The sequence below is a fragment of the Chelonia mydas genome, chromosome 7 (genome assembly GCF_015237465.2).
Source record: "Chelonia mydas isolate rCheMyd1 chromosome 7, rCheMyd1.pri.v2, whole genome shotgun sequence".
Classification (NCBI taxonomy): Eukaryota; Metazoa; Chordata; order Testudines; family Cheloniidae; genus Chelonia; species Chelonia mydas.
Window position 1 is genome coordinate 23,995,360 of NC_057853.1, and position 131,894 is coordinate 24,127,253.

At 44.5% G+C, this 131,894-nt stretch overlaps 3 protein-coding genes and 1 long non-coding RNA gene across 14 annotated transcripts; 1 reads left to right on the plus strand and 3 right to left on the minus strand.

The window, feature by feature from the left end:
- Nucleotides 1–22,740: 22,740 nt before the first annotated feature.
- ABHD6 (abhydrolase domain containing 6, acylglycerol lipase) lies at nucleotides 22,741–87,280 on the minus strand. Of its 11 annotated transcripts, none has more exons than XM_043551482.1 (11): nucleotides 64,817–64,979; nucleotides 51,522–51,583; nucleotides 50,368–50,504; nucleotides 48,148–48,291; nucleotides 41,362–41,518; nucleotides 39,551–39,664; nucleotides 36,729–36,861; nucleotides 30,879–31,036; nucleotides 28,233–28,287; nucleotides 27,022–27,122; nucleotides 22,741–24,809 (listed from the first exon to the last, which is right to left on the minus strand). In XM_043551482.1, exons 4-11 carry the CDS (start codon nucleotides 48,264–48,266, stop codon nucleotides 24,633–24,635), a joined length of 1,014 nt encoding a protein of 337 aa, XP_043407417.1. In that variant the 5' UTR covers nucleotides 48,267–48,291; nucleotides 50,368–50,504; nucleotides 51,522–51,583; nucleotides 64,817–64,979; the 3' UTR covers nucleotides 22,741–24,632. The 11 variants fall into 11 exon arrangements, with proteins under 11 accessions (XP_043407417.1, XP_037760980.1, XP_043407419.1 ...); XM_037905052.2 differs by lacking the exon at nucleotides 64,817–64,979 and adding an exon at nucleotides 64,518–64,687; XM_043551484.1 differs by lacking the exon at nucleotides 64,817–64,979 and adding an exon at nucleotides 64,273–64,348.
- Nucleotides 87,281–88,978: 1,698 nt separating this feature from the next.
- DNASE1L3 (deoxyribonuclease 1 like 3) lies at nucleotides 88,979–105,150 on the plus strand. The gene is made up of 8 exons (XM_007059994.4): nucleotides 88,979–89,572; nucleotides 94,146–94,234; nucleotides 96,326–96,409; nucleotides 97,152–97,264; nucleotides 98,681–98,793; nucleotides 101,825–101,982; nucleotides 102,283–102,379; nucleotides 103,016–105,150. The coding sequence occupies exons 1-8, from the start codon at nucleotides 89,441–89,443 to the stop codon at nucleotides 103,136–103,138; spliced, it is 909 nt and encodes a 302-aa protein (XP_007060056.2). The 5' UTR covers nucleotides 88,979–89,440; the 3' UTR covers nucleotides 103,139–105,150.
- A 2,906-nt stretch (nucleotides 105,151–108,056) lies between these two features.
- LOC122466603 lies at nucleotides 108,057–115,277 on the minus strand. The gene is made up of 2 exons (XR_006292246.1): nucleotides 113,838–115,277; nucleotides 108,057–109,082 (listed from the first exon to the last, which is right to left on the minus strand). It is a non-coding gene; the product is annotated as an uncharacterized LOC122466603 (long non-coding RNA).
- Nucleotides 115,278–115,289: 12 nt separating this feature from the next.
- On the minus strand, nucleotides 115,290–118,778 carry LOC119566811 (protein ATP6V1FNB). Its single transcript, XM_037904805.2, has 2 exons — nucleotides 118,139–118,778; nucleotides 115,290–116,781 (listed from the first exon to the last, which is right to left on the minus strand). Exons 1-2 carry the CDS (start codon nucleotides 118,593–118,595, stop codon nucleotides 116,663–116,665), a joined length of 576 nt encoding a protein of 191 aa, XP_037760733.1. The 5' UTR covers nucleotides 118,596–118,778; the 3' UTR covers nucleotides 115,290–116,662.
- Between the last annotated feature and the right edge of the window lie 13,116 nt (nucleotides 118,779–131,894).

Genomic DNA, 131,894 nt, shown 5'->3' on the forward strand with positions numbered 1-131,894 from the left:
GTTTGTATTGTTGGGTAATATTGGCAAGGGAGTGAGTACTAAATAAAATCTCTTGAAGGGATATGCTGCTGTTGCATATTCTTCAGCACGAGGCTTGATCTGCCCGAGCTTTGAGAATTAGGAGCGTGCACAGGTTTTAACAAGCAAGACCAGTTTATACTTGAGGAATTACAAGGCGCCTCTGATTCCTTAACAAGATGTTCCGTTTTATTCGGCACAAAGACAGCTGGCTAACCAGTTTACTGGCAGCTCCCTTCTCCCATAACATGCTTCTGCACAGCTCTCCTTTGACAGTAAGTATACTGTAGCCTAAAATACTAGTTGCAACACTGTCATCAATGGGTGCCCAACAGACAGGGTGACTACCACTTAGCCCCTGTGCACCCAAGAACCAATCAACCCTGTGGTTTCTGCATTACCCTACATTATGCAGAGTACCCACCTCACACCGAATCCTGTGAGTCTCAGGGTTACATATAGGGCCATTTAAAGCATGTAAGAAGATTTAGATCTTTATCCAACATTGAAGAGACACTGCTATGAAGAAGAGAGAACTGGTTTAGGGGCTCTTCAAGTCCCTAACTCTGCCTAATTGTCATTGCCTTTCCCTTAACCCCCTGCCACTCCACAACAATGCCAGCTACCACTGTCCATTTGTCCACCTCTCACAAAACCACCTTTGTGCCTCCTCCCATGCTGCCCCTTACTGCCTTACACACAGAAGTCAGGTCTCTACAGACTTCTGACGGCAAAGCTGTGCCAGAGGGGGATGGGGGAGAGGTGTGTGATCTCTGCCTGGCAGAGCAGTTCAGGCAGAAGCCCATGAAGATGTGGTTATACTAACAAAACTGCACTTTGGCCAGTTTATTTTCCCCGTGGGGGTTGGGGAAGAGGGATTGGCTGAAATAAGCTATTCAGGCAAAAGCCCCATTTTGCCAGTAAAACCTGCGGCCACACTGGAATACCTATGCCAGCGAAGTGCTCCAGGTGTAGACCGCCTTACCTGAATGCACTGGGAAGAACACTGCTCCTCTCATTTTCAAGCAATGTCTGTGAGAGGCCGGCAGGTCAGGATGACTAGGCTGAGGGGCAGATGGGGACAATGAAGTTTTTTTTCTACTTAACTTTTTACTTCATCTATTAAATGTTGATGTCCAGACTTGTGGGTCACTTACAAGCTCTTTGCAGTCTGGGGGCATATTTTTGTACAGGGACTAATACAAAGGGGGACTAATCCTGACTGGGTCCTCTTGGTTCTACTGCAATCAAAACCTACAACTGCAACATTGTTGTCTCCTAATGATGGCCCCCAACTCACCCCCTCATGAATTTGTCTCTCTGACAGGCATTTTCTAGTCTACTTGCGGAGAGTCAGAATTCAGAATAAGGCACCAAAGAGTCAGTAGCAAATACCCAAGAACTGGGAGTGTTTGCTTCAGCACCAGCAGGCCAGAAATCTTAGGTTTTTGCAGAGCAAGTTAATGATTTAACTCTCTTCATAGCTGACTTGCCAGTAAACATCCAAGTCTAGACATTTTATGAAATGAGAGACTATGACCTTGGGAGCTATCAGCTCTGAAGGATGGAAAAGGCCAGCTCATGGCATAGACTATGCAGCATATGTTGGACACTCGCTTTATCTTGTGATGGACAATATACAGCAGAACTTAACAAATACCCAAGCCTTCCCACCACTTACCAAAGAACGCAGCATGAAGTGTCCTATGAATCGCGTGAAAATGGACTTGGCCAATAATCTAGATCTAGCTGATGATGCATTAATTGCTCCCTAACGTGTTCTGAAGGTTCCAAGAGGAAGTGGAGCAAGTCAGCGTTGGACTAAAGAAACTAACTGTAGATTTGGAGTTGGCAGGTGAAATCCTGGCCTTGGGGAGTCAATAGGAATTGTACAGTAGACCATGGGGTCAGGATTTCACCCAGAGCATGGCCAAGGCTACAAATACTTCTGCTGAGTGCCAAACTTCCAGGAGTCAAACATGGGTCTTTTCAAATAATGGTTGTGTAACATCGTTTTACTCCAGCAGCCGATTTATTCATGGGGGCTGGTTTTGTTCTCTGCCCCTATTTGGGTCATTGATGGTACAGCTGAAGGACTCTGCCCTGGGGTTTGCAGTCAGCTGGGTTAGATCTTGCAGTGCTACAAAGGTACAATGTTAGTCTCTAAGGTGCAACAAGTCCTCCCTTTTCTTTTTAACGATTCCTGTCGCATTAACATTGAAGGCCCCAGTCTTTTAAAACTGATGAAATGCTGCCACCTGTCAGTGACAGCAGGAACTGACCACTTCTTGGATTCCACCTCAGAACATCTTCTTTGGGGTTTTAGGATGGAGCAGGATGCTGTAAACAAGTTCTCTGCATTCACTCCACTTTGCATTAACAATAAAAGGGGTGTATTCCCTTCCTCAGAGTGTGTGCTGCACTGATGGCAGAGCCTCTGTAGCTGTAGCCAGAGGACGGAATTATTAATCGCAATTGGTAGGACATTACAACCCATAGTAGCAGCATGAGCAGATCTCTGATGAGGCTAGACACAGGGTTTTCAACCTGTGGTCTGCAGACCTCTGGGGGTCCGCAAACTATGTCTAAGCTTTCCAAAGGAGTCTGCACCTCCATTCAAAAATTTTTAGGGGTCCGCAAATGAAAAAAAGTTTGAAAACCACTGGGTTTGGCAGTCCAGAGCTGGCCTAAGATTAGATAGTTGGCACAAAGCTCAAGCTTTCAGCCTGAGGAGGAGCTGGAGGCATTGGCAGAAATTTGGGGGCATGGAGGGGTGTTGCTTCCCCAAACTCTATTTTGGTAGTGGGGGGGACAATTTAAAAGTTCAGCCACCCCCAAAACAGCTTGAGTCACTGCCCCCTCCCCAGGCAGGCTCCCCCCTTACCCACAGGCAACACATAACGGTTGATAGTGGGGGGGACGGGACACGTGACCGTCCCATGCATCGCCTCTGGATCTACAGAGGTTCTCAAATATTCAGGGGAGGCGAGCAGTGATGTCGGGGCAGCATGAAAAGGACAGCGATGGCTGGTCCCCTATCCCCCCAAATATAGAAGCCAAACTACGCCTAATGCCAGAGGGCAGTTCAGAGAGATTACTAGTTTGGTTCCCAGAATGAAGGGGCAGTGACTCTCCTCACCGGTTCCTGCGATTTGGAGCTGGGAAGGAAAATTTCTGCTCCAATTCCTGACGACAACATGGTAACTCACGTCTGCAAGAGTTAGCGCTGTAATCATGTCGATAGGGGCCAGGTCAACACAACTGCCCACGACTACAATCCCAAAGGGGAGGGAGCCAAAGCAGGTGGCAAACCCCTGCCCTGCTGCAGCACAGCACGCTTCTGGCTTGCAACACAGGTTGTTATGCAAAACAGGTAAAAAACCCTCTGAGCCCAGTTCATTTGCGGCCATCACCCTGGCCTAATTTTGTTCCTATTTAATTTTGTACTCTTATCTGTTACACAACTGGCTGGGATTCAAGGACACCCTACCCTAACAGCTCGGCATCTTCCACCCCCGCACACACTTCCCCCAACTCCAAACAGGCTTTTGAACTTCACTCTGGGTACAGGTCACATGCCCAAAGACCTCCGTGTTTTATGATATCATCAGGCAAAAAATGTATGTTTATTTCCCAAGACGCAGCCCGATGTTATAGTTACCAGAAAGCATCCCCCACCAGATTTTCCATTCATAGCAGCACAAGCAGAAGCAGCTGGGAATGGAGCACATCCTATTCCCCATAAAAGTGGCTCTGTATCTGGCCATTTCCTGTTCTCACACCAATGGCAGGTTTACACACACTATAGCTCTGTTGTATATGTGCCTATGTTCTTTTGTGGCCAACCCTGCCCACACAAATGGAGAGAGAGGTCCCTACCTGGACTCAGTGCTGGGTGCGTCTTTTTGTGTCTTTATTACTTTACCTGGAGAGCACAGGAGACCAAAGACACAGAAGAAACTCCTACACTAGCTGGAAACACCATCTTCCCTCTGCAGTTCTGTACATTCTGGCAAGGCCATCACACGGCTTAGACAGCAAAACAGGAGAAGCCAAACCTCCTGAGCTGCTAAATGCTTCCCTTTACTCTTCAGCAGAAATATTCCAGGATTCTTCTCAGACCCAACTCACACTGCTTAAAGTCTCCTAACTCATTCCTTCCTGAATGCCCCTAGGTAAGGCCTACTTAATGCAGCCAATATGACCCAACCATCCCTAGGCCTCTGAAATCAATTACAGTGCAGAGATAGGGAGCTAACAAGCAATCTAAAACTCAGGTGCCACTTCATGGTTCCTGGGGTCCCTCTCTTACACAGCAAAAAACCGCATTGTACTAGCTATGAAACCTACACCTTTATCAGCACCTCCAGAGGGAAGAACCCTACAACGTACTTGAGATAAAACCCACCTCCAAGAGCACTAGCTCAGAACAGGGAGAAAGAAGTGTGATCGTGCGGGTGTGCTGACACCTAGAGCAGTGTATTAGGAACAGCTACAGACACCAAGGTTTCAGGGGTTGCATCTTTCTTCCACAGGAAGTTTTGCTGGGGGTCTAACAGGGGCTTGTAAACTCTATTGAGGTCACTAAGAGAACAAAGCAAAGGTTTAATGCTGGAGAGCTCAGCCGAGTGAAACAGTGGTCAAGCCTCCTTGGGGATTAGGGTTAGCCAGTGTAGGAGCAGGCACAGCTCTCTGAAATGCCAAGCTATTATTGAGGCCCATGAATTTCTCATGTGAACACAATCTCTTTAGGGTTAGAGGAACTAGATAAAATATTCCAGACTTGGAAAGGGCGGACTCCCCAGCCAGCCAGGAAGACTCCTTGCCAACTTGAGGAGCCTTCTCCCCTGGACTGTCCTGGGAGGATGTCATTTTTCCCCAGGAGTGGAAAATGACCTGTAGAATGGTCCTCCATTTACTCCAACTAATGACCTGTAGAATGGTTCTCCATTTACTCCAACCCATGACCCTCAATGGCATCACATCATAACCCCTCTCTGTGACAAAGCAATAGATATACCTCACAGAGCCTGTCAGCACACTGGCTAGGTAGCAAGAAAGCACGACTCTCTTCAAGAGCTGAGACTGCTGCCTCCCATTCCCAGAATGACAACTTTGGCATCAGCATGGTGAAGAAAGTGCTGCTGTCTTGTTTTGACATACAACACGTTACCATAGGGCTGGTTTCTTGCCCGTCTCTGCTCCCCACAGCAGTTCTGCCCACTGCCCAGTTTAGCTCTGTCAACTGGGTACTTTCTCCAGCAATAAGGGGGAAAGCTTCATGGTGCCTCCTTCCTAACTGACTGTTTCCTGGAAATCTCCACTTCATCTGGGAGCTAACAGCCTGACACAGCCTTGACACTCTGCACTATTGATTTTGTTTTATTCAGCTGAGAGTTTGATCAGTGGATTAAACAGTGAATCAGATTTCCAGTAAAGCAAGGGAAATTCAGAGCACAGGGAGTTAGATGCTTTTCCTGTCAGGACTGCAAGCTGTCGGGGGGGACACATGCACTCTTCTAGGAAGGCCAGAATTTTGCTTCTGGTGTTGAAAAGCTTTCCCAGCTGGCTTCAAAGTATTAAAATAAAATAAATCCAGTGGCATTTCCTTGCCAAATGGGAGGGTATCAGCATGCACTTACTTTAAGCAAGGCTAGGCAGGAAATGAATATGTTTGACCACAGCAAACTTGGTAGGAGCGTGCCATTACTGGCCGCAGTGGAAAGTGGCACCTCATCTTTCAGGGTTACAAAGCGCTGCTAAATTTAACTGGGAAGGAGGTTGGCATTAGGGGAAATATAACTAGGATGAAAGGAGAAATTGTATGCTGTGGTTTAGTATCATGAAAAAGGGCCTTGATTAATGAAATGCAACAACATCTGTGTTCTTCTGTATTTAGAATGCAAAGTCTTTGGGGATCATGGGTCCATGAGGTTGCAGGGCTCAGTGGTGCAATCCTGACACTGATTATCCCTGTTCTCAACCCATGGTGTGTACGCACTGAAGAGAGCCAAACCCAGTACTGTAGTGGCAATGCATGGGATCAGAATCTGTGTTCTAAGCCCGCCCCCTCCATGCTTGAGAGGGCTTGGAAGCAGCATGCCCATTTCTTGGAGGCAGTGACCTCTCCTGTTCCCAGAGGGGTTTAGGGTGACCAGGCTGGAACATCCAACTGCCTTTCCAGCCTGGTCACCCTAAACCCCTCTGGTTTAAAATTCAAGTTTCTTGCCTGAAAATAATATGCAATGTGGAGGCCCTTGGGAACATGACCCATATGCAGAGTAAAGTTCAAAAGCCTGTTTAAAGCTGGGTGAAGGACTTGTATGGAAGTGGGAGACACTGCGGCTGTTGGGGTTACAGTGACAACTATGCAACAGATGAGAGGAACAACATTCAGCCAGAGGTGATGGCCCCACGTGCACTGGGGTTAAAGTTTTACCCATTCTCATAGACTTATAGATATTAAGGTCAGAAGGGACCATTACGATCATCTAGTCTGACCTCCTGCACAATGCAAGCAACAGAATCTCACCCACCCACTCCTGCAATAAACCTCTCACCTATGTCTGAGCTACTGAAGTCCTCAAATCATGGTTTAAAGACTTCAAGGTGCAGAGAATCCTCCAGCAAGTGACCAGTGCCCCATACTACAGAGGAAGGCGAAAAACCCCCAGGGCCTCTTCCAATCTGCCCTGGAGGAAAATTCCTTCCCGACCCCAAATATGGCGATCAACTGAACCCCGAGCATGTGGGCAAGATTCACCAGTCAGATACCCAGGAAAGAATTCTCTGTAGTAACTCAGATCCCACCCCATCTAACATCCCATCACAGGCTATTGCGCCTATTTACCATGAATAGTTAAAGATCAATTAATTGCTAAAATCATGTTATCCCATCATACCATCTCCTCCATAAACTTATCGAGTTTAATCTTGAAGCCAGATAGGTCTTTTGCCCCCATTGCTTCCCTTGGAAGGCTACTCCAGAACTTCACTACTCTGATGGTTAGAAACCTTCGTCTAATTTCAAGTCTAAACTTCCTGGTGGCCAGTTTATATCCATTTGTTCTTGTGTCCACATTGGTACTGAGCTTAAATAATTCCTCTCCCTCTCCGGTATTTATCCCTCTGATATATTTATAGAGAGCAATCATATCTCCCCTCAACCTTCTTTTGGTTAGGCTAAACAAGCCAAGCTCCTTGAGTCTCCTTTCATAAGACAGGTTTTCCATTCCTTGGATCATCCTAGTAGCCCTTCTCTGTACCTGTTCCAGTTTGAATTCATCCTTCTTAAACGTGAGAGACCAGAACTGCACACAGTATTCCAGATGAGGTCTCACCAGTGCCTTGTATAACAGTACTAACACCTCCTTATCTCTACTAGAAATACCTCGCCTGATGCATCCCAAGACCGCATTAGCTTTTTTCACGGCCATATCACATTGGCGGCTCAAAGTCATCCTATGATCAACCAATACTCCAAGATCCTTCTCCGTTACTTCTAATTGATGCGTCCCCAGCTTATAACTACAATTCTTGTTATTAATCCCTAAATGCATGACCTTACACTTCTCACTATTAAATTTTATCCTATTACTATTACTCCAGTTTACAAGGTCATCCAGATCCTCCTGTATGATATCCCGGTCCTTCTCTAAATTGGCAATACCTCCCAGCTTTGTATCATCCGCAAACTTTATTAGCACATGTCATAAATATAAAGGGAAGGCTAACAACCTTTAAATCCCTCCTGGCCAGAGGAAAAAATCCTTTCACCTGTAAAGGGTTAAGAAGCTAAAGATAACCTTGCTGGCACGTGACCAAAATGATCAATGAGGAGACAAGATACTTTCAAAGCTGGATGGGGGTGGGGGGGAAACAAAGGGTTCTCTCTGTCTGTGTGGTTTTTTTGCCCGGACCAGATCAGGAATGCAGGTTAGAACTCCTGTAAAGGGCTAATAAGCAATCTAGTTAGATATGCATTAGATTCTGTTTTGTTTAAATGGCTGATAAAATAAGTTGTGCTGCATGGAATGTATATTCCTGTTTTTGTAACTTAAGGTTTTGCCTAGAGGGATTCTCTGTGTTTTGAATCTGATTACCCTGTAAGGTATTTACCATCCTGATTTTACAGAGGTGATTCTTTTACTTTTTCTTCAATTAAAATTCTTCTTTTAAGAACCTGATTGCTTTTTCATTGTTCTTAAGATCCAAGGGTTTGGGTCTGTGTTCACCGATGCAAATTGGCGAGGATTTTTATCAAGCCTTCCCCAGGAAAGGGGGTGTAGGGTTTGGGAGGATTTTGTGGAGGGAAAGACATTTTCCAAGCGGGCTCTTTCCCTGTTACATATTTGTTAGACGTTTGGTGGTGGCAGCAAAAGTCCAAGGGCAAAAGGTAAAATAGTTTGTACCTTGGGGAAGTTTTAACCTAAGCTGGTAAAAATAAGCTTAGAGGGTTTTTCATGCAGGTCCCCACATCTGTACCCTAGAGTTCAGAGTGGGGAAGGCACCTTGACAGCACACTCCCACTTTTTGTGCCGAGGTCAGTAATAAAAAGATTAAATAAGATTGGTCCCAAAACCGATCCCCGAGGAACTCCCCTGGAAACCCCCTCCAGTCTGACAGTTCACCTTTCAGTAGGATCCGCTGTAGTCTCTCCTTTAACCAATTCCTTATCTACCTTTCAATTTTCATATTGATCCCCATCTTTTCCAATTTAACTAATAATTCCCCATGTGGCACAGTATCAAACGCCTTACTGAAATCTAGGTAAATTAGATCCACTGCGTTTCCTTTGTCTAAAAAATCTGTTACTTTCTCAAAGAAGGAGATCAGGTTGGTTTGGCACGATCTACTTTTTGTAAAACCATGTTGTATTTTGTCCCATTTACCATTGACTTCAACGTCCTTAATTACTTTCTCCTTCAAAATATTTTCCAAGACCTTGCATACTACAGATGTCAAACTAACAGGCCTGTAGTTACCCGGATCACTTTTTTTTCCCTCTCTTAAAAATAGGAACTATGTTAGCCATTCTCCAGTCATACGGTACAACAGATTCATTAAAAATTCTTGCTAATGGGCTTGCAATTTCATGTGCCAATTCCTTTAATATTTTTGGATGAAGATTATCTGGGCCCCCCGATTTAGTCCCATTAAGCTGTTTGAGTTTCGCTTCTACCTCAGATATGGTAATATCTACCTCCATAGCCTCATTCCCATTTGTCATGCTACCATTATCCCTAAGATCCTCTTTAGCCTTATTAAAGACTGAGGCAAAGTATTTGTTTAGATATTGGGCCATGCCTAGATTATCCTTGACCTCCACTCCATCCTCAGTGTTTAGCAGTCCCACTTCTTCTTTCTTTGTTTTCTTCTTATTTATATGGCTATAGAACCTTTTACTATCGGTTTTAATTCGCTTTGCAAGGTCCTTCTCACTTTATCCCTACACGTTCTGGCCTCAATACAGTAGCTTTCCTTGCTGATCCCTCCCATCTTCCACTCCCTGTATACTTTCTGCTTTCTCTCTGAGATGCTTGCTCATCCAGCTTGGTCTACAACTCCTGCCTATGAATTTTTCCCCTTTTTTGGGATGCAGGCTTCTGACAGCTTCTGCAGCTTTGATTTAAAATAATCCCAGGCTTCCTCTGCCTTTAGATCCATAAGTTCTTCAGTCCAATCCACTTCCCTAACTAATTTCCTTAATTTTTGAAAGTCAGCCCTTTTGAAATCAAAAGCCCTAGTTGCAGATTTATTTTTGTTTATCCTTCCGTTCAGTTTGAACTGAATTAGCTCATGATCACTTGAACCAAGGTTGTCCCCTACAACCATTTCTTCTATGAGGTCCTCACTACTCACCAAAACCAAATCTAAAATGGCATCCCCTCTAGTCGGTTCAGCAACTACTTGATGAAGGAATCCATCAGCTATCGCATCTAGGAAAATCTGAGCCCTATTATTATTACTAGCACTCGTCCTCCAGTCTATATCTGGGAAGCTAAAGTCTCCCATGATCACGCAGTTTCCATTAGTATTTACTTCATTAAAAACATTAAAGAGGGCTCTATCCATATCCAAATTAGATCCCGGCGGTCTATAGCACACCCCAAGTACTAGCCCAGGGGAGGCTCTAGTAGTTTTCTTCCCCAATGTGATTTTTGCCCAGACGGACTCTGTCTTATCCATTCCATCGCTTCTTATTTCTTCACATTCTACCTCATCCTTGATATACAATGCTACTCCACCACCTTTACCTTTATTTCTGTCTTTCCTAAACAGCACATACCCTTCAATACCTGTAGTCCAGTCATGACTACTATTCCACCATGTTTCTGTTATCCCTATAATATCTGGTTTCACTTCCTGCACCAGTAGCTCTAGTTCCTCCATTTTGTTACCTAGGCTCCTCGCATTGGTGAACAAACATCTTAATTTTTGCTGTTTGGCCTCGCTCATATTCTTTACCCAATTAGACACAGACATTCTACCGCCAATATCACCTATTAGACTGGTATGTACACTACCCTTCCTCCTTATGTCCATTCACCTACCCACGGCTGTATCCTTTCTTACTTCGTTTTCTTCCCTCTCAATGCTAAAATCCGGTGTTGAGATTACCTGAACACCTCCCAACCATCTCCCCCAGATTCCTAGTTTAAAGCTCTCATTCGGTGTAATACGCAGTGTGCTGGCAGCTGGAAAGGGGCTGTGCAGCAGCAGGGCGGGGAGGGGCGGGGTTGTCCCCTGCTTCCACTCCCTGCCCTTTGAGGCTATAGCTGTGGGCAGTTGTGTTGGTCTGAGCTCCATGGACAAGGTTACAGAGCTAACGCTTGTGTGTGAAAGATACCACATGGCCTTCAGGAACTGGAGCAGACATTTCCCTTCCCCACTCTTAACTGCAGAGACTGGTGAGGAGGGGACAGGAAAGTCACTGTCCCTTCACTGTGAGAACCTAACCAGCAACCTTTCCCTCCTGCTCCCCTCCGGAGACTGAAAGGCCGGATGGGCACAGAACCTTTTTTTTTTTTTTAAAAAACATCTGACTCCATCCTAGTACCCAAAAGCAGATTTTCTGAAGTGGGATCCAATATTGTGTCCACGCCTGCAGAACCAGCAGGTGGCAGCCTTTCACTGATTTGAAGACTTCAGCTCTGATGCCACAGAAAGTTGCACAGCATTAGCACAAAAGCCAAGCTTTTTTTCTCTCCTTACCACCCACACACAAACCCCACGGAGTCTGGCACTGGGCCAGGGTCCTTCAATGGTACCAACGCACCCAAATGGAGGCACAGAACAGAGCTGGCCACCATAAGCACAGTGGCTGTTCCTATTCAAGTCGACACAGACAAGTTTGAAAAGATTTCAACTCTGTCTAACGCTGGCCATCGAGCACCAGAGCAGCCATCGGCAGAGAAGGTTCTAAGGCAAAAGGGTAACGTAACCCTTGGGGTGCTAGCTGTGTAGCTGCATTATAGGTAAAGGTAGAGAGACTCTACAGCCCAGCTGTCTCTTGTGCTAGTGATCTCATGAATGGGGAGGACAAGTTTTCAGAAGACCTACAGAGAGCCAAGAAAGTTCCACACAGGAGTAGAGAGTGCTGCTGTTGAAATGAAACCAAGCAGGTTTATAGCCATTTCACATGCTGTTTCTCTCTTCCCTCCTTGCTTTTTGGGGAGGCAGATGGGGAGGGGATGCTGACAGATTACAGATGGATACTCCCCTTAGAACAAAGCACTCACCACCTGGGTGATATGCACCAAGTGCTGCATTGTAAGAGGATTCACACTTCCTCCTCCAGAAGAGACAATCCCTATTGCCCCGGGGGTGTAGAAGAACCCCTGCTTCTTGCTGTAGTTGGTCAACACAGAGTAAAGAGGAAGTGGTCTTGATACAGATACTCCTTGCTGGGAATGAAAATATGGTGGTCTCCTGCCAGTGCTTAAGTTAGTTAAGTTTACAAAGCATTTTACATTCAGCTTACCCTCATAACAGGGTTATATGATAGGGAATTGTACGTATGATCCCCACTTTACAGATGGAGTCAGAAAAATTAACTGACTTGTGCCAGGTAGGGTTGCCAACTTTCTAATTGCACAAAACCGAACACCGTAGCCCTGCCCCTTCCCTGAGTCCCCACCCCCTGCTTACTACGTTCCCCCTCCCTTGGTTGCTCACTCTCCCCCACCCTCACTTACTTTCTCTGGGCTTGGGATGCAGGTGGGGGCTCCAGGCTGGGGCCGAAGGATTCAGAGTGTGGTAGGGGGCTGTGGGTTGAGGCAGGGGGTTGGGGTGCAGGAGGGGGTGAGGGTTCTGGGGTGGTTGAAGAGTTCAGGGTGTGGGAGGGGACTCTGGACTGGGGCAGAGGGTTGGGGCGTGGAGGGGATGAGAGCTCTGGGCTGGGGGTGCAGGCTCTGAGGTGGGGCCAGGGATGAGGGATTTAGGGTGACCAGGTGTCCAGTTTTCAACACCTCGGGGCTTACCTCAGGCTGCTCCTGGTCAGCAGTGCAGCGGGGCTAAGGCAGGCTGCCTGCCTGTCCTGACACCATGTTGCGCGTGCCCCAGAATTGGCCAGCAATTCTGGCCAATGGGAATATGGAGCTGGTGCTCAGGATGGGGGCAGCACATAGAGCCCTGTGGCCCCCCTGCCTAGGAACCGGACCTGCTGGCCACTTCTGGAGCGCAGGGCAGTGCCAGGACAGGTAGGGACTAGCCTGCCTTAGCACTGCAGCACTGCCGACCAGACCTTTAACGGGTCAGTCGGCAGTGCTGACTGGAGCCGCCAGGGTCCCTTTTCGACTGGTGTTCCAGTCAAAAACTGACACCTGGTCACCCTAGCCCCAGGCCACGTGGGGAGGCCATGCCAGACCCAGGATGAGAACTCAGGAAACGTTGCTCCTAGCATCGTTCTCAGACCTTTGGACTTTGCTATCTCCTACAATAAACTGGAGTGAAGGGAGCCCAGCCAGCACTCTAGAGACAAGAAGGGGGAATGTTTTACCATCTAAGGTATTCATATGACTCCTAACACACCAGTAACTGAGCACCTGGCACCCTTTAACCTATTTCCCTCCCATCATCCTTGTGAGGTAAGTGAAGACCTATTGTCCGCATTTTATAGGCAGGGAACTGAGATCCACAGACTTGCCCAGTGTCTGTGGCAGAACAGCAAATTGAACCCAGGTCTCCTAAGTCCCAGCGGTTAGGGCACTAGCCTAGACCACCCTTCCTTTTCCCATAGGCTCTTCCTTCCCCATTCCAAGCAAACTGGTTTTACAGCAAAGTTTTCTTGTGAAAAAAAACACTAGCACAAGAGAGGGCTCAGCTGTGCAGATTAATTTCTGCAGATGCCTTCACCCCCCACCGCCACACACATATTCCATCTGAGGAGCAGCTCTAGCTGCAAGTGAACACACAGGTTGCTAGCCACAAATCATACAGAAGAGAGATCTCCACAATCCCTGTAGAAACGAGGAACACTGAGATACCTGCAGAATGTTTTTACCTTGTTGGGTTTTGTATTTGAGCCTGTCATGGGTAAAAGGCATATCAGCTAGTGGTAATGGCTGCACGTATTTTGCAAGTGCATTGGATGGGAGGGAGCCAGCTGTTTGTCTGAGGTGCAGTGGGCCCAGCCCTATCCCCTTTTACATGATCTCATCTGGTAACAAGATTAAAGGCTTTTGGGATTTAACAGGCAAGCTCTCAAGGCAGGGACTAGAAGTCAGCACTAGAGGCCTGTGGCTTCGTGGGGACAACAGCTCCGCATTTAGCACATTTTAAATGTAAAGTATTAGCTATATTAATTCTGGCAAGGAAATCATTCATGAATACCTCCCTCGGCAGGACGCAAGGGTGCTGTTGCTGCTTTGCCTGACCTTTAGGAGATGCATTCTGCCAAGGTTATTAGAGAATGGGCGTCCGAGGGACCTTGGTCACCACTGTTATATTCCCTCCTAAATTCTCAACATCAATAAAAAAGCACTCACCTATTTAAGTCCCTACGTGGACTCCGGATTACACATCTGTGAGCCTCAATTCATGAGCATCAGCAGTGGCCAGTTCTACTGATTTTGGGTCCCACAGCTCTTCTCCACTCTAAACTAGATAACTTGGTAATTCCCCTGCTCTTTATGTTCCACCATGTAACTTTAGAGTGCCTGGTAAGATACTAGTTTTGTTACATTATCATGTTGGGGTTTTGTTTGTTTTAAGTCCTTACTCTCCCCATTGTTTATTGGGTGCTTCATGGACCTTCCATCCCCTTGTTAGCTACGAGATTTTTGGGGAACAACAATTACCCCTTGGAGGACCATGAAGAGCAACTATAGCCAGCTATGTTGTTACTATTCATTGCCAATGTACTCTTTGTTTTGTTTTTAAACCTAATAAACCAAGAGGGAGGAATTTGATTTTCCTCACATTTCCAAGAAAAACTACTCTCAAATAACACCTAAGGCAGCAGAGACGCACAACACTGTATACACAATTGTCTGCAAGCTGGGAGCTAGACTCCACTATCCCACTCATGCGGAGGAGTACCTTCCTCTGTGAGAAGTCCCATTGGTTTCCATGGGATTCCTTGCAGAGTCAGATAGCTTTACACACAGTGAAGAGTATCACAACCTGGCCACGTGACAGTGTGCTCCATCACAGACGAAAAGAAGGCCAAAAGAATACATGGAAGCCACTGAATTAAGTTAACCCCAGTTCACCTCAGGTCTAATATGACACAGGAGAGGGCAGAACCTGCTGCAGCATACACACTGCCCAGCTGGTTTTCTCCAGCGTCCTGCATACTGCAGGGCAGAAACAAAGACAGGGCTCAGCGTTACCTCGAGGAGGCACTTCTCGTAGGGGGAGGTTGCCTGTGCAGGCACAGGCACAACAGATCGCGCTCAGAGAAGCCATTTTGAATATTGTAAGGGATCTGGCAAGTGCTTCTGATTTATGAGCCCACACGCCACCACTCCTGGGCATCACAGCAACCCTACAGTCTTGTGATGTCCCTTAGCTGAAAGTAAGAGAATGAATGTAGGTTGGTGGTGGCTGTTTCCTATTGCTGTACCCTTCTTCTCCCCAGTTGTACTCCTCTTCCCCTCATCACAACAGTGCATGGTGCTGGAATCTCCTCAAGCCCTGTTGGTGACCACAGCTCAAGGGGGCATATTGTTTGCAGGCAGAGCTCTCACCTGTACCACATTATGAAGTATGATTCATTGTTCAGCCTCCTGGACCCACCCCGCAGCTTCCCTGTGTTGCTCTGCTGCATGCTCAGGACGGCTCGCAGGGAGCAGAGAGAGGCCTGTGGAAGAAAGAGGAGAGCTGCTCAAGAGCCAAAAGTTGATTTCAGACAGGGGAAGGCTGAGGTGGGATGGGGCAGAGGGCTCAAAGCTGCTGCACCTGGAAGTCCCTGGATCCCAAGAGGGCAGTAGCAGAACCCCTAAGACAGGAAATGCTCAAAAAGCCCTAATTGTGGGGGGGAGCCTGAGCAGGGATCATCCTCTCATTCCTGCCAGTGCTCCATCAGAAGCCTGGGCAGGCACCCACTTCCCAAACCACCTACCAGAGCCCCCTTTCTCTTCCCCTATTTGGACCTCAAATGACCAAGCTATGGAACACCTGTGTGCTAGTTGCTTTGTGACCTGCAGCAGCCTCTCCCCACATGGGAACACCCTGTGACAGGCCACAAGAAAGGTTTATTTGATTCACAGAGGAGGAAAATAGCCTTAAGAACAGATTTTACACCTAAAAAATATTATAAACTGTCACTGATGCAGCAAAACATGGCTGTTCCCCATTTTGGTCACTTGTCACACATTTGATGGCTTGTGTCCCAGACCGGCAGGTTTGAAGGTTTCTTGGGGCCCAGGGGAGGGGCAGTATGGTGGAAGCATGGAAAGGTAGAGTAGGCTAACTGACAGAACCAAAGGGAGGCAGGCCCATGAGAGGTTGCTGCTGGGGGTCAGACTCCACAGGCCAGATTTTCTGAAGAGCTCAGCATACTAGGGTGCGTGGTAGGTGCTGAGCACTTTGGCAAATCAGGCCCTTAGCTAGAGGCAAAAATGGGAACTGAGCTGTGTTCCAAGTTTGATCCTAGTTGTGGGTGCTGAGCCTATAAAGGCCAGAGCAGAATTATATTCTTGGTGAAAGTGTTAAACTCGACACTTCCAAGTTCTCCTGTTACTCATGTGCACAAAGCTAATTACATGCAAGGGGCAGCCTCAGTTTTAAACCTGGGTTTGACACTGACTCCCTCAGCAAATCACTTACTTCTCTGACAGCACTGTCCCCTGGTGGGGATAAGACCCACCGGCCCATGGTGCGGCGTTGACAATGGTGGTAGGAAATCACTCTGACGCTGAGAAGTGCCCTGTGAGCACTAATTGGAGCCAGCCTAAATGTGCGGCACTTCCCAGCCAGCTCTAGTGCTTGTTATTATATGATTTCACGAACTGATCTCTGGCCTCGCACCTCCTTCTCAGATTTCATGCTTCTCCTCGCCCCCCCACCTCTCTTGGTTTTGTCGTTTGCTCCTTGGGTTGTTGCACTCCGCCAACAGGCTCCAATATTTCCCAGTTTTAGTCTCTCTCACTTTTTTTGTGCGTGGTCTCCCTTCTTTTTCTGGTGGGGGGGGGGGAGGTGTGAGGCTCTACTAAGATACTTATCCCCACCTGCTTCCCTTTTTACTTCCCTGATGGACAAGGACAGTTCAGTAACCTCCTGCTGAAATCCCTGCCATCTCCTCTGTGAGGTCCTAGGCTTGCTACTCTCCGCTACAGCCTCCAGATGGAGCTCTTTCCCACTAAATGCATTTTATAACTATGACTAAAAGTAGAAATGTTGCTCTATAAAAAACCACACACATCAAGTTAACCGCTCAAGGTAGCATACAGCACTCCAGTGATGAATCCGTGCTGAGGCTCTGGGCTGTGGTTCTCCATAGGGGCAAGGACTGGAGGAAGGAATCTCTCTTGCCCCAGGCCATGGAACTGTGCCCTCAGGACATGAGCTATCGGGTTTCACACACGACACCTCTCATGAGACAAAATGGCCTATCCTCAGCTAAAGCCTCCCATATGCAGCAATTGCTCCCCCTTACCTGGACTGGTGCTCCAGGACACACAGGGAGAGTGGACCCTCTGGACTTCTCCAAGTCCTGTCCACCCACGCCTAGAGCAGAACAGTTCCCCTTTGGTCAGGCAGGGCCTACCTCACCAGAGCAGGGTTTGCCCCTTAGACAAGTGTAACAAGCATTTTTATTTATGCCATTGGGGTTTCCTTGTTCAAATGGGTTGCAAAGCACAATAGTAACAATCTGCAGCTTGTAAGATGTTTAGACCCAAGACAAATCTGAGACCAAGATCTAGGGACAATTATACAAATTACAAAGTCTCTCCATTTATGATTTCATGGCACAATAGGAGAGAATTTAGCTTCTACTATGGCCTCTCCTATTGGGATTTTTATGCCATGGTGGTTTATCATTATTAATCATGTTTATTACATTGGAGTCTAAGGACCAACAGAAGGGCTTTATTGTGCTAGGTACTGTACACACACAGAGTTGTAGATGGTCCCTGCCCCAAAGACCTTACCATCTACACAGACCAGACACTGATAGGGGAAGAGGTAGAACACGCAAGCAGAGTGAACAATGTAATGGCAGCAAATGTCATGTTAGTTCCATAATTTTCTAGGGGACAATGGGTTTAATTAAGGGGGATCATCAAAATGGAAAGAAAGGGGAAGAGGGTTGAAGGTGACAGGTCAGAGGAGAAGAGAAGAGGGGCAGGTGTGGAGTGATGCTAAGGGGAAGAGACTGTAAGGGAGAGGCAGCGTTGGAGCTAACAAACAGCCACTCAGGGCAGAACAAGGCCAGTCAGAACTGTAGAAAGGTTTTCAGTGCACCCGTTCAAAGCCCAAGCTCTCAGCCTTAAGGGGATTTTTAAGATGTTGTATCTATTACCTGTTTTTCAGGGATGGAGCTGACAAGGAGAGAATATCAAACACAAAGACCATCATGCTGAGACCAATTTATTGGGAGGGGGGAGGGAGCCATCCACAAAAGCAAGGTGTGATGGGGCACACCCCCATACCAATCAGGAGAAGGCAAGGAGCTCCTCCTGGGGGCTCAGTCCCTACCAGAGACGCCTGCAGCTGGAGGAAGCAGGCTTCATAAGGGAAGCTGCCGTGCATTGGAAGGCACTGAGTCTTCTTGCAGAGTAGATGAGAGGGAAACCGCTGACAAGCCTCTGCTGCCTACAAAGACTTCCCAAAAGACCTTTGAAAGGGGCAAGAGTGCTGCAGCTGCCTCAGTGTGACCCCTGAGAAAGGCCCTGACTATCAGACAAGGACACATTAAATTGAAGGTGTATAGCACCTGTACCTAATCCCCTCCCATTACCCAATTTTCCTTACATGTTGCTGCACCCCCTACAGCTGCCTGTGGCCAAGACAAAGCTTGTTACGCACATGAACATTTCTGCAAAGGGAAGAATGGAGAACACTTGGTTTGGATCGGAAAAGCAAATGCACAGAAACTTCACCCCAAGCCCTTTGCTTTACATAAGCACCAAGGGGGGCTGTAGAGAAGGAGGGACATCAGTGGATCTGTCCCATAGAGGTACCTGTCCCATCCCAGCATGCCACTCAGAATCTCTGTCAGGTTATGGTGAAGGAGAGGCCAGGGGAGCTGGGGTTACACAGATCCAGTGACCATTCCACACCACACAACTAGCACAGAGGCTGCAGCTGCTGTTCTAGAGAATAGACTGGAGTAGCAAATGCTAGGCGTTGGAGGCTATGCTGTGTCCCCGGCCTGATGTGTGGGTGGGGGTGCATTTCACCTCCACAAATCCTGCCTAGCCACCTTCATGCCGGTTCATTTAATTTCATCCTGAGTATACCCTGCAATAAAACTCAGCTATTTATATCTATCCAGAGTAGCACAGGTGGATATACATGTATATAAAATCCATTCTACAAATGTTTTATTCTGTATGCAGCTCTAAAAACACATAAATGCAACCCCAGAAGCAGAGATTCAAAGGGACACCGCATGCTACATGCTCTGCTTCTCAAGCTATGGTCCATGGAGCCCCAGTGGGTAGCTGAGTGAGTTAAGTATTTTGAGGCCAAAGAAGTGGGGTCCATAAGTGAGTGAATCCTTGCTGAAGTGCTTACAGCCTGAGAACGCAGGAATGTATGACAAAGAAATGATTAAATCCATCACAGAACAGCAGGGAATAAGTGCCTTGGAGCTGCACTCAAAATTAATCATAGATCAGGAGTGACGTCACCTTTAAATAAACTGCAAAAGACTAGACCAATGGAATTTTATTACTTAAAACAGCAACATTCTTAAATTTGTAATCTGAACTCCCTGCATTAGACCGGTCCCCCATGAAGAAGCCAGGAGTTTAGCCAACTTCCCATTAAACACTTTGAGTAAGTGTATGTTTTCCGGAGTTGCATCCACAGCCATTTCAATCTCTTAATGCTGCAGCCCAAGATTAAGTCAATTTTAGATATTTCAATGATGAAAGCCCAATCACATGAGTAAACATTTTGTAAAACAAGAACTGCATTCAACCAACGCACACACATCAAGATGCCTGTTAAACAGTAGGACCAACAAATACAATTTAACTTCAGTTTAGGTCTACACATTGTTACAGATCACTATGGCAGGACACCTAGATGAGGGATGCTGCTAAAACACAGATCTCGTGGTACCTCAGCCCACTGCTCTTGAACAATGGTGATGCCTGGGTCACCTTCCAGATTTCATCATTTGCCAATCCTAGGTTTTCTTCTGTGTGAAAATGAAATGCTTTCTGCAGACTCTTCTGGGCGGGGTCTGAAGATCAGCTACTTTGAAGCTATTTGATCTTCTCATTGCAACAGCGAGGTTTACCGATATTTAGCAGCCTCTGACTGAACTTCTTTGAAATGCCACGGTTACTATTTAATTTTTGGAAGAAAATGGTCTGCTATTAAATAGGTGATCTGCTAGGACAGTGGTTCTCAAATTACAGCCCTTACAAGGGGTCTGTGGACTTCCCTGAGAACTAAGGAGTAGGGGAATGGAGTGCTGGGAAAGAAGACAGGATCAAGGGGAGGATCTCATTCCAATAAAGCAACCCGAAGAAAGAAAAGGATGGAGAACCAGACCATTCATGCCAGATTGCTGCAAATGCTTCCAGTTTATCATGTATTTGAATCTCAGGCTACAGTGAATCAGGTAGTTAGCCTACTCTAGAAGTTTGATGGGTGGGTCTTACACCTGAGTTGTCATACCAACACCCTTAAATCAATGTATCTATCAGTCATCAAATGTCCACTAAGGGGAGATCAGTAATGACAGATCTTTAAGGCCCAAATCCACAAAAGGGATTTAGGCATTGTGATGCTGAGCATTGCAACACCTAATTTTTAGGCAGCTGTCATAAATATAAAGGGAAGGGTAACCACCTTTAAAGCCCTCCTGGCCAGAGGAAAAACGCTTTCACCTGTAAAGGGTTAAGAAGCTAGGATAACCTCGCTGGCACCTGACCAAAATGACCAATGAGGAGACAAGATACTTTCAAAGCGGGGGGAGGGAACAAAGGGGCGGGCTGGCTGTCTGTGTGATTCTTTTGTCGGGAACAGATCAGGAATACAGCTCAGAACTCCTGTAAAAAGTTAGTAAGTAATCTAGCTAGAAAGGCGTTAAATTTCCTTTTGTTTAATGGCTGGCAAAATAGGCTGTGCTGAATGGAATGTATATTCCTGTTTTTGTGTCTTTTTGTAACTTAAGGTTTTGCCTAGAGGGATTCTCTCTGTTTTGAATCTGATTACCCTGTAAGGTATTTATCATCCTGATTTTACAGAGATGATTCTTTTACTTTTTCTTTAATTAAAATTCTTCTTTTAAGAACCTGATTGTTTTTCATTGTTCTTAAGATCCAACGGTTTGGGTCTGTGTTCACCTGTACAAATTGGTGAGAATTGTTATCAAGCCTTCCCCAGGAAAGGGGATGTAGGGCTTGGGGGGATATTTTGTGGGAAGATGTCTCCAAGCAGGCTCTTTCCCTGTTCTTTAACATGCTTGGTGGTGGCAGCATAGGGTTCAAGGACAAGGCAAAGTTTGTACCTTGAGGAAGTTTTTAACCTAAGCTGGTAAGAAAAAGCTTAGGTGGTCTTTCATGCAGGTCCCCACATCTGTACCCTAGAGTTCAGAGTGGGGAAGGAACCTTGACAGCACCTAATAAAAAAAAAACCACAGGAACATCACTGCGATCCACAAAGCCCAAGTTATGTGCCTGCGCTCCCTATACAACAAATGGGGAGGGAGAGGTGCCTTGGACTGTGATCCACAAAATCCAGCATGCTAGGAACGGAGCTGCCTAAACAAGCAAATGGGAGCTGCTGATGAGAGGGGTGTATCCTAAACCTCACTCCTCTCCTGCAGGGAGGCACCTAACTCTGCTAGCAATCCCTGAACTGAGGGAAGACAGGTGATCCTGCCTAAATCATAGGTAGGACCCAATCTGGTAGGTGTGCTCAGAGATTGCCTGATTCCACAAAGTGACACCAACCTTCCTTATAACCTTTAGCTGAGGGGTTAACACACTCACCTGGGATGTGGGAAACCACTGGTTCAAGTTCCCCTTCTACCAGGGGAGGAAAAGGGATTTGAACAGGGATCTGTTACTTCTCAGGGGAGCACCCTATTCGTGGGCCTATGGAGTCATTCTCTCTCTGGCCCAATTTAATTGAATAACTAAATCGTAAGTGGAAGAACTTTAATAGAAAAGATTGAGAGAGCCCCACATCAAAATATTCCATTGCCTAGTGGTTAGAGCATTCACCTGAGAAAAGTGGGAGATATCTGTTCAAATCCCTTCTCCTCATCACACAGAGGGGGACTTGACTGAGGAGTCTCCCACATACTGGGGAGGCGCTCTAACCACAAGGCTAAAGGTTATAAGGGAGGTCCCTCCACCCCCGGCTGTTTTCTGGAGCAAGACAACCTCTGAATATGCCTACCGGAGTGGGCCACACACACAGTTTAGGCAGAAGAGTGCCTGCCTTTCCCTCCACATCCCCCATTCATGGATTGCTCTGCAGCTGAGGCAGGAGATAGGTTCCTACAGAGAGGCAGCAGGGTCCATGCTCAGAAGCAGGAACATAGGCATCTAGGGAACATTTGTAGCAAAAACTTGGGCACCAAGTGAGTTTAGGTGCCTACAACATTAGGCCGCAGCACAGTTGGGAGTTTTGTGGATTGTAGTAGTGTGGCTCCCACCCTAAGCAATTACCTATCCCTGCTAAGGTCTAATGACGTATTAAATTCCCCACACTATTACATACATCTTTTATGTAAATGGAGGGCCAGCAATATTGGACACTAATTCATTTAAAATTCTGAATGTGTCTCAGTTAGAAACCTATGCACCTGATCTGCCATTTGAAATCAGATTTTACCTCAAGCTTTTTAGGACCAAATCCTGTTCCCATTTTGAATGCAATGGCAAAACTCCACTGACTTTAAAGAAAGCAGAATTTTGCCCTCACTGCCACCTTTATGTCTCTTGGTGCTCTGAAGTAATCATCACTGCAATGTGGCTTTAATAACCCAGAATTCACAGAAATTTCAAAATCAACCAAAATACCCACCCCTTCGATGGCCACCACTATCTCCCTCCCCGCAATGAAAAATTCATTCATGAAGCATTCTGTAAATTACTAGATTTTAATAGTAATTTAAGTCCTTTACATATTCTGGAAACCATGTGAATATCTAACAACGTTTATTCCAGCTTTCCACAAATAAAATTGTCAGCCCCTTTGTCTGTATTTATTCCTGGAGTAGAAACAATGACCAAGCAATTAATCTAACAGCATGTTTCTAATTTTTCTAAAATAAGAATGAAGATTTTTCTCTTTAAACAAAAAACAGACTAGCAATGGGTTTCAAATACATACACAGATCATAGTACATTGGAAAAGGAGCTCAAAAAGGTGGCTCTTAGAAATGCAGGCTTAAATAGAAATATACAGTCTACAAGAATCTTCACTGTTTAGAAAAAATGTCAAACGTTGATGTCCAAGTAAGGAGTCCAAAGGGACTGAGTGGTGGTAGCTGTACAATGATGTCATCCCACACACTTTCAAGGAGACAGTGCCCTCTTTAGCTTTCGTCTAAATACAAACAATGCCTGAGACCAAGGAGTAGATTTTCATCAGTGCTGCAGCATGAACTGCTGCATAGCTTGAATGCATGCACAGCAGCTGATTTTGAAGATACGCAGGGATATGAGCTGCATAGTTCTGGGGGTGAGGAGGTCCAGAATCAGTCTCTACATATCATAAAAGGTGCATCACAGATAACAAAACTTAATTAGTCTGGCTCTTTTTTTGATATAATTTCATTTAGATAAAAGTTACGACTATAAATTTAATTACACATACAAATCAAAAGGAAACACTACTGTATTTTGTACTTTTCTGCACCACTACTTTTTACAATGCATTCCATTGGCACTTATAATACATCTGCTAGCAATTCATATTGTAAATGGTGTAGGAAATACACAAATCTGTATAGCATCTAACCAATATTATTACACTTATCTCATTACGCTTACATCCGATACACTTGTTTTCAATTACATTACCAATCACAGAATTCACAGAATTCATTAAGAAACTCATTATTTACATCAAAATATTCAGCAACACAATATAAATAGAAAAGAGCTAAGAGCTCACACCCTTGTGTTAACCTGAATTTGTTTGTTCCCTCATCTATCTACAGTATTATTGCTTAATCAGGCCCCAAACCTAAAAGAATAAATGGCTCCAGGAGTTTTTCTTCACTTGTTTTAATAACCATCTTGAAGCTGCTCTCCATATTTGAGTGGTTATATACATGGGCTTAACATCAAAAGAAAGTATCCCCCTTTAAGCAAAGCCAGATTGTACAAAAACCTCAATATTCTAAACTGTTAAGGCAGTATATATACACAGGAGCTGTTCAGGGAGTAAAAACCCATCCCCAGTAAGTGTTAACATTCTGGACATACAGCAGTTTTCCTTTTGCGCACTAAGTTTTATGTGTTGCCTTCATTTTCTGCATAAATCATAAGTTAATGAGTTATATCAACAGCACTTCAGCAAATGCCTGGAACATCAGAATTCTTTTATAACAATTTATCATGCAATGTTACAGATTCTAAGTAGCAGAAATACCTTAAATCTCAGTCTATGAAGTTTTCCCTCTTCACTTATTCCTTCCATATTCTAACAACGTCTAACACCTATGTTTCAATAAGTTTTACATTAAATACAATCACATATCATGGGCTGCATAAACTCTGAGTTCTCAGGACATTCCATGGCTAGAATTTTCTGATTTTCTAGTTTTATATTTAAAAAATGGAGATTGCTCAATGGATACCTTAGGTCACTGTGTGGTGTTAGCGCTAGAGCTTTACATATCAACGATTCTGGTTTCCTCAGGGACTCTGGCACATTCACCATGTTTCGTACAAGATCCCTGAGAACTTATCACAGCATCAGTAATTCACAACGCAAAACATGTTCAAGTGCTTGACTCTACATGAAGTTCAAGCTAGTTTCTTATTGTTCTCTGTGTTGTGCACCAATGCCAAAAATTCCAGTACGAGCTTTGCCGTTTTCCTGGGCCGCTCCACTATCACAGAGTGTCCACAGTTTTCCAAAATATGCACCTGACAGTCAGAAATAGATTTTGCTAGAACATCTGCTCCAGAAACATCCAGAACCTGAATGAGAGAAAAAGTAGTAAGTACCAAAGAAAAAAGTCTCAGAGTCCAAACAAAGTTTTTATTGGCTGTTCCATGACCCTGTTTGAACCATCTCTTGGGTATTTTGACATCAAAGTGGGATACTAAGTTACTATGGAATGCATTTGTTTCCCACATCAGATTCTTCAGGAATAGCTCATTGTTACCCAGGTGTCTCCGCTGGCCCTCCTGCACTGTGTACAAGCTGTGCCTGGTAGTGGGAATAATTCGGGCACTGACCACATGCAACAGAATCCATGCAACTGGTTACAATTTAGGTACTCTCTGTGCATGTCTGCGCACATGCATGCGTGTAAGTGGGTAAATCATACCCTTCTACCCCCTGTAGCACAGCTTTATAAATGAAGTGCTGACATGGTTTACAGACCAACAAAAAACAACAATCCTTGTTCATATTGATCCGGGAAACCATTCTAGAACCCTAATAGCAACTACCGAGTATAACGAGCACTGTGGCTAGCAGAGTTCTGCTCCCAGTGTGAACTAAGTCGGACTGTTCCCACCACTTACCCAGTTCCACTGACAATGTTTCCCATAGATGTCTCTCCAGTCCAAATGCAAGTCCCTACTTTTATTTCCATTTCATCTGAATTTCCCTATCACTTAACATGATCTATGAGCACAGGAGAGGATTTAAACAGACAAGGGTTCTCTCTGGCTCCCCTGCCTGGTTTTGAGGTCTTGTGGCAACTCAGGCTACTCTACAGCAGCCTCAGCCACAGTTTGAGCCCTGCTTCCCTCTTAGCTGTTATCAGCAGGGGCTCCAGAAGCACCTTCTCCCACCAATGCTGGTAGCACCTCTCCCATCAGCAGTGGCTGCTCCCCCCTCTGTTAGGGTAACTGGGGAAGAGGACTAGTAGGATTCATACAGCCCACACTCCATGGCAGGCAAGCAGACGAAGGGGAAGCCAGCCCTGATCAGGCAAATTCTATTCAAGGTGGACATGATCCCATTGGCAAAGACAGGTGTGGGAGGGGAAGCAGGGACTCCCCTGGGGAAGGAGTTATCACTAGGGTATCTTTCACAAGCACCACGCTCTCTAAAAAAATGAAATAAAATAGAGTTCCAAGCTCATCACTCCTTTTTATTTTAAAATCCATCCTATTTCCAGCTGGTTCCAGACCACTCACTGGTTCTGACAGTGTTACATCTCCCCTTCTAATCCATGACATAGGCCCCAATTTTGAGTCCCCTAATAGATGTGGTTGGGGTGCAGAGCAGGGCAGAAGTGGCTCTAAGCTCCCTTTCAGTCCTTGGATTCCAGAACTGTTTGGGAGCCTGCCTGGCTCCGAGTATAAGTTAAAGCAACCTCATAGTTGTTCTAGTTCAAACTCTGCTCCTGGCTTCTTATGAGCCGTGGGAAGCAGAAGAGATCCCGAGAGCACAGTACACTAGACTCGCTCCCTCCCCACCTCCTACCATCTCTGAAAGCCCTTTATGACATGGACTGGCATAGGGCTACTCTAGCAGGGGAGCTCCCTATTGCTGCAGCATTTCCACCACCTCTATGCCACCACAGCCGCATAAAGGGGCTCTGGTGCTGGGGACAATTGACCTTATAGCCTCACTTCTACACAGCTCCACCCCTGCTTATGTCTCAGCCTGTTTTCCTGTATTCCTTTGCATGCGTGCACACAATCTTCTCCTCTCTCCTTTGCAAACGTGTGCGCGCACACACTCCTCTCCTCACTCCTTAACATTCCCTTGGTCTCCTTCCCAGTCTTGCATCCTTGTGCCTTTCTTTTCCTCTGCCGCCTACCCAAGGAACAGCCTCTCTCTTCCTTGTTGCCAAGACAACTCTTTTTTTTTTTGCTTCAAAATTCTTGTTCCAAGCCCACTTCTTTCAGTGAGCTTTCCACTAGCGGCTCCCTCCCTCACGACAATTAAGCAGACAGAATCTGAGCTCTCGGTAGCCAACTCCCTTCCCAGATCTGCTCCTTGTCCCCTTTCCTTTCTGTTGTCTGTTCCTACCTATCATCCTTCATAGGCTCCCATATCTAATTTGACTGGGAGATCCCTGGGGCAGACAGGGACCTTGCGTTCTTACTACTGGTCTGTAAAGCACCATGCAAGTCACTAGTGCTAGCTCCTTATGTAACATTCATACAGATGGAAACGGAGCACCAATCCTTTATAAAAAAAAAGGAAACAGGGCAGCAGCAGCAGTACCTGATCTTGTTTTCCCCAGATGATCTGCGTTGGGGCTTTGATCTTGCTCATGTTTTCATGAAGAGCATGTCTGGACTTTTCATCTGTAATTTCTAAAAATACTTTTCAGCAGAGAAGAATTAGTCAAACACAAGTGGGATTTGTCCCATTTACTGCTAATCAGCATGGCCCGAATCCTGAGTGAGTGATTTCCTTTATTCCTTCAGCAGGCTCCTGCGGCCGCCAGTGAGGGTTTGCATGAATCAGGAAACCCTGCAAGAGGGGGCAACAGTGGGAGGAAAACCCTACTGTGTTCTCAAAGGGTGGTACCCCAGCTGGCCCACGGGGGAGGCAGAACAGGATGTAGGGCCTGCCCACAAACCACAGATCACTCCAGGAGCCATCAGTGGGAGGACAGGATGTCTGTGACCTCTAGCATGACAAGATTCTCCCACGGCCCCACTCTGTTAGCAGGCGTTAATTAAAGCTGACCAATGATTAAAGCAGATACAAACAGGAGGGGGGAAATTAACTGCTCCAGCCGAGGAGGAGGGCTGCTATCCCAAGCCAGGGAGCTTGGGTTGGGGGGGGAACACCCATATTCTTTTAATGAGAAGGGGAGCTGCACTCCCCTCCCCATTACTTCCCCCTTATTTCAGCCCCTGAAGCGGACTCACTGGGGCCGGTGCAGCTGCTCTATCCCACCTCCCTTACATTCAGAAGAGGGAGCTAGGGCCTGGAATATTCAGGCCCTGAAAGGCAGCCAAGCCTATGGAGAAGGATTTGGCTAGGGGTGCAGGCAGGGTTTTTCTGGAGTAAACATCTGATTAATAAACCTGAGGGTTTGTTTTCTTTTTCTCTTTTGGGGGAGTCCCTCTGTGAAGAATGTGTAGTTTGTTTGGAGCTGGGTGGGGACTCTGTCAGCTCACAATACTTCTGCACCCCTCTTTCCCCTTCCCAGAAGAGACACATAGACTCTGGCTGTGTCACTCCTCATGGGGCTGGCTGCAAGAGGGAGGATGATGCGTGCCCCATGACACTGTCCCTACCCACTCCTCCACCAGCAGGGAATCTCCACACTGGTGAAGCACCTACCACAGCACCCACCTGTTGTGGAGGCAGCTAGGTCCCCTTCTGCATGAGGGGGATAGATCTGTACACAAACTCGGTACTTAGGTACAGATCAAGAGACTTTGTGTTTGGTTCTAGCAGAGCAGAACCAGCGCACTTACATTTCCGGTAAAATTCATTATGCGGGATGCGAACATCAACAAGGCCCTGCAGGATCTATAAATAAATAAGTATGAGGGTAAGAGAACAGATACACCACACATGGCCCACGCGCTGACACTCAGGAGACAGCACGTGGAGAAGTTTCCTGGGGACACTGGACACAAGGCTCTGTTACACTGCTGCAGAGCAAGAGAGTAAGTATATTATTCACACAAGATCTGACTCCTCATAAAGGGGCTACAAGCTTGTAGGATAAAAAGGAAGCAGAAAAATGTCTTTCATATTGTGCAGTTGGAATTTGCTATCAAGCCAGACTATGCACTCTTGCCAGGTTGCCTCAAGAGTTATCACACATTTCTTTATTATTCACATAAAATTAATACTTCTCATTACCTTACCTTGGCATTACTAATACTTGGCATTATTTTACACTTCCTCTTCTCCTATAATCTATTCATCAAAGACTTCCTAGGAAAACATATTGCTAAGTTCCTCTCTCCTAACAATGGAACAATTAACATTTCCATTGCATTTGCTAAAAGGAACAAAACAAACAAATCTCTTATGTACTGGACAATAACTTTTCGTCTATCTAGCTTTTCCTGTTATCTATATATACTAAAGGCAACCAGACTTCCCACCAAGCTGCCAAAGAATTTAGATCCTTCCAACAGGGAAGCATCAGGCAAGTATGGCTGGAAAAAACAGAAGGAAAGTGGTCTAAACCACTAAAGATACTAGTTAGATGCAGAAGTTATTGGGGGAGGTTCTATGGCCTCCTTTATACAAGAGGTCAGACTAGGATGATCATAATGGCCCTTTCTGATCTTAAAGTCTATGGAAAATTAGAGACCTTGGAAAATATTTTCCCATCAACATTTTCATCCCTAAGAGGGATAAATCTCCAGAGGAGGGCAGCACCACAGGAGCAAGAGACCCCCTGGAGCACTGACCTGACGCTGTCTGCAAGGGTTGCTGTAAAGAAGTTACATTTCTGAAGAGAAACCTTCTAAATTTCTATGAAGTCAAAAAGATAAAAAAGCTATTGGTAGAACTATGCAAACACCAGACCTTCTACACTGAATGACCTGTATGTCCATTATAATTCTTCCTGATTTAATAAAATGAAATTAGTCATGAATAATATGCCCCCTTGTAAAGATCTAATTTCAGAGATACTCAAAATGAAGGACTAGTCATAAGGGTGACACATTCCAAGTTGATTTGGAGCACAAGAAGGGGAGGAGAGAGGGATTTTGGCAGAAGTCCCACACCTTCTGATTAGCTCTTTGGGCTCCTTTCATGGAGCATGAAGAAACACATGCCATGATTACATTTCGGTGTATAACTTTCAAGATATACTTCAGCTAGGATCACATCAATGATGTATCAAAGCATGTTTGACCTAGTGAAGACTGCAGGATTGGACCTGAACAAAAATGATCCCTCACTCTCACAGATCTTGAGAGACAGACCAGTCCTCACTTATAGACAGCCCCCCAACCTGAAGGAAATACTCTTCAGCAACCACACAACAAAAACACTAACCCAGGAACCCATCCTTGCAACAAAGCCCGATGCCAACTCTGTCCACATATTTATTCAAGTGACACCATCATAGGACCTAATCACATTAGCCACGCCATCAGAGGCTCGTTCACCTGCACATCAACCAGTGTGATATATACCATCATGTGCCAGCAATGCCCCTCTGCCATGTGCATTGGCCAAACCGGACAGTCTCTATGCAAAAGAATAAATGGACACAAATCTGACATCAGGAATCATAACATTCAAAAACTGGTAGGAGAACACTTCAACCTCTCTGGCCACTCAGTAAAAGATTTAAGGGTGGCAATTTTGCAACAGAAAAGCTTCAAAAACAGACTCCAACGAGAAACTGCTGAGCTTGAATTAATATGCAAACTAGATACCATTACCTTGGGTTTGGGAGGGGCTGGGTCATTACACATATTGAATCTATTTCCCCGTGTTAAGTATCCTCACACCTTCTTGTCAACTGTCTAAATGGGCCATGTTGATTATCACTACAAAAGTTTTTTTCTTGCTGATAACAGCTCATCTTAATTAGCCTCTCACAGTTTGTATGGCAACTTCCACCTTCTCTGTATGTGTGTGTGTATATATAATTTTCTTACTATATGTTCCATTCTACGCATCCGATGAAGTGAGCTGTAGCTCACGAAAGCTTATGCTCTTAATAAATTTGTTCATCTCTAAGGTGCCACAAGTACTCCTGTTCTTTCTGCGGATACACACTAACAGAGCTGCTACTCTGAAACCTGAAATATAAATAAAAATTTCTTGCCCTGATGGACAATTTCATACTGTGTCTTAGGGGGCCAGCATTCTGTGCAAATTGCTAACAGTTCTTTCTTTCCCCTTCCATAAATATACAGCAACATTACTTGGAAAATTACACTGTTCTTAGCTACATCCTAGATTGTGTCATTTCAGTTTCATTGCCTTTGACATAACTGTTCTGTTTAAAACCCATGGATTTCAGTGAGAGGCAAGCTTGCACGCTCACTCTCTCTGTGAGAGTTATTCTGCTTCAGGCTCATCCTGGCCAAATCTACTACCTTCTGTCATGATTAAAGATGATGCTGACTAGGATTTCTTACCTGCTGAGGTACTTTAAAGCGCACATAAGAACAAAGCTTCAGCATGTCTGCCATTTCCTCAGGCGTTGATGGAATTAAAGGAATCCTGTCAATACGTTCAGACTCTTTCAGCTCCCGCAGACGCTTAAGAAATTTGTTATCAGTTGGATAGGGCAGACCTACATACAATGAACAAAAATAACCACATGCTAAAATCCAAAAGTGACAACAACAAGACAGCCCTTCCTAGAGAGGGCAACTTGCCACAGAAGGTAGTTACTTCTGGACATACTGTACATTTGACTGCTGTAAACTTTCACGCAGTCATGACAGCCTCTGCTAATAGCTATGGTAATCAAACTAATAGCACTAAACACAGTGCAAATACACACCTGCTTTGTGTTCCTCCCAGTCCCACATTCTTCTGAAGAAAAATAAAACCTCTGGTTTTGTCACATACTATTAAAAATGAACTGAGACTGATGCAGTGTTAATCAAGATATGGTTCTGCCCTGCAACACCATGGCATCTCTGTCCTGTGGGAGCCTCTCATAAATGGAACCTGCCAATTTTACCAAATTGTGTGACGTGGATGGGAGAACCTTTGTAATTTCTCAGTTAAACCAGAATTTCAGCCAGTTTGTCAGTCTTCTCACAAAATAAAACTCTTTTCATTCTCTCTCTTTCTCTCAGTCCTTGGTAGATCTTGATTTCTCCTGTTTTCTAATTTCCGGAACCCTTTTTCCTATAATTTTTTAAAAGCCTATCAAAAGGAACACTCTCACTTTCCATAGGCCACAATTTACGTCCTTTCAAAAAAATAAATAAATAAAATAAACAAACAAATAAATAAATCCAGTGAATCCCATTCCCAGTGCCATCCATGGAATTACAATTTTATGACTATACATAATATATGTATTATACAATATATTACATGTACAATATAATCTATTCCTGAAAATGATTGAAGTTCACCCAGGGGAATTCAATTTCCAATTTCTATGGCCTACTTGCCTGCTTACTCATTCAACCAAGAGGAATTTTAACACACCATATATGCATAGTATTGACCAAATTATATCCCAGTCCTTCCTACTCACCATAGCTTTGACCCTACTGCTCCCATGGCTGGTTGCCTCCCAAATGCATTACACAGGAGGAAGCCATAAGCAGCAGCAGGGAAGGTGGGTACTCAATTGCGGGTGTGGAAGGAGATGCAGAAGGGGAGCTAGGAGCATACAGTGGGTGCAGAGAAAGTCAGGATGCAATCTGACAAATACTTTACATATATTATGCATGGATGGTTTGCTTGTTGGAATGGTAATACCACCAACAGCTAATGGGCTGAATAACTCATCACATACAGGAAGATAGAAACAACAACAAAAATCCTGATGAAGATAGAAACAACAAACAAATCTCCATTTTCTATTATCTTTTTCTAATTATTTTTATAGTTAAGCTGCAGCACGACATTGTAGGTCCCCTCATGATGTGGGACATACAATTTGCAGGTGGCAACAGTAACCTGCCCACCAAAATGAATTCTCAGACAGGGAAATCTATCTTGCTTTAAGATTAAACTCGATAAGTTTATGGAGGAGATGGTATGATGGGATAACATGGCTTTGGTAATTAAATATTCATGGTAAATAGGCCCAATGGCCTGTGATGGGTTTTAGATGGGGTAAGATCCAAGTTACCCGGGAAAGAATTTTCTGTAGTATCTGGCTGATGAATCTTGCCCATATGCTCAGGGTTTAGCTGATCGCCATATTTGGGGTCGGGAAGGAATTTTCCTCCAGGGCAGATTGGAAGGCCCTGGAGGTTTTTCGCCTTCCTCTGTAGCATGGGGCACGGGTCACTTGCTGGAGGATTCTCTGCTCCTTGAGGTCTTTAAACTACAATTTGAGGACTTCAATAGCACAGATATAGGTGTGAGGTTTTTTTGTAGGAGTGGTGGGTGAAATTCTGTGGCCTGCGTTGTGCAGGAGGTCAGACTAGATGATCATAATGGTCCCTTCTGACCTAAATATCTATGAATCTATGAACTCCGGAAGCACCAGCTCTTTATTACTGTATGCATCATTTGCTAAGCTATCTCTAGGTGCTGGGAAATTAACAATGAACGCTGCAGGGAAAATACAGAACCAGTGGAATAAAATATTTATTATTAAGTGACACTCTAGGCTTTACACAACATTTTTGCAAAAATTTTCCCCAACCAGTTCTACTTCAAACTTCTTCACTGGGAGGTGACTCTTCAGGAGTCTGATTTGTCTTGTGAACCCTCAAGTTTCACCTCATTTAAAGACTACTTGCTTACAAAATCAGACATAAAAACACAAAAGTGTCACAGCACACTATTACAGAAAAATTGATTATTTTCTCATTTTTACCCTATAATTAAATCAATTGGAATATGAACATTGTACTTAAACAAGTCATCGTATGTATGAAATTTCAGTCTGTACTGACTTTGCTGGTGTTTTTTATGTAGTCTGTTGTAAAACTAGGCAAATATCTAGATGAGCTGATGTACCTCCTGGAAGACCTCTGCGTACCTCCAGCAATACGTGTACCCCTGGTTGAGAACCACTGGCTCTAATTCACAGATGCCTGGCACACACACAGACAGTTCTTCACATCACTTTCTTTCTCCAGAGCAGCATAGGCGGTAGCTAGGTAACATTCCACTTTGCTCTTTATTTCTTGCCTTGGAATCACCAGTTTATTGGATAAGAAACAGCAGCAGCAGCTGTTATGACAACAGGGGCAAACACCAAAGCCTTTCCTGCATGCAGATAACACTTTGCCAACACTCAGACACATTTGCAGCATTTAATTCCCTAGCTTGTACTGAATAGTCTGGCCAGGTATCAAGACAGAAGACTGAGTTGATGAAATGTGAAATTCTGCATAACCAGGTATTTCAAAATTCACATTTACTGAGTAACTTCTCTTCTTGTAACAGTCTCTAAACAGCTGGAGATAGCATTGGGGATTTAGTGGCAGATTTGGGCAGGAATCAACTAAGGGCTTATCTACACTTACATTTTATAGCACTCCAACTTGCTGGCTCAGGGGTGTGAAAAATCACCCGAGTGCAGCAAGTTTGAGTGCTGTAAAGCGCTAGTGTGCACAGCTCCCAGTGCTCAGAGCTATTCCCCTCCTGGAGGTGGATTACCAGGAGCGCTGGGCGAGCTCTCTCCCAGAGCTCATGCGTGACCACACTCGCACTTCAAAGCGCTCCCGCAGCAGCGCTTTTGAAGTTTATAGCATAGATGTAGGGCTTGGCTACACTTGCAAGTTAGAGCACATTAAATCAGCCCCAGGTGCCCTAAATCCTGCGGTGTTCACACTGGCAAGGCACTTAGAGCTCATGGACTCCGCACCTGAAGCGCCCCCGGTAATCCACCTCCACGAGAAGCATAGAGCTTGCTGCGCCCTGGCTGAAACGCCCGGGTGTCAGTGTGGACGACTGTTGCATTACTGTGCTGTGACTGGCCTCCAGAAAAGTCCCATAATCCCTTGAAGTCAAGTGCCCAGTCTGGTCATTGTTTTGAACTCTGCTGCAGGCATGCGGATATCCCCTTTCAAAGCTCCGTGTCTGACATCCGGCATGCTTATCTGCTCTGGGACACAAAGCAAACCATTACTGTGGAACATTGCTGCTGCAGAGGTGGGCGTGTGCGCGCGTGTGTGAGAGAGGTTGCAAGGGGAAGGGGCTGATGTCGGGGTTTCCCCCTGCTGCTGTCTGAACTTACAAGACAGCCTGCTGACACACTCTTTGCCCCCCAAAACACAGTCTCTCCCTCTACATACACACAACACACTCCCTGTCGCACTCCACCTCCTCCCACTATTTGAAATGTACACTGCAGCCACTTGCACACTGGATAGCTACCACAATGCACTGCTCTCTATGGCGTTGCAAGAGCTGCTAATGTGGCCATGCCACTGTGCTTGCAGTTGACAGTGTAAACACACGGCAGCACTTTCCCTGCTGCGGTCTCTGAGGGCTGGTTTAACTCCCAGTGCTCTACATCTGCAAGTGTAGCCATAGCTGTAGCTTTAAAGCAATCTTCCCTTTTAAGGCTTTCAGAACATGAAGGACCGAATTCTCACTTACAGTAAGGCCTCTTTACAGCACTCTGCCAGTGTAGAGATGTCTTAAAGCGGGGTCAATGTAATTTACACCCACTTCAAGACATCTTACAGAGCTGACAGAGTGCTGTAGAGAGGCCTTACTGTAAGCGAGGATTGGACCTGTAGAGATGAGACTACACAGCTAAATCCCCCTGCAGGTTTAAAACAGACACTTCTTGTGAAGTCAGTTCAGACCACCTCTCTTGATACCCCGCCCCCCCATATTCATTTCCATTCATCTCAGCCACTCCTGTCCAAGCCATACAGCTTTGAGCTCTCTCCCTTAGAAACATCACACACAGCACAAAGGTAGCTGCCTAGCTACCCAACAGCTAAGATTAGGCTGTTGGCAAGAAGCATCACTGTTGGAATGGTGTTTCAATGTACAAGTTTCTAGTCAAATGGGTATTACAAAAAACTGATTTTAAAAAAGGTCTAAGTCTCCTTCCACCGTGCTGAAAACAGGAAGATGACACATTTAGCAATCTCTCAGTTACATAGAACACTGAACGCTTACACACACATTACCAAAACATTCAGAGCTGCGTGGGGATTTAGCCCCACAGCTAAGCCTCTGCCAGATGCTGGGACTGGACAACAGCGGATGGATCACTCAATAATTGCCCAGTTCTGTTCACTCCCTCTGAAGCATCTGGCACTGGCCATTGTCAGAAGACAAGATACTGGTTTAGATGGACCACTGGTCTGAACTACTATGGCCATTCTTATGTTCTTAACTCACTCCAATTCCAATGGCAATCCTGGAACTAAACCTCTGTACCTCCCTATGAAGATGTAGGGGTCCACATTTAGGATTCCAGTTACTTTTCAATGTGTCTGTAACAGAAGTAGCTGCTGTGATACCAAACGCCACCACTTCAGGAGAGCCACAACCCTTTGATCTGTAAAAGCCAGTGAGAAAACAGCAACTTTTTCACTAGGCCTGCAAATACTCCTCCACGTTCCTGATCCCTCCTCCTACCTACACTTCCAGCTCTGCCCTCCCTTCCCTGCAACAGATGGAAAAGCTACTCCCAGCATAGCAATTTCTGAAAACCTCTACCTTGGTGTAGCACAGACTCCAAGATAGCAGAAAGCAAAGGTGCTGATGTGTGTTGTCCTCCTCTGCAGTGAGCACTGTGGATGGGGGACCAATTAAGGCAGCTCTCTTTCTGTCCATACTCTTCCTCCACTATGTGCATGTGTGAACATTCCATTTTAAATGTTCACAGCTCAAATAAATTCAGAACCAATCTTTTTCAAAAGCACAGATTGTCTGTCCCCACAGCTCCAGCCAATATTGAGCTATGCAAACACATTGTTTTCTGCACACACCATTTAAAAAAAAAAAAAAAAGGCACCTTTGGGCTGCAACTAAGCATGGAACGTTTCAGCCTAAACAGGAGTTTGCTGGAGAAAGCTGTGAAAAAGGGGGCTTAGAACAGAGACTGGAATTCAGCTTTCACAGCATTTGTTACCTCACACTTCATGTGCTGAGTTCCAGGAGTTCTGTTAGAAGTCTAATTAGTCTTACGGAGTATAAGTAAATCTGAACTGGATTCTAAAATCTCAGTTGGTGCCAAGTATTTCTTCCCACTGTCTAATTCACAAAGTTTACACTGGATTCAGTACTACCTGAGGTTCTCTAGGTTAATGCTTTGGTACAGAGTATAGACCTAGCTACTTACTTCCATACTCACTTTTTATTGTGCCACTCACCTGCAGGGCATACAAGAGACAGGCTGCAAATCTCTGCTGGGTATTGAGCAGCATAAACTCCTGCAACATTTCCACCCATTGAGGTGCCGATCAGGTGAAAAGGTTTTCTGTTCAGCTTGATACATTCAACAAACTGAAATGGAAAGGGCAATGAGGCCACAGGGACCAACTGCACAGTTACAATCAGAGTCATTAGAAAAAATAAACGTCAAAGCTTTAGCATATAGCAATCACGAGGTCCTGGCAGCATTGCAGTAAATCCTAAAAGCAAAGCTAGAGCAGTGTGGTGGAGCCACAGAATCTTGAGATTGCCCGTGCGTCCTCTTTAAATAAAAGGAAACATATTTCCCATGGAAGGTGTTGGCTTAACAGTGCTGAGGGAGGACATCACCATCCACAGAGCAGGATAAGCTTCCCCACCTTGTCCCAGCGAAGTGCCTTGTCCATGAGCAGGAAGAACAAGCTCGAGAGCTACAAGAGTAGTTCGGGGTCCATGACCGTTTAGTTTTTAGCCACTGCTGAGATTGTCAAATTAGCAACAGGTGTGGAAGCAGCTTCTGTGACAGGATACGTGCCCACTGAGAACACCACTCTCCTTTCCTGCGGTTATGTTTACTGTTTCACAGGTCTGGCTGGTGCTTGACAGACAAACAAGAACACAGGTCCCTGGCCCACAGGCGCTTACAAACCAGAAGGTTAGCAAACAAGCATTGACTATAACTTTCGGTCACTACTGACCCAGGCGGGATTGGAACGGCTAAGGCTCTACAGGCCGTTACCAAGCCTCTGAACCATCCAGCCTCATCTACATCCCTCTTTAAAGGAAAGGAAAACAAACAAACAAAAATAATCTGCAGTCTGATCCACGTTATAGAGAACAACAGCCCTTGCTTCACCTCCTCCCACCGTCCTGCGTGGTCTTGTTCCTCTTCTGTCCTACATTCCAGCCGCACCCATTTTGATCATGCCAGTAAGGAACAAGGGGAAAAAATACAGACTTATAAAATACAAAAATGTGGTCCCCACCTGCTGTCTATTTCAGCAGCATCTTACCAATCGCCCCTCCATTTTAAGAGCTCTGCTGCAGAGCTTATCTTAGGAGAGATTTAACGCTCTCCATTGAGGCCTAATGCTCATTGACATGGAGGTTCCTGTACACCACTCTGGCAGTGCAGAGATGTTCGCATAAATAAGAATCTGGCCCAGAATATATTATATACTTAATTCAAATGTGAAGTAAAAAGCAACACAGTCACAAGGAAGGCATCTGCTGATGATGCCAAAGGAAATGGACAGAGGCGCTTGGCAGCTTTTACAGAGATGGGGATTCAATACCACTTCAGCAGTGCTTAATCTGATAGAGCGGTGCGTGAGTGACCGGGGGGGGGGCGGGGTAGGGGGAGGCTTGTAGGTGGTGATCCTGCCCTTTTTCACTGCTGGCTCTTGAAAAGATTTGTGGGTAGAGAGGAACTGAAATAAAATCAGAGTATATGATTGGGGAAAATGCCACGGCTGTTCCTCCACATTCTCCCCCCTGTCCCCCCTGCCCCCAAGCATTTTTCTTCAGCCTGGCCATACCCCTGAATTATGACTCTGCATGGCTCAGCCATTATGCTGAAAGGAAAATTTACACATCTTATAATCTGTGCAGCAAAGTACAAAAAAGCTCTCCTATCATACGAAGCTCCTGTGAGCTGCAGGGTTTTAAGAACGCATCTGATTCTGGCACACAGGGTCCTAGCTGTAATTCGCACACTGAATTTTCTAATGTATTCGAATGTGCCTAAAGCAGTAAGACTGTTCAGGCTAATCAGTCACACGGTAGGGGGTTAGTCCTTGAAGGAACAGAGGGACAACTCTGCAAAGTTCCTTCTGGAGGATGGCTGCAGCTTAGCACATGAAAGAGAGCCAAGGAGCAAAGGCAATACTGGCCCATTTAGTGACCCAAAGGAATGCACAGCTGAGCTGCAGGAGGGGATGGGGAAGGAAAAGTAAACTGCAGTTGCTACAGGCCAGGAGTAGATTATTTCCCCTGCAATAAGAGGAGAGCAGGGAAATTCAGAGGAGTGAAGTTCTGGAACAGCCTTCCAAGGGAAGCCGTGGGGGCAAAAGATCTATCTGGCTTTAAGATTAAACTCGATAAGTTTATGGAGGAGATGGTATGATGGGATAACATGGTTTTGGTAATTAAATATTCATGGTAAATAGGCGCAATGGCCTGTGATGGGATATGAGATGGGGTTGGATCTGAGTTACCCAGGAAAGAATTTTCTGTAGTATCTGGCTGGTGAATCTTGCCCATATGCTCAGGGTTTAGCTGATCGCCATATTTGGGGTCGGGAAGGAATTTTCCTCCAGGGCAGATTGGAAGAGGCCCTGGAGGTTTTTCGCCTTCCTCTGTAGCATGGGGCACGGGTCACTTGGTGGAGGATTCTCTGCTCCTTGAAGTCTTTAAACCACGATTTGAGGACTTCAATAGCTCAGACACAGGTGAGAGGTTTTTCGCAGGAGTGGTGGGTGAAATTCTGTGGCCTGCATTGTGCAGGAGGTCAGATTAGATGATCATAATGGTCCCTTCTGACCTAAATATCTATGAAATTACTTCTTTGGGGTTTTCCTGAGGCGGCACACTCGCATGCTGCCATTTACAGAGGGCTGAGCCAAGGGCACAATCTAGCCCTCCATGTTTCACCTTCAATCCTCTAAAGAGAGGAAATCCTGGTTTCCAATCACTTCAAAGACAAATCAAACCCATATACTCTGATTGCCCAGGAAGGGGGACATGAAGAAGAACAGGCATAGAACACATCTGAGGCCATCACCTGGTGTATTCTTTTAACTTGCCCATTGATGGAGTAGTCATCTAACGATGATCGGGTAGTGCCCTCATGACCAGGCATGTCAACACAAACCAAGTGCAGGTTCTTCGGAAGGAACTGCGGAAACAAAGCGCTGGGCAGTCAGCCTAGAGAAGGGATGCTACGAAGGAAATTGGTAATTACAGAAAAAAAAAATTGATTTCCTATTAGAATCTCTCTGTGAAATGTTGTGCTGATTAGTACAGTGTGGCCAATGGCTGCACCCTATTACATCAGTTCACTGCGAGCTGGTATTATCTTTTATAAGCTTAAAGAAGTTTTATTGTTTAAAAAATAGAATCCAAGAAAAAGAGGAGGGGAGGTCCCGAAAAAGGGACTGTGTTATGAATGTTTGGTACGTGTACACCCTGTATGAGAAGTGATGAAATACCATGGGCTAGATTTCCTTCACACAAAACTTCTCTCTCACAGCACAGCTTTGCCACCACACAGAGATGGTTTCCAGCAGAGCACAGGTAGCTTTTCCTTTGCTGCTTTCCATCAGAGATGTTGCTGGGAGAGAGGAACTTTACTTCCTGCTGCTGGCTCCATAGGAGCTCTGCAGGTGGGAGTTACTACGGGGAAGTGTGAAATAAGTACCTCCCATAATTATCCCATGTACACCTTCGCTCTGGCAGTGCAAGGCCCCTAAAAACACCTCCAGTGTCAAGGAGATGAAGCCTGTTTTCTGAGACTACAACCTCCTCTCCCCAAGCAGATTTTGGGTCTTAAGGGCCTTCCACGGGGACTCTGTCTAGGTGCTGGCACAGACTAGACTGCGAATCTGGCCCTGTAGATTAAATACCGGAAATGACCTATTCACCAGAATTATTATACACCAGATTCCAGCTGTTAAGAAAAGGCTCCATCCTATTAAGTATAATTTAAGGGCCTGTGATATATAGGGGTCAGACTGGATGACCTGGTGGCCCCTTCTGACCTTAAACTCTATGGGCATGTCTACACTACAAACTTAAGTCAACCTGTGTTACGTCAACTTACAGCCATTGCAGTAATTACTGCGGTGGAGGAGGACCACACTACCTCCTTGTGTTGGTGGTGTGCATCCTCACCAAGAGCGCTTCCACCAGCCAGAAGAGGAGCAACGTGGGGAGCTGAGAGCCAAGGCTCTGAGCTCCACACAGCTGCCCAGCTGCCGCCCAGGCTCTTGGCTTCTCGCCTCCCCACTGGTTGTGGGGGGCAGCCACCAAGGCTTCTCACCTTCCAGAGCGGAGGGCCGGGATGGAGGACAGCTGGGGTCCCGCTGGAGCCCACCACCGGCCCCGAGCTCCATGCAGGAACTGTGAAATTGACAAGAATGACATCCAGCAGCCAATGTAAGTAATGCAGTGTCTACACGGACACTGCATTGCCCTATCTACACCAACATAAGCCTTTCGTGGAAGTGGAGTTATAATGTTGATGTAGTACGGTACTTACATCGGGGGGAGCAAGGCAGTAGCATGTACACTGACATTAGGCAGCTTACATCGACCTAACTCTGTAGTATAGATCAAGCCTATGACATTATTAAGTCTGGAAGCATAAATCCTCTAAAAACTTTGAATGACAAAAGGGGTGGAATGCATCAGAGGATCAATATGTACAGTAGCTGAGGATATTTCTAGTTTTCTAAAATAATTGTCATAGCTGTGATCAGTATAGCTAAGCTTCCTAATGTGCTAGCAGGAGGCTCCTCCTTCAGGACACCAGCAAATGAAAGCGTTCTCTCGCTAAGGCGGTATCCATTTATTGTTAGAGAAATGGAAACATACCTTGACCACAGACAACCACATATCTTTGTGGGCTGAAAATCCATGTAACATCAGTATGGATGGTCTGAATCCAGGTCTCCCTCGATAAGAAAAACAGAACCGGTAATCATCATAGTTAGCATATCTAACCTGCATGCCCAGTGCTCGACGCCAGTACCTAAAGAAAAACAAATAAGCGAAACATGACACTTGAGCATGATCTAATAGTCCAAGCACAAGACAAGGCAGACAAGACTCCTGGGTTCAATTCCAGGCCCTGACTTGTTATGAGAACGCAGACAAGTCACTTAATGCCCAGATCCTCAATTGTATTTAGGCACCTAACGCCTACCAATTTCAATGGAAGGTTGGAACCTAAATACCTGTGTGGATCTGGGCCTCAGGGTCCAATTCTAAGCAGTACGGAGCCTCTCTTGCAAACACGCAGCATCACCAATCCCCAGTGAAGTCAATGGAGGCTGAGGATGCCTCAGAGGATGTGCTGAAGATTAGCCTCTTTTGGCTCAATTTACTCATCTTTAATATGGACACAAACAATTCTTTCTTATTCAGAGGGGAATCGCGAAGCTTAGTTTATATTTGAAAAGCACAAGGAGACCCTTGGGTAAAATGACACATATAAAGGCGAAGTATTATGGACATGTAATGTCAGCAGTTGTTACGCTGGCTCATTTGAGTTCAGTGAAAAATGCCACAGAGAGCTCAGTCCCCACAAGGGACTGATACACCACTTACATGGGAAGTGGGGCTCCGCTGGTATGCAGGGCTTGTGGGGGACCTGTCCTTAGGGACAACATGCACTCAAGATAGCCCACAGACAGGTGCTGAGAACTTTAACAGAGCAGAAGAGCTAGCAAACCTCTATCAAAGTTTAATATTTTGGCTGCTGCCACAGGGTGGCTGACCCCTTTAAATGAAGCTGTCTAGCACCCCTGTGCTAGAACAGGTGCAGACTCAGAGAGGGAGGAGGTCCCTGAAGGAAACTGTAGAAGGTTCCTCAGGGAAGGCAGAAGAGGGGTTTTCTGGATGAACTCCCCAAGCTGGAGCGAATGGAAGGCAAAAAAGCAGCAGACAGAGTTGCCTACTGATTTGCAAGCTGGAGAGGCAGAGCTGAGGCCCAAAGCGGGCTAAAGGCAGGTGAGCAGCGGAGGGGCATACCTGCTGACATCTCCACGCTGGTGCACTGGAACCAGAGGGTGTCTGAGGGCTGGGGAAACAGGTGCAGGGCCTACTTTCTGGCCTGTTTAAGATGGGAGCTTAACAGAACAGGGGCAGAGCTGGATGCTCCCTGATGAGGATGAACTCCCAGCAGAAAGGCTGGGGGTTGCAGCTGGAAGGGATGTGGCGGCTGTCCTGGCAGGACAGGAGAGCACTAAAGAAGAGCCCAGGAGTGGTGGAAGGCTCCAGAGTGTGGTATGTGCTATGTCTACTGACCAGATCACATGGGATTTTAAGGACTGCATGGGGGCGGGGGGCATGAGAAATGGATTATGTTTCGGGACTTTTGTTACAGATTGTTTGCACTAGCATTTTGTAATAAACTGCCCTAAGGAGGTGTATTACTGAGACAAGAGAGCCTGTTGTGAAGTCACCAGGAGCTCGAGGGGGGAAGTAGGACAGTAAACCTGGTGTTAGGGTGCCCATCTGAAAGGGAGCACTCTGTGTCAAAGGGGAACTGTTGACAGCTGCTTTATAATATTTGAAAAAACATTTAAAGCAAAAAGTGACCGGGACAATATTGTGGACAGCTATACAGCATCCTGCGTTGCTTTCAGCCGAAATAAAGCCCTTGGGAATAATGCACTGGTTTCAAATCAAGGTTTTGCTGATGGTCTCTATGGCCTTTTGTCATGTAGGGCTGAAGTACACAAACAGCCATTTTGCTGTTCACAAGGCAAGAGAGGTCAACCAGGCTGTCCTTGCTCTCAGTTGTTCATCTGAAATGAGCTGGGGAGTGGGGCTGCATGTATGCAACACCCTCCCTGCTGATGTCTCGTGAATCCCTCCTCTTCAAGGCTCAGCACAAGGGCTTTCTATTCATCTCACTCTAACTTTGATCACTTTGGGACTCTATTTTTATAAGATTTTCCTTTTTGCTTTTGCTCTTGCTCTGTCTGGGACCAATCCTGAGTGCCATAAGTACATTTTAAAACAAATGGAGGTTCATTCAGGCAAACAAAGCAAGAATCTGCAACACAAGGCAGATTCTAAGCTCCATGACACTGAAGCAAAACCAAGACTGACTTCAGTGAAGTCAACAGAGTTACTCTGACTGAGATTAGACTCTGGCCCCTGTCTGCACATTAAACAAATAATTGCACAGTATCTGGTGACCAGAATATTGATAAATACCAGCTTGAGTAGTATCAGTGCATATAAGAGGCGACTATGTTGTCACTAAGGCTGGATTGTGTTGTCATTGTGAGGGTGCAGAAAGCCAGCAAAAAGCTTATACAGCACCTCAATCCTTATTTACTGTAAGCCCTATTTTGAGGGCTTATGTGGGATTTATGTGGTGCCTAGACCTTGTGCAGGTCCTACATTCAGAGGTGAATTTCACCCTGAACGAATAAGTGTCTTAAAGTTTGCCTCAGGGGCCCTGTGTAAACCATCATTGGGCAAGATATTAACATTTTTAGCAACTGATCCTGATGGATCAATTCACCAAAAGACAAAATAATCTGTCCAAAGCTGAACTGATCCCTCACAAGGTGTTAACGCTATTAGCAGCAGCAGGAATGGCAGCTAAATGGATTAGCACACAAAGCAAAGGAGGAGCGATCCACTGCCAGATGGCAGTGGAGCAGTCTCAGGTGTCAAACCCTGCAGGGAGACAAACACCAAAAGCAGGTGAGAAGGAAAAAGTCATTCTGTAGCACCCCAACTACAAACTAAGGCCATGGCCTCTATCATTAAGAGTGTAGCTCATTGTAGACCTAGTGCAACCCGTAAGAACAATAATGGGGAGGGGAGAGAGGGAATGGGGGGACAAAGAGAACAGCTTTTGAATTGTGTGGTGAAAGGAGATGCGACCTTCTGTCACTGGCTACCCCTGTCAGGTCTGTGACCTCAGCCTGCTCCCAAGAGCTCAGTCTACCCTGAGAAGGGGAAATTGTCCATGGATTGAAAGGGGACTGAGTTTGGTTATGTAGTAGCCACAACACTTTCCCTCTCATTCCTTCCTACAGGTGCACGAAGAGAATATGATTTCAGAACAAAAAAACAATTTCTAATGAACAGAATAAACAACAAATTAAACAATAAAAATGCTGAAGAAACAAGATTCACAGGAAGCAGGGGCGGGCGCGGGAGGGAGAACGGCTGGATATTCTGTAACAAAATGTACACAAGACTCCTCCATGACTCGTAGTTATGTCCAGGCATTACAGATCCAGCTACTGCAGATGTAGACTCAAAGATAAGCTTAGAAAAGAAAGAAACGGGCATTTATCTCTTTAGAAAAATCCTCTCCCCATCCTCTCATTTTTTAAAACATCTAGCACATTCTTACCTGCCTACTTAGCCTGGCTCCTCAGAGCTCTCTGTCATCAGCCCTTTTCTGATCATCGTCTCTACTCTGAAACTCTTGCCTATGTCTCCACTGACTAAATATTTTCAAGAACGTAGGAACTGCCATTCTGGACCAGCTCCAAGGTCCATCCAGTCCAGTATCTGTGACTGTAGCCAGTACCAAATGCTTCAGAGGAAGGTGCAAGAAAGCCCAGAATAGGCAGATTTGGGGTAATCTGCCTCTCCATGAAGGCCTCATCCTAACCCCAACTAGTTGAGAGACTGGCTTAAACCCTGATGACTGGTTTTGTATCCTTTCCAAAACTCTTCTTTTAGTGCTATAACAACTATGGATATTTTGTTATCCATATCACCATTCAATCCCTCTCTGAATCTTGCTAAATTCTTGACCTCAATGACATCCTGTGGCAACGACTTCCACAACTAATTTCTTGCAGCACATGCCTTCACACTGTCTGTTAATAGGCTTGTGCGACTTCTTCTTGTTGATTAATTGTATTTCTGTAGAACCTAGGAGCCCTAGTCATTGACCAGGACCCTGTTGTGCTCAATGCTGTACAAACACAGAACAAAAACATGGTGCCTGCCCCCAAAGAGTTTACAATCTACGTAAACAAGTCTGCACAATCTTTGTTACAGCAATGGCTGCTGATAACTCTACTGGTTATAGGGCATTATGGAGACACATTCCCAGGACACACAGAATAGAGATTTAAAAAAAATAGGAAAAGCATCTACAAAGGAAGTGAAACTTGTTTAATCCTCTTTTGCCAATCGGATTTATACAAGCCAGAGGACGCAGAAGTCCCAGCATCTGGACTGACATCTCCATAGCAGAGAACTGGTGATATTTTTTAGCCATCATTTGCAGAAGCATCATTCTGCCTCACAATTCCTGATGTGATGCGTGAAGGAAAGGAATTCTTCCTTACACAAATTTAGTTACCAATATTCCAGGGTTTGATTACATCCTGCCAGTTTTAACCTTCAGTTGCCTGAATACATAAGATTATGAGATTACTTAGAATAAATCTGTTAGACCTACATGTCTGTCCATTAAAAAAAAAAAAAAAAAAGAGAGAGAGAGAGAGAGATTGATACTGCTGCCTTGCCTGAATGAGTGGAAGTGAGATTACAAATTGCACTATGGTCAGAAATTTCTATGGAAGATCAGTTTGACTTTAAGATACCTCAGCAGTAGAGTGGAATTGATGAGTGACCAAATTAAAACAACTCATACTGTTAACTGTACATCAGGTACAGCAATCCTGCTGAACTAACACAACTGGAATGCCAGATGAGGCATTTTTAAAGGAATATTTTCTGTTTAAACCCTCATCTGAAATAAACAGAGGGATTGCAAACATCATCATTGCTTCATCTCGTTTCCATGAAGACTAAAGAACTAGTGTGGTTCTCTTCTGTTATTGGAAAGGATGGGGTACATTAGGATAATGAGGAAAATTATACAACTTCTCTTCAACACGCCACTGCAAAGAAAGAGAGAGAGCTGGGAACCTTCTTTCTGTAACTAACAGTTTTCACATTTCAAATTATATTCTTAATCATGAGGAAAGATGTGGTTTCCAAGAAGCTTTGTGTAACCTGATACAAATCAGAACCCTCAGATTAACATTCATATTCAAGAAACTGACAGGCCACATGTTAGTTACCACATAAAGGTACCTTGTGTTTGTTCTGCAGCCTAGCCATTTTGAAATAAGACTGGCCAGGCTATTGTAAGTACAGTCACAATACAGTTGTCATGGGGAACGAACTTAGAGCCATTAATGTTTCTCTCAGTGAGAGCCCATTACCATCATCTCCTTAGCAAAGGAATGACTCACAGAAATGCAGCTTGTCATGAGACGTCAAGAGGAGTTCCACAGACTCTGACAACTGCATTACCAATGCAGATTACTGCTGCACAGGGGTTTTCTACTTCTCCTGGGCATAACACTTTTATTTGTCCTGAGCATGAAATTACCAGGTTTCCACTCTGTCTTGCTGGAAGATTGCTCTGTCCCAGTTCACAGAGGAATCATGAAGCCTCTGTCAATTGCTCTCTTGCTTTTAATTCTCTCCCACACCTTGTTTTGTTTCTCTGCTCTGCTTGAACCCACATTCTGGTCCCATTGCGACAATCACTCCTGCCCACAAGATCCAGATAGCCTTCCTGATTGATGAGGGTGTCCAACAGGCCATTTTCCCCCAGTCTGTTCTCCTGTACTGTGAAAAGTGCAAATGACACCAGTTCCCATGGGCAGCCCTCCCTCTCAAATGAAAGCAACCCGGATAATCAAGCCCTGCCTAGCAACCTGCAACAAAGACATAACCCAAAAAGCCTCAGTTGGGAGAGTGTGATAAGGAATGATAGTATTCCTTCAATCTGTGTTTTAAAGTTATGTTTTTTAAGAGTAATACAAATCTATTATAACAAAACTCCATCCACATGTTAAAGTCTTAATCTAATTTTATATTACGGGCCCTAGAATACTTCCCCCAGGTGCCAGTGTACCTTGGTATCAAGAATAGCTGACTGAGATTTTGGGAAGTTTTCATAACATGCCTTGTCAATAAACAATCCTGTCTTCTAAAATGTATTAAAGCTGGACTCCTCTGTTACTCATTTCTGTGGGCTAGAAGAGAACACAACCTTGAACTCTGGGACTCAGGAGACCAAGGTTCAGTACCTGGCTTTGACAGTGACCTCACATGCAGGGGTGCTGGAACTAGGGGTGCAGCAGCACGCCCAGGCTTGACGTGGTTTCTATGATATGCAGGGTTTACAGTTTTGTTCAATGGCTCTCAGCACCCTCTCTGTAAAAATTGTTCCAATGTCACTGCTCATATGTGACCCTGGGCAAGTTGCTCAATCTCTCTATACCTCAGGTCCCTATCTGCAAAATCAGGATAAATAATATTTCCTCTCTCCCAGCCTTTATCTTCATTGTCTAGTTAGATTGTAAGCTCTTTGGGGCAAGTGCCGTTCCTTACTATGTGTATGTACAGCACTCGTCATAATGGGGCCCTCCGCCCGAGTCTGAGGACCCATGCACTACTGTATGATCACGAGTTAAGAATATGAATAATAAACAATAAGATCAATGGGGACCACATCTTTAAGATAAGTGGGACTTACCGAGCACTCTGTCTCAGCACTCTGTCTGTCTGGCAACCACACATTTTAAATCTACGTTACAGTGTGAACCAAAAATAATCATTCCATGCTAATATTCTTATACTTTAACTTACCAATAATAGATTTTGATCAGTGCAGAAGGCCATAGGAGAAAGGATGCTACAAATGCCAGAATGGGGATAGCCAGAGTGCCTCCTGCTATTACAAACATGTTTAACACATCAAGGTCCATATTGTTCTTTAAGATTCTACCTCACCTGCATATGTTAAATAAGAACCAGAGGTTAGCAACAAAATAATGAATGAAGGAAAGGCTGCCAAGATAAGAGGAAGGCATTAAACATAAAATAGATATTGTAATATACAACAGATATTGGTCAGGAACACAGCAAACTGTTTTCAGTTTTAAAACCCTATTTCTTTCAGACCCAAACTGACCCTAAAAACTGCAATCTCATCTTCTCGGATCGAAGCTAATACAGCTGGTCATAATTTAGTTGCTATGGCACTTTGCAAAACATAAATTCTCGCCCCCTCCCTACCATCATGCTATCCCCAATCTGAAGACTGGGGTAAGAAAGCTCTTATTAAGCACTCATTTAACCCAATTAGCCTTCCCAGCCTCCATACCAAGTCTGAGATTCACAGCACACAATATCTGACCTAAAATTCAACCTCATGTGTCCTGAGTCAGACTCATTTCTGCTTTAGACAGGCAGCTGATAATCAAGGAGTAGAGCCTCTTAAAGATCTCAAGGAAGTCTGGGAAGGAGACCTGGCATAGCATTCTTTGTCTGCAGGCCCTCAGAAGAGTCAAACTGGTCCCCTTCTCTGAGAAAATAGCAGAGCATTCAAATCCTTGTACTAGACTGAAAATATATTGTTCCCAAGAGCTATGTTAAAAGGCCCCCTGCCAGAACCTCAGAGTGCTCCAAATGCAAGATCTCAAAGAACTTCCATGTTCTGGGACTGCTAATACAAATTGCTTTTCAAATGCAACTGTCTGTATAGCATAATGTGGGATTCCTTTATTTCTATACTCTCATCACTAAACAGCATGCATGCACTTTACTACTGAAGGATTAAACCCTGGCACACAGATATCCTGGGCATATCCCTTAATTCCTGATGCTGAACATCTGCCATACCATCCATTTCTCAATGCTAGCCTCCTCACAAGAATGAATTATAAATCCAAGCATATTTAAATCTAAGGTTCACTAACCACCCACCTCCCAGTGCTACTGCTCAACTTCTCACAATAGGGCCCATGGATAAACCTACTTCTCTTTTGCTCCAGATGGGTTTTGATTATTTTGAGATGTTACAGTAGTTGCTACAGCTGGTATATTACGTTGCCGAACACGAACCAAACATTGTATTTACAATCTATTCTGAACTGGAGCTGTACTACTGGGTCATATTTTATATTAAAATTAAGAAACATATTTTAAAATATAATGGCTAAGATTAGCTGGGGGAAAGAGTGCTGAAGAAAATGTTCTGTTTTTTAGACAAAAACAGTCTAATTTCCAAGGGCATTAACCCAGAAGTGTCCCAGGCACTTTCACTACTCAGGGCCACATTGAGAATGTGTAAAAGGTTGAGGAGAGTATGTAGGGGCTCTCCTCCCTTTACCCTTGTGCAGGAGAACAGCACACTCCCAGCCTGTATCCTCTCCAGACAGGAGGATGTAGGGTCTCTAGTAATTCAGTGGTGCTATAACACCTAAAGGTGTGAGGACCCCCCTCTCTCCTTTATGGCATAGCATAAGGAGTTTGTGGGAGAAGGCAGGGAGCACACATTGCAAGCTTTCGGGGGGTACAGCAAAAGCTATACTCCACCATTGCTCCTGGAGGCAATGTGCCGGCTTTGGGTATGGTGCCTTAGAGCAGTGGTCTCCAAAGTGGGGTGCATGCACCGCAGGGGGTGCGCAAGACGATCGACTGCGGAGTGCAGCAGGAGGAACGCCACCAGAGCAAAAGGGCAGCGTGGCAGGAGGAGCACCGCCGGAGGGGGGAAAAAAAAGGCAGGGGGGCAGCCCTGAGTCCCCCAGCCTGTGGAGGAGCAGGGGCAGCCGTGCAGCCAGAAAGAAGTGGCACTTTCCCCTTCAAAGCCGGCCGAAGTGTCGCTTTGAAGGGGAAAGCGCCGCTTCTCTCCGGCTGCCGGCTGCACGGCTGTCCCTGCTCCTCCAGCCCGTGCTCTCAGGGCCGCATTCCGAAAGGGGCTTTAGAGCTGCAGGCCAGGGCCCCGGGGCCCCCTTAGATAAATAAATATACATATATTGGGGGAGCGTGCTCAAAAAATTTTTACTGAGAGGGGTGCGCGATCACCTTAGAGCAGTGTTTTTCAAAGTACGGGTTGGGACCCAGTACTGGGTCACGGAATGTCAGTCACTGGGTCGCCTTGCTGATTCAAATTATAATGATTGTTGCCACGCGCCAGCTCTAAAGGGCTGTGCAGCAGGGACCTAAAGAGGAGAGAGGTAGGGGGTGAGCGGGAACTGGGGAGGGGAGCAAGTTGGGGCTTGCAGGGCTGCTGCGGGCCTCTCCCCCAGCCCGGAGCTCGCTGCTGCCGGGACTCGGACCCTTCCCCTGGAGCACCATGCAGAGGGAGAGAGAGGCCCTTCCCCCGGAGCTGGTCTGTGCTTCTTGCGGCAGGGGGAGAAAGGGGCCCCTTCTCCAGGAGCTCTGTGCTGCGGGCAGGGAGAGAGAAAGGCCCCTCCCCTGGAGCTAGCTGCTGTCTACAGGGAGAGGGCTGGGGGAAGTCCTCTGTCCCCAGCCCTGTGGCAGCCTGCCTGCACTCCAAACTCCACATCCCTGGCCCCACCCCAACCCCCTGCCCCCTTCTGCATCTTGAACCCCTCATCCCTGACCCCACCCCGCATCTCAACTCTCTGCCCCAGTCCTGAGCCCCCTCCTGCACCCTGAATCCCTCATCCCCAGCTCCACCTTAGAGCCCTCACCCACAGACAGAGCACTCACCTCTGCACTTCACCCTCGGCCCTACCTTGGGCCACCTCCCACACTCCTTACCATAGGCTTACTAAAGCTAGTGTCTAGTGTTAGTTATGTAAAGTGAGTTAAGCTGGAATGTATTGCAACATTATGATTTTATGAAAACTCTAGTCAAAAGATATAATTACGTTGGGTCACGGCATCAACAATTTTCTTCAACTGGGTCACAAGGAAAAAAGTTTGAAAACCCCCGCCTCAGAGTTTCTGCTTGGGCAACGCACTTTCCCAGTTTGCCACCGCATGCACAGTGGCTTACAGCCACTATTTAGCCTTTGCTTTGCTGTAGATCTCACAAGTAGCACATTTAACTGTGAGGCTGGCTTTGTTAGCTTAGACAGTAGGTGGGTGTGCAGCAGATGGAGAACACTGACTATAACTTCTTTCAAAAAGACATTAATTTATTGAAAAACACCCCATTCTCTGATTAGAATTTAAACATAATAATCAGAGTCTTTAAGAGCAGGGCTTACGGTTCAGAAAAGCCTCTTCCTCCTGGGTACAGCTGCCACAGGCTACCGGTTCCGATGATATTCTGAAATCATTATTAAAAAAGAAAAAAAAAGGAAATTATATTCCAGGGCTTTTATCTTTCATATTTAGTAGCAGAGATGCTGTTCATTTCTGCTGTTTAAACCATCAGCAGCGCTTCAAAGTACAAGGTCACTACCCCCTGTTCAACCTTTCGCATTTTATATCACTTCATGTAATAAAATAATATCAAGACACTAGTTCCAAGCATGTACAAAGTGCAAGTCAACACGCAGGACAAACACTGAAAAAGAGTGAGAAGATTAAAGCATTCTGAGCCAACAGAAAGAATCCACTTAACAGTAGGATCTGCCTCATCAAGGGCTGAACTGAAGGAAAGAAGAAAGATGGAAACTTAGGATCACAACTATCATTAAATAATCAGTACAATTAAATCACATTAACTAAAAGTCAGTCAAGCTCCCTCTGTTCCTATTTATTTGAAACCCTCTTCCCCAAAGATTTTATATTGCCCCACAACTTTTCAATAAATGGGGCTGTAATGTATTAGAGAGATGGACATTTCTTTGTACTCCTACAATAATAGATTGAGCTTTCTTGATGAGTTAATCAGCAGCTCTAGATAAAGTAGCATTCAAGTTACAGAACACACGGAAAGACATTTAATGCACAAACAGCATTTGATTAATGTCTACTGTAGGGTCTGAAAGCCTGGTTAAGAGTTCCAGTTATTTGATGTGATTCCCTTTAAGAGGGGTGTGCTGGCAGGGGCAGCAACCAGGAAGTGTATTATTTGTTCCAACTGGCTGTTCTGCATTAGAGTTCAACAAGCAAAGTCATGTTTACCAGCTTCCTGCCTGCAGTCTGCTCCTGGGGTAAGCCATGGCAGCTGTTACAACTCATATGATTAAATATTCCCAATGAGCATTACACTACTCAAGGAAACATATCCCTCATAAACCAGATGCATCTGACAAACCTGAATAGAAATATGGTATGCCTTTCTCGCAAGCTCTAATATAAGACATGCATGTATACATGAAGATACAGAATGACATGTGCATGTTTTCTCTTTCCATTCCGGATATAAGACTGATGTAATTTGAAATTTCAAATCTAAATCAGAGTGAAAAATACAAAATACTGATGTTTCCATTACTATAGCATTGGGCTTTATTCTTCACTCACTGCCACCAAAGTAACTCTACTGCCTTCAGCTGACTTACTCCCAATTTAAAGTACTGTAAATAAACTTTTATTTATGTATCCAGCACATTTCAGGTAGTTTTATTTTAAAAAAAAAAAAAAAAAGCTATTTTTTGTGCATTTTGAATTTTCAGCCAAACAGAGCTAGACACAAATCACAAGTAAAAAGTAATCATCCAGTCAATAAGAACTGCATCATTCATCATTTTCAAACATAATTAAAAATAAGAATTAAGAATCTGGAGCTGGAGCGTGGAACAGTGGAGCTGCAGGATTTTGCCCGGAGCTGGAGCGGAGCCGGATCACAGAAAATCTTGACTGCTCCACTGCTCCAGTTGTTTTTTTTTTTTCATTTTCAATCCAAAAGGAATGATATTTAGCAAGAAAGTCCTAAAAGTGCCAAAAAGTTTCAGATTGTATAGCAACTGATATTAACATCTACTTTACCACTTTACGTAATGTCACAGTTATTCTCACTTCGGCCAAAATCAAGATTTAATGTACAGATACAAAATTACAAAGTTTTTTGGAGATATGTTTTATTAAAGAATCAGATAATTATCAGACATCCAGCAACACTGCAGACTGCTCCCACCCTTGTGCCAAGGTTAGGCGAGTACGTACTCATGTAGATTAGTTAGATAGTTAGATTAGTGTGTATTTATACTTCTTTTGTAAGCGTTGATCAACGAGACGCGCTGAGTGCTGCAATTACGGAAAAGTGCGATGCAAGACGCAATGTTTAAGATATCACGAATAGGTATATTGCCCCCCCAAAAAAAGTTTTTGTTTATTGATACATTAAGATATCGCAAGAGATATTAACCACGTAAGCTCATTTCTCCCACAGGCTCCCGTTACCAGTACATTTGTTCATTTGTACATGCTCCCGTATCACTCTGCCGGACTTATTTTATATGTTATCTGTTCGATGGTCTTTTGGTAGCGTTGTTTGTCATTTTAAATTTACTGAAAAAGTCGCGTGCAGCAGACATATAAATATACAGTAAACATTTTTGCGTAAATTAGGAGTGATTTCTGTGATCTACCCAGAGTGATTGGAAAACGTCCAACACAACTTTGGGGGTGAATCCTTAGGTCATTTTAAGAAAAAACGAACACGCGTCCTAAAATTCTTCCTAAGGGAGCTACAGTCCCTTCAAGGAGGTGATGAAAAGTTAATTTCTGATTAATATCTCAAAAAGTAATGAAATTATGTCTGTGTCTTAGTGTTAGTATGTGCTACCATATTACATTATCCAAAGTTATTTAAACCATAGGCGTCCCGAACTGGCGGTTGATCATTTTTATTTTATATTTCAAGAAAGGCTAGATGTCGACTGCCCCTGGCTAGGAGCGGTAATATTATGTTCCCTAATAAGTTAATAATTTTTGGTTAATATTTATTATTACGTTTAAAATTTATGATTCCAAAGTTGAAAAATAAGTAATAACTAAATTGTTTGTATCACTCTAAGCATCTAAGCAGATTAAAATTTTTAAACAGTTTTCTCAGAAACAGTTAATTATACAAAATAAATGAAGAGTACCATTTTAATACATGTTTTAGCATTAAATCATATTCCAGGGTTGTACCTGTTAAATAGTCAAAGATTTAAAAAATATTAAATAAAATTGGCTCAGTCCCCCCACTTCACGACGCCTGTAGTTTAAATAATTTTATTTGAATGATGTTGTACGACAGAATGTTGGAAATCAACTTTAACGGGTTTTTCCTTCATCAGGCTAGAAACATTATACAAGATAGAACCTGTTATTTGTTCTATTTTGTATAATCCATTCAGGCTGATGATGCAAAAACATATTTCTGAACATTTGCTCTCTTTACTAAAAGGACTGTGCTTGCAATTTGAATCTGCTTTCCTATTAAAGTTTATTTTCAACCTTGTAATGTGTAGCCTCGTTACGTCCCAACAATTAATGCTGTAGAACAGCGATAGCACCTACTAACGCTACGGCACATACCAAATTTCATTGATATATCTATATTAAAGCGTTTTTGAGATATTAATTAAAAACTTGGAAAATATTTCAAATATTTTTACAGCAAAATTTCACAAGGAAAACTAACTTGCAATTTATAAATAAAAATTTATATTAATTATGTATATTAAAAATACTTCTTACTTCATTAAAACTTCATTAAAATGTTAAAATATTAAAATATACTTTAATAATAATTTTGTGTAAAAAGAAAATGAGATCGAATTTATTTTGGATTTTCTGGACAAAAATGAAATACCTTAAGCGGTTAAGATATCACAAGCAGGTACATTATAAAAAAATGTAATGCTTTTGTTCATTGCTTTTCAAAGATCAAAACAAGAAACACTGGGATGCGGTAGCAGCACAGGAAGATTTGGCCATGGCTTCAACAAAAAAATCAAATCTGCTCCTGATGATTGATAGCCGATTTACGGAAAAGGATCTCAACGACGTCCTTATTTTTGAATTTGAAAAGCCAAAATTTGTGCTTTTGGGAAAAGCAAAGACGATATCGGCAACGTGCAAGGTGGAAATGGAAGTGAATGGCGAGCTCAAACCATGTAGCTTCAAGACAAGTGAAGCAAGCGCTGTGAAAAGTTTCAGACTTTGGTGGCATGTAAAACGTAACCATCCTGAAAACTATGAGGCTCTGGTTACAAAAAGGACCAGGAAGATGAGGCAAAACAGAAAGCGGACGCTGCTAAACGACGTTCATCTGGCTCTTTGAAAACTCCTGGAGAAAAGATTTTTTGCGGAGCTTCATCTGAAAAGAAACCCAAAATTGAGCAAACAAAACTTGACTCATATTTGAAGTCCTCAAAGGTTACAGTCACCATGGATGCCAATACTTTCCATGAAGGGCTGATGGAAATGGTTTGCTTGGGTTCAACACCACTCACTACCTTCAAGCTAAAGAACAAAGGATTCCAAAAAAATGTAGGTGAAATGGGTCGGCACCTTGGCGTTTCGACGGGGCACGATGCAGTTCGTCATTTAGTTGTCAGCATAGCTGAGTCTGGTCGCAAAGAGCTCAAGACAGCTTTGGAGCAAAAATTGTGCTACCTGAAAATGGATGCGGCAACCCATGGAAACAGAAATTTCCTTGCAATCAATGCTCAGTTCTACGAAGAAGGAAAAGATAAAGCTGTGGTAAAAAACCTTGGACATAAATGGACACTGAAGGGAGTCACAATTCTTCGTACGTGAAAAGTAAAAGCTATTTTAGAAAAATTTGGGATCAGTGAAATGCAAGTGTTGAGCGTCTGCGTTGACAATGCAGCAAACATGACGTATGCTGTCAAAAATTTCAGTGAGGACAATGAAACCATTTCTACCTCTGAGAACAGTGAAGTAAACAGAACTGAAGCTATTTTGCCTGATGAAGAAACTAAAGGAATGGATGAAATCGAACTCAACATGGATGCTGCTGCACAATGGGTTAATGACCCTAGCCTCATACTTCCAACATGGCTTCATGAGGATGACTCAAAAGTCCAACTGATGAGGTGTGGTATTCACACTCTTCAGTTGGCAATCTGGGATGGACTGAACAAAGAACATGCAAAGAAATTTCTGGCAAAAATTCAACAAGTCGTTGTCAAACTACGAACCCCAAGTATTCAAAGTGTTCTGCTTGATCTACATGGGGTAACTCAATCACTGTGACTCGCTGGGGTTCAACATTTGCGATGATTGATCGGCTTCTCGTTTTTCAATCTTACTGTGAACAAGTGGTTGCTCCTGGAACAAGAGAACTCAAGTTAACAAAAGCTGAATGGGACAAAGTGAAGAACCTGCGAGACCTCTTGGCAAAGCCAAACCAAACAACTGTGAATCTTCAAGCTGTCGATGTAACCCCTGGAGTTTTAATGAAGGAATGGCGAAAATTGTCAAAATTCTTGCAAGAAAATGGTGGACAAATTGCAGAAGGAATTCTATCCTCTGTGCAGAAACGCGAAGAGAAGCTTTTTGACAATATTAATTTCCTTGATGGAGTTTATGTTGACCCACGGTCAAGAGAAATATGCTCAAGAGAAATAACAAAGGCAAAGGAAAGGCTCCTTGATATTGCTCGACGACTCGAACAACAAAATCTATTGCTACATTTGAACTCAGCGAAAGAGGGTGTAGAAAATGAAACACAACAAAAGGAGTCATCAACAATTGAATCTGCGGTTTCAGAAAGTTCACATCCTTCAGAAATAGCAGGCTGTTCTCAAACTTCCATCTCCACTCTGAACTTGTTCAAGCGTCCACCCCGAGACATCTTCAACCATCACAGTGAAATGGAGATAATTCAAGCACCAATTCTTCAGAAGATGACGCCTTCGAAAAGGAACTGGGTAAACAAGAAAGACGCCGGCGACTTTCTGCAATTCATAATTGTAATGAAGCATTATTCGAGATAAATTTTTGGGAAGATTGTGAGGCGATGGAGTCTATTGGTAGGCTAAAAGTTAAGTCTGTTTTTGAGGCCATTCACAGCTACTCACACTGCATTCAGGCTGCCTGTAGAATTGCTTCGAGCGTGCCAACAACTCAAGCTCGTGTACAGTGACTGCTTTCAGCTTTAAAGTTAATTTTAAATGATTTGCAGCAGGCTATGAAAGACGACTTGATTGCTGCAATAATTTTTTACAGAATGAATTATGAATGATTCTAGTTTGTATCATTGTTGACATTTAAATTGTTTTAAAAGTCTGAATAAAAATAATGTTTTTTCAAAATTACAGTATGCACTTTTTTATTTAGTTAAAAATTCATTTGAGTTGGAGGGCGGAGCGGAGCTGGAGCAGTCACTATTGGTGCCAGAGTGGAGCTGGAGCGGAGCAATTTAAAAATTTGATTGCTCCAAATCCCTGATTGCTTAAATAAATGTGTAATAAATTAAATAGTGTATGCTCCTGGTTAGCAAAAAGAAGTACCAAATTTAGTGTAAAAGCTATATTTAGTTGCAAACCAACATATTTTAATGGTTACCAACCAATGAGAATCAAACTTGCTTTAGGAAAATTAAAAGTACACAATTTAAATGGATGGCTTAAAAATAGGTTTCTTGCTTGCTGATTAAAATCAGTGATTTACGCTTCTTTGATTTAAATCAATCCATCCTATTTACTCCTAAGAGCATTCTGGGCCAAAACATTAAAAATGCTGCACAAAATATTTTAAAAATCTTCAAGTTTTATTTGTCAATAAATAAGTGCAGAGGCTCCAGCATGGCAGTGGGGAGCCCAGGCCACGGGCTGCACAAAGGAGGGAGATCACCCTGCAGGCCCCTCACCCCTGGGACACGGACTCAGCGGTGAGGCTGCACCTGACCCTTATGCAGCACCTGGGCCTGGGCCTGCCCCAGAAACAACCTGGGGCCCCCCTTTGCACCACGCGCACCAAGTGTGGGCACGCAGGCTCAACCAGGCAGGATCCAAGTGCGGAGGGGCTCAGTGTCAAGGGATCCAGGTGTGGTGTGAGAGGATTCTGTGTGGGACAATCTGGATGCAGGCAGCTCAGTGGGGGGTCTAAGTGTGGGGGGATCTGGATGCACACAGGCTTTTTGGGGGGGTTCCAGGTGCAGGGGCAATGGGACTCTGCCAGGGCTTCCAGGTGAAGGTGGTTGGGGCTCAGTGGAGGGATCTGGGTGTGGGGGTCTCAGTGCGGGGGGCGGGGTTGTCTGGGTGCTGGGGGAGTGGAGGTGGAGCTATTTGTTGGTCTGGATGTGGGGCTCAGGGTGGTGCACGGGGTGGGGGTTTGAGTGGAGGGAGCTCAGTGGGTAGTGGTCTGGGTGCAGGAGTAAGGGTCCGGAGGCAGGGAGTCTGCATGCAGGGGGGCTCCAGATGCAGCGGTTAAGGTTCAATGGGGTGGGGTTCGGGTATGGAGGGCTAGGGGAGTTCTGGATATACACGGTGAGGCCTGGCAGGGGTGTCTGGGTATGGGAGGTCCGGATACATGGGCATTGGGTGGATGGGGGAGCAGCTCCCCGTATAGTGACCCCTCCCCCCACAGTTGAGGAGCGATGTGGGCAGGAAGCAGGGTAAGATGCTGAGCTTCCTGCAGCTGCGGGAGGTTTCTGGGGGTGGGTTCTGACATAGCCCAGACACTCCTTGCAGGGGAAGAGGAAGTCCTGTCCTCTCCTGCCTACAGCCCAGCTGGGACCAGCAGCTGATCCCGGCTCAGGGCAGAAGCTACTGGCTGGGGTGTCATAGAATCATGGAATATCAGGGTTGGAAGGGACCTCAGGAGGTCATCTAGTCCAACCCCCTGCTAAAAGCAGGACCAATCCCCAACTAAATCATCCCAGCCAGGGCTTTGTCAAGCCTGACCTTAAAGTCCCTAGCCCCGCAGTAATTTACCTCTCTGCCAGCTGCTCCGGGTGCGTGAAATGATGTACCTGCTCTCCTAGGAAGTGATGCATGACTGTGCTTGCAGCTTCCCTTTGTTTCCCTGTCAGAAAGTCATTTTTCTGTGGGAAAGCAAATAAATCTGAGGGGGACACCAATTCTGCACACATGCAGTGGCACAGAATTCCCCCAGCAGTACCTATTGCATTCCCTAGATTCTGGGGAGGGTGGTTCTCTCCCCAGCCATCTGGGGCTGTGGCAATAGGCAAGAACTATCAAACCCCAGCACTCCTTCACCCTGCCTCACACCCCGTATGCTGGGAGGGACAAGGAGGGCAGCATAAAACCATACAAGCAAAACCATATAGAGAAAATTAATTCTTCAAATCAATCCCCAAACTGCAGGTGGCACTGATTCAGACTAGCAAGCTACTTAAAATGTCTTTTACGCTCCAGAAAGTGTCTTGTTTACTGTGTTGTGGGTTGTTTTAAAGAAAGGATAGAGTTAAAAAGACAACAAAAATTTTACAGCAGGAGCAAACTTGGCTTCCTGCACCACATGCCATGCCAGCAGGGACCAGGAAGAGTGTGAAAGCAGCAAACTTGTCCCTTAGGGAAAGGATGCATTTTGTTTCGTTCTTCAGAAGCCACCTCAGGTTTTGTTTAGGTTGTATTTTTTAGCCCACAGTAACACCTAAGCTCTTAACAAAAGACAAAATAATATTACTGCTATTAAAAAGGCAACACAACTAAAAAAGAGGATGCTAATTTAACCATCACTGAAACACAACAAGCAACATTTTGATTCTGTCAGAAACTAAATTAAAACAAAAGCCAAAACCCATGACTTGCACTCATTAAAAGCTGCACGTCATTGGATCACAATCTGTTCTCAAAGGCTAAATTATCCCAACGAGAGCTTTGTAACCAAGTGTTGTTTGCATAGCAACAGATGGGAGAAAAACACCACTCTGGGCTTCTACAGCGCCTTCCTTGCAAGGTCCTCAAAGCACTTCCTAAACATTAATTAGGCAAGCCTTATAATACAATACCAATGCAAGGTGGGTAACCATGACATCCATATGCAAAATGGAAAAACACTGACGTTTACAATGAGCTAGCAGCAGAGCTGGGACTAGAACCCATGAGTGCTGCTGCCCAGATTTGAGCTAACCACTGGACCACATGCCTCTAAGATTAAAGCATTCTCTAGAAAGGAATTCAAAATAAAACCCTGTCATCCCAAATGTCTTACTGCTGCCAGAAACAGCATGTAAGTGAGTGACAGAAGTAACGTAGGTGGTGAAACAGGATTTAAATCATTCAAGAGCAGTTCCAGATAGTCCCACAGAATTTACCCAACAGCCCCTTCGTCCAAAATAATCTAATGAATAATTATCAAAAGCAGAAGGAAGAGCAAGGAAATTTATAACCAAGCATTCGTCAGGTCATAAATCATTATTCCCCATTTGAACTCAATTAACTGAATAACCTGTTCAAATGTAAAAATGTTAAGTTTCAAAAGTAGAAAAGCTGCCACTTACTGAGTATGGCAGAATAACTGCACTGTCAGCAGCACTCAGCCAAAAGACTGACTAGTTAGTCTGAATGAGTTTTAAATCCTTGTCTATAGTCTGTCTTGTTCCTTGCTGGCATGTGAATTGGTATAAAAGAATTCTTGGGGTATAATTCAAATGTTTCTTTTGATTTTAACAAGTTAACCCCAAATAGGCTTCAAAAACAGCACACTCTGTGGCACAATTAAAACAGAGATGCCTCCTCACCAAAACTAAATTAATCTGAATTAGTTTAATATTGTTTATGAGATCCAAGTAGGGGGCGGGGAAATTCAAATCTGAAGCAGTGAAGTACCAGAGCAGCATGCACAGAGCACTGATACTTTTCATTAGTATCACCAGTTTTTTGTACAATGCGTCTCGGGGAAAGTTACATAACCTACAAGGCAAACTCCTTTTCATGAAATGGTGTTTCGCATACAGAGGATAATACACGCCACTGGGAGTACTGACATACCAAACAATTTTTGAATTCAGAAGCTAAAAATACAGGTGAGAATTTAGGGCCCAGTTCAGCAAGGGAAGAAAAAAGTCCATCTGCGCAAATCTGTGCAAGGTCATGGAGGACTTTCTTTCTGTAGAAATCAGATATATATTTTCATTAAACAGGCCTGCCGAACTTTAACGTAGCCATTATCAGTAAAGAACTGTGTCTGTAAAAATCAAAATCATTTTGGATATAGTCTATATTTAGCTTAATGTTACTTGGCTCCAGAGCACTCAATTTCTGACTTACACAGCAATAGATTTTTAAATTAAAAATACTAAAAGTTACAAAAAATTTAAATCCATCTTATTTTTACTTGAAATATTAATAGAGAAGAAACACCACAATACAAATGTAAGACCCCGCTGAGGGATTTTCAGGCTATGATAAACCGTAATAGCAGAGCGTCTGTCACCAGAACCCCAACCTGAACTAGCTAATAACACAAGAAAAATTGAAGTTTCTCTTTGAAAGCATCTTCTGCTTACAATGCCATATATATATAAGAAATAATTTGATGTACTATTTTGATACTGCTATAATTTATTCCAGCTGTTCTGACTTTTCACACACGTGCTATGCTCTGCAGTCTTTCAGAAGCCATATAATTGTATAATGTAAATTAAGATCTATTAATATTTGAAATGCTATGGAGGGAACTGCTTGTCCAGGAGCCACTTAGCTATCCTGCTTAATCCAGTCCTAAAAGGAATGGAATTAAGAAAAGCAACTGTTAGAATTTATTTACAGACTGCTTCAAGATGAATAAATATTTTTTTTCTAAGTTTCACAGGCTCTGTATCTTTGACCTGTTTTTACTTTGTAAAACACGAGAAACAAACTGAAATCAGGTCATTTGGGTTCAGTTTCTATCCCTGTTTTTTAGTATCAATTAACAAAACACAGCAACAACTGATTACTGGTACTTGTCAACAGCATGGTTAAAACACCGTTGAAAAGCTTAACTGGTACTGGCTGTGATTCCAACAATAGCAGCTGGCTTAAAGTCACAGAGAAAAGTCCCCTTCTTTCTTCCAAATCCAAAAATAATCTCCATCCCTTATGTATATGCGTATACATCAGCATGTATAAAGACACATTTTAAGTGGTGTACACAAGTTGCGTAATTTCCCTATTTATTTCATTTGTATATCTGAAGTTATCATTGCTCATATATGAGCGGATATGAATGTGAAAGGTTGGGGGAAGAGATTATATGCTTTCCCCTAATAAATCTAAAGAATGGCTCCAACCTAACCAGATTCTGAATTTCTTTCCAAGTGTATAGACATTGATCAAAGTAGCATTTATACTACACCATCTGATACGCATAGAATTTCATTTTGGAAGAAGGCGGGTTCTTCAAAACAATAGACATGGATACCACTTTGCTTTTCCAATGTTAAAAATCAATAGAAACATTTTTCGGTGGCTATTTATCTACTTTCAAATTAAAAACAATTACAGTGAGAACTTAACAACTTTTTTTTAAATACCAGAACTGTATAGGTGCTCACAAAGATCCACTGATTTGTTAAAATATGAAAGACATACATATACACAACACACATACTCCCTTTTGATGAAACTGTCCCATTACTTCTAAAATGAAGCTGCCTGTAATGGCTCAGACACAGTACAGTAAGCAATACATAACTAACAAATCCTTCCTGACATATCAGTTTTCTCAGATGCATCTAGTGACCAGATAGCAAGTGTGAAAAATCAGGAGGGGGGAATAGGTTGCCTATATAAAATAAAGTCCTTAATATCAGGATGGTCACAATAATATCAGGACATCTGGTCAGCTTAGCTGCATCAGAAATTTCCCCTAGCCTTCCTCCAATCTGGCATTGTCCTTCATTAAAGTCTAAGATCATAAAGCAGCAAAATCCCCCTCCCCTTTAAATCACAGATTAGTAACAACTCTTCCTTTTCAAAAAGGAAACACTAAAACACATTATTTTAAATCCTGGCCCAAATTTTGAGATCTCGGAGATGAAAATGCTGCATTACACATATCCTACTCTGTTATGGAAGAAGCTCAGTGTTGTTTCCACTAGTGCTCAGGAGGTCATGTGTAAGTACTTCGGTTTATACTGAGTACATCAACAGACTTCCCCCGTATTAAAACAAATTAGGAATTTTCAACTGAAAACAATCCTCCAAACTGCTTTTGATTCTCCCAGATACGAATGTGCCTAATGCCCTATAATCTCAAGAGAAATCCCACTCACTGTGCTCAATGCTCTCTGAAATAAATATTTAAACTCAGTTTAAAACTTCTGCAAGCTTAACCATTCTGTGCCTGTAATTCTGATGGCTGGAGAGCGTTCAACAAACTTCACCAGTAAACCATTTTACTTACAACGCCTACAGTCTTATGTCAGGTTCATATCTGAAGTGGCACAGGGATCTGTGCAAAAATCTTGTTTTAAAAAATTTCAGTAAACCAATTCCTGAGACCCACTTTAGAGAATGACCAAGTGAATCCCTGCAGCCCACAAGAGAGGCTAGGGCACTGAAGAATTCACAGGCCCTTCTTGTGAGAACCACAATTTAAGCAATAAAAGAAACACCGAACATTGTTCAACAGTCTGGCAACACCAGTGATATCCCATCACAGATATAAATTCACAGACAGACAAACATGGTGTTAGCTTCTCACAGAATATTGGTACATTCCCGAGAACAGCCATGCTGACTCAGGAAATCGCAGCTAGGGACAATGTTCTAGAATAGAATCCCATCTGGTTCCACCTTTCCTGTGCGACCGCCCCCTGCCCCAGGAATGACGCTGTACAAGGTTTAGCACAACAAAGCGCTTTACAGACCACACGCGGGTGAGGTCACATCACAGCACGCTCCGAAAGCCAGCCACTTCTGGGGAGGAGCGTGGCTGTTGCTAGGCGAAGTGCTCTGAGGGGGCCTTTTCCGCCTCTGCGGAGTAACCAGGTCCAGGACATGCATGTGCGGAGTCCGACTGTACTGCGGCGCCGACCCAGGAGGCCAGGGACGCTGCCTCTATGTGCCTGGGTGGAGCCAGGTGAATGTGCGCTCGGGTGGCCCCACGCTGCCCAGGCCCGGCTCCCGTCGGGCTTCAGAAGAGACCACATACCCTGGCGCCCCGGGGTCTGCCCCCCGGCTGCACCGGCAGCTCCTCTCCCCGCCCCGATCGCTGACACGGCGCCTCAAGCCCCGGCAGCGGCCCAAGCCAGGCTGCCCCCAGCTGTTTCCGCCGCCGCCGCCTGCATCCCATCCCATCCCCTCCCCTCCCGGCCGCTGCAGCAGCAGCAGCAGCAGCAGCAGCAGCATCCTCCCCGGCACCTCCATGCACAGCCTCCTAGCTCAGCCCGTCCTCACCCGCCCGGCTCTCCGGCTTCGCCGCCGCCCCCGCCGCGGCGTCCCCACCCCGGGGCCGGCCCTGCAGCAGCTGCCCCGCTCCGCTCGCGACGCCTCCTTCGGCTGCGGCTGTCCCGGGCTGCAGCCGCGCAACTGCCGCGCGCGCTGCTTCTGCCTCTCTCTCTCTCTCTGTCCCTGCACCTTAAAGGCAGGGAGCACGGGAGCCTCCCCCTCCGACAGAAAATGCTCGGGCTCAGTCTGAACAGCAGCCCGCCCTGCCCCCCGGGCCAATGGAATGGCATAAAGCTCCATCGCTGTACCCCGTTGTCTGGAGCTGCTCCCCCTTAGCCACGGGCTGGTGCCTGCCTGGGACATAGCGCACAGATACGGACGACCGGCTCTTGGCGGGCAGCCCAGGGGGGCCGTGATTAAGGGTCCCTGGCGCTGCACTGGGTATGCATTTGGATTGTTTTGTTCCAGAGCTGAACAGACGTCATCAGCAGAAGTGGCATGACATCATACTGGGCACCGCCACTAGCAGGCTGCTGCAAAGCTGATGGGAGGCTGCCCCAGCTGGGCTTGTTCTGCAAGCAATAAATCCGCCGTTATGTGGCACTGAGCTAAGCTACACTCTTGTAATTAAAGGGACACTGGCAGATCAAAAGCCCTATATGAAAAGGTTTCCTTTCCTGTGCGAGTAATAAAAGTTCAGGGTTATACAACGCAATGAATAGTGAAACTTCTAATTTATTTTTCACAATGAATACTTCGGGGGGGGGGGGGTTGGATTTTTGGTTTTTGTTTTATTTTGCTTATTTTGAATAGTGAAAGTAGACGATCCTGTTCCCAATCAGATTCTCCTTTTGTAAACACAATAAAGTAATAAACTGTTTAACTTAAAAAAAAATAAAATATCTCTATTAATATTCGATTTTGTGAAAATCTAGATACTAAGTCTAAATGCTTAAAAATATCCATTAAGAGTCTGTCAGCATTTCCACAAAGGAAAGCACAATGGGCACTTGCCATTTTCTTTCTTTTTTATATATCTAAAGACTTGTAAAGTTTGGGTTAACTTTAAAATAACACCGCTTGGTTTTTAACATTAGAACATTGGGTCCTGTCTAGGCTGGAAAACACTGCCGTGATCACATCACAAAAATCACGCCCTTGATCTGGGTTTACTCACAGTGCAGAAAATTCAGCACATGCCTAAAGCTTTGTAGGAGTCGGGCCCAAGAGAATGAAAATTGGCTATTTGAAAGAGGAAGGGATTTTTAGCCAGACTGCTTAAAACTCTTTGTTTTTGGAAAGTGTAATTATTAACTTCCATAACTAATTAACATTTTGAAGGAAGGAAATTTTTGTTAAAAAGATTCAATTCCTCCATCCCTTCAGGTGCCGTGTGAGAGCTCACAATGAACATCTCCTAGATCTTCCAGTGGCCCTCCAATAAAACCAGGGAAGTCTCAATGTTAAATTCCTAATATTTCTAAAATAAAAGACAAGCAGCAAAAAAGGGCATAAACCTAATGTTAAAAAAATCCTTTGTTAGCCACCTTTCCCTGGACCACTGTTAGAAGTTTGAAATGTGATTTGCCTTAAACCTGTTATTTAGAATAGGAAAAACTTTCCCCCGTTATATTTGTTGTAAAAAAGCTACTGTTCCATCTGTATTTTAAAACAAACAAACCTCTTTAAAAAATTGTCATTAAATAAATTGTACCCTCTTATGACTTGGAAGAAACCAAATGAACTCTATTCCCAGAGTTGCTGTAACATTAACTGATAGTATTTTACATAAGATGTAATTTATGACAGTATGAAACAGAAACAACCATATCCATGCAAAACACAAACAAATCAGCTTGCCACTTGCAGAACTTCAAAACTGGCAAATAGAAAATGGCATTTTCAAGCTTAACGGGATCTTACATTTCAAAAAGAATTTCCTCTTTGCTTTATTTACTTATTTATTCATATTGAACGCACAGAGCTCATATGGGCTTTTTAGCACATCTCCAGCATTGGGGCTGTGCAAATCACCCAACCTAGCAGAAGTATTGGGAGTCATGATGCTTTCAAGAGTATCCCAGCCCACATGCTGCAGCACCCATAAAGGAGATACAGCATATGTTCCTCCGGGCTGTCAGACAGCTCTTATAACATAAAGCAGAAGGAAACTTTTACATGCTTTTACTTAGTGGGTAGTCTTGTGATTCCATTTCCACTTCACAACTACAAAATCTCCTTTTTTCAGGCTTCGTAATTAATTCTGTTTAACTTGCCTTCCCTTCCCTCCCATGGGGTTTTAAATAATTTCTGGAAGTAAGTTACCTTAAAAACAAGAATTGTTCCTCCTGATTGGAAAGTTGCTAATGTGGTACCTATTATTTTAAAAAAGAGCCAATGGAGATCTTGGGAAATGCAGACCAGGGAACCTGACCCCACTCTTTTATTTTTGTTTTGTTATTCTGTTAACGTTTGCAGAGGTCTTTGAACATGAATGCTAAATATTAATTTGTTATTTAGTATAAATCATTTTATGACTTCAGTACCAGGCAAACTGATAGAGAATTTACTTAAATACAGAATAAATTAAATACTTGGGTTAGTGTGACTTAATTGGGTCAAGTGATCATGGCTTCTGTGATGTAAGGAATATTGAGCTCCTCTAGGTTGCTGGGACTTCTTGAAAAAGCTAATCAAATAGCAGATAAGTTAGGCTACGATTATGTCACAGAGGTCACAGAATCTGTGACTTCCATGACATTTTCTGCCCTGAGGCTGCAGCTCCCAGCCCCCACCCTGATGTGGGGACCCTACAGCTGCCCAGCTGCGGCAGGGGGCTGGCAGACCCTGCCGCTGTCCAGCTGCCGTGGGGAGCAGCAGACCCCACAGCTGTCCAGCCCTGGCAAGAAGACTCCCCGCAGCTGCCCAGCCATGGCGGGCGGTGGAAACCCTGAAGCTGCCCAGCCACAGCCAGCAGTTGGGGGATCCTGCAGCTCCAAGCTGCACCAAGGGCGAGGAGACCCCACAGTAGCCCAGCCCCACGAGCAGGGGGACCCCGGAGCTCCCACACGCAGCAGCGGTAGGGGACCCAGGAGCCCCAGCTGCAGTGGGTGCTGAACCCGCCTACCCCTTATCAGGGATATTTTTAGTAAAAGTCAGCATCTATGGCTCAGTGTCTCTTGCCCATGACCTGTCCCTGACTTTTACTAAAAATATCTGTAACAAAACCTTTAGCCTTACAGATAAGGGATATCTAGGGGTTATAAGTTTACTTGGAACTTCAAAAGTCTTGTGATAAAGTCCCTCCTAAAAGATTTAGTTTAAAGAAGCTAAGGGATTATTAAGACACAGTAAGGGTTGAAGTCTCATTGTGGATAAAATCTAGTTAAACTTGAGGGCCTTCTCCACATGACAAAGTTGTGCTAGTTTAATTTAAATATTTTCTAAAATATATTGCTTTAGTTAAACCAGTGCACGCCCCTGTGTGGACACTTATTTTCATTTGAGTGGTTCATTTTGGTTTGTCTTAAACAGATTCCTAATCAACGTAAGCTAAAATACATTGGGGGAGTGAGGCGGGGCGGGGGGGGCGCGCTGAGAGGAGCATGACATTGACAGCAGCTGGCAGAGTGCTATTTGAGATGCACTAGGTGCTGGAGCCTTTAGGGCTTTACAGCTGCAGCACTTGCTTAAGCATGGGGCACCTGGCACCACCAAAGACTGTTTCAGGGCAAAGCCTAGTACCACAGCACTCCAGAGACCGCATGCAGAGGCAACACTTACACAAGGAGGAGGGAGGCTGAGGACCAGATGGGACATTACTATGGAAACTGAAATTGCTGGGGGTGGGGTCTGTGATGCTAGGAAGAGCCAGAGTTGAAGTCAGAGATTAATATGAATAGGGAAGGGGGAAGCCAGTTGAGTAACAGATCACAGTGCTATGGACGGGGCAGATGAGATGGAGTGTTGTTCAGAGGAGGAGGAGGAAGCTGTCTGGGAGAGCCAGGAGGTGGAGAGAGTGGGAGATGAAGAGGAGTTCTGAGCATTCCAAAGTAAACAGGAGGAGGGGAGAGCGTGAGGGTGGGGACAGGTATGAGGTTAGAGGAGGAAGGACCAGAAGTACCCTGGTGATGGTGGGGAAAGTTGTGGGAGAAAAGGGTGAGGACTAAGGCAGGGCCAGGGTTGGGACAGCCATCACCAGAGAGAAAGAGTAAGAGGAAGCAGAGGTGGGGTCTGGATTTGAGAGGGAAGAGCAACAGGAGAAGATAGAGCTGGTGGGAATACTAAAAGGGGGAGGAAAGAAAAGGTTCTGACAGTGGGAGAAGGAGAAAGAGGAGAAAAGGCAGAGAATGGTAATTGTTGGAATCAAGAAGGAGCTTAGAAAAGTCAGTTATCTTCCCTTGCAGCTCAGTCCAAAGGTGGAGAGGAAATTTGGTTAACTCCACCTGCAGTTCTCCATACTGGTGGTCTGTCCCTGGAGCCAACTTTTTGTATCAGAGGAGGGATAGCAAGATGGTGGCACATCTGCTGAGTGCAGCTACCTGGCAATCTCTGCATGTGACAAGGTAGATTCAGCATCTTCACCAGACACTGCCTTTGATCACCAGATCTTTCAGTCTGTCACTCTTCCTTGATCTGTCTCAATTCATTCTGCTCTTTCCCTATCTGCCCCCCTATCCCCCAACCTCCTTATAACTCACTGGAAGTGACTTCTCATAACACAGGAATGCTCTCATCTGGATTTTTTCCCCACCTAGCTTGTGTTTTGTAGGATTTAAAGCTTCGGAAGTATCTTGATTGGTCTGGAATTGCCTCCCATATATCTATCTGAGGTACTGATATGCCCCCCCATCCCCCAGTTTATTGTCCTATCTAAGCATCTCACAATTTTCAGTGTATTTCTCTTCACAGCACCTTTCTGCGATAGGGCTGTGCTGTTTACCCACATTGTACTGGTGGGGAACCCAGGCACAGAAAAGCTAAGTGACTTGCTCAAGGTCTCCCCAGAAGCTGAACCAAGGTCTCCAGAATCCCAGGCTAGCATGCTATCCACTGGACCATGCTTTCCCTATAGATAGGGGGAACAGTTTGGGCACTGAGAGTTTGAGTTATTTCTATGGCCTTTGTGGACATGGTTAACCCATCTATCAGTCTAAAGAAAATAAGATTCTTTTGTTATGTGAAGATATATTTCTGGTAAACTCAAATTTTCTATCTGTATCCTAGCAACAATGAATCAGGTACAGTCCTATATTAACTGTCTCGCAGCTTCAGTTAAATTCCTGGCTACGCTCTAAGATCAGTCCAGAATATTTCAACAGAAGGAGAATCTTTCATCACAACCAGCCCAGGAAAGCTTCTTGGACTGAAAGTAATTTTTAGCCGTATTTGCTAAGTTTGCTAACTCAGTGAACATGGAAGTCAATGATTTATTTACAATCCAATTAGGAGTACATGTTTTTTAATCAAAGTAACACACTTTAAGTATACAAAGTCAGAAATGGCTGTCCAGTATTTCCAGGAAACTGAGCCAGTGAGCTTAATTCATATAAAAGCTTCTTTGCAATATGAAAATGCTTTCTGAATATATTCAATGTTGTTTAGGTATGAAAGATTAAAGTTGTGCTTTCTCCCTGTTTAAGGACACTACATCTTCACTAAATAAAAGCTGCTATAGTATTTTGCAGTTATGGGACATGTACCCTTTGAATGTGTAAGTTTCCATGTAAGATGAGAAAGAGAGATCACTGTAACTGCAGTAAGCAAATATGTTCCAATTTGGTAGACTGCATAAACTTCCTGGAATGCTTTGTCTCCACCTATTGACTTCCCCCTTAGCTGAACTAACTTTGCTAGTAATGTTTAAGACTTGTCTTGAGAGCTTCTATTGTAGAGCAAGCTGTCATGTATGGTATGTGTATGCGTTGTAGACAATTATACACAGAGCAATTCACTCAGTCAGATTCTACTCTTTGCTTTGTAAACTGTTTAGCCATTAAAAAAAAAAAAGAATTTAACTGCATTGGCTTTGCCATGGAAGGGGGTCTCTGTGGCATAGGGCACAAATCTGTCTTGTTTAGATTGCCACATTTAGTATGAAATGGAAAATATTTCTGCTAGGTACAGTATATAGACCAATTTCAAATTTAATGATTCCATAATTTGTCAGCCCGTTAGAGTGAATGCTTTATCTTCTCCTTCCCTCATGCAGCTAAAAAGCAGAGAGGAAAGACTTTCTGTAAGAGGGTGTGGAGAAAGCTCCAGAATCCCAGTGTACGTTACTCCGTATTCTCATTAAGATAGTGTGTAAGCACAATGTGGTTAAGCACTGTCGTCAGAATTCAGGCATGGTTTCCTCATCTAATGTAGATGCTGTAGCATGTTATATGACTACTGCAGTTGATCAGGGAAGTAGTTAGCAACCACCATGTTTGACCATTTGGGCTAGACTCCTACTAGTAACTTGTCAAATTTAGTGTTCACAGGGCTTTAACAATGACCCAGAGGGCTGCTTTAGGGGCCCTGACATGTGACATGCTCTTAGAGCCCGGCTACACTGGAAATTTCAAAGCGCTGTCGCGGGAACACTCCCACGGCAGCACTTTGAAGTGCGAGTGTGGTCGCCTGCAAGTGCTGGGAGAGAGCTCTCCCAGCGCTCAGGGTAATCCACCTCCACAAGGGGGTCAATTGCCTGGGTCAATTGCCGCATGCACAGGCTGCGGGACTAAAAATAGCAGTGTAGACATTCCTTCTCAGGCTGGAGCCTGGCCTCCAAGACCCTCCCACATTGCTGGGGCTCCGAGACCCTCCCACACTGCTCAGGCTCCAGCCCAAATGTCTACATTGCTGTATTTATTTCTGCAGCCCGAGCCCCAAGAGCCCAAGTCAATTGACTCAGTCTCTGAGACCGGCGCCGCAGGTTTTTCTTTGCAGCGTAGACGTACCTAAGCATCCCCCTGTAACGAGCTCTCGGAAACCAGCTTGAGTGCCCAGCAGCCGCCACGCCCAAAGCCAATAAGCACTTGCTCAGGAGCAGGCTCTTCCCCACAATCTATTCACTTGCCTGGGACAGGCTCCCCAGCCCAGCCCTGCTTAGGGACAGTCTTTCCCCCACCTTCTCCGGTTCAGCGTCATCATTTCTGTTGCCTTCACCAGTGTTTGAAAGTGCCTATTTGTGCCAAAGAAATATATTCCAGACCAAGCTCATTAACACATACCAGCTACCTCACAGTGAGAGGCTTGGGAAAACCAGAAATCCCTAATAAATAAGGCACTGCAATGTGGCATTAGAGTCCTAAAATCAGGTCAGTACATCATGTGCGGTGTCAACAACATATGCTCTGAGCACATGCATCTGTACTGTAAACAAAGGGGCCAACATACCAAAGAAAAAGATATGGTTGTTACATCTTTGAGTTTTTCCCCCCTGGTAAGATTTACAGTCACAAATTACACTTGTTAAGTGGTTGGTAAAAGTTTATTGTCTATGGCATTTTAACCGCAGTATGACACTTCCAACTTCACCTGGTCCAGAAGGTAACAGAGAAATTGAGGAGAAGTTTACCCATAGTTTAAATAGTTAGAAATGGGTGGTACAGAGGGAAGAGGTGTGACAAAATTATCATTTACCCTAAGGCAGAGGGGACGCGTAGAGGGAGGGGACGCGGGGTCATGTGCCCCCTCGGATTTCTGCCAGGGTTTAAATGCCCTGCCCTGAACCCCACTCCACACTACCAGATCCTTTAAATCAGAGGCTCTCAAACAGTGGTCCGCGAGCTCCATTCAGGTGGTCCGCGGATAGGTCCCTTTACGGTGCGTGCCTGGGCTGCCGCACACGAGAGAATGAAGGGCCACCCACCTAATAAGTGGAGCCACACAGGCATGATTTCACTAATTAGGTGCCTGGACCCTGGAGAAGACGCACATGTAAGGTGAGGTTGTGGCCTTGGGGAGGAATAAGGGGTAGGTGGGAGGGGGCAGTGGGATGAGAAGAGGGGTGGGTGGAATTTGGGATGTACAGGGCTGCGGTGGCCAGAAAAAGAGGCGACTTTCCCCAGCTCCAGGGGTGCGGCTGCTGGGGAGAGACAGCCCTCCTTCCCAGCCTCAGCTCTGAGGCTGCCGTGGCGGGAGAGAGACCCCCCCTCCTTCCCAGCCCCAGCTCAGGGGCTGCCACGGCGGGGGAGAGACGCCCCCTCCTTCCCAGCCCCAGCTCGGGGGCTGCCACGGCAGGGGAGAGACGCCCCCTCCTTCCCAGCCCCAGCTCGGGGGATGCCACGGCGGGGGAGAGACGCCCCCTCCTTCCCAGCCCCAGCTCGGGGGCTGCCACGGCGGGGGAGAGACGCCCCCTCCTTCCCAGCCCCAGCTCGGGGGCTGCCACGGCGGGGGAGAGACGCCCCCTCCTTCCCAGCCCCAGCTCGGGGGCTGCCACGGCGGGGGAGAGACGCCCCCTCCTTCCCAGCCCCAGCTCGGGGGCTGCCACGGTGGGGGAGAGAGGGCACATCCATCACACTAGAAAGGTAAGACTACTGATATTAAAGTATGAGTTGTGTGCTTTTATTTGTAGAACAAAAAAACCCGTTAATGATTAAGGTTTTTTTATATAGCGCTTTTATCCAAAGCACTTTACAGTAGTTAGCTAACAGTACAAACAACATTTGGAAAGATCATTTAGTGGTCCGCTGAGACCCTCTGCAATTTTCAAGTGGTCTACGGAAAAAACAGTTTGAGAACCACTGCTTTAAATTATGACCCCCATTATCATCACTTATGTGTCGTCTCTGCCTAAAAGAGGCCTGAAAAATGCAAACCCAAGAAAAAGAACTGATTCTCAAAAAGTGGCAAAAGCAACCTCTTACAAAAGCAAGAGATGACATTACAGAATTCAAGGTTTTTGTTTCTTTAAAGGTCAGCAACACATTACAGTTGCTGCTGTTCCTTGTTAGGACTAGCCAATGCCATGCGTAAAGCTCAATAAAGGATCCTCAGTAACAACCATTATGTAAAGTTTGGATGGTGGATAATTCTCTCTCATTTACTGTGAACTTTTAACCAGATTTTTTTTTTTAAAACAAGGGGCTCATTATATTCATTTACTTCACAGTGCCATCTCAGCCAAGTGAGGATGTGCTCTATGAACCAGAGAGAGGTAACTTGGCTCTGATGAATGGTCACGTTTCAGAACATTTCTTAAGGGGCTGTCTCAGGTGGACAAAGAAAGAAGCAGACATTTTCACCTGTCAGCTATTCTTGAGGCAGACACAATATTCACTCATCTAGCATCTTCTACTGTGCCTGTAGGTGCAGCAAAGCTTGGCCAAAGTGACTCGAAAATAATTCAGATACTTCTACAGGTTGGGAGCCAAAACATGTCCTGCAGCAAAAATATGAGGGCAGGGCCCAAAGGGGCTAGGAAGTCCCCAAGATTCGCACTGTGCCATCCCCACTCCCAGAATCCAATTCAGGGGCTGTGGCCAGACAGCCTGTGGTCTCTGGCTAGTCCCTGTTTCTATGCATGGCTCTTAGGAGCCATAGACATCCAAGTATATGTTGGAGCAGCCCTGAGGCTACTCTAAGTTACCTCAGGGGTCAAACCATCCCCCAGATTACCTCAGAATCAAGCAGCTACAAACATGACTAAAGCCAGCTTTGCCCTCTACCCCTCAGGACCTGTGCTGAACACAGTTTGGTTGGACCAGATCATCAAGGGCATACATATAGTTGCTACCTGTCCAGTTTTTTCCAGGATCACCCCTTTTATGAGGTAGCTGTCTTAGAAAATGTGTAAGCATGTTCAGTACACACTGCCAGCTGTCCAGTTGTGTGGGCTCAGGATCATCCAGGGTGTCTTTTTTTTTTTTTTAAACTTCCAATGTGGCAACCTTAGGCCATAGGCCTGGGGAGTTTTGCCTGTCTGTGGTTAGACGCTGTTTTTCACTTGCAGGTATGCTCACCTGCTGGCACATCCACCATTTTTTCAGATCTCTGTTTCAGGGAGGGTATTTCCAGGAATAACAGTGGGTGATGTTTATGTGTCCTAGTGGGTTGGCGGTTTGGCATGTGGATTATTAATGCTGCTGCCACTTGGAACAACTCAGAGAGATTATCCCTCAACTTGAACTAAAGATTCAGAGCTGGAACAGATTCTTCAAAATTGATGCGCAAGTAATGTAGATTGTCTTATATGAACAGGACTGTTCCTTGGCTGCCTGGAATATTCTGAGTGACCATCACTCAGAACCAGGTCTGATAAAGCAGTGATCCTAAACCAGGCTTGAGTAACAACATTTCACGTACTACCTTTGCAACTCTCCCCTTGCTAATTCTCTTCTTTGGCACTTTTAAATTAATTTTTAATACATTTTGCTGCTAAAATACCAGGACTTTTTCCATGCACAGAAAGAGCACTAGAATGAGGGCTAAAAACAGTGTATAGAGAAATATTGCATCACAATAGTCTCCCTTTGCAGTCTGGCTTTTAATGAGCTAAATTTCCTGAGTAACTAGAGCTGTGTTTTTGATTGTGCCCCCCCTCCACCTGCCCCCACCAGGATAAAGTGAAAGCATTCTATATACCCGAACCTTCAAGTAACAAGCAAGTAGTCCATAGAAAACCAACCAATATCAATGTGACAAAAAATCACGTTTGTTCTGTGTTATGGCTCTCAGAAAAAAATAACCTCAAATTTTTGCGTGCCTCACTTTGTGGATACCCAAAGTGGGCCTGATTTTTAGGGGTGCTAAGTACCTGCACCTTCCATTGCCTTCAACACCTCTAAAAATCAAACCCAAGGTGTCTTAAAATGGACACTCAATAACTGATGCACTCCCAATATAAGTAACCACTGGTGAAAATGTTTGGTCTTAACCTCTACCTACATGTATCAATTCCTAGTTACAGTGTCTGTAAAGGGAGATAATGCCATCACCACAAAGCTGTATGAAGATTTAACTCACTGTAACCATCCTGAGATCTTCAGATGGTAGGCACTAGTGAAATGCACAAGTGCCAGGTTTAAAGTCCAATATCTCAACACTTTGGGGCTAGAAATGCAACCTTTGCACCATCAGAAAGGGCAGAGTTCTAGCTAAATGAGTATGCACAACACCTCTAGAAGTTCCCAAGATATCCAATTTTAATGGCATGACATTTTAATGTATGTAACTTTAGCGCCCTCGTGGTCAAGATGGAGTCTGCTCTGCAGGCAGCTCTGGCCAAGAGAAGGCGCACACAGGAATGCAGCAGGAAAAATCCCTTCCACCCCAGGGGCATCTGTTCCAAACCTCCCAGAGTGAACACACACCCCCACCAGAATAGTACAATGGATATAAGAAAGGGAAATATTTATTTACAGAGGGATGAGAGGAGAAAAACAACAAGGGGAAATATAGGGGGAACAGTAAAACAGGGTTGCATTCAAACCAAGGTCCCACAGGCCCAGTGGTAGCACAGTCTGAAAGGGCAGACACCAAGCAATGTGTCTGCACACAGAGTTTAGGAGTCCTGAGCAAAGTTCCAGTCCAGTGGTGAGTCTTGGGTGCTCCTAGTCATCTTCGGTGCCAGTGAACTTTCCCCAACAAACCCCTCCGGTGCCCTCTTCTGCCGCTCTCTGCAAAGCCACACACAGTGACCACCTCCCCACTTAACTAGCTACACCCTCCCTCCTTATTCCCAATGCAGAGTTGCATGCACCAGTACTCACAGCCCCATGCAGCTCTGGGCAGCGGTTACTGGGTCCAGCTCTGGCCTGTCTTTCTCGGGTGACTCCTCCCTGGCACAGTGCTCCTCCTGGCTTCTGTCCTGGGGCGTCCCTGATCGGTGCCCTGCCCTTCCCAGGCTTCAAGCAGGTTTTCTGCTGCTTCGCTTTGCGGGGGGCCTGCTTGCTGCAGCCCTTCTCTCTGGAACTTCAGGGCCACCCCTGGAGTTTCCTTCCTTTCTCTCACTGCTCCCCCGCCCCCCTTAGGAAAAAGATTTAAAGGGGTCATGCTCTCTAAACCCCAAAGGTGTTACATGCATAGAAAAGCAATTTTAGATAATTTTTTGACTATTTAAAATTGTCCTTCAGAGGTCTGTTCATTCCCAGGATCAAGGATTTAAGATTGAATGCAAGCAAAAAGCTAGGCTCAAGCCTAGATAAGGATACTTGCATATTCCATTTATGATGCATGTAGGATCATTGCACTTTTGCGGAATGGCAGAGCCTGGAAAGTTCATGGCTTTGGGACTTGTAAGAAATATCGCAGTCCCAAACTCATCATGCTTAAACATCATGCTTCCAGCAGCTATTCAGTCTCTCTCTCCCTCTCCTTTTTATATTCTGGCATGAAAATAGCCATGCCATAGTCAAGATTGAAATTAACTTTCTTCTGTAAATCCAATTTTTAATCCCTAATTTTCCACTAAGGAAAGCAATTCTTGACATTTCACATGCCACATCTCAGCCAAAGGTAGACATTTTTCTGGAAAAGTTGGAAAAACAGAGATGGGGTTTTAAACTTTTGGCATTTAAATTTTTTCCTTGTCATTGACTTTTTTGTAAAATGTCTTAACTGTTTTTGGCCCCTCATGTCTCCAAAACAGCCTCGCATGCTAACATCACATTTTTGTTGTGGACTTCTGAGATGTGTCTTATTGTATTATTTTCTGAGGGTGAGGCTGCTGGGAGAAATCACAAAAGTATATATCATGTTATACTGGAAGGCAGAGCAGCAGCTGGGGCTGAGACAGAGTGGTGGGGCTGGGGCAGGAGCAGTCCGGAGCCGGGTGTCGTGAGCAGCTGGCGAGAGCCGGGGGGACCCTGGGCAGTGGGCCCAGCACAGGGAGACGCCTCAGCCAGGAGGCTCTGCAGGCCAGACTCGAAGGGGGATTGGTAACCCCGACAGGGCAGGGGCAACGCTGGGAAGAAGGGCCCTGCCACCTAGAGCCTGTGGCCACCACCAGAGCGAGTGTCCAACCCACAGCATCCCTGCAACACAACTAGGGCATGAGAAGGAGGCCTGGGATTTACAAGGAACAGACTGTGAACTGCCCGGACATTCCAGAGACACTGTTTGTGATGTTCCCTGCCTCAGAGCGGGTTGATGTGTTTCCTTAACCTTTCCCATTTTCCCTTATTCTTTTTAAAATTAATTGTTGATTAAATAACTTGCATTTGCTTCAAATTGTATGTAATGATCAGTGGGTCAGAGAAGGGCCCAAAGCAGAGAGAGTACCCCGGAATGGGGACACCCTAGCCCCTGTCCTAGGTGACCACAGCAGGGTTGGGGATCAAGCCCCCCAGGAATCCTGGGCCCAGCCTTGTTGGGGTTATGAGGACTCTGCCAGACAGGAGAGTGGAAGGGGAGTCCTCAAGGGCAGGGAGGCCACTGGGTAAAGGAAGTGGGACCGAGGACTCGGATCCTTTCGCTAGCCCACTTCACCAGGGTAGTGCAGAAGCCAGGAAAGTTCCCCACAACAGCTGGACTATTCCCCCGCTTACATATAGAAGATTACACCAAGAACATAGGATAAGAAACGGGAGAGAAAAGTCAGCTAAGAGGAACAACCTTGCCAGGCCCCATTTTTGGTTAACCGCTTGGACCAAAGGTCAACAATAATATCAGCACTTGTTGCAGGGTGTATAGAAAGCACAGAATGACAAAAGGAAAGCAGAAGGAGCCAAGTAGCTCAGAGCCAGATCACTTCACACTTCCGCACTTTTCTTTTGTGGATAATGTTGGCCCAATGCTTCCTCACTGCTCCCTCCCTGACCAATTCTTGGCCAATTAAGCGCTACCCCTCACCAGCTTCACTGATCTCTGAGAGAAGAGCTGGAAGCCCAAGAATTGTAGCAAGAGGGTTTCCTCCCTCACACTAGTCAGCCCAGCCAGCAGGCCTGTTCTGCAGAACACCACCCCAGAATGCAGTGCAGGGGAGAGGGTTTGCTGGCTGGCTGTAGTGCAGAGTGTACCACACACACACTATAGTTGAGACCTCTGTTCCCTTCCAGAGCGGCTGCCATGGGTATACTCAGAGAGGGCGGAACAGTCTAATAAGCACCTCCAGCCTTAGCCTTTTTGGGTGGGGTATGAAGCAATATTTTTCTCCCTTGTCCCTAGACTCTTGCTCGCAGTAACCAACTTCTGACCACAGTTATCTCCCTGCTATGCCCAGACCAAGTCTACAGATTTTGGGAAGGGTTAGTGAGGGGATTCTTTGAGATACATAGCAAACTAAACTGCCTTTTTTCACGTATGTATGTGGCAGGGAGCAGCAGGGTGGATCTTGTACAGCTCGGTGACCAGAATTTTTCAAAAGTGGTTAGTGATTTGAGTGCTCATCTGATTTTCAGAAAATCAGACCCCTTTAAGGTATTTCAAGCTGTACACCAAAAATAAAGTCACTTTTGGAAATCATTACCTTTTGACTTACAGGGCTGCACAGTTTAAACATCAACAGAAAATACACCCCAACTACATAAGTTAAAAACTGCTTTTGCTTCCATTAATAAAAGGGAGGGTTACCTCAAGAACAGAATTTTCAGACAATGGTTTCTTTCTTTGTATTAAAAATACTTTTATTAATTAATATCACACTAGCAGGTAGCCTCTGCAGGGGAAGCATTGCTACGTGTTGGGGACACTGGGGCATGGCCACTAGGTAACTCGAGGGGATGAAAGACCACGAGTGTCAATGAAGCCCCCTCGCACTAGGCCCAAGTGTCCTTGGCCCCCCCGCCTGGAGGCACACACAGCAGTTATGCTAAAGATCTGCAACAATATGCTGCAGAGTCAAACTGCCTAAAACTAAGCAAGGCCAAACAGGGCAAATATAAAAAAACAATGCTAAATAAAGCAGCTTTATGTATAATTTAACAAATAATACAAAAAACCAAAAAACTAGCTGAAAACTAAATTGGCTGGCTATATGAATACTTGGGGCAGCTTGCTATTAAATAAATATGCTAAAAAAAAATGTATAAAAGTCTGTGTAACTTCCTGCTCTGTGTACAAGATTTGAAATTCAAATCTCCCTGTACCTATTTGAAGCTTCAAATAAACTTTTCTGCTTCTCCACCCCATTGTAATTATTGGGTGTAGCACACCGGGTAACAAACCAACTCAAGCTGTTGTTCAGCCTCTCGGCACTGGGTGCCGGCAACAGCTTTTGGCGTCCCTGGGTGGGCCAGAGGCTGCAATTTAGCCTTGCCCGGACCCCTCCTGGAGGTCGAGGATTGCGGCGAGAACCGACGCCCAGTGCGCACCGGTGAGTTCACCGGGGCCTCGGAGGAGACGCGATTTGATCGACCCCGGAGGGCACAACGCACTCATATAGTGGAGAAGCAGTTGTGGTGGACAACGGTGAAGAACTGGTCCCTTGAATAAGGTAGGAACCTTTTGAAATCCGGATTGTATGCTCTGTTGGAACCTGGGGACGCCCAGAGTTACCCTGTAGGTATGGGACAGGGACAGAGCTCAGGGGTTAGGGCATGGTGTACGCCCCTAGAGTGCATTCTAGCAAACTGGAAGGTATTTGGTGTGGATCCAATGACGAAGAGCCAATTAAAACAATTCTGTACAGTTGACTGGCCTCAATATCAACTAGAGGACCAGGAGTGGTGGCCACCAGGAGGGTCAATTAATTACAACACGATCCTCCAATTAGTTTTGTTTTTTCAGTGAATGGGTAAATGAAATGAACCTATGAATGCGCATTTGTTTCTAACTTTATGTACTCGACCAGATATTTTACAGCACTGTAATCTGACTCCGACTGGTTCGGTAGCAGCTAATGTTAGTCCCCAGACCCCCACCTCCACTGTAATGGCAGAGCCGGTGTCCCCTTCGGCCCCTACACCCACACCTTGTAAGTCCCCCGAGCAGACCCCAGGTGGGATCCAAATAATGAAAGGGATATGACCCGCCTTACCTCCTATAAGGAGTTGCGTTTGCATGGACTCCGTCACTCGGCTGTCCGACATAATAATTGGGCAAAGCCATATGAAGTAATGCAGGATTTAAAAGAAATCCCAGGGGCCTTTCTACAGCGTATTTGGGACACCATTCTACAGAACACTATTGCAGACCCCGATGATCAGGCAACTGAGTCAATTATTAAGGGAATTTTTACAAGCAGAGCAGCCCCTGATATTAAAAAAAAGTTACAAAAAAAGAAAGATTTAATGGGCATGACCATGGCACAAATCGTAGAGACTGCAAACCGAGCTTATAGTCTAAAAAAAACAAAGAAGAAAAGAAAGCAAGTGAGACTGATGGTAACAGCGGTACAGGCCGGCACTAAGAGAAGTGGCCGGGGAGGAAGGGGCCGTGGACGCGACCGTCTGGGCCCGCAGGAGAGACGACTGGGTCGCAACCAGTGTGCCCTATGTTGACAGGAGGGACACTGGAAAAATGAGTGCCCAAAAAGGAAAGAAAAGGGGGGTTCCCCTATGATGGCGATGGCGGAGCAGGAATAGGAGTGTCAGGGGAGATGGACTGCCCTACCCCCGGAACCCCGAGTAAAGATGCGGGTGGAAAGCTCAGAAACAGATTTTTTAGTGGACTCTGGAGCGGCCCGAACTGCCGTAAATCAGCCTCTTCAGTTGCCAGTAGCAGATTCCCTTACTGTGGTGGAAGCCACAGGCAGGGACACCAAATGCCCAGTGTATGCCCCAGCGGAATGCGCTTTGGGAAACAGGACTATATCCCACAAGCTGGTATACCTCCCTGAGTGTCCAACACCTCTGCTGGGACGGGATCTGCTTTGTCGCCTCGGTGCCACCCTGCATTTTACTGAGGACGAAATAACCCTTACCTTACCCCCTGAGAATGCACGAATCATGACCCTTGCGGTTGAGCCCTCAGCCATGCAAGCCCCAGAATGGAGCCCGTGGGAAGACCAGGTGTACCCCCTCGTGTGGGCATCAGGGATTCCAGGAAAGGCCACCACCAGACCCCCATTACTATTTAGCTCATACCAGGAAAAGGCCCAATGCAAGTAAAACAGTATCCAATCAAGAGGGAAGCCAGAAAAGGTTTACAGAAAACTATAGATCGATTCCTAATGTATGGTATTCTCCGGAAATACCAGTCAGCCTGGAACACTCCCATTCTACCCGTACAGAAGCCTAATGGCACATATCGGCTGGTACAGGACCTAAGGGCAGTCAATGAACGGGTTAAGACTCTGCACCCTCTTGTCCCTAACCCGTATATCTTATTGGCTTCTATAGGGGGACAGTATACCCATTTTTCAGTCCTTGATCTGAAAGATGCTTTCTTTACCATCCCAGTTGCCACCCCGTCACAGGAGATCTTCTCCTTCGAGTGGGAGGACCGAAAAAGGGTTAAAAAGCAACTTTGCTGGACAGTGTTGGCCCAGGGATTTAAAAACTCCCCCACCCTCTTTGGCCAGGCTCTGGCCAGGGACCTACAGGAGTGAGATAATGAGGAGGCCCTCCTTCTACAGTGTGTAGATGATTTGTTAATTGCCACTGTGGGTCAAACACCCTGCCTTAAAGCCACCGTGAGCCTCCTGAATTTTATTGGACTCCGGGGATATCGGGTAGCACGGAATAAGGCTCAAATTGCCCTCCCAGAGGTACGGTACCTCGGGTTTCACATACGGCAAGGGGAGCATCAGCTTTCAAGCAAAAGAAAGAAAGCTATCTGTCAAGTTCCTACCCCAAGTAACCGTAAGCGGCTCAGGGCATTTCTGGGTATGGCAGGCTTTTGCAGGATATGAATCCCAGAGTTTGGACTGTGGGCTAAACCCCTATACAACTATGTAAAAGGAGCAGATCATGACCCCTTCTATTGGACCCCAGAGGCTGACAGGGCATTTAAAATCCTAAAAAGAAAATTAATGGAAGCCCCGGCTTTGGGCCTGCCGGATCTCTCTAAGCCGTTTCAGTTGTATGTACATAAACGAAGGGGGGTGGCCCTAGGAGTGCTCACACAGCTGTTAGGAGCATGGAGACGTCCCATGGCTTATTTTTCTAAGCAACTGGATCAGGTTGCAAAGGGTTGGCCGGCATGTTTACGGGTGGTCGTAGCTACTGCCCTAGTGCTTAAAGAAGCCGAAAAGCTAACATTGGAAAGGGTTATGCAAATCTATACTCCCCATATGGTCCGAGCCTTATTGGATGCAAAGGGAGGGCTTTGGCTCACCCAGGCTCGGATTGCTCGGTACCAGGCTAAGCTGTTAGAGAACTCTGAAGTCACCTTACAGCCTTGCCCCTCCCTTAACCCAGCCACTCTCTTGCCAGAAACAAAGAAACAGAAACATAACTGTTTAGAAATCATAAATGTCCAGTACTCCAGCCGTCCGGATTTAAAGGACGTACCCCTCCCAAATGCAAATTATGTGTGGTACACTAATGGTAGCAGTACTGTAATAAATGGGCAAAGGAGGGCGGGTTATGCTGTTGTGACCCTCCATGACACCGTGCAAGCTGAAGGTTTGCCTGCTGGGACCTCTGCCCAGCTTGCCGAACTAATAGCACTTAAACTGTCAAAAGAAAAGCGGGTCAACATTTTTACTGATTCAAAATATGCTTTTGGTGTGCTGCATGCTCATGCTGGCCTATGGAAGCAAAGGGGAATGCTGACAGCCCAAGGCTCCCCAGTCAAGTACAGGCCCCAAATCCTCCAGCTCCTAGAAGCCGTACAACTTCCCTCGGAAGTGGCGGTGGTACACTGTAAAGCCCATCAAAGGAAGAATCAAGATGTGGCCAAAAATAATGCCCGGGCAAATAGAGAAGCTAAGCATGCTGCCACCCTGCCATCCCCTCAGACTGAGAACGTCCATATGCATGCCCTTATCCCATCAGTAGGGGAGCTTCCAACCCCTCAATACTCTGGGAAGGAGAGACAGCTAACTGACAAACTCGGTCTCCGGAAAAGGAGGAATGGCTCCATTTCCCCGAAGGGAAGGTCCTCTTACCAAAGGGCCTAATCCGGCCAGTGCTGCAGAAACTACATCAAACCACTCATGCTGGCAGGGAAGCACTTATCCAACTAATGGGAAAATACTTTATCACTTCCGGACTCCGACCCCTGGCTGCCCAGGTACAAGCGGACTGCTTAGTCTGCCAAAAGAATAACCCCCGACCGGGACATCCTGTGCCACCAGCTGCCCTAGAACCCACTCCGGGCCCTGGACAAGTGTGGCAAATAGACTTTACTGAGTTTTCCCGGACCCAAGGGTTCAAATATCTCCTTGTTATAGTGAATCGGATGGCCAGAAGCCTTCCCATGCCGTAACTGCACTGCCAGAACAGTGGCCCTCAAGTTTGTTAAGGAAATCATTCCTCGCTTTGGACTCCCCCTGTGGATGGAATCTGACAACGGAATACACTTCACGTCAAAAATCATTCAAAGCATCTCACATGCCTTACAGATCCCCTAAAAACTCCATACGCCCTGGAGACCGCAAGCCAGTGGGGTAGTGGAGCGTACCAATCAGACCCTTAAAAGGCATCTCTCAAAAGTGTGCCAAGAAGCCTCATTGCGATGGCCTGATGCTTTGCCCCTCGTCCTACTCCGTATCCGCGTTCTCCCAAAGGGTAAATTAAGGCTCAGTCCCTTTGAAATTATGTTTGGAAGGGCATGGCCTATGAATGGCACCCCGGTTCTGTCAGGGAAACGGAAGTTGGGTAATGGTTTTTTTGTCACAGTATATGTGTTCTCTGTCTGCTGTTCTCTTGTCTCTTCACAGGTATACCAAGGATTCCCAGCCTCTCCCCTTGGACTCTCCCGTCCACTCCTTACAGCCCGGTGACTCCGTGCTTGTTTGTACCTGGAAAAACGAGCCTCTCCAGGAAAAGTGGAAAGGATCTTATACCGTCCTGCTGATCTCCCATACAGCGGCAAAAATTGAGGAACACAAGAACTGGATCCATCACTCTCGTCTGAAGGCAGTACCCACCCCCTCGTCAGCAGAACAGTGGACCATCCAACCTGCTGACTCCTCATCTAGTAATAATCTCGGGCTAAAGCTACTGTTTAAAAAACACAAATAGCGGGCACCTTAATGCTAAAATGGGCCCACCCAGGTACTGGAGACCCTGGGTTAAAAAGACTCTGGTAATAATTAATTGGGTAATATTGTTATTCTCTGTATTGGTATTTCCAAACTGTGCATATCGGGAGCATAACTCCTTTGTTTTGCTTGCGCACCATGTTGATAGTTTAACAAATCAGACTGATTGTTGGGTATGTGCTCCAACTCCACTGTCCCCCAAAACGGGAATGCCCCTTGACATGCTGCCCTTGACCCTAGCAGAATTAGCCACCACCAAAAAGCAAAAAAGAACGGACTTGCCGTTCTAAAATAAGACCTCTTTACAGCAGGCCACCTATCAAGACCAGGAGTATTCAGTTGCAGTACTCACTAAGGAAATGTTATGTTTTACCCGAAACCAATCTAATCACTATGGGTGTCCTGTGGAAAAAAGCTCCTGTCTTATTACACAGTGGGCTAATGGGTATTAAATAAAAACCAACAGGGAAGGCCAACAGTGTGGGTGTAATGGTTCCTCCCCTTTTAGGAAAACTCTTACAAATAATCTTATCACAAAAAAGGGGTTTAAAAATGTAACTTGCCGTCCAGTTAACATCTCCAATGTAGCAAGCCAATGGTGGGTTTGTAGTGGTCCCTATGGCAAGTATAATTTAAACGGCACAATTAAAAATGCCCCCACTTGTACCCAATCAAGAGAATGGGGTGCCCCCCTAGGGGCATATAAACTGTTTAAAAAAGCAGCCTTAAATATCCCAGGAATCCCCTTCAGAAACAGTCCTTACTGGGCCCTACAGGGTCACTATTTTGTATGTGGCCAAAAGGCTTACAAGGTGCTGCCAGCCAACTGGACAGGTAGCTGTTAATAGCTCATGGAGTTCCTCATCTTTCCATAACTGCCACACTGCCCAAAAAAAAAATTAAAAATGCCCAAGACACCTCTGTTGAGTCACGAGAAAAAACCCTGCAGCAACTGACTACGGCATTGGAGGGCAATATGAAGAATCCCCTCACAACCAAGAAGCTTGTAGGGTGCTCTGTACTGGGAATAGCGCCACTGGTTTCCGGACCAGCCATGGCATGCATAGGCCGCCATACTGTAAGGCTGCAAATGGTACTTAAAAAAGTTGCCTTAGAGTTAAAAAACTCGGTTAGTAATTTAAAATCAGCAATAAAAACATTAAATAAAAAGGTACAGCAGCTCAGGACGTTTTCCCTCCAAAACAGGCTGGGTTTGGACTATCTCTTGGCATCCCAAGAAAGGGTTTATGCCTTCGTCGGGCCCCGATATTGTGTATATGTAAATAATAGCAGTTATAAAATCTATAAAAAGGTGGTACAGGCTGAGGCCCATGCCCGAGCCGGGGCACAGGTTGCCTATACTGCCCCAGAGAACGATTGGTTGCAAACCTTGTTTTCAGGCTGGGGTTTGTCGTCTTGGTATGGTGGTTTATTTAGCCTGCTATTAAAAATTCTCTTTCCTGTATTGCTTGTATTACTGGTATTATGCTGTGCAGTATCATGTGTCAGGGCCCTTTTGCAAAAGTTAATAAGTCAGTCTCTTCAGGGCTTTTACAAAGTGCTTATGCAAAGTCCTATTATAAAAAAATAAATAGCCCAAGTAAAAAAACTCAGAGCCAAGGTTAAGTGTTCTCAAAGGGGGGAGTTGTTGGGGACACTGGGGCATGGCCACTAGGTAACTCGAGGGGATGAAAGACCACGAGTGTCAATGAAGCCCCCTCGCACTAGGCCCAGGTGTCCTTGGCCCCCCCTCCCGCCTGGAGGCACTCGCAGCAGCTCTGCGTACTAGGCCCAAGTGTCCTTGGCCCCCCCGCCTGGAGGCACACACAGCAGTTATGCTAAAGATCTGCAACAATATGCTGCAGAGTCAAACTGCCTAAAACTAAGCAAGGCCAAACAGGGCAAATATAAAAAAACAATGCTAAATAAAGCAGCTTTATATATAATTTAACAAATAATACAAAAAACTAGCTGAAAACTAAATTGGCTGGCTATATAAATACTTGGGGCAGCTTGCTATTAAATAAATATGCTAAAAAAAAAAATGTATAAAAGCCTGTGTAACTTCCTGCTCTGTGTACAAGATTTGAAATTCAAATCTCCCTGTACCTATTTAAAGCTTCAAATAAACTTTTCTGCTTCTCCACCCCGTTGTAATTATTGGGTGTAGCACACCGGGTAACAAACCAACTCAAGCTGTTGTTCAGCCTCTCAGCACTGGGTGCCGGCAACATACGTATCTATTAGAAATTATAAATTAATTTATAGTGAAAGTTAATTTACAGAGAATGTTTCCACTTCAACAGTATGTTGCACTGGGCAGGGTGGGCGAAATCTGGATTCCCAGCTAAGCCTTCATCTCTTTCTTTCCTTCAGACCTGTCACTTTTTTTGATCTAGTCAGGATCACTCAACCACAAGTGCTGCATTTTATGCTAGTTCCATCTGTACCTAGTTAAAAAGATTTGAATCACCCACATAGACATTTTAGCTTAACATATTGTCCTCTCAAGACATTTGGTAATTTGTACGTGAGAAGCTAAGAGTTGTCTTCATTCTTGGGCTAATTTTAGTTTGTTATTTATGTTTACTTACATTTTTGTTTGTGCAAGTCTTTCCAGTACTTGACTTGGATTGTTAGTATTTTTGCTGGTTTCTTTGGCTGTTTTTGCCTGTAAATGCCATTCTCTTGCCAAGATCATAGTGCATCCGTCAGGTATGTAGTAAGACATTTGCAGCCTTCATTCGGCAACTTGGCTGCCTGCCTCCCATTCCTCCTTCTGCTTTAAAATCAGGCAGATGGCATCCGGTCACATGAAGAGAACCACTCACACCTGTTATATCAGCTCCTACCCTTCCTGAAGCCACTGACCAGTTTGCTTCCTCTTTATTATCAGCAATGCACACAAGACAGCAGAATGGATTTTATGGCTTCAAAATGTTTTGGGCTGGTGTTTGTTGTCTTTTGAAAGAAGATGAAGAGGTGATTTGATCATGGTATATCATCACCTTCAGGGGGAGAAAGTGCCAAGTACTAAAGAGTTCTTTAACCCAATGTAGAAAGGCAGAACAAGAAACAATGCCTGGAAGACAAATGCAAATTGGCAACAAGACACAAAGGTTTAACAGTGAGGGCGATTAACCACTGGAACAAATTATCAGGGAAGTGGTGGATTCTCCATCTCCTGATGTTTTCACATAAAGACAGGATGCTTTTCTGGAAGATATGCATTAGCCAAATACAAGTTACTGGGCTAAGTATAGTGTAACTGCGTGAAATACTGTGGCCTGTGGTAAACAGGAAGTCAGACTAAATAGTCGAATGATCCCTTCTGCCCTTAAAAGTCTATTAATCTAAATTTCTCTGCTGTATATAATTCCAGTTGAATACAGCAGGAGTTAGTAATACACTGCATATCTGAGCACCAGAGGGAGCATATGGGATATGAAAAGAGGTGCAGTTGTTATACCTGTAGCCCAATCCTTCTTCCAAACTAAGCAGTTCTTCTCCCTTCATGAAAAGAAAAGGAGTACTTGTGGCACCTTAGAGACTAACCAGTTTATTTGAGCATGAGCTTTCGTGAGCTACAGCTCACTTCATCGGATGCATCGGATGCACGAAAGCTCATGCTCAAATAAACTGGTTAGTCTCTAAGGTGCCACAAGTACTCCTTTTCTTTTTACGAATACAGACTAACACGGCTGTTACTCTGAAATCTCCCTTCATGTTTACTCTTCAAAATCTCACTCTCATACCACTAATTCCATTTAGTGATTAGGCCTGATTCCTGAGAGGGTCTGCCAATGGTCATTTCCTAATGATCCTCAGGAGGTGCTCAGTGCTTAATAACTTTGGCAAAATGCTTACCATGTGCAACAACCCTCCAAACAAATTAGTCTTGTCTCCAGTAGGACAGGACAGGCTTGCACTGTGGGCTGATGAATCTTAGCACAAAGAAAAAACACTTTTAATTCTCCCTGCAATTTACTCCAACTGTGCATCTTTCTTTCTTGAAGTGTAATTATTTATTATATTTTTACTTAGGTGCAGGTGAAATATTTCTATTACTCTACTGCAATAATTATGATAATCAAGAATGAGATGGAGAGAGAAAAATACAGTAATAGAACGGCATTTGGTCTTGCACAGAACCTCTCGGAGTCAGAGGCTCCAAACCACTATCTCATCTAATTTATCATTCTTATCACCACCTTCAGTCCCCTACAGAAATCTGCCACTCTCTATTTGTTCCACCTTGTAAGGCTCAGAATGCCGCCCCCCCTCCACTGCACTCTGCCAATGCTCCCAGCCTTGCCCATCCATTTGACAGCTTCTAACACAACCTCCTCCATCCCCTTTCATGCAGTCCCCTTTGCATGGTGTGACGCTGTGAGCTCATCAACAAGGTCCCTACCTTGCCTACACATAAGTCCCTCTTCAAGATCCATTTCTCCCATGCTGCCTGCAAGCTGACATTCACAATTTTTTCTATTGTTATTCCTGTTCCCTTTCCCTTGACTTCGGTCTATCTTTCTGTCCTCAACTTGGGGCAGTGATTTTCCTTCTTCAGGGTTTGGAAAGCACCTAGCGCACAGCGGATGCTACTTCAAATAAATTAATAAGAATATTGGCAGTATTTAGTACACAGGAAAAGGAATGCTGGGGCTCAAAAGTGAAAGACAAGGACCTTCATGCTGGGAAAGTTGGCTCTAAACTACTGATGATCGCCTGAGGCAAAAGTTCAATTTATCAGTAGTTCCCTGTCACAATATAAAGAAACAAAGGAAAAAGAAGGAAGCCAGTAGTTCCTGTTAAGTGGTTAGTGACTGCTACAGTTAACTTCATTTAAATTACAGTCTGAGCAAGACACACACGCACACTCCTCACCAGCGCTCTTTATCCAAGGACTTCAGAGATGTTCTGCTTCTCTTTATTTTTGCTTTTCTTTTTCAATGCAACTCTGAGCATAAAAATCTGCTCCTTCAATGTGAGGTCTTTCGGAGAAGCAAAAAGTGCCAGACCTGAAGTCTTAGACGTCATTGTAAAGGTACGGTCATTTGATTAACCAAACATGGAACTCTCTTTGGACTTTTCAGCTAAATCATTCTGCAGGTTATTTTATCTTTACACACAAAAATTTCAAGGTAATGAATGTCTGAGCATTTTGTACTGCTAATGGTAAAAATCAGTCTGTAGCCCAAAGCCACACGTTCAGGAAGTTTTATTTGTAGGATAAAGTAACAATAGAAACTGCAGATGCAATTTCCTTCATAAAGTTAGAGTTAGGAGATGCTGGGAGTCTTTGATGCACAAGAAAAATATCTTGCCCTTTGAATCCATTGAGCCTTATTTTAGTTTGAAGCGTTATTTACCTTATTTATTTAATCAATCATTACTCTGAAAGGCTCTTGTCTCACTAAGAAATGATCATCACAAGACATTCCCCTTAGCAGGAAAATATAGAGTCATAGATTCTAAAGCCAGAAGGGACCATTATGATCATTTAATCTGCCCTCCCATAAAGCACAAGCCATAGAATTTCCCCAAAATAATCCCTAGAGTGTAGCTTCTAGAAAAACATCCAATCTTGCTTTAAAAATTGCCAGTGATAGAGAATCCACCATGACCCTTGGTAAATTGTTCCTATGTTTAATTACTCAGTTAAAAACGTAAGTCTTATTTCCAGTCTGAATTTGTCTAGCTTCAACTTCCAGCCATTGGATTGTGTTACACCTTTCTCTGCTAGAGTGAAAAGCCGATCATTAAATATTTGTTCCCCAAGCAGAGATTTATAGATGGTAATCAAGTCACCCCTTAAACTCAAAGAGCTCAATCTATTTATCTTACCAAAGAGAAGGTTATCACTATAAGGCACGTTTTCTAATCCTTTAATCATATACACTATGTTGTTTATACTGCTTCATAAGCGGGTACTATTAGAGCAGTGATTTAAAATTCAAAACCCGACTAATGTATTGCAAGAAAAACACATCACATTTTCAATGTGTTTCATGCATGAGGCCACTTAATGTTTTTAGAAGAGTATAGGTTAATTTGAAATTAAACCATAAATACTGAAACCTTCAGATCCATGAAAATTATGGATTGTAACTTCAAAGCCTTGTTTAAAGAGGTCATAATGATTGGATGTGTCATTCTAGCAGTGAGAATGTATACACTTATTCCTAGCACTTAAAGGTGTAATTAAAGTATATTAGAACAGTGGATCTCAAACTAGGGGCGCCGCTTGTTCAGGGAAAGCCCCTGGCAGGCCAGGCCGGTTTGTTTACCTGCTGCGTCCGCAGGTTCAGCCGATTGAGGCTCCCACTGGCCGCGGTTCGCCGCTCCAGGCCAACTGGGGCTGCGGGAAGGGCGGCCAGCACATCCCTCGGCCCACACGTGCTTTCCCTGAACAAGCGGCGCCCCTAGTTTGAGAACCACTGCATTAGAGCTTTGATAAGTAGAATTAGTCAGTTCTTACCTACAATTATTAATATGTCAGTGTGTATCCTGGGACCAATGTGGCTACAACCGAAGTCAGTCCAATAAATGATATTACCTCACCAACTTTGTCTCTCTAACATGTCTTGGGTAATTAGTTCTCCTGTTCTAAAGTAAAATGCTCTTACTCTCCTGTTTTCAGATACTATATTGGATTCATTTTACCTGCTAAAGGGTTACAGTAAGGATTGTTTAGAATTATGACTGGAGGCTTTACTCATGCAGGTATTCCTTACTCATAAGGGTAGTCCCATTGGGATTACTTATGTGAATAAAGGTTTACAGGATTGGGCCTTTCGTCAGTGTTTTTATCTCCTAAATGTCAACTAAGCTAGAGAAGATTCTGCTTCCACTGAAAAAAATTAGATCAGCATATCCTCATTTGTCCCTTCCACATGGTCACAAAACTAAACCAGAAGGGATTTGCACTACATTTACTTACTTTGTAGCAGTGCTTAGTCGCTCCTGAAATTGGATCATTTCCAATTATCCTGCCAAAACAATACTTTATACCTCATTCAAGTTTCCTATTTAGAGCAACAAATGCCCTTTCATAAATAAAAAATATTAATATAGAATAACCACTGGATATCTGGGCTGGATCCTGGCCCCTGGTATTCTACAGCAAAAAGCAGTATTTAATGCAGCTTTAACTGGACAGCTGGGGGTTTTCCACTGTAGGGGAATCCCCAACTACTAGAGTTTGTTCTGTGCTACCCTTTTCCAGCTGTAGGGGGGCATGCTGGCATGGAGAAGGGATGTCGCCACATATTCCAGTGATCCTGTCAGTGTAATGGCTTCTTAAGAGCCATTACAAGCTAGCATAGGTTAGAGCTACCCTGCGCCTGTTCTAATTGATTGGGGTCCTTATGTGCCAGCCACTGTGTAAAAAGTAAAGAACTATTTAAATGAGCTGTTCCAGTCCCTTGGGTGCACAGTTGTGTCTGGTTGTTCACAGATATTTGTGACTTGGTTTTTAGGTTCACCTTTTGTCCTATAATATTTACATTTAAATCTTTCTGATAGTCACTGTGATGGTCTGTACCTCAGAGGAACACCCTACACTCCCAGGTTCATCCTTATAAAATGATTGTGTGGTATCCAATGCAAAGTTTGTCATGTCAGGTGTCTTTGGAAGGCTCATGATGTACTGAGCATTGTTGTTATAGTAATGTTATAGGTTGTAATTTCATGTATATAGTTATGAGGCTGAAAATGTGTCCTCATGGCTTAAAACAAGCTCAGGCAAAAACTCTCCATGAGCAGAGGGGCAGTTCACACCTCATCAGGGCATGTATGGGACAAACCCAGCCCAACCTCACAGGAACAAAGGATACTGGCCTAGGCAGCAACAAAGGATCTGTTGCACTCTTGAGTGAGTTACCCCCCTTCCTTTGGTCAGTTTGGGACTATGATGAGGTAATGCTCACCGGAGGCTGAAGGAGGGAGGCAAAGCCAAGAGGAAAGGAAGAACATGATAAAAAGGAGAGACGTTTGCCATGCTCTTCCTCTCCCTTCCACCTCCATCTACAGACATCACCACCAAGAGACTGAAGTGTTGATCAAAGGGGAGAGTCTGGCTGAAGGGCAAACAGCCAGCCTGTGGTGAGAAGCATCTAAGTTTGTAAGGCCACTGAAAGTGTTACGTTCAGCTTAGAATGTGTTTTGCTTTTATTTCATTTGACCAAATCCGATTTGTTTTGCTTTGACTTATAATCACTTAAAATCTATCTTTGTAGTTAATACATTTGTTTGTTTATTCTACCTGAAGCAGTGCGTTTAGTTTAAAAAGTGTCAGAGACTCCCCTTGGGATAACAAGCCTGGTGCATATCAATTTCTTCGTTAAATTGACAAACTCATATAAGCTTACAGTGTCCAGTGGGCATAACTGGACACTGCAAGAGGGAGGTTCCTAGGGTTGTGTCTGGGACCGGAGATATTTGCTAGTGTCATTCGATTGCACAATCCAAGCAGCTTACATGCCAGAGGCTGTATGTGAACAGCCCAGGAGTGGGGGTTGTCACAGCAAAGCAGGGTAAGGCTGGCTCCCAGAGTCAAGGATGGGAGTGACCTAGCAGATCACCAGTCCAGATAACACCAGGGGAACGTCTCAGACACATGTAAGGAAAGAACAAATTCTAGAGATGCCAAGTAGTTAGAAAACCTCAGTGTTACATTCAGGTCTCCTGCTGTAACCGTATTTCCCTGATACACTGATATTAGTTCATCATTGTATTATAGTAGCACCCATAATGTCTTATGTCCAAACATAGTTAGTTACAGTACCTGTCCCACAAAGCTGACATTTTACGAGTCTAATCCTACAAATACACACGTGAGTAAATTTTCCTCACACAAGTAGTCCTGATTACTCAGGGAACCAATGCAACTGTCACTGAAGTCAATGGAAAGACTCTTATTGGCTTCAATGGAAATTGAGTCAGGCACCGAGTAAAGTTACTTGTGTGCATAAGTGCTTGCAGGATTGGGTCCAGAGGGGGGACAAGCTACAAAGGATGGGGAAGAAAGATAAAATGTAACAGAGGTTGATGGTCAGAACCACCAGCTGGGGAAGATGAGCAATGCTCTCTAGGGTTGCCAACGCTCCAGGATTGTCATGGAGTCTCCAGGAATTACAGATTAATCTTCAATTAAAGATTATGTCCTCTGATGAAACCTCCAGGGAGACATCCAACCAAAATCGGCAACCCTAGCTCTTGCCAGCAGCAGCTTGTCCATTTCCTCAGGAATTTTTTTTTTAATGGGTTCATAATCAAAGGATTTTTAACACAAACAAACCACTCAGAGCAGTGGGTTCCAAACTACCAGCCACTTTGCTAGCTTCCCAGCCAGCTGGGAGGAAAGGACATACCCTTCACCCATGGTAGCTCCCACCACAGCTACTTTCCATCTACCTTCTAAACCTACCCCCAGTTACGCATGTGACAGGCAGGACTCTGGATTACCCCTCATGCACTAGGGCTTGTGGAGGGGTAATTGTCCATGTCACAATAATCAACAATCAATTTTTCTCTTTGTTCTTTTCAAAAATTTTCTAACCCTTGAAAATATACTGAGCGAAAACAGACTTTAAAGCCTTTGCTCTTTTCTGCTGCAGGTTATTTCTCGCTGTGACATCATGCTACTGATGGAAATAAAGGACAATAGCAACAAGATATGCCCTCTTTTAATAGAAAAACTCAATGGGTAAGGCAAACTACAAATGTGTATTCACTAACACGAGTACATGCAGAAAGGCAGAAGAGCTGGCAGAAAAACATAGGAATTGCCATATTGGACCATGGTCCCTCTAGTCCAGTCTCCTGTCTCCAACAGCGGCCAGCATGAGATGCTACAAATTAAGGTTCAAGAAGTGGGCAGATAGGTTTAGACCACTGAGGGCCAGATTACCCCTAATTCCTAATAGTTAGAGATGGGTTCATATGCTTTTTGTTAGCATAGACCAGAGGTGGGCAAACTACGGCCCACGGGACCATCCTACCCAGCCCTTGAGCTCCCGGCTGGGGAGGCTAGCCCCTGGCTCCTCCCCTACTGTCCCCTCTCCCCCACGGCCTCAGCTTGCTGTGCCGCCAGCGCTCTGGGTGATGGGGCTGTGAGCTCCTGCCAGGCAGCGCGGCGGCATGGCTGGCTCCGGCTGGGTGGCGCGGCTGCCATTCCTGGTGCTCCGAGTGGCATGATAAGGGGGCGGAGAACAGGGGGGTTGGATAAGGGGCAGGGGGTCCTGGGAGCAGGGGGCAGTTGGATGGGGCAGAGGTTTGAGGGGGGCGGTCAGGGGAGAGGGGGTGGTTGGATAGGCGTGGGAGTCCCAGAGGGCCTGTCAGGGGGCAGGGGTGTGGTTAGTCAGGGGACAGTCAGGGGACAAGAAGCAGGGGGGGTTGGATAGGGGGTGAGGTCCCGGGGGGCGGTTAGGGGCAGGGAGTCCTGGGAGGGGGCGGTCAGGAGACAAAGAGCAGGGGGGGTTGGATGGCTCAGGGGTTCTGAGGGGGGCAGTCAGGGGGTGGGAAGTGGGAGGGGGAGGATAAAGGGCAGGGGCCAGGCTGTTTAGGGAGTCACAGCCTTCCCTACCCGGTCCTCCATACAGTTTTGGAACCACGATGTGGCCCTCAGGCCAGAAAGTTTGCCCACTCCTGGCATAGACTATTATAACTATTGATATTCCTGGTATCCATATAAAAATTCAATCTTTCTTTGATTTTTGCTAAATTCTGGCCCTCAAAACACCCTGTGGTAATGAGTTCCACAGTCTAATTACAGAACATGTGACAATGTACTTCCTTTTATCTATTTTGAATTTTTCCACCTTTCAATTTAATCGAATGTCCCCGTTTTCTTGCATTGTGAGACAGGGAGAACAGACACTCATGATCTACCATCTCTAAAGCATGCATTATTTTATAGATTTCTGTTGTGGACCTTCTTTTTTTGCCTCCTTCCTAAGGTAAACAATACCCATTGTTTCAATCTATCTTCACATGATAGCTTTACAAAGCCCCTAATCATTCTCATCACCTTTGTCCAAACCCCTCTAGTTCTGCAATGTCCTTTTTGAAATGGGCTGACCGGTACTGCACACGATACTCTGACATGGGAAGGAAAGGACAGATACAAAAGTCCACGTGATCTGCTAAGCACCAGAGCACTCCATTGAAGAATCAGGTCTTTAGACTGAAATATCTCAGATTGAACTTCATGCATAAAAAAATACAGTAGAAGAGAACTAGCCTCTTTGACTGGCTTACTGAAGAAGACTAGCAACAAAATCATTTACAAGCTAATTTTGAAAAAACGTGTCTGATTAGGGTGGGGTTCAGTAGGTCTAAAACTAATGCATCCTGGGAAATAAGATGAAGAAGAAAAAGAAAGAAAGACTTGGCTGACAGCATACAAAAAAGGGGGAATTCACTTTTAGCTAGAAATAGTCTTTGCTGGATAAAAATAATACTGAGATTAAAAACTCTATCCCTGTAAGTTTCTGCTCTAGAAAATGTAATGCATATATGGATGGACGGAAGTGAGGCACAGGAAAAGAATAGAAAGTACAGTACAGAGCATAAAGCCTGAGGTTAAAAAACGCAGCATGAGAGGTGTAGAAAAAAACAATATGTGAATAATACAAGATAATACCAAAGATAGGGGTTTTTTAGGTGACTTATCTCTGTAACCCAGCACAAGAAGTCAGTGCTCCAGACCCTCTTATATGTGTTTACTAATATAAGATTAAATAGAAATCCAGACCTTTATAGAGACAGAAATCTACTTAAAATATTCTCTTTCTAGTCAGTCCCAAGAAGAATATGACTACGTGATCAGTAAAAGGTTAGGAAGAAAGTCCTATAAGGAACAATATGCTTTTATCTATAGGTAAGTGAATTCCATACCTTATGTTTCTGTCTCCGTTTGCAAACTATTCTTATATAGTAAACAGATTACAAACTAATGCAGAACGCAGCTGCCTGCTGGCTTACCAGTGTCAGTGCCAAAAAGCCTATCACACTAGTTCTCACACTACTACACTAAATTCACATTCACTTCCAATTACAAGTCAAGATGTTGACTTTGATACAGAAAGCCCTGTACAAGGAGGGTTCTGGCTGTGCGAAACCCTGGCCCCACTGAAATCAGTGGCAAAACTCCCATAATTTTCAATGGGGCTAGGATTTCCTCCCACATCTCTCCTTATGTCCCGTCATGACAGCAGTGATCCATACCTGCCAACATCTTTAGACAAAAAGACTAGTAGATTTTTAATGTGAATAAATTGAGTTGGGCCTGGCCTATCTTCAAGATTTGCCCTAGTTATAGCCATCAGCGTAGCTGTACCTGTTCAACCTCAATGTAGAAAGCCAAGGTGCTATTCTGGCCAGCCTTCAGTCTCTGGAAGTGAAGGAAATGGGATGGTAACTCTGAGCTAGAAATCACGGTTGATGTTGAACTGTACTGTTATTCTACTGACATATTGAATAGGAATTTTATTAAGTCTTCACCACTGCAGTGTAATGTAGCTTTTGCTACTAGCCAAGAAATTACAAAGTGAACTGACACGACCAAACTATTAGTAAATGTGATATCTAATATTCTATTGATGGGTTAAATTACTTTGCAGATCAAATGTGGTGTCAGTGAAGGAAACCTATCAGTATCCAGATATTCAGCCTGGAGATGTAGATGCTTTTTCTAGAGAACCCTTTGTTGTCTGGTTCAAGTCTCCAAAAACTGGTGAGAAGTTGCCAAGATCTTATTGTCCTCTCTCAAAGTTTTTATAAAATGAGAAAATAATGAATGAAGTCAAGTTTCACTACACATAGGGTATCTCAGGATTTGGGTAGCTTGCTGTAGGAGTCTGAGATAGCTAGGCTTATCCTCATATGAAGCTTGGATTTTGGTATTTAGAACCTACTTTAATTGTAAGATTGTTGGCAAGTTTGCAGACTTGGAAGGAAACTTCACTACACTGGGCCATGTCATCCCTTCCACTGGGCGACATGAAGTGGGTAAAAAGGGCAGAAATCCCAATCTGAAGGCCCTATTTCTTAGTAGGATAGAGTTCACATTGCAGGGCATAATTCCATAAGACATGGAGCACACGCCTGTCTCATGGACATTATCAGAGGCTCAACATATCTGAGGATAAGGCTCTAATTCCCCTAGCCATCAGAGGCAGAGAAGAAAAAGGTCATCAGTGATTGACTTCCTCAGAAATACAAACTGGACCTAGGTCTCCCACATATTTAGGTTTCTGTTGATATGATATAAATGTGATTTGTGGTGATGATGCAACAATCAAAGTTAGTGTTGGTACTGGTTGTCCATAGGGCTCTCATTTCCTTATAGGTCCAGTAACACAAATTGACATCATATTCTAACGAGCAAAATAGATAGAAGTGGGGAACTAAGTGCAATCCTTCTATTAAAATTTGGCTAAAACCAGAAATAAGTACTTGGAGAAGAATATTGCAACCTTATGCTGTATCCTTTTCAACTGAAAGGAAAACATACAAAAATGGGTTTTCCATTATGTAAAACCCTAAAATGTGCAATATATGTCAGGTTAGTGATCACGGTCATTTTGAATGAAAATCTAGCAGCTGGACTATTAAAGTTCAGATATACAAGGTGCTGAGCACTTGTCCTGATCCAGGAGAACACTTAAGCAAACTCTTAATTTCATGCATGTGAGTTACTCCATTGGAGTCAATGGGATTATTCTGGGTGCCTAAGTGTTCTGTTGGATCAGAGCCTGAGTGCTTAACACCTTGCAGGAACCAGACTTAATAGCTCACCTGCTGGAATTCCTATCACCGTGATCACAAATGCTGCACACAGAGCCCATTTAAGAGAGATTTTTCCATAATGGAAAAACATTTTGTACACTTTCATGTCAGTTGAAAGGTCAGATCCGTTAGTCTGATAGACACCAGGGGCTAATGTGCTTAAGATAAGATGCTTAATGATACAGGCTATCATTCGTCCTCAGACTAACTACATTCCTCAGTATAAAAAGTTGTACGAACAAAGTATTTTTATTAAACACCACACATTTTCATTTCAAACTGCTTTTTCTTATCTTGATTATTTTTATAAAGGTTAAAAATCATTTAATCTTTTTCCCTGTGAATTTGCTTTGTTTAAAAGTTGTTAAAGAATTCGTGATAATCCCTCAGCACACCACACCTGAAACAGCTGTGCGGGAAATTGATGAGCTTTATGATGTGTATTTAGATGTCAAACAGCGCTGGAAATCTAAGGTGAGTCATAAATAAGCTCACATATTTATACTGCTAAACATAGATTTGAGACAGAAAGGATGTAGTGACATTGAATCATTCTGGTGCCAACATTATGAGGCTCGTGATTTCAAAACTGTTGATGCAGTTGTTAAGAAACTGACACATTTTCATATAGTTCTACACTTTCTGATCAGTAAATCGGATGTCTCTGTAGAAAGCGTGCTTCTTAAAGTGTCTTCTCCCTAACCCTTGTGTTCTGCTCCTGAGAATGCACAACCGCAACCTGGTTCAAAGTCAGTCTAACCAGGCCAACCTTACCACAGGTAATTAAACAGATGGAGTTTCAAAAGTGACAATTACCTGAAAATGGTGTTGCCATACCAGGAACTTATTGACCACTATCTTACTTCGGAGACACAGAATATCCTCCAGGAAAAGCAAATGTATCAATTTCTGCTCTATGTCTGTTCTTCATCTCTCCCACCACCCTGGTACTGACATAGTAGAGAGTGATTTCCTGGTATAGTTAGAGATCCTGGTTCTGATCTCTTTTTAAACTGGTGTAAATCAGGAATGACTTCATTGAAGTCCATAGATCTACACCATTGTAAAACCAAAGACTCTGAGATCTGAATAAGGTTCACTATACTTGACACGGAAGTTTAGCTCATTGCCTAATCTAGTGTGGTATCCTGTCCCCAGCAATGAGCCATATATAACATTTCAGAGAAAGAAACAAATGCACAATGTACCTAAACCAATGGTCCAATGCTATACACTGGGGTGGAAAATTCCTCCCTGATCCCCAGAGACAACGAGTTGGAGTCCTCATTAGTTGACCGCATATAGCCACAAATGTTATTAATGGGCATAAAAACATCTGATACTATTTTTAATATTCATCCTCATTACCTCATTACACCACATGGCAGTGAATACTACAGCGAGAATAAAGTATGCTGTGGGATGGTGATATTTGCTCTAAACTCACTGACCTTTCATTGATGGCTCCCTTGTTCTGCTATTATGAGACAGGGTAAATAGAAAACAGAGCACTTTCCATTATATCCTTCATCATTCAGAACATCAACTAAGTCACTTTTAATACTTTCCTTACCAACAGTGGCTTTGGCAATATCTCATACCTTTAGCCATTGTTGTTGCATCTCTCTCTGATCTCCACTATGTTTTCTTTATGTGGGTGGATAGAGTACTCCGGCATCCCAAGCTTTTTAAAGGGGCAAACATCTTTAATGAGCTCTCTGCTCCAGCTCTCATGTCCCTCCCTGCACTGCACCCTGTCCATTCACCCACTGAAGAATCCAGCAAGTTTAGAGCCCATCGAAAGTGTATGAGAAGTCTGGACTGAGCCTCCCTGCATCTCCCATAGCGTGCATTACTGTATCTCATGCATCCGACGAAGTGGGTATTCACCCACGAAAGCTTATGCTCCAATACGTCTGCTAGTCTGTAAGGTGCCACAGGACTCTTTGCTGCTTTTACAGATCCAGACTAACACGGCTACCCCTCTGATACTTGGATCTAACATTGTAACTGTGTCTAACAGTCAAATGAAACCCAGTTGCTGAAAGCGTCCTCCTAAGTTGTGTACAAGTTCTGAATCTGCACAGATACACACACACAGGCAAACACTTACATACGTGCTTATCTTACATTTGTAAAGCTACGCACAGACATAAACATTTTGCAGGACACAGGACGCTTTTCTTTATTGCTCTTTGAAATGTCTATTTTGGAGACACAATTTAAGTGGCATCAAGAACTGAGCTCATCATATGCACAATGCAAAAGATGTGGGTTCTTAAATATTATTTGGGGCCAATTAAACAACATATAGTTTGGCTCCAACACCAAATCTAAAGAAAATAAGCATTCTGAAAAACTTTCCCAGCTTACTTTGCTGCTTTCATTTCCAGCCCTCTGCTCACCACATTACTTACAAGTGTTCTGTTCTCAGAGATGGAATATCTGCCAACGAAACTCCCAGAATAAAAATTACAGCTGCTGTTCAGAGAAAAAACTATATGTATATTTAAATCTCTGTATATCTTTGTACAGTGAAATATGGGCTCTGCAAATAGGATGGTGGATTTTTTTTTTCTTTTAAACTATATGCCAACATTGAAAAAAAATCCCATTCCTTTCTTTCTTTCTCTCTCTCTCTCTCTCTCTCTCACACACACACACACACACACACGCTTACTTCCTAAGTAATAACAAACAGGTATTTAAAGATTATTTATATCTAATTAGATGTCAGGCCAAATCACACCTACAGATCTGAACCTCCTACCCATGCAAATATTGGTTTGGAGCAGAGTTTGCAATTTCAGTCTTTCCATAATGGACCAGATCTGAGCAAGGAGTTTGGAATTTGAATCTAGTGTCATCGGACACTACTGTAATAAATAAATAATATAACTAGTAAATCAATGTTAAGATTACTTCTAAGCCAAATTCATCCTTTATGCAATCTGTGGACATCACTGGAGTTATAGCTGGGGTGGTATAGCCGGTCTGATGACTTCAGTGGAAGCAGGATCAGACCCTCTATATTAATCGTATCTATTTCAGTAATACTCAGACTGAGGCTTACGAGCCGCAAGTGGCTCTTTAATGTGCCTCCTGTGGCTCACCGCAGCACATGATATTAAAACACTGTGTGATTTAAATTATTAACCAGTCTAAGTTATTAACCAATCAGGATGCTTTTACTATGTTATTAACCAATTGTATGATAAAATAATAATACTTGCTCAGTCACGTTGCTGTGAGAATAATTATATATTTCCCATCATACTGTTTAACTACGAATAGTACTATAGTAAATGAAACAATGAATTCACATGACTGTGGCTCTTTTGGGTAATGTTGATCGCTAGTTCGGCTCCTGAACCACTGAGGTGTGAGTATCGCTGGTCTATATATTTTAAGCATCCGTCTCTGTCTTCACTGCAATTTTAAAAATGGTGTCTTTGAGGATTTATTGCTGATAATTTAACTTGTGTCTTACAATCCTGCCTTTCAGAACTTCATCTTCCTGGGGGACTTCAATGCTGGCTGTGGTTATGTTCCAAAGAAGCACTGGAAGAACATCAGGCTGAGAACTCACTCAGAGTTTGTGTGGCTAATTGGCGACAAAAATGACACAACAGTTAGGAACAGCACAAACTGTGCATACGACAGGTAACAATTGACTTGAGAAACATTCAGTGAGGATCCTCAAGGTAGAAAGCACTATGCCTGGTAAGGTATTTGCAGGATACTAGGTCACGTGAGATGGAGGGAGTACCACAGAGACATTGGGAATGGCCAGCGTTGCACTAAAGAAGCCCTGGTGTTGGTTACTCCATTATCGTATCATTATTTTGCTAAATCACTCAAGCTCTCACCACACAACATAGTTACTTTTTTTTTTAAATCTTCAAAATCGGACACATGTCTAGGAGCATTAGCCACCTCTGAATGACTCTTTGCTTCTTTTAGAATTGTGATCCAGGGTGAAAAGCTCATCCGTGCTGTTGTCCCAAACTCAGCTGATATCATTGATTTTCAAAAGGCCTTTGGAATGACTGAAGAGCAGGTATGGCTTCCTTTTTGGTTTTTCATTACAGGACCATATGCAGTGCTTAAATAATGAATTTGCCAAATAAAGAATATTCTGATTTTGGAAGGTGCATGTTGAATAAATTGCCTTCTAATCCACAGAGGCAATGTGCTACATCTCTGTAAGCCAATCTAGCAGCTGGCTCCAAGAGAGGACTCTCAGCTTCCGTAGTTGTCTGGTTAAATGTACCCGCTAAAAGCACAGTGGGTTAGCATATCGCAATAGAGTGGGAAAGGTCTTTTTGGAATGGTGAGGCATAATGGCAGAGCTCCTGTAAGACAACTCACTGCCTACTGGTACTCTGTCTTGAAGAGAAAACAGTAATGTTTTGATGTTCAGCAAACAGACACAATAAAGCAACCAACTATGGCCCTATTTATAAAAACAGTCTTAGCTTCATTTCCAGGTATAAAACCTTTACTTTCACAGGAATCACTTCACCTACCACTGAAATGCAGCCACCCCTAGAATAGAATATGGCAGATAGCTAACAATGCATAGCAGCACTGCACAACAGCACAGGAATAGGACACGACGGGAAGAATACTCGTATCCAACTAGAGCTGTGTTTTGTGCTACCCACTGTGAATATATTTTTTTTCAACTTCGCAGGCTCTGGAAGTTAGTGATCACTTTCCAGTAGCGTTTGAGCTGAAAACTGCTCGGGGTTTCCAACTAAGATCACTTGCTGCAGAGAAAAGAAAAACAAGAAATCTCCACCATTTGTCTTCCTAGGCACACTGGATTTTCTTGCTATCATCCTTTGTGTGTACATTGAAATAATAAACACACATCCCAAACATTCACTGTAAAACAGATAATATTTAAACCTTCGCCTAGTTGCACTCTCTCCTGATGCAATATTTAGTAGAAAAATCCAAAACTTTGTTTATATTTGAAATATCATCTAGGAAAATGAATGAAGTCTGTAGATTATTATAAGCTAACTAAAAATAAATCAGCTAATTTTAACATTGCTGAATTCTTGTCATGCTGAATACAAATGTAGTGAGATATTTTAATGTGAAATGCTTTCACACACTCTACTTCTAGGCCTGTTGGACTGAGAAGTCTGTTTATTCATATTTGGTCTAGATTTCAGACATTCCTGTTTTGTCATACAGGTAAAAAACTTTTAGTGTCACGGGCTCAGAATAGTGCTACCAGGGTAGCACGACTTGCAGTATTCTCTTATTCTGCTCTTTAGGACAGATCAACTAACTTCAACTGAGCTATGGCAGTTTACACCAGCTAAGGATCTGTCCCATTATCCCACCTTGTTTCAGAATATAGGTAAAATAGGGCAGAATGAATCAAAGCAGTGAGCATATCCTTCATTTTCCTTCCCCCAGCCCAACTTATTTTATTTAGACTGAGAATTTCTATTTGTTCTCCCATCCATGCATGTTGGACATATATATGGAACTCCAGCTTGTGATGGTGCAAGTTATTTGTATGAATCAAAGTGATCCTAGATCCCCAAATTTTTAAGCAAGGGCAATTCTTTATGGGAAAGTTGCTTAGCCCCCTGAAAGATGGGCTCATTCTGGATATGCTAACAGAACTGTACCAGATGACACTATCATTTGTGCTGATTTATTAACAGAAATAACGAACATTATATTTTAGAGCCAGCAGTAAGACTAGGGTTAAAGTGAAATAAACCTGCTCATGACAATACAGTGATAGGAACTAGCACAATTTTGCTAAGTCAATACACACAGTTTTACCAATTGATTTCTACATTCATGGTGTGCTGTGCTAGAGACACAGAATCCATTTTCTCCTGCAGAATGATGGCTTTGATTCCAAAACTGACATCTTCTTAAAAAAATCCATTTCCCTTTCCTGCATGAAAGCAGCCAAGAAGTAACAATGCCCTGTTTGTTCTCACTCCATAGCCATCCAGTCACTCCTCCTGCCATTAACATAGATCCTTCCTCATGTACACCCCACAGGTGTAACTGCCACAGGAGAGGTTTCCTGTGGACTCCCTCAATAGCTCCAGGTTTTGATTTCAAGTACAAACTGATTATTTCAGCACTGATTTCTTGTAGGCTTAAACAGAAATTAATTGCATTTTCCCCCAGAGCTTTCACAGCAGCAAACACTGCAGTATCATAGATTTAAAAACTGCAATGGATAATATTATTCAATGCCACAATGATCTTTTTCCTCAAACAATCCGATATAGCTTTATTTAGATACCTGAGCCTGTTGGGTGAAAGACTTGTGAAAGCTGTCAATTTAACTGGGCAGTTTGAGGAATTAATTAAGAACACCACCCTTACTTCCCAAGTCAATGCTCTCAAGTATTTTGTAGATTGGCAGAACGATGGGGCAGGAAGGAAGGCAAATAAGATACTGTTTTTAAAAGGAAAACAAGGATTGACCTATGTGGAAGCTTATTCCATGGGGAGAATGGATCTGAAGACAGAAGCTAAGAGTATAATCGATCAAGTCAATGTGAAAAAACTAAACTTACTGCAGGAATTAGTCCTAACGGGACACAGTTCCATAATCTCCCTGATTATACTTAGGGCCCTACCAAATTCACAGCCCATGTTGGTCAATTTCACGGTCATAGGAATTTTAAAATTGTAAATTTCATGATTTCAGCTATTTAAATCTGAAATTTCAGGGTGTTGTAATTGTAGGGGTCCTGACTCATAAAAGAGTTGAGGGGGAGGGTGTGTTGGGGTACTGCTACCCTTACTTCTGCGCTGCTGCTGGCAGGGGTGCTGCCTTCAGAGCTGGGCAGCTGGAGAGGGGCAGTTGCTGGCCAAGAGCCCATCTCTGAAGGCAGAGCCGCCGCCAGCAGCAGCGCAGAAGTAAGGGATGGCATGGTATGGTATTGCCACCCTTACTTCTGCGCTGCTGCTGGGAGGGCGCTGCCTTCGGAGCTGGACGCCTGGCGAACAGCTGCCGCTCTCCGGCTGCCCAGCTCAGAAGGCAGCACAAAACGAAGGGTGGCAATACTGTGACCCCCCCTAAAATAATCTTGCGACCCTCCTACAACTCCCTTTTGGGTCAGGACCTCCAATTTGAGAAATGCTGGTCTCCCCATGAAATCAGTATAGCATAGGGTAAAAGCACACAAAACCAGATTTCATGGTCTGTGACATGTTTTTCAGGGCAGTAAATTTGGTAGGGCCCTAGTTATACTGCACTAAAGGCAAAACAAAGCCAGATTTAGAACAATTATTTGCATTGTAAGTTTTATTAAATGCCACTATCTGATACCAGTTGTGCTTCATTTAAAGGTTACTCTACTAAAATCATCATAACATCTGGACCTCAAGACTTATTGTACATTATCTATTTCCTTTGTGGCTTTCAGAAAATAAAGTATCACTCAGATAACAAAAATGGATATCTGCAATGACAAATGTACTCACAAAAATATCACAATATTTTACTGAGGTGTTTTATATGCTTTGTCTTCAGTTGTAAACTTGAATAAAATTCTTGATGCAAAATGGGGGGTGGGGGGTAGACCATACAAATTGTCATAAATATTCAGGCTTCAAACATGAAGACACCTGACTTCACTCTTTAGATACAATTGTCTAGAGGAGCTTCTAGCAATTGTAGAGAAATGTTCATGCTCAAAACAGTGCTCATGCAGATGGGTTCATGATGGGATGGGATGTAGTTTTGTTGCAGAGCTCCGAGAAGATATATTACGCAGATTCATAATAATCCGTTGGGGTTGGGGTGACAGCAAAGTAGGCATTCAAAGTTTCAGTGGTTTGTAATATTATGAGATCTTTCAATAGGTCTATAGAATAGGACATCAGTGTTCTTGTGTTGTACTCTTTAAATTTAACAGAAAATATTACAGATGTATCTTAATATGCTTAACATTTTGTGTACTACATCACTTTCCTCACCAGAGGGAGGAATATCTATTTTTTCTCCCGGAAAGCAGCTTTTAAAAATTTAAAAGCTTACAGCATTCTTGATTTATTCTGTAGACAAAATATGTTTCTCTTGGGCTTCATCAGCTTTTTAGCTGAATGAGGCCGCTTGCGCTTTATGATCAAACAGGATTTTTGCACTAGAAAATGAAGCTTTCATAGCTTCAAAAATGGCCCCCCGAGGCTTGCTCCTCAGCAGGCCAGGACCAATATTATGGCTGAGCGAGAAACAAAGAGGCATTTCTGGAGCTAAAAATCTATGTTTTCACTGCAACAATCCTAACAGAGCAAGAACAAAGTGCAAATAAAATTTTATTAGAAAAAATTAAAAGCCCAGTGCTGCAATTGTGACTCCAGAAAAACTCCCATGGTCTGCAATGAGGTTATTTCCTAGTGTCTCCAATGGGATTACTGCCTGAGTTTGGATTGCAAAGATTATATTAACAAAGGAGTGATTCCTGCAGAGCTGCCTCATTCCAGGTGTGAGACTGGAGTTGTACAATATCCATTCCCATCAAAACTATCTGCTTTCAGACTCGGGAAAGTATATTTTGACATTTAAAATGAGCTAGCCTTTTCCTCCATTCACCTTTCAGGGCCCTGTTCCTTCTCCAGGAGTATGGTCTGTCCTCATTCTTAGCATGGCAGTGCCAGATGCCATGCTCCTGGCATGGCCACTCAACACTTTTGCTAGCTATGTGTCTGTTATCTTTTGTAAGGGCCCAGTCACATGAGAGAGTAAGGGCTCTCAACTCCTATTGGCTTGAATACTGTAAGAATACAGGGCTATCTTGCCCCCTCCTGTGGGAATGCCCAGAGGATTTGGGGAGGAGGAAAGCTTTTCAAGGATCCCCTTGTGGACTTTCCCACACATGATCCCATCAGTGAAAGGGACCTGCTTTTCCCTTGGCCAAATGGATTGCAAGCCTGCCCCCAAGCTATGTAGATCCCAAGGTATCCCTAGGCATGGAAGCCTCTCTAGAACCTCCTTCTGTTCCCTGGAAATGCAGTTCCAATGAAACCACGCCATCAGGACCTCCACTGTCCCCAGCTGCCTCTAGGAGACCCCTTAGGGGAGAAGTACGGAGAAGCCCCTTCAGAAAAGGTAACATCAGATTTGGGCGTTTTTATAGAAGATATGTTCTAGCTCATATAGGAATTATTTCAGAGAAGTCCTATGGCCTGTGTTATGCAGGAGGTCAAACTGCCTGATCCCAAAGGTGCCTTCTGGCCTTGGAATCTATGAAGACAAGGCAATATAGCCCCATGCTAATCTCTGCAGGGCCATTTGGGGGCAGAGCAGGTTTTCACAGCCAATGTGGGCAGCTTACTACCAGCCCCGTGCCTTTCCATTCCCATCCACTACCCCAAGCAGATCCTGGAAGACATGCTGTTGCAGCAGCACCTGCCCTGACCTCTCCATGTGAGGGGGGCGGGGGGGTGGGATCAGGTCCATATGTAGTCTCCTTGGTGCACAGATCAGGAGGCAACAACCTGGACGTCAATTTATACAGTTTCCTGTTATATATAAAGACTAAAATAGTTGGGCCCTGTACATATCCCAAGCATGCACCAACTCAATCATTCAAAATGCAGCACTGATGGAAGCTTTAAAAATGACAGACACATGCCAAAACAGTATCTGAGAGACAAGGTGGGTGAGGTAAGATCTTTCATTGGAACTCTGCATAAGCTGGAAAGCTTGTCTCTTTCCCTAACAGAAGTTGGTCCAATAAAAGGTCTTACCTCAACCACTTTGTCTCTCTAATATCCTGGGACATACACGGCTATAACAACTGCATAAAATGGAGTACGTCCTACCGAATCAACACTTACAACCACTCTCCCAAACAGAAGATGAAAGAACCTCACCAGAAGCAGGCCTCAGAGGCCTGTTCCAAAGCCTGTCGGTGCCAATAAGAGTCTCTGCTGAATCTGAATGGCTTTTGGCGGATGCCAAATTCAGTAAATAGCAGAACAGTGAGCATAACAAAGGTGCTCTTGTGATATTTCACAGCAGAGCCAATGAGAATGAGAAAACTGTAGAAACAGAAAATCACTGAGTGTCCTCCCTGGTCCCCGTGTCTGTTTAAAAGAGGGGCAGTTGATCTAGCCATGTCTACATTTTACCCATTCCCCCTTCTCTGTGAAGGTAATTGCAGAGCTGGTTTAGAATGTAACAACAATTAAATCTGAAATTGATTGGTCACATTTATCAGCCTTTCAAAAAGCACATTTGTAGAGTTCAGTCAACTCATAACAAGACTAGTATTTATGATATGCATGGCAGCTCACTAGCACTACAGAACATGGCTCATTAGTTTGAGCTGGGCCACAGCTAAGGTGCATGCAAACCGCTTTTTCTGTGTTCCCAGACCTGCAAGACACTCAACCTTGTGCTCAACTTTAAGTACACAAGCAAATTCATCCCTGTTCAACAAGGCATGCAAGCACTTACATTATTAACTTTAAGCAAATGAAGTTAAACACATGCTTTGCTAAACATGAATGAGATTACTCACATACTTAAAGCGAAGCACACGCATAATTGCTTTGCAGAATCAGGGCTTCAGTGAGTAGGTCTGAAAACAGGAATTGATCTTTCTACAGCCATTGATGGTCCATATTGCAGATTTCTCCTGTACAATGCTGATACAGTATTGAAATAGTAAAGTACAATCTGATGTGTAGAAGTTCATTTTGGTTTTCTCATCATGCAGGATTTATTAGTCCCCTCTACTCTTTCTCCAGTCAGCAAGCTAATGAAAAGGACGACAAAAAAAGGAGAAAGCCACTAGTTATTTCCCTGGCTTTATTCACAAAGAATCACTTATATTTTTCCTCTACATAATCTGTATGCAGTTAGTGTTTTCATTATCCCTCTGTAAATAAACCACCTGTTCAGGATTTGCAAGTTTCTTCTTCAGGCATGTTTGTTTTACACACAACACACATATTTGGATTTGTGTAATATATATTAGTAGGGCACCCCCTGGTGGCACTGATGCAAATGGCTATTTTGGAACTTTGGTAAATTTCTATAACATTTCAAATAATGCAACCTGCCCCAGCCAACTGGTGCAGTGGAGTCTCTTTGGCTCGAGCACACATTTCTTATGCCTCCAGGTGTCAAAAGCACAGCATGCAAATTGACCACACAAAAGGCAAACACATTTTGATTATTAATCTGAAATATCATTTTCAGGTGGCGTGCAACTATGGCACCAGATGCGTCTTTGTATACATTTTACATAGATTGTATGCAAGCATGGAGGTTCAATACTTCAATAGGTACAGCTAATCCCTTGAAGCATCCCTAGCCCCACAACGGCTATAAATGAGTATTAGAACCAAAGATGGCACATTTTTTGCTCCTGCCCTATTTTCTTATTGCCCACAGTGTGCTTAGCTAGGAAATAAAGCTGTGAATCACAGATTCTTAAGAGGGCAACCCCCTCTGTGTGAGACAGGAAACAATTTGCAGAAATATACACTAGCCATGATGGTGTATAGCTGCTGAGTATGTTCAGATAAGAATCACTTTTAGCATGCTACATTGTTAGCTGAATCAAAATACCAGAGTCACCGCTTAATTTAAATTGATGAGCAATGGCAGAAATTCTCATTACCCCGAAGAAAATAAATTCTGGGTAAACTCTGGGCTCCACTGAAGTCAATGGAAAATTCCCATTGATTTCCTGGGGGCCAGGACTTCACCCTGGGTCTTCACCAACCGTAATAAACAACTCAAATAAAAATAGTAATCCAAACCTAACTAGAGAACAGTGTTATATGCACAAACATTTTGACATTTAGACTTCAAACTTGGACAACAAATACATTAACCATAACCAATTATTAAAGAGTTTTGTTTAAAAAAAACAACAAAAAACCTCCTATTGACTGACATATTCTCAGCAGCATTTAAAGTCCCCCCCTCCGCAATTAAACTGTTTTGAGCACATTTCCCCTACAGTGTTGTGAACCCAAAATAGTGCATTATGCTAGGTTTCAGAGTAACAGCCGTGTTAGTCTGTATTCGCAAAAAGAAAAGGAGTACTTGTGGCACCTTAGAGACTAACCAATTTATTTGAGCATAAGCTTTCGAGAGCTACAGCTCACTACATCGGATGCATACTGTGGAAAGTGTAGAAGATCTTTTTATATACACACAAAGCATGAAAAAATACCTCCTCCCACCCCACTTACCAGCAGGAGAGTGGGGTGGGAGGAGGTATTTTTTCATGCTTTCTGTGTATATAAAAAGATCTTCTACACTTTCCACAGTATGCATCCGATGTAGTGAGCTGTAGCTCTCGAAAGCTTATGCTCAAATAAATTGGTTAGTCTCTAAGGTGCCACAAGTACTCCTTTTCTTTTTGCATCATGCTAGTGCATTACGTGGGAAACTCAGCTCAATGCAGAGAGACTCACACAAGCTGCCACCATAGGACTAGTTTCAGAGTAGCAGCCGTGTTAGTCTGTATTCGCAAAAAGAAAAGGAGTACTTGTGGCACCTTAGAGACTAATCAATTTATTTGAGCATAAGCTTTCATGAGCTACAGCTCACTTCATCGGATGCATGCAGCAGGAAATACAGTGGGGAGATTTTATATACACAGAGAACATAAAACAATGGATTCTGGGGGAACTCTTCCTGAGGGTCAAAACAACAGACTGGATTTCTACATAGAGTGCTTCCGCTGACGTGCAGGGGCTGAAATTGTGGAAAAGCAGCATCATTTGCCCCATAACCTCAGCCGTGCAGAACACAATGCCATCCACAGCCTCAGAAACAACTCTGACATCAATCAAAAAGGCTGACAAAGGAGGTGCTGTTGTCATCATGAATAGGTCGGAATATGAACAAGAGGCTGCTAGGCAGCTCTCCAACACCACTTTCTACAAGCCATTACCCTTTGATCCCACTGAGGGTTACCAAAAGAAACTACACCATCTGCTCAAGAAACTCCCTGAAAAAGCACAAGAACAAATCCACACAGACACACCCCTAGAACTCCGACCTGGGGTATTCTATCTGCTACCCAAGATCCATAAACCTGGAAATCCTGGACGCCTCATCATCTCAGGCATTGGCACCCTGACAACAGGATTGTCTAGCTATGTAGACTCCCTCCTCAGGCCCTACGCTACCAGCACTCCCAGCTATCTTCGAGACACCAGTAACTTCCTGAGGAAACTACAATCCATTGGTGATCTTCCCGAAAACACCATCCTGGCCACTATGGATGCAGAAGCCCTCTACACCAACATTCCACACAAAGACTGACTACAAGCCGTCAGGAACGGTATCCCCAATAATGTCACGGCAAACCTGGTGGCTGAACTTTGTGACTTGGTCCTCACCCATAACTATTTCACATTTGGGGACAATGTATACCTTCAAATCAGTGGCACTGCTATGCATACCCGCATGGCCCCACAGTATGCCAACATTGTTATGGCTGATTTAGAACAACGCTTCCTCAGCTCTCATCCCCTAATGCCCCTACTCTACTTGCGCTACATTGATGACATCATCATTTGGACACATGGAAAAGAAGCCCTTGAGGAATTTCACCATGATTTCAACAATTTCCATCCCACCATCAACCTCAGCCTGGACCAGTCCACACAAGAGATCCACTTCCTGGACACTGCGGTGCTAATAAGCGATGGTCACATAAACACCACCCTATCCCGGAAACCTACTGACCGCTATTCCTACCTACCTGCCTCCAGCTTTCATCCAGACCACACCACACAATCCAGTGTCTATAGCCAAGCTCTACAATACAACCGCATTTGCTCCAACCCCTCAGACAGAGACAAACACCTACAAGATCTCTATCAAGCATTCTTACAACTACAATACCCACCTGCTGAAGTGAAGAAACAGATTGACAGAGCCAGAAGAGTACCCAGAAGTCACCTACTACAGGACAGGCCCAACAAAGAAAACAACAGAACGCCACTAGCCATCACCTTCAGCCCCCATCTAAAACCTCTCCAACGCATCATCAAGGATCTACAACCTATCCTGAAGGACGACCCATCACTCTCACAGATCTTGGGAGACAGGCCAATCCTTGCTTACAGACTATTCCTCACACGTTCTTGTCAACTGCTGGAAATGGCCCACCTTGATTATCACAACAAAAGTTTTTTTTTCCTCTCCTGCTTATAATAGCTCACCTTACCTGATCACTCTCATTACAGTGTGTATGGTAACACCCATTGTTTCATGTTCTCTGTGTATACAAAATCTCCCCACTGTATTTTCTACTGCATGCATCCGATAAAGTGAGCTGCAGCTCATGAAAGCTTATGCTCAGATAAATTTGTTAGTCTCTAAGGTGCCACAAGTACTCCTTTTCACCTTAGGACTAGAAACCCTCTCTCTCCTAGACCCTCAGTGGGGCTGGAGAGCTCATGAGCATCACCAGATTGAGCTTCATCTGTATTCAGTCTTGAGAGGGGCTTCCAGGGGCTGTGGAAGCCTCCTCAAGGGGATTCTGAGACAGGCAGAAGCCAGCAGGTGAAGCTCTGAGCACATGTTTACACTGGAGCTATGTAGGCAGTGCAATGGCACATGGCCTCAATTCAGATAGTCCTGACCTCCTTGTCGCTATCTCAAGGTTGGATTCTTCTAGAGTCCAAACCCCTGCTTTGACAAGCAGCATCACTCACCACCAGAAAAATTCAGAGGAAGTTCTGGAAGGAGAACTTTGAGGTATTTCCTGACTTCTCCATGGGGTTTTCAGAGAGTTCCAGTCTGACCGTGGGCATTTTGTATTTAGAATGTAAACGTTATGAAAGATGGATGTAATTATGCTACTGCACAAGTCCCAGCAAACCATCCCTCCCCCCACCCCAAAAATCTATATCCAACTTCTGTTTAAACATGTGGGCTTTGATTTGGAGTTCTCACTGCTGAACACCAACGCCTTAATGAGCACATCCTATCAAGTTTGACTTCTAAAGGGTTAATTAATACAACAACACTTTCATTATTTATTATGCAGCTGTGAATTTCCTTTCCAGGCACTAGCTTGCTTTTAATTTCCATTATGACCATAAAAATCACCATTATACATAAAGTATAATTGTATAATTATAATAATGTATAATAACTTATAATAAATTATGATAAGTATAATAATTTATAATACTTTATAATTTATGTATAATTATACATAAAGTATAATTGTACAGTTGCCTTATACATAAAGTATAATTGTAAATATAGAGGTTACAGGTTCAGTTTTAAATCAGTTGTGACAATGAAGTCACAAACACCTATTTAATGGTGATGTACTATATAAATATTGGCCTGTAAAACATCCCCTTTTGCCCATGCAATCATCTTACCAACCACAATTTTCAGTGAACCCATACACAAAAGATAATAATAATAATAATAGGCTATACTTTGTCAGATATAGCCCCTGATCCTACAGACACTTTTGCACATGCTTAACTTTCACTCCATTGAAATCAGTGGGACTGCTCACCTGCTTCAAGGTTAGCACAAATATTTGCAGAACTGGTGCCTTCCAAAGGAGCAGCTAAATGATGGTACAGAACTGCCAAACACAAATATTGACACTTTCTCATACAGACACTTTTCCTTTTAATTAAAAACAAAAATAAAAGTCAGATACATTAGGCTATTTGTTATGAAAAATATGAAGTTTAAATCCTAGCAAAATCAGAGTGAAGTGAGTTTTAAATCCTAGTAAAAATGGATTAGTAACAGTGCTAGCTTTAAAAATTTTTTGATACAGTTCAGTACATACAAATATGAATGTACAATTTAGTTAAATAAATCAACACTAAAAATCTGACAAATTCCAAAATGAAATTTAAAGGCCTGTTCCCAAAGATCCTTTGGGAAGCAACACAAAGTAGATGTCTGGCAAGAAACAGATGCTGTAATGCAACGGCGCTCTTGTGATAACTTTTTAAAATAAAAGAGTCCTATTGACTATTAATTGTTAGTGTGGACTTATGATGAAAAATTAGTTTGGCAAGTCATTCTACTTCCTCTTTGACTCTCAAGGAGGTACCAGTACTGAAACACTGGCATTTCAATGAATAACCGAAAGAATGCTGAGGTGGGCTTTTTCCCCTGTTAGTACCAGGAATGCATGTGCAATGCCAGGAAAACTTGGAAGATTCATACTTTTTCCTTGGAACAGAAAACTTCACAGAACATATTAATGAATGCTTGTTAAAGGTGCCTTCATATTTCCGAGTTGCCATAATATATGGGAAATTCTCTAAAAAAATAAAGATTTACTAATAGGAATCAGGTAGTTGGACATTTCAAGGCTTTTGTACCAATGAATTTTTTCTAGAGACATGGGCATATTTGGGTTAGATGCTGAATTCCACACTTCACACGGGGGCTCCCAGGATAACAACTGCACTATACTATTTCTTGTAGAATATTATTTGCTGTTCTCCTTTCTCCAAGTTACCGGGCTCTCAGAGGCTCTTCAGCTACTTTTGAGTATTAAATGTAGTTTTTGACTTCAGGTTTCAGCCTCATCTTCCGAGATTTAGTATGATCGCCAGACACATTCTTAAAGAAAGCAGATGCAGAGATAGATGAAGACCCTGCAACAGCTGGGCCATACTAGCACAGCATAATGTGCCATCCCCCTCAGACTCTGTTCAACCTAACAACCTAGTGATCGTCACAAAGTACCTTGTAAAACAACACTCCGTGCAGCCAGTAATATGAACTGAAATTTCTTGGGACTGGATTGTTCAATCTGCCTCCAGGAGAAGAAGTGACCCAGCTCTAGTAAACCTGGCTAGGATGGGTGTACAGGAGGAGTGTGAACGTCTGTGGGGTTTGGGATACCAGCTTTATAGATTTCAGAGTAGCAGCCGTGTTAGTCTGTATCCGCAAAAAGAAAAGGAGTACTTGTGGCACCTTAGAGACTAACAAATTTATTTGTTAGTCTCTAAGGTGCCACAAGTACTCCTTTTCTTTTTGCAGCTTTATAGAATTATTCTTGCCTCTGAGAACCCCTGGTGCTTGGTGGATTTAGGCAGTGGAGCCATGTGTGGGAGGAGCAGGGGGATTAGAAGCCTTGTGTAACTTCCCTGGCTGATCTCAAGATTTCTGAGCACAAATCCAGTCGAGTTAATATGCAACCAGAAGCAGCATTAATCATCATGGTGCCCCCTCCGCATCTTCTACTATGCAGCCCTCAAGTTCCCTGGTACCTCTTATGGCTTTCTCCCAGTGGGAGAGGGGAAGAGGAGACAGACCTGTAAACTAGTTGCTGAAGGTTAGCTTAAGGACTGAAATTGGAAACCAGGTGAAGGAGGTAAAAGAAATGATCTAAAGTAACTACAGAGAAAAACTGGGTAAAGAACAAAGGTCTATGAGACTGGATGATTCTGAAGACAAAAGATTGTTAACTACTTTTCATTTTTCAAGTGCTTTTCAGAGCATTGACTAACATGCATCACCCCAACCCTCAACGTACTTAGGTAAAGAGCTTTCCCCTTATCACAGGGAAGGAAGACTGAGGCAGAGAGGTTGCATGACTTACCCAAAGTCAGAGACACAATCAGTATCAGAGCAAAGAGGTGAACTTGTGTTCCTGGCTCCCATGTCTGTGCTTATACCACAAAAATACACAGCTGTCTCAAGGTAAAGTGCTGTTTTGTTTTCCAACATGCTCATCATCAGGGATTCCACAATATTAGTTTCTCTAGTAATTTATAGGCCTGGAAACAATTAAAGGAGACTTCCTGCTACTATCAAATTTCAGTCAAATGCTAAGGTTATTTGTGGGGATATTAGATGCTATATAAAATTAAACAAAATATTTAAAGGAGTGATCTTTTAGACATATTACTACCTAGAAATTTATCATCACTTTCACTGAATGGATTTTATTTCACTCGGTTTTGTGTTGTTTAGTTCTGCCCAAGTCACCGCTGTGGAACTATGATTGTTCAGCTGTAGATGGGCTCTTTAAATTTTTTAATGTGATAACCTAGACAAGGAAACAAAGTGAAAACTCCAAAGTTTTCTACCTTAGAGTAATAAAGTTACAGGGTCTTTGTTGCAGGTACATTTAAATCCAGAAGACAGCCTGAAAATAAAACAAAATTAGTTTCAAATGAATACATTAGAAAGTTAAAAATATACAGAGACTAGAGCAGGTTCTGAATTAGAAATCTTAAACTGGTCTCCCACAGAAACAATTAAAGAGGGAAATAATTACAGAGTTAGCAGATCTGACATAAAACCAGTCACACTGGCAACAGCACGGAGTTTTGCATTTCTAATGTTTGTAACAAACACCAAAGCTCACGACAGCCTGTCACTTTTTGATGGATGATGGAAGACTCCACTTCTGATGTAGAAAGTATCCTTTACAATTCCAGACCTGGCATGAAGTGGAGCCTTGATTTCAGTAATAACGTCTCCTGAAAAATAAGCACATTTGATTAGCTTTTACGTCTGAAACAGTCTGACAATTACATTATTGTATGCGGTGTTGTTGTAGCAGTGTCGGTCATGGGATATTGGAGAGACCAGGCAGGTAAGGTAATATCTTTTATTGGACCGACTTCTGTTGGCGGATGAGACAAGCTTTCCAGCCACACACAGCTCTTCTTCAGGTCTGGGAAATGTGCTCAGAGTCTGAGCATTCGGACTACTTTCCCCAGACCTGCAGAAGAGCTCTGTGTAAGTTTGAAAGCTTGTCTCATCCGCCAACAGAAGTTGGTCCAATAAAAGATATTACCTCGCCCACCTTGTTGCTCTGATAATTACACTGATATTATGAAAGGGCAGAGGCAAAGCTGGAAGTGACCTTAGTTTGGTCAGCATATTGGGCCCAATCCTGCAAAGCACAGAGTACCTTCAACTCCAATGAAGTGAGCTGTAGCTCACGAAAGCTCATGCTCAAATAAATTGGTTAGTCTCTAAGGTGCCACAAGTCCTCCTTTTCTTTTTGCGAATACAGACTAACACGGCTGTTACTCTGAAACTCCAAAACTTCACAGGAGGTTTTCAGCCTAGCACAACGCCCCCCCCATAGTGTACTGGTTGCATTGTGCCCTATTTGGATCCCCTGTAAAATTGCAACTCGGTATGTTAATAAGAGTGAGGCTCTTGACTCTGAATGACCTAAGCTTTGGTAAGCTTTCATCAGATACTTTTAAAATGTAATGTACAAAATGCATGCACGTGTTCCACCAGTGACAGAAAAAGACCAGACTGTACTGGGGCCCTTGGCAGATTGCCTTCTGGGTTTGTTGCTGGTTGGGATTTTAGCCAGGAACAGAAAGGGTCCACACCGAGCCCCCTCCTCTCTCAAGCCCCCTTCCTTTCGTATCCTTCTCTCTGCATGGAAGAATTGACGTTCTGCTACATTTTTCATCACACCACACACTGAACACACTGACTTTAAAAAAATTTAATATACAAACCCCAGCCGGTTAGGCACTGGGGTCAAGCGAGGAGGAGATATAGAAAATTATGTCCTGGCAGTAGAAACATGCTTAACTTTACTCTCATGAGCAGGCCCACTGACATCCATGGGATGACTCCGGCGAGTAAAGTTAAACACATGTGTAGGCACTTGCTGAATCATAGCTAGAGAGATCAGTTAGTAACTAGAGGGAAACATTTTGGATTAACTACTTTTGTTGTTTGTGTTCCAGCTGGATCCAAGAAGCAGGGGGTTGGGGTAGACAGAGAAGAAACGGGTTGAAGAACATTAGCTAGTGTTAAATTTCCAACCCAAACAATCATTCTTTTGGCAGCCTTCCACCTTACCTAAGCGCCAGCCATACTCCCAGGATGACAGGACTGGATAGTGGAATTTCTCCTCAGGACTCTTCAGCTTTCTCTCCTGCAGGTACAGGTGCCTCCCTTGGCCTTCCTGGGAGATGCCCTGGTACAGCAGATGCTTGGTCTTGGGGGTGGCAGGTCTCATTTCCTTAAGAAGGGGCTCCTGACCCTTATCCTCCTGCTTCCTGGGGAGGCTTACCCCCTCCCCCTGCTTCTTAAAGCCAGTTTCCTCCTCCTGGGTCCTAGGGGGACCGAGCCTCTTCTCCTGCTCCTTGGGAGGGCAGATAGCAGGTAGAATACATTTCCTCCTGGGGCCACTGCAGGGCTCTAGCCTGGGGAACTTGTGCCCGTACTTTACCTTCCAGCTGACCCTGCTAAAAGCCTCTTTCTCAATCAATTCCTTCCAGCGGTGCTGGTCCCTTGTGGTCAGTAGACCCCTCATGGCCTGGAGCAGGAGGTTAGCTAGCAGCTAGCTGCTGTGTGTTTGGTACAAGTTAGTTCCTGCAGCCCCTGGTGTCCAAGGAGACGGGCACGCAGGAGCCAGTGGAGCAGGGTCTCAAGTTACAGCCACCTCAGAGGAAGTGGAGGAGAAGGGGCACTGCGCTCTCCCTTCGTCTCAGCTTCTCTGGATATTGAACAGAATATTTAAAGAGGTGTCAGTGAGCCCTTTAGTACCCCTCAAGCTGAAAATCCAGATGAGCTGCAGGTTGGGGTCAGCCAACAGGTGGAACTAGTTACCCACTCACCAGCTCCCTGTGGCTGCAGAGTTTGTGAATCTTGGCAACAGCAGCATTACAATTCATGTCCACTCCCAGGCATAAAATACCCCCACAATAACCCACCCTTTGGAGCAGTTGAAATCTTGTGCAGATCTTATTAGCACTTTGGTGTGCTGCAGGGGAAAAGCAAAGGGCTAGATCCTGATTCTACTGACATCAACAGCAAAACTCCCTCTGACCTGAATAGGGCCAGTATTGCACCCAGCAAGTGTGCGTGTGCAAGGGATTTGTGAGAAACTTGAGTTCCATGGGTTTTATTTGTGTGGGTTTGAACCAAATCAAAAACTCAGAGCAAAACTCGACAGAAAGTACCAGTTTCACTGTGTTTGGGATCAACTCCAAAAGAGTTTCTGGGTTTCCCCTAACTTCCTGGTGGAACTAGACATTGGCCCTGGGTGGAACCTGCTCTCGGTGCCAGGTGCATAATGCAAATCACAACAGGGCAAGTTTTGACTGATTCTGGGTTTGTTATAGAAGTTTCCAATCACTGAAGGACCGTATCTATGATGCCGGTTATAACAATTGCCACAGGCATGGATCGAGTCCCACTGGAAGACAGGTAAAGGAGATCTCTTTCCTTACTAACTGATATTTTCCTGCCAAAGAGAGTACAATACACATACACACTGGCTAGATCTTCTATTTTAAAAAAATACTTAAAACAAATTCTACATGTGTGGACAGTAGACTCCGGTAAAGCTATAAATGGAATCCTCATGATCACAAAATTTTAGAATCCTTATTCCAGGGAGCATAAAAAGAAAAGGGAGGCTGTGTGGAGAAATAAATCCATGCAACTTTTTTCTTTTATCCTTTAATCAGAGTGAGACAGCAACCACACCCATAACGAAGTGGAAATATTTAGGCCCTGGAGTTTAGCTACTAATTAAGTTCCAAATCTCCTCCTGAATTTCAAGAATTTCACAGTGAACTATAATTAAAAAAAAGGAGTGAAGTGTCTTAAATAACACTTTCATGAACCGCTGAATTGTCCCTTTTGAAATTGTTGTGCCTAAGAGCACAGCAGAGAATACAATACAGCTTTTGTGTACAACACAAAAAAAGACACCCACAGCAAATAGGGGACATTTGACATCTATAAAAAAACATTTGAGAGAGTTTTGCCATTTAATAAGTTCCCTCCTACAACCAACATGAGACTTTGTTTTCACAACATTCATTATACCACATACAATGAAGCCAAACAAAAAAATGCCCATTTGTTTTGGTCAGGAAGGGGCAGAGGCTGGTGGTGTTGTCAATGTCAAATCTACTGCATGTGTGGTTTACTCCAGGAGAAAGTGGCTGGTCACCCACCCTCCCCCACTCCTGAAATCCCACTGATGAGGCCGGGGTATTCCAGCCGTGATTACAGAAGCAGCATTGTTTTTAAAACTAGGCTTCTGGCATTTTTTCAAATTTTTGGTAAAAAAGGGTGTAACTGGAGCCAGGATAAACACAAAAGGCCCACAAACACCACGTGGACTGTCTTTTACTGTTATAAACTGCGACACCTGATCTAGTAGGTGAGGGTTGGTTGTTTTTTTAAAAAACTTGTTTTAAACGTTGATGCTACCCACTTCAATCCATGTTATTACAAAGAGCCCAGTGTTCGTTTTCAGTCAAATTCCTTCATTTTAATCATTTAACCATGTGAGACGGCAAGTTTTATTTGTGCAACGGCGTTATCACACAGCTCATAATTGTGCAAGTGCCTACACCGCCACTGGTTATTGTTTTTAGATTACTTTGAAATGATTATGTATTTTAGGCCCCCACATCTGCAACAGAGTGCTGTGCGTGCATGCAGTCTCATTGACTTCAGTGGGGCTCTGCATAGGAACAGGGACACTTCCATCGAGTCAGCTGCAAGATCAGTGACTTAGTGATACACGTAGCTTCCATTCCTTAGAACATAAACATTCCTTTTCATTATGAGGGCACTTGGGTTTAGTTTGCACAGTAAATAAGACTACAGTATTAAGTAAGCCTGTTTGTAAGCCGTTGATGTTGCTATTACCATTGTCCTATTGAACTGTGGATAGAATATAAACATTTCAAGTACTACTTCAAACTATGTTTCATTTTGATACAATTTTCCTGTCTTTTCTCATTTTATAGGGGGAGATAAATAGCTCGTGAGTAAAATCTATAGCACCCAGAATTAAACAAAAGATTTAAGCAATATTTTTATTACTATTGTCATGCTTGTATGTATACCCAGATGAGAAATTTATTACCTGATCATTTTGTTAGCAGCTTTTCTCCTCATTCATCGCTAATGGGGAATGCTCCCCCTCTGGAATTTGGAGATGGCCAATGTTGTTTCCGGTGCCTCTAGAACTCTGAAACCTAGAACTAAGCCCTCACTTTCAAGTCAGGCCACCAGAAGAGTTCTTGCAAAGCTTTAGAAATTCTCCAGCAACCATTAGCATTAAGACAACAACGTGTTATATTCATTAACCTTAAGACAATGATGTCAAATTTCAGTTTGTATTCTGGTCATTTACCAGATTACCAGGGTGGGAGGAATGAGGAGAGCAGCGGCTGACAGACAGTTACCAGGTGAGAAATTTCTTATTCTGCTGTACAGCTTCTTTCCTCCTTCATCTCTACTGGGAAGCAGGGAGCTGTGAATGACAGAAGTGGGAAGAAAACAGTTTTATTCACTAAAGTAGAAATAATAGGTGAGAATGGAGGAGTCATCCCTCCAAATATAAATCAAGAGTTTTGTAAACTAAGGGCATGTCTACACTTGCCATTTAAAAGCACAAAACGTCCCTTTTTTGCGCAAAAACCATGGGAGTATCTACACTTGTTAATGACAGGTTTCAGAGTAGCAGTCGTGTTAGTCTGTATCCGCAAAAAGAACAGGAGTACTTGTGGCACCTTAGAGACTAACAAATTACTAGAGCATAAGCTTTTGTGGGCTACAGCCCGCTTCATCAGACTTTTGGGAGTAAAACTCAGAAGTTTCACTGCAAACAGAAAACCACCACTATGAGAGGCGTACAGTTCTTACCGCTGATCCTTGTGCAGTGATGGGAAAGTGAAGACACGTTCTTCCTGTGTAAACACCTTTTTGCCTCCAGAGGATATCCCCCAGTGCCAAAAGTGACCACTCTGGCCAGCACCTCTGGCGCCAGGTAAATGGAGGTCTGCTCCTCCCCACATAAAGCCCCGGGAAGTTTGAAAAACTCCCTTTCCTGTTGCGAGTGCTCTTCTGGCCAGGTGACCATGACTGCTAGCAAACTATCCCCTGCTTGGAGCAATGCCGAGCTACTGGACCTGACCAGTGTTTGGGGAGAGGAGGCTGTGCAGTGCCAGCTGCGTTCCAGCCGTAGGAATTTCAATACCTACGAGCAGATTGCACGCAGCCTGCAGGAGAAGGGGCATAACAGGGACACAGAGCAGTGCAGAGCTAAGGTGGATACTTCTGCATGTCTGCAGGCAGTTGCTAGTTTCCCTAGCCAGGAGGAGAAGGTCAGAGATGAAGAGGAGTAGGCTGAGGAAGCTGTGGAGCCTGTTGCTGCCTGCACTCAGGGCCCCTTCTCCGCTCTGTAGGCGTCCAGCCAGTGTGTGCGGCCACTAGCTGCTGAGACAGAGGCAGGAAAGCAGAGCTCTGGTAAGTTGCTTTGCTTTGTCAATGCATAAGGAAGGTAGAAGGCACAGAAAAGTACTAAGGTGTTTGTGTGTGTCCTCCCTTCATGCTAGCCCTTTTCAGAACCGGTGTTTGCAATAAACCTTCTCACCCTGCGTTCCCTCACCATTGCTGGGTTCCTGTGCACTGTAGGTGCTTGACTTTTGTCACCAAGACAGTGATTTCTTACCAGGGGTGTATTGCAATGTACACAGTGATTCCTGGATGTGTGTTTCACAGTAATGTGTTGCTTTTGCCTCCCCAGAAATGACTGTGGAAGACCCCCCCACTGTAGCAGACTGTCTGTGACGCATAAAAAAGAGGCCAAGATGCACTAAGGCAGACATGTTTCGTGAGGTGAGTCTGCACTCCCAAGCGGAGACACATGATAAAAATAAATGGAGAGAAACCATGACGAAGAGGAAGAGAACTGAGACCAAAAAGAGAATAATGCTTTCCTTAGGGAAAGCATTAGAGAGGCTAATCAATGTTCTGGAGCATCAGACAGATATGTTGTATTCTCTCATTACACTGCAGAGTGACCTGATTTGTGCCCGCCCCCGATTGCAGAAAGTGCAGAATTCTTTCCCATGCCCTCCCCAAGCTCCCACTGCACATTCTTGTAGGCTCGCTGCAAATTTTTCCATTTCTCAACAATCCACATCCCCAGACAGCTTGTCAAATGACAGCTGGAGTTATACACAGCTGTGAGGTGTACAGGCCCCCCACCCTGTTAAGCACCTTCCCGGAGGATGGCTTGTAACATTAACTGATTAGAATATGACCATATGGATCATTGTTGCAACCACTGTTATATATTTGCAGCAAATATTGTACAAAGGTTGTCAAGTGAGGTGTCTATGAAAAGGTTATGATTTGCTGGTTATGATTATGATACCTGTATGCATGTATCATTTTTGTATTTAAAGTTATAAGTTTTGGCTTTATACCTGGATTTCAAATGTTTGCTCCTGGGGTAACACCCATGAAGTAATTAGCCAGCACATCTTGGAGCGGCTATTCAAATTGAGTGGTCCATTGAAAACATTTAACTGATAATGGACAATGGGAGACACCTATCTATATTTGAAATTTCCTGCTGTGACTAGTGGAAATGCATGGACATGTGACTTGCCTGTGTAACTCCAAACTCCATCTTGTTGTTGTGATTTTCCACAGTAAGAACAATGGGATGTCCTCCACATGGCAAAAGCTATAAAAGGCCCCGGAAACACCTCCATTTTGTCTTCAATCCTGCTTCTTATCTCTGGAGGAACTTTGCTACAAACTGAAGCTCTAAACAATGGACTGAATGACCCATTCACGCTGTAGATGTACTTCAGAGGCTTGACTTAAGCGAGCAGTTCATTCTATCTCTGCTACAAGCCTGAACCAAGAACTTTGCCATTACTATATGTAATTTTAACTCACCATACTTTTCTTTCTTTTTATAAATAAGCCTTTAGATTTTAGATACTAAAGGATTGGCATCAGCATGATTTTTGGGTAAGATCTAAGTTATATATTGACCTGGGTGTGTGGCTAGTCCTTTGGGATCAGAAGAAAAGACAGTTACCTTTTCCGTGACTGGTGTTCTTTGAGATGTGTTGCTCATGTCCATTCCACAGTAGGTGTGCGTGCTCGCCATGTGCACCGGTGTTGGATGTTTTTCCCCTAGCAGTACCCGTAGGGGAGCACCCCTACCGACCCCTGGAGTGGCGCCGCCATGGTGCTGTATAAGGGTGTGCTCCTCCCATCCCTGGTTCCTTCTTGCCAGACAACTCTGACAGAGGGGAAGGAGGACGGGATGTGGAACGGACATGAGCAACACATCTTGAAGAACATCAGTTATGGAAAAGGTAACTGTCTTTTCTTCTTCTACTGTGGAATGCGCATGAGCAATCACGAGGTGATTCCCAAGCTATACCTGTAGGAGGTGGGTAGGAGTTCACAGACACTCGGGATGGAGCGTTGCCCTGCCAAACCCGGCATCCTCCCTGGTCTGGGAGACGATCGCATAATGCGAGGTGAACGTGTGCACCGAAGACCATGTTGCAGCTCTAGAAATGTCCTGAATAGGGATGTGAGCTAGAAAGGTGGCTGATGAGGCTTGCGCCCTTGTTGAGTGCGCTCTTACAATCGGTGGTGGGGGAACTCCCGCCAGGTAGTAACAAGTACGGATACACGAAGTGATCCAGCTGGAAAGCCGCTGAGCGGAGATCGGCTGACCCTTCATTTGTTCAGCCGTGGCAATAAACAGCTGAGTAGACTTCCTGAACAGTTTTGTCTGTTCCAGGTAAAAAGCCAGAACCCATCTCACATCTAGCATGTGGAGACGGCGCGCCTCATTAGATGCATGAGGCTTGGGACAGAGTACCAGAAGGAAAAATGTCCTGGTTTATATGATAGGCAGAGACCACCTTGGGGAGGAACAAACGGTGTGGGCAGGAGCTAGATCTTGTCTTTATGAAAACCATATATGGGAGTTCAGAGGTCAGGGCCCAGAGCTCTGAGACCTTCCTAGCAGAGGTGATTGCCACAAGAAAGGCTACTTTCCATGAAAGGTGGGACCAGAAGCATGTGGCAAGTGGCTCAAATGGAGGCCCTGTCAGCCTGGCCAGAACCAAGTTCAGGTCCCACTGTGGAACAGGGGGCCTAACATAAGGAAATAGATGATCCAAGGAATCGACCGGTCATGGCATGAGAAAATACTGCATGGCCTTGCACAGGCGAGTGGAAGGCCGATATGGCTGCCAGAGGCACTTTGACAGATGAGGGCGCTAGACCTTAGGCTCGGAGATGAAGGAGGTAGTCCAGTATTAGCTGGAATGGAGCAGCCACTGGTGAGATGCCACGATCGGCGGCCCATCAAGAGAACTTTGACCATTTTGCCAGGTAAGCCTGACCTCTGGAGGGCCTCCTGCTTTCTGGGAGGACTCGCTGGACGCCCTCCGAGCAGGTCCTTTCCTCTTGGTCTAACCATTGAGTGACCACGCCACGAGGTGGAGGGCTGCAAGGTTGGGGTGGAGGAGGCAACCTTGGTCCTGAGAGAGGTGGTCTGGGCGGGTCGGCAGCGGCCACAGGAAGGCTGCCACCATAGACATACATTTTGTGAAGACTCTGGGTGCTGCTGAGAGGCCAAACGGGAGGACAGTGAACTGGTAGTGCTCCTGTCCTAACATAAGGAAACGCCTGTGGCCCTTGAATATATGAATGTGTAAGTACGCGTCCTGGAGATCAAGGGTGGTGTACCAGTCTCTGGGATCCAGGGAGGGAATAATGGAGGCCAGGGAGACCATGTGGAACTTGACCATGTACTGGTTTAGACCTCGCAAGTCGAGGATGGGCCTGAGGCCCCCTTTGGCCTTCAGGATAAGGAAATAGTGGGAGTAGTACCCTTTGTACCTGAACTGCGCAGGCCCCACCTCCACCATTTCCAGGTGAAGGAGCTGCCTCACCTCTCGCTCGAGTAGGCTCTCGTGAGAGGGGTCCCTGAACAGGGACAGGGAGGGAGGGTGGGTTAGAAAGAAATTGGAGGGTATAGCCCCAGGAGATGGTATTGAGGACCCAGCGGTCTGAGGTCAGCAGCAACCACTCCAGGAGGAATGTGTAGAGACTGTTGGAGAAGGGTAGGGTGGGCGGATCCCTGGTGCAGACTGGTAAGTCGTCCCCGGGCATCCCATCAAAATGGGTACTTACCCACCTGCTTGCCCTTAGAGGGGCCAGGCTGGGGGGCAGACTGAGACTGCCACTGTGGATGCTTCCTATAGGTTCTAGATTTCCTGTGAAAAGGTTCATATCGGGAGTGGGTGGCTTGGCTGGGGGCCTGCTGAGGCTTGAACTTGGTCCTGGCCGGGGCCAGGACATAGAGGCCAAGAGTCTTTAAGGTCGTGTGAAAGTCCTTGAAACCGTATAATTTTATGTCCATTTGCTCCACGAACAGGGTCTTGCCGTCAAAGGGGAGGTCCTGCAGGGAGGTCTGTGCCTCGTTGGACAGCCCAGACAAGAGAGGGAGGGCCACCCTAGCCGGCGCTGTGGTTGAGGGAACATCAAAGAGGCAGTCTGCTGGCTCCTCCACCTTTTCAGCCTGAGAATTGAGGCTTGAGGCCACCCTTTTCAGGAGCTCCTGGTGGGCTTGTGTGTCCTCCTGGGGAACAGGAGGAAGGGGTGCCGTGATGGTCTCATCTGGGGAGGATGAGGATGGAGGCATGGCGCTTTGTGTTGCCACCGGCGCCACAGTCCCCAGCACCTGGTCCCCTTCTAAATACAGGGCCAGGGAGGAGCACTCCGCTGACCCCGTCCTGGGGGGTTGAGAGGGAGGCTGATGGTCTGTCTGAGGCCCTGGCTACTGAGCGAGCCACCTGCGGGGGTCTGCGTCGGGGCCCGCGGGGTCCACTGGTACCAGGGCGCTGGCCAGGGAGCTTGGTGCCATTGCACTTGCTGCAGCACCGTTGGAGTGGGCTGCCCCACCAGACTCATCTGGTCCGCTGACTGCTGGCTCCGAGGGGAGGCTGGGCTGGTGCATGAACGACCACTATCCAGGGATGGGGATGAGTAACGGTGCTGAGAGTGGTGCTGGACCCGAGACAGTGAGTCCGGTGTAGAGGAGCGGGCGTACCATCTGTAGCGGCTGCTCTGGGAACAGCTCTGTCGGGCAGATCTGCGGTGGCCAGTTGCTGGCAATCTACGCCTGGAGCTGTGGGAGCGGTGCCGAGCTGGGGATCTTGACCGGGACGAAGAGCGCAAGCAGCATCAGTACCGCAAGGGGCTACGGTGGCTTCTCAGAGTTGGTGACCTCCGGTACCATTGGTCCCTGTCAGGCGTGTTCTGACCTTGAGGCCTGTACTCCCTAGATATGGAGCGGTGCCTCGAGTCCCTGTTGCTCGACACCCAGCCAGGTGGCGACTGCAATGTTCAGAGCGCTGGTTTGCCTCTGGACCAGGGAGCCGCTGGGGTCGGTGCAGCTGGTACCGGAAGAGACATTATGTCTCGAGCTGCCTGCAGGGCCTCCGGCATGAAGGACACCTGTATGTGGCCACTGGTGTCTGGGGAGGTCGGCTCAGAGTGGGCTGTGCTATTCCGCTCTACATGAGTCAGAGGCCGCGAGCCCACAGGGGATCGAGAGCTGCCCAGCGCGGGTCTAAGCTCGCCCCCAGCCTTGTTCCGGTGTCTTGACAGAGAAGATCACTTCATCTTCTTAGAGTGTCCCATGGATGGGAAGCAGTGTCGGCTGGTGGAAGGCACCGCTGGGTCGCCGCGCACCGAGGTGCTCAGTGCCAACTTGGAACGGCGCAACGATGTCGGGATCAGGGCTGACTCCATCAATATGGCTCTGAGCCGTATACCCCGCTCCTTCTTAGTCCGGGGCTTAAACAACCTGCAAATTTTGCAGCAGTCGCTGACGTGGGTTTCTCCTAGACAGCATAAGCAACTAGTGTGCTGGTCAGTACTAACTAAACAACAGTCCAAACAGGGAAGGCTACGGCGAAGAGCTGGAGCACAGCAGTTCCGAAGCACCGTCACTGGCGGCAAGAAGGAACTGGGGGTGGGGGAGTGCGCAGCGCCCCTTATACCTTGCCATGGTGGCGGCACTCCAGGGGTCGCTCCCCTACAGGTACTGCTAAGGGAAAAAATAGCATACCTGCAACAACTTGCAACCCTAAGTCCTTGGCATTTTAGGTGGAATGAGATGAACACGACACAACTGGCGTGTGTATTCCATGTATCTGAGATACATCTTCAGAACCTAGAAATATCCATTCATGCCATTATAGAACAAAATCGAACTATTTCCCAGGAATCGTGGGAAGAGGCTTACCTTGAAAGAATTACTTACCCTGCAGTGACTGTGGTGCTTTGAGATAGTGTGGTCACTTTTGGTGAGCATGCACCCCATTCACCCAAGACCAGATTTTTGAATAGCATTGTCTTTGGGGGCAGCACATGGGTATCGTGCTCCTGCGACAGGTAATAGAGGTTCCACCAAGCTAGATTGGGTTACTCTTTAAGGCAAAGCATGGGATCTAAGGAAATCTAAACCTCAGAGACCCTAGGAAAAGGGAGGGGCATTGAATGAGCTGGGAAAGACTGCCCAGTGTGTCAGTGAAAAGCTGAGAGGCAGGCGCACGCACAGAACAGAGGCAGACTGCTTTCTCCAACTCAAGGGGATCCCAGATGTTATAGTCAAGTGTGTGTTGCTACTATTTGCTCTAAATGCTTTATAGCTTTAGGAAAGGCATAAATGATGCTTTGAGTTGCTGGTTCTGTGTCACTGCAAATGTATGCTGTTACAGGCTCCCAACAGAAAGTGTGTAAGTGCCCAAGCAGAGCTGGACTCGTGTCATTAATACATTTAGGAACCCTCCGGGGGGTGGGGGTGGGGGGCGGCTGCAGCCCAAAGATCTAGTCTAAGAGTAGTTTGACTGAGTAGTTCCACCCAAAGTGAGGTACAGATAGCCTGGCCTGTCCCCTAAGGGGCACACTTGAGAGGGACTCAACGGGGTCTAAGATACAGTTTGCCTGGTAACCATGACAGACTGCAGAGATGAACAAAAGACTGGCCCATTTTAAGCATCTCTAAGATCTGTCATGATGTAAGTAATCAAGGATTTCAATACTGAGGTTTGGACTGGGTCCAGACTTTTGGGCCACCCATATTGAGAACCTCATCCATTAGATGAGTACATCCATCTGGTAGATGTTTTTCTGCTCTGATTCAAGATTTCCTGGAGCTGTAGGAAGCAATCAACGATCTTGAAGAAGCTAATGTAACTGAGATCACCAGAATGGTGTGATTATTTTATTTGGATTGCAGTTGCATCTGGAGGTTAGGGCCCCACTGGGCTGGGTACTGCACAAAGAGGCAGTACTGGCCCCAGAGATATTTATTTCCCCTTGCTCCAGAACCATAATTTGATCAGATCAATGAATGGAGTTTCCTGGTTACATTCTGTCTGGACATCAAAATGTCTCAGAGGCTAATGGAGAATCCCTGCTGAGCTACACCTCCTTCCACAGCCCAGGCTGTTAACTGTAGATGTTCCAGGTCCATGATTCAAGAGGTTTAATCTTTTCTGCACATGTAATGTGGTTTCCTTCACTGTCAAACAAGCCCAAAGCATCTTCTAGGCAAGTGGAGGACTGGGAGGAAGACTTCACTTAAATAATACAGAAAGGGGAGAGCTGAACTGACTTCAACAGTAGCAAGTTCTTCTCTGCTCAGGATGTTATTTTCACTGTCAAGGAGAAGATTTGACCTCTGGTTACTCCCTGCTTTTGGAAGTCATATAAACACTCAAGCCTCAATCATAAGGCAACCCCTAAACAGAAAGCAGAGCAAGCACCATCATTGCCCTCTGTGGTTTCTTGTTCCTTCTGAAGCAGCTGGTACTTGCCACTACCTAGACAGGATATGTGACGGGTTGGGTCACAGAAACCCCCTTGGGACTGCCACTTGATGTGCTGAGACTACCTCTGAGCCAATTTTCCCTGGCAGCTTGGGACTTCAGTACCCTGTCTTGTTCAGCCAGACATGCTAGCCTGCTGCAAACACAGAACCACGTCCCCCAAAAGTGCAGGATTAACTGACAACAGCTTAAGAAATGCTCCTGTATCCAGCACCCAGTTCCCAATGGGGTCCAAACCCCAAATAAATCTGTTTAACTCTGTATAAAGCTTATACAGGGTAAACCTCAAATTGTTCACCCTCTATAACACTGATAGAGATATGCACAGCTGTTTGTTCCCCTAGGTATTAATACTTGTTATGGGTTAATTAATAAGCAAAAAGTGATTTTATTAAATATAAAAAATAGGATTTAAGTGGTTCCAAGTAATGACAGAACAAAGTAAATTACCAAGCAAAATAAATAAACCAAACACACTCAAGTCTAAGCCTAATACTGTAGGAAACTAAATGCAGGTAAATCTCACCCTCAGAGATATTCCAGTAAGCTTCTTTCACAGACTAGACTCCTTTCTCCTGGTACAGTCCTTGTTCCAGCTCAGGTAGAAGCTAGGGGATTTCTCATGACTGCAGCCCCCTTTATTCTGTTCTACCCCCTTATACACCTTTGGCACAAGGCGGGAATCTTGTTTCTTTGGGTCATCACCCCTCCTCCTAAATGGAAAAGTCCCAGGTTTAAGATGGATTTCAGTACCAGGTGACATGGTCACATGTCCTGTGAGACCCCAAGCCTTCATTCTTCCCAGCCTGACTCACAGGAAGGCTTGCAAGTAAACAGAGCCATCTACAGTCAATTGTCCTGGTTAATGGGAGCCATGAAGATTCCAAGCCACCATTAATGGCCCACACTTTGCATAATTACAATAGGACCTCAGTTACATTTCATATTTCTAGTTTCAGAAACAAGAATGATATGTTTATACAAATAGGATGACCACACTCAGTAGATAAGATTTGTAATGATACCTTACAAGAGACCTTTTGCATGAAGCATATTCCAGTTAAATATTCACACTCATTAGCATATTTTCATAAAATTATATGGAGTGCAACATCACAGAATACTTGACTTTTCTCTGTGTGGACCATTGGTTACATCTTGGATGGCCACGTTTGGGGTGCATGCCCCCAAACACAGCACTAAAAACCAAAGTGAACTAAATGGAACTCAGATTAGAACATTTTTCTTCAAGTAGATTCCCCACCTTGTAATGCTTGTTTCCATAGTGAGTGTGCAAGGGCCTAGCATGAGGTTGGGTTAGCTTTCAGTACGTTTGTACTCACCTGCTCTCATATGATTAAGAGCCACACCTAGTTATCTTATATCAGGTGAGTAGTTGTGGGTGCATTTTGAGAAAGTCACTGGGATGAAGCCATTGTTTTGAATTTATACCAAAGCACAGCACCTGTCCAATATTCTAGGTGCTCACCACAAAATAAAGATAATTAAGCCACTTACCCTCCGAGCCAAAAGAGTTCAATTCCCCTCACTCCCAAGTTCTGAGTACTATTTGAGATCATCAGTTGCTTCCCCCAGGAACTGCTCAGATCAACATAAATTGCCCTCCCAAAAATTTTGCCTCTCCCTCCTAACACACGCACACACAAGTATTGCAAGTGGTCATCTGCAAGTGAAGCCAGCCAGCCACCTTCTGTCTGGCTCAGCAGATGAGCACTAGTGAGCAAGTTAGTACTCATTCAGCTGCTTCTGTTCCTTACTCCAAGAGTAAAAAAGGTAAGGCATATGTGAGATTATAAAAGTAGTCTTTTGAACTGTTTTCACAGAAGTCTGAAAGGACATGGCTCCCAGCTGATGCAAGCTTCAAAGGGACAGCTAGCTTTTGGGGGGTGGCTTTC

Coding starts and splice junctions, on each gene's coding strand:
- ABHD6 (XM_043551481.1), bottom strand. CDS start 48,266: ATGGACCTTGATGTGTTAAACATGTTTGTAATAGCAGGAGGCACTCTG. Junction 31,037..36,728: donor GTCTCTTGTATGCCCTGCAG/GTGAGTGGCACA, acceptor CATTGTATGTAG/GTCTGCCCTATCCAACTGAT. Junction 24,810..27,021: donor TCTGGGGAAAACAAGATCAG/GTACTGCTGCTG, acceptor TCTCTCATTCAG/GTTCTGGATGTTTCTGGAGC.
- DNASE1L3 (XM_007059994.4), top strand. CDS start 89,441: ATGTTCTGCTTCTCTTTATTTTTGCTTTTCTTTTTCAATGCAACTCTG. Junction 101,983..102,282: donor ACAAACTGTGCATACGACAG/GTAACAATTGAC, acceptor TGCTTCTTTTAG/AATTGTGATCCAGGGTGAAA. Junction 102,380..103,015: donor TTGGAATGACTGAAGAGCAG/GTATGGCTTCCT, acceptor TCAACTTCGCAG/GCTCTGGAAGTTAGTGATCA.
- LOC119566811 (XM_037904805.2), bottom strand. CDS start 118,595: ATGAGGGGTCTACTGACCACAAGGGACCAGCACCGCTGGAAGGAATTG. Junction 116,782..118,138: donor GGAGTATGGCTGGCGCTTAG/GTAAGGTGGAAG, acceptor CTTATTTTTCAG/GAGACGTTATTACTGAAATC.